A 103256-nucleotide genomic window follows, 5' to 3' on the forward strand; every position below is an offset into this window, starting at 1 on the left:
TAATAACCACAGTATCACTGTGTTTGATTGGCCAGCAAACTTGCCTGACCTATACCTAGTAGAGAATCTATGGGGTATTGTCAAGAGGAAGATGAGAGACACCAGACCCAACAATGCAGATGAGCTGAAAGCCGTTATTGAAGCAATCTGGGCTTCCATAACACCTCAGCAGTGCCACAAGCTGATCACTTATATGCCACACTGCATTGATGTAGTAATTAATGCAAGAGCCCCAACCAAGTATTGAGTACGTATACTGTACATACTTTTCAGTAGGCCAACATTTCTGTATTAATTTTGTTTTAATTGGTCTTATATAATATTGTGATTTTCTGAGATAACTTCTTTTGGGTTTTCATTTGCTGTAAGCCATACTCATCAACATTAAAGTCATTTTTTTTTGTAATGAATCTATATACGAGCTTATATTATTACTATAATAAATTTACTTTTTTGATGACATCCTAATGTATTGAGATGCACCTATAGGATCCTGAACTTTCTGGGTGGATCTTCTGTACCACATAGTTAACCAACAGATGACATTTTCTGCATCAGCTGCACTGCCCTTAAAACTGGCTCGGCCAAAACCAGCTCAACTGGGACCTGCCTAGACATGAAGTGTGTGCTGTGCATGACTCAGATCTGCAGATGACATATTCAGCTGGGCTGGAAAAGATGCACGACAATTGTGTGGGTGGGAGAAAAAGTTAATGGGATTGTCAGGCATCCGATAGTTTGACAAAAATCCAAACTTTCTCATTTACTAATCTCACAGGTATATGACATTTGACAAACCTCTCAATCATTCTCCACTTAATAAAATTCATGTGGAATTATACAGCTTTATTTTATTCATCTGAAGATTAACTTAGCTCTGCCCACTCTCTCTGAAGTTGTAAGGAGTGTTGCCCCCTGGACTGCTTTTAGAATAGGGCCCAATACAAGAAAACAGAAGTCCTTTACATCATCATTTGGAAAGGCACAGTAGCAGATGATATAAATAGGCCTCTGAGAAAAAATAAAGGAAAAATAATAAAAGAATCATAGTTTTTGGGCCCCTTCAAACAAAACTCAAGCAATGATCTTCCATTGTACAGATTTCACTGAAACAGAAACCAGCAGCCATTCTTTTAATCATGTTCTTCCCAATTAATTTCCTAGGTCCTCACTAAAGCCTCAAGACAAAACCACTAGACACACTGCTGTATGTCCTCTGGACATTCACTGAATGAATTAAATACATTTCTAGATTAATAAGATATTACTCCTTCTCTTACCATTGTAGAAGAGTCTGAGATTCTGCTTCAGGGAACAAATCTCATTATGTGTATCCAAGATAACGGGAAACTCTAATTCTGCTAATGGCAGACATTCAAAACAGTCCAACTTTGTCTTTTTTTTACGTATTCTGGAAAAGATGGAGAACACAAACACTTTCCTCAGAATATATTCTCTAGTCTGTGTAAAGGCTGGTTTATACTCCTGTAAGGATCTGCATAAATATTCCAGTGTTGGGATGCAGGCCTCACAATCTACCCCCCCCCCTCCCCTCAAAAACCACAACCTTGACACATATCTTTTGCTTCCAAACTCCACTGGAATTGGATGAAATGCAATTTATACAAAACAACGTATTCAACAAAACACAAAGTGAGAGACAACCATTACATTGGCATTATTACTGCGACCCTGAAATGGATAAGTGGAAAAAATGATTTGAATTATTAACTACTCAGAAAAAAGGTACAGTAGATGTACATTATTGGTCACTAAAGGTACAAAGTGTGAGTTACGGTCCAGCTTTGTTCCCTAAAGGTACACTGCATTCTCTTCTCCAGGAGAGGTGATTATTTGTAATCTTTAATGTACATCTGTACAATTGTTTTTACATATTTCCTGGAGATTAAATCGGCACTGGTTAAACCAACACAAATTAAAAAAAACATACAAAAATAATATAAAAAAGTACAATTATGTTCCCTAACTAAAGGTATTAAATAGGTATCACCACAGACACAATTTTTCTGACAGTGCGGTGACATGCATTATGTTTCTCATTTATTAATTTAACCCGGCACTCTTCTGACAAATTGTTCCATTTTGGTCTTATGACCATCACTACTGGATGGTCAAACAGCACTCTCTTGACACACAGCTCCATAGAACAGCAGGATATGTGTTTCAGGTTCTGGAGGTGTGTAGGTCAGTGAATCTGCAAGCTTCTGCATGCTACGTTTACCAAGATACCCCTCCCTGTATCATCAGGCAGAGATGTTTATATGGATCTATGCTGAAATAATAACTTAAAAGAGACCGTTACAAACCTGCATTTTTAATGTGGTGTAATGAAATGCTTGGCAAGCACTGTGACGGTGTGACTGTCAAGAAGCTTAAAACATCATACAGTTGTGTGCTCTCGATAATGCTTTGTTTAAATGTATTATTAAACTCGCATAGTTGGATTCTTTCTGTTTATTTTTAAAACATATCTACAGTATAAATTCAGGAAGATGTTTTGATAAATGAGAACTGTCAAAATGATATCTATTTACCAAGGCTCATTTCTGACATGTTAATCAATACAAGCTTGTTTATCAGAAAATACCAGCATTTTATGAATTTTCTGACAAGTGACACTTCAGGGTTTGTTCTCTCCAAATAAAATGCAAATGTATTTTGCTGGTTCAGAATGCCACTGGACCCGAACCCCACACACTGGCTGTTGGTTTCATAATCACGAGGGTTTTATTATTCCTCCCCGAGGGTCACCTCTTCCCCATAACGAAGCTGGGCACCTCTGCATCATCCTCGGCTTCTCGCTCCTGAGAGTCATTATCACTCTCTGAGGACTCTTCCTTATCTAAGGGAACACAGTTATTACTTCCTGCTCTGACTGTTTACAACAGTGAAGATGTAACACAAAAACAATGGGATGAACAAATAAGCAAGTCATACCTGATTCTGCATCGTCTTCCGTTTTGGCTTTCTTGGCCATCTCCTTTTTCAGTTTGAGCTTCTCTCTAAAAAATCAAAGTGAAGACGATTCAATCAACACCTTCAAGTTTAAAAAAATCCAAACAATATATTTCGAAGTTGCTCAAAGTCGATAGACCACATTCAGATGCCAAAATTGGAGATAAAAAATTCAGATACACATCCGGGACACAAAGGATAAGCAATCGATTCATTTGGATTTTCTGTTCCACCTTAAACGCTGCACTAGTTGCATTCCGTCGCCGATAGGTGGCGAAATACGAACACAACTTCCACACCGTGGAAAAATTACACGTTTTGCTTCCTTCCGCGGTTATTATCTCTTTATTTTCAAAGTGTCCCAAAAATTTGAAAGGTACGACAGAGATTTAGAGCCACGGAGAAAATCCAAATGAATCGACTGCTCATCCTTGGTGTCCCGGATGTGTATCTGACTTTTTTGTAACTCGTATTTTGGTATCTGAATTTCATCTACCGAATTTGAGCAACTTCAAAATATATTGTTTTAATTTTTTTATCTGAGTTTATTAACCTTGAATAATGACACTGAAAACGTGTTCTTGAAAATTCTTGAAAACGTGTTCTACTCAGGAGCAATTATATTCAGATGCATAATTTTGAAGTAAAATATTCAGAGGTGGAAATCTGAAGAATTAAATTCAAAAGCAACAAAATTCAGATGCATAATTTCAGCAAAAAATTTCAGTGCTACAAATTCAAAGGTGGTAATATTTCAAAGTCTGATGAGACAGATTTGCTTCCATACTTTGAAATCTATTTTAAATAACTTAAACAAACCTCTTCTTCCTCCGTTTGGCCGTCCTCTCCTCAGCAGCCTTTTGGTTTTCCTTCACTTTCACAAGGTATTCTTCATCCAACTTTTGCTGAGGTAAGTGAGTAAGAGGACAGTAGGTTATGGAATAAGAGGCTCAATATAAAAACATATTAAAATGTCTATAATTCATCTATACAGAACTGCTTCTACAATTACAAAGCCCATATACTAGATATATTTCAGCTGTTGAGTGTTTTCCCAAGGCCTATTTAAGACAGGTATAATTCCTTTATTACTGGGAAACAAAAAAAAGATATTTTTGGACTAAATTTATATTATTATCCTTTTTATATATTTTTTTAAACACAGCTTGTGTTAATAACATTTCTTAAAACCCATAGAAAGAGAAATTAAGTTTAAGTTTAGACTTTCCTAATGTATATAAGACCTTCACAGTTTCTAATATGGGCATGACACAGACTGCAGCCTGACAGCACATCTTAAATAATCTCTTTTATATAGAGATAGGTGGATCCAAAGTTTGGGGAAAGAAAAGTGAAAAACCTATAAGAACAAATCACAGTCCGGACCCCTCACAGCTAGACACATGGAGCAACGTTTTGAATAATGTTACCTGTTTCAATGCAACTGCGACTGTTAAATTCAACTGGTGTTTTAAATCGTCGAAAAGCTTCATTTCCACAGTGTGGTTTGGGTGATTTCTTTTAAATTACTTTTGATATTTTGTAATATGGATCCCCATGTACAGCTACCTTGTCTGACATCCGGTCCAGGAAGTCTTGTCTCTGATACTCTCTGCGTCTCAAGTGTCTGTAAACATGAAATTCCCCACTGCCTGCTCCTGCACTGGAGCCTGGAGACAAATGGAATGGATTTTATGAACTAATATTATTAATAAATATTGATTATTATTCGTATTTATGAACACAATTCTTGACCCAAAACAACTTGTCACTAAGCCCAGACATGAACAATAAAGGCATGTTTACATTTTTACACTGGTTTCTTTAATTCTGCAATGGAGATGGTGTAAAGTAGAAAAGAATTAATTATTAATTTATTGTAATTGTAAGTTTGTTACGTACACATACATAGATCTGAACCCAAAACGTACCCATAACATCACGTACAAACTCTGGAGGAGCCCTTGGATTCCATTCTTTGGGTCTTTCGGGGATAGTAGCAGGTTTATCCTAAAAAACATACATTTATTTACAGCTGCGTTTAATATGTATTGTTTACTGGAGACTACCCTGGATACAGTGTTAAACAGTGATCTAACATTAATTACAGAAATCTCCATTTGGCTGCCTATTGAAATGTTCCATTCCACCTTAAATGGCGCAGCAGTTCCATAGACCAGGGGCACCATTTAAGGTGGAACGAAAATATACAAATAGATCCTTAAATATTTTTTTAATGCCCGGACAATTGAAAGGAAATGAATGTACGGATTAAGGAATTATTATCGCAAATTCAATAAAAATGTGCACACTCTAAAAACATTCGTTATTTAGTAAGGTTCGAAACGTCTGTTCCACCTTAAACGGAGCTGAATTTACATGTAACTGCTGGTACATTTAAGGTGGAACGGTAATTTCGAGCGTTATATCGATGTTCGAACAGCAGTAAACACTCACGGGATTTCGCATTAACCTCTCCAGTTTGAGCCGCTGCTCCTCTGTAGGAGTTTTGGCGATGATTAACGGCTGCGGCTCTTTTCCTCCGCTTTTCCCCGGCTTAGCGTCTTTCTGAGGAACCGCCATGTTTCGCACTCTTCCAGCTTCTTCTGCTGCTCAGATATTTTCAGCAGATCTTCGAGAACTTACTGCCACCTACCACACCACCCAAGCTCTGTAGCATATCTCTGTAGTTCTTATCTCTCTTATCTAGTTTTCTTTCTTTCTTTTTTTAAAGCTCCCCTCCAGTGAAAATCATGTATTTGACTTTATTAGCATTTGTTTGTTTGTGTTGACATGAGTGAAATAAGCAGTAAAGCCCATGAATTTATCTTTTCTAAATTAAAACTGCGGCAGGCGGATTTAGAGAGCGAGGTTCATACGTCACAAACCTAGGGATGAACTCTATCAATTTGCAAGGTGGGCTTCAGAGCTGCCGGTGAGCAGTGGAGGGATTTGGTGGAGGTAGAGGTGAGGATTAATTGCATATTCATAGATCTGTGCATACAGAAATAAATAAGGCAAACTTATAGAGTTACATTAAATCCATTTATGTCTTTAAGAAATTGTTTTCATGGAAATCTGTAATTCTGATAATCAAAGAATTGTTTGCAATAATGAAAGGGGATAAACCTCATGCATACCGCATATTTTTTGCTGTAATTTGCATAAATATAGGAAACAAAATGTGTATACGAATTATATGCAATGTCCAATCCATAAAAAAAAACTGCAATTTCAAGAAAATACAAATTACAAAATGCAGTTTCAAGAAAATCAGAAAACTACTGTGCCTTCATGTCCATGACCAGTGTAGTGTGTAGTGCACTTTAGAGAAGGCAAACTCCATCGGACTCACTTAAAAGGCAAAATCAGCAACTTAGTTTGAAAAGTAGGTCTATATTATGATATGAATGCATATTCTGGACGTTTGTCCGCCAGGTCAAGGTACAGCTGCATGTTTCCAAAATAGTTTCAGCTTTGCAATTGCCAAGCAGATCCCTGGAGAACATAGACTTAAATAGGATTATATTGCATATTTAAAGTCATACTTAAGAATTTTCAACATAGCATTTATTTATTTATTTGCCTATTCTGCAGCAGAACATACATTACAATCTGTCCTAGTGCCTAGTACTTGTATCAGTTAATCAGTTTATGATGTTTTGCTTGTGTAGCCTATGTGTAATTGAAGTCTTATCTATACATTTGTGAATGTACCATAGATCACAATTATTTAAAAAATTGTGATTGTTAAGTAAAAGACAACATCAGTTATCGTCCCAAGGCTACTGGGATATACAGATAAGGCTGAGAAACACGGATCTGCTCTCACATGGAGCCTGTACTTCTTTACACTGTACTTATACATCATCACCTGGGAAAGGCCACACTCATGCACCTCTCTCACGTTTGGCTGTGTGATGTATTATGTTTAAGCTTGCATTCCATATGTATGCTGTAATCCTCTCTGTGTGCACGAAGCAAACCAGAGGCTGTTGCCCCAGGTGACAATAAATTTTTCTTTTTTGTGCTCTTTCTTTTTTTTTGTCTTTCATTCTTTCTGTCTTTCTTTCACTGGCGGGCCTCATAGGAGAAGGAATGCTGCGCCTAAGCGGGAAGCATTGAAATGCCTGTCACACAGAGTCAGCCATTAACACTGGAGAGAAGCTCCCTTGTGTTAACTTGTCAGCCACTGCCGTGAAACGTAATGCTGTACAAGGGGGCCACAGACCCCTCAACCTCTGAATAAATGAAACAGGCATATGTATGACTGTATGTGCAGTGACTGAAAGAACATAGCCATTTCCAAAAGAATAATAAAAAAATCCACAAAAAAAATGCGATGCTCTGTTCATGTTTCAAGTAATGAATCAGCAAAAACAATGAATCTAAGTTGTGGCCCCATATGAATGTGTGTTTTAATTAACTCTGAATTCCTAATTAACTAAAACAAATTTGGCTGCAAAAACATTAGGCAAGTCCATAAGAGAAATGCATATATTATACCATTTATGTGGGCAGCGTTATTTTTGTGCCTTGTGTGAGAACCAGGGCACACTTAATTCCAGTCAGTCAGGCAACCGAGAGCACAACTGTGGTTTCTGTAGGCGGATACATGTGTGAGATGTTCAGTATGCAGTACAGTATACAAAAGTGGGCATCTTTATGCTCACACAAAACACATTTGCATATGTACAGTGACACTGGCTTAGGTGTTGATATCTGTTTTTGCTGCTTCTGGGCTCTAGCAGGCTCGCTTCATTAACATTAGCGTGTGTCTTAATAGGCCATGGCAGCAGTCCCCACACGCACACAGGCTGGGATTCAAACAGCGGTCACTCTCAGGGTCTCACAGCCAGAGCTCTCTAGCTCAGTCCCCCGCCACAGTGTCTCCTCTCAGAGCCAGTTCCCTTTGTTCGGTCAGCAGTTCTGTCGATATGGTTTCATTCTGTGAAGTGAACAGTGGAGGTAATATACGGCGAAGGCTGCTTTGTTATGTAACATGACACTTGCACAGTAAGGAGAATGAAGAAAAAAAAAAACATTAGCAGAGAAATGCTTTATGAGTCAGAGGATATCCAAAATAATCTTTTCTGGCCTAGACTGCAGAGGATGTGGTGAAGCTGCAGCAGATTTAGACGTCAGAATATGTGCAATGCTCTGGCTTATACGCATCCGATATGACCCTGGGGGGTTTCAGATTGATCACCTAGCCACACTCCCCTTTCAGACACTCAACCACAGCCTCACATTCTCTCCCTCACCCAGTGGGCCTCTGCCATTCCCTTGACAGCCGTAAAAGATCAAAGCCTTAAGGGGGCCAAGTACCGAGCCTTCCACCCTTCCTCCATTCACAGCCTTTAGTTGCCCTTGCATTTGGAAGAGCCACTAACCTCTAGTCCTGACCCATCCATGCTAACCTCTAAAGCAAAAAAAAAAAATAAATTCCAAGGAAATCTGATAGGAGTAATAGCCTTCTTTCAGTCTCGGACCCCACCCTCAGACACAAAATAGGACCAAGGGACTTGCTCAGATTTGAATATCTCTGCTCCAATTAAACATCAAACCCATATGCACATTACTCCAAGGCCCTGACATGACAAAGAGGGAAGCAATCCGCTTTAATAGAGCCTATCCATCTTTGAACTTCTGGAAATGGGGAGAGGCAAACGTTCGGAGCGTGGCTTACGGGCGCAGGATTAGAACAGAAATTAAGCCCAGCCTTTAAGGAGCCTGTAGGCAAGCCAATCAATCTGCAGACTCTATTAGCATCCAACAAGGAAGGGTTACTGCTTGACCAGCAAGAGGCAGTCTCAGTGTGGTTCCTTGATTGTGACTGACGATTTAAATGGAGCGCCTCAAATCCACAGTTTAATATGTGACTCCACGAGGATGGTTCGGGAGAATTCGGCCAACATTCCGCTGGCACATTAACTGCTGTATTACCTCACGTAGGGAATTAAGAATTTTACAGGCAGCGCTTCATAATGTTGGCCTGTGGCAGGAGAGATATTTGCAGGGTGTGCATGGTAATCAAATTATTGTGGAGTTTTATGCCCAAAATGTAGCCTTCCCCCTGTTAAAGCTATAAAATCCCAACCCCCTTGTTGTTGCTACATAGCGCTTTCAATTAGCCAGATAACAAGTCCAGAATAGACCCTGTTTTCTGAAAAAGTTTGGCTCGCAGAGATCAGTTGCAGAGGGTACTGTTGTCCGGAGCTGGCTCACATTTGCATGCAAAACAGTTTTGGGGAGATGAAAAGCTCCTGCCATTCAAAGCCAGCGGGCTCTAATCCCGCTGTGTGCCTCCTGTACTCCATTAGCCTTGCTACAAGGGGTTCATTTGGCTAGTCCACACAGAGCCCAGAGCGTGGGGTTGGGGGAGGGGAAAAGAGTGGAGGGTCGTAACCCTTCATCTTCCTCCCAAGGGCATCATGTCAAGCAGAAAATGTTCTCACCACGTGGCTGAGGAACAACACAAACGCACAGATAGAGATAGAAAAGATCCTACAGAGAGACCTCAGATTTTGCTTCATTTCAAAAAAGAATGCTTTGCCTCGAGAAGCAGCTAGAGTGTACACCAGATGGTGTATATGTACTGCTGTGTTGAGACAACTGTTAGCATGTCTCTAGCATGATAGGACATTTTTTGTATGTAGTTCAGTGTCCATGCAGCCATATTAATTGCCATTTCCCTATAAAGATCTCGCCTTGGGCTAATTTACATTTAACATTGGCTTTAACACAACCTAAATGTTATCACTGCCAAGAGAGTGCTATTGAAATTCAGCATAGGCCAGTGCCGCAATTAGCTCCAGAGCTCACACTAGTTTGACATTCCATAGAGGTTCATATTGGTGGTGCTATTCTTTGTAAATACAAATGCTCAGTGTCCTAAATCTCATGATAAATGTTCCTTTTCCAAATCTCAGTCTAAATCTTTAAAGGCTCACTATTAGCCACAGATGCACCATGGACATTATAAAAAACACTCAGAATAACATCCACACAGTCGAATATTTCAACCTACATTGTAGGTTGAATATAAGTGGATTTTTACAGTACCCTTTTCTGTCATATACAATTTATCATCTGCCTTCTAAACTCGCGCATCCTTGGTCAGATTCTGACCACAGAAACACTGTTATACAGACAGTATTTGGGTCATACAGATACGGTGACACTGATTAGTGTCCACGGGTTGCTGGTGCAAATATATCAGACACAGCTGTGTTACTTGAGCTTGTGTATGCCAGTCACTCTTAACAGTGACCCAAATATCCATTGATCACTGACCAGACTTCAAATGGCATTTTCCACTGCATTTTACCTATTCTACTCAAATTACTCGACCCTACTCAGATTTTTTGCTTTTGCATTAGGCAAATTTAGTACCTGGAACAGGGTACTTTGTAATATCTGCTCACTCATGGTTCAGAGGAAGCAGAGTAGGGAATAAACTGTGATGTGTTAGACTTGTATAGCAGTGATAGGCCAGAAAGACATTTTAATCATGACAAAATGCAGACATCCAGGACAAACTCGCCATCTGTAAAATCTCCAAGCTAGAGCAGAAATCATGTTTGTTTTTAATCCCCAGTGTCAGCTTGTAACATTATGCTGGGGTATTTTAAGAGTTTAAAACACTCCTTGAATTGGTGGCCAACGAAGTAATTTAGGGAGAGCTGGACTGTGCTAAAAGGAATAAAAAATCTCTACTGATCTGTCAGAACTGATGCGTTTTAGTCTCAAAAACAAGAACAACACACAAAGACAAGATCAGTAAATGTTTAATGTTACTGTCGCTGTTGTTGTGGTTTCCAAAGCCTTCAGTTCCAGTTAGACTCTCCGTTTTGTGATGTCACCAGCTACATTTCTGGGGGGGGCAACTTGTGCTAGTGGAAAACAAATCAGGTATCAGGGACCCAAAAGCAAGTAGAGCCAAGTAGAGTAGGTAACATACAGTGGAAAAGAGCCAAAAGTGGTTATCCCCAGACATTCATCTTATACCATCTGCCCCTTAGAAGACTAAAATAAGGGTTTAAGTGGTTTATAGTGCACTGTAACCGCTAGCTCTAATTCCTTTTACCTATTACACTGTGTAGGGAGTTGAGTCCAAATTGTGTGACGGTTCCAGGTTGTCATCTCCAAAACAAATGCTGGAGTCTGCCTTTTATGGGATGTGGTAATACGTTGTGGATGATGTGTTTCATTGGAATTTGCTTTTAGTTTTTGTTTTGTTTACTGCAAAAGAAGCTTTGCACGCACAAGACGTATCTCCGTATTCCCTAATATCATACACATCAAGTGTACCAAACACTGGGGGCTTTTACATTACAGAGCACAACTGTTGTGCCTGACTGTCTGTACACCTATTATGGAACCTCAGTTGTAATCAAAAATTAGTGCGGTGCTCATAGTCTAAACACTGATCTCCACAGTGATAGTTCATGCCAGAACAAGAGGTGCCATTGCATGCTTCTATGAGTCTAAAGCCTCATAAACAAAAGGCTTTTAGGGATTTCCCCTGAAGGACTAAGAGACATGGTGATGTAGAACAGTCCCAACGTGCCTCAAAGTGCCCTCAGTAGGAGAATTCCCCAGAAAGGTGTAGTTTGATTCAGCATGGTCAAGACGTGCTGTGGAGGCAACAAGATTGGACCCCGCCTGACCCTATGGACTGATGCTATCAAGAAAAAACGGCTTCTAGGAAGAGCCCTAGACAGGGCAGGGAGAGGCCAACATTGCTTTGTAATGAGTGTCTGCCTCCACTATAGATTGTACATTAATTTATGACCTGTCTATTTCGAGGTGTAATATCACGCTGAATGGTTTATCAAAAGCTTCTGTGAGTCATATTTGGATGCTCCTCTTTTACAGTCGACGGCGTTTGCAGAGCGGAAGATTTGCTGCAGCGTGACAAGAATATTGCCTTTAATTTAACAGACTGACAGCTACACTTTTGGCAAACGGAGCTTCTCTCCATTGCAATCTGTTTCCTGAAATGGACTGGCTTGGGTTGTTATAGCGTAGCACTCTGGAGAGCTCTGCAGTAAAACACAGCAGCGCAAGGGTCCTCGCTCAGTAGCAATAGCTAGAGAGGTGTCAGACTGAAAATTGAGCCATATCTTGCTGTTGAATCTGCTTCATAATCAAGGACAAAATGACCACAGTTACAGTTTTTTGCAGCAGTAGCACTGCAAATAACATGTAGCAATGTTTATTGAGGTTTATTGTGTCTATTGAGGACTTGCTGTAAGGATAATGCCACTCAAACTAAGCCTGAAAGTATTGGATAGGGCCGCATTGCTCCACAGAACTGAGAATCGAGACCTGAGGGGCTCCGTACCCCTCTAGCCCACACTTGACAATGAGCGTGGTGACTTTAAAATATGAGAATCCAATTTCATTTCATGCTTTTCTATAAATCAGATTATTCAAGCAATGTGTGCACCTTAAATTACAGCAGAATTCATTAATAATAAGAGGAACCGACCCACATTTGGAAATAGTGCCTCAACATATATATTAAATATACTGTATGTTATAAAAATGTATCAATTCCCCTCTAGGGTGTGTTCCTGTCTTGTGCCCAATGATTCTGGGCAGGCTCCGGACCCACCGCGACCCTGAACTGGATAAGTGGTTACAGATAATGAACGAATGAATGAAAAATGTATGAAAATATGTATTATTAACATAAATGTGCCATGATGTTATATTGGTGTCATAATGCCCACCCTGAGTGTCCTGGATCATAGAGACATTGTAGTATGGATATTATCTTCTAATAGCTATTCACTGTGAAGAGTTTTTATATAAATGAGGAAACTAAGCCAAATCCCGTCATACCTTTTAGATCTCGCTTCATGATCGAATAGACCACAAAAGGCCACTTCCCTCATCACAAATCTGCACCTAATCCGCTATCCTACATACTTCCGCAAAGCTATCCTCATGCAGATATTAATATAAAGGATCATCTTCGTCCGCATAAAGCAAGAAAAATATTCTGCGCCTGGAAATAAAACCACTCTCATTAGTCACGGCAAATAAGCAGCATTTGAAGTCAGTGCGAGGCGCTCCATTTTAAACAGGATTTCCATAAATAAGCAGTCCCGGCTTTCTTTGATATGACTTCCAGTGTCGTTACTGCTGGAACTCACTTGCTTTCGCGTTTGAGGCTAGTTCCAAATTCATTTGGAAAGGCGTAATCAACTTGGGCCAGTAAAACTGTCTGTAACTGTGGAACAAACCCACACCCCTTTGACAGCAGTTTCCAATGCCAACAGCTCAAACAGACTGCTGTATAAGAAAGAGAAAATCTTGAAACAATGGTTTAATGCAAAGCCTGGACAAACACTATTACTGCTAGCGTATCTCGCTGAATAAATAATAGACCCTCAGAAACATCAGTTAGAACACAGTTTCTACAGTAAAGTCTCAGACTGAGAAAGAGACACTCAGAGATGGTACGGGTGCTACTCATTTCTTCTGTTCAGCATTAGTTCCACTCTTTACAATGCATTCAGTGACTACAGTCCCGACCTCAGGGCAGTCAGCCAGCAAACTTAATGAGTTCTCAGGGAAGTAGAAATGAACTTCAGAACGACTGCAATATTTATTTATAATAAACATCATAATTGGACTTTATTGATCATCGTCACCATAACAAGAAGGCATATCACGAGCCTGGCATTTCTCAGATTATCAATGGCAAAGAAACAAACAAACAAATAAAACTAAAACCAAGTCCTTCCAGTCAAAAAAAAGAAGCAGTGTCTTAACGAGTCCTCTCTTGCCTCTCAAAAGCAGCAGCATCAAATCTGCAAAATCCCCACAAAGAAAACAATAAAACAAGCAACAACGACACAGACATCCTGGAGGGTGTTTTTTAAAGCAGATTTTCTTAACTTTGCTGGAGAACTTAGGCTCAAAGTGAGGACAGAGATGTCCCTGATTTTTCCTACTGTTGGACATCTTGCCTTTTGCTCATCATTTATGATGAGATTTATGAGAAATCCATACCTTTGTGATTTCAATTACAATGATAGACTGTAGCTTTTAAGACACCCACCACCCTTTTCATCACTGGATGGTGGACCCTGTTAAACACTGTGACACTGGCATGGTAGTGTATGAGTTGGTAGCTGTCCACAGGAACAGAGCAGTGATAAAAGGATAGAGGATGGCTGACACTAATTGTGCAGATAAGGTCTTTATGGTCTCCAACTGTAGACCGCCAGGGTGGGGCTTTAAGGTTGGGGTTTCTGATAAAGCGTCTGGTCAGTGTAACACATCTGGTTAACACAGAAATCCTGCTTTGTCCAACAACCCTCTGGAGTGGTGTAATCAACAGGCTTGCTCATGACAAAGACAAAACATTTTATGGCTTTCCAATGGCTTTCCAACTGCATCCCTTTCAGACTGATGGTGATCATTGACATTTGTACATTGACCCAAAGCTTCAAGAGGCCAGAGAACTTCAATTCATCCCTGTCCATGTCTTTGTGTTCTTCGTATTGAATTCACAGTGTTCGGATGTTATCGATACGGAGGTTCGTGAGGGTGTGGACTGGGCCTGTACAACTGCTGTAACCGGACTGGTCTGGCTGGCCAGCCTGGCAACTGTCCTATCACTCTGAGGCCTACAGGCTGCCCGGGGCACGAGTGTGGAGCGCTGGGGCCAGAGGCCTGGGGCTGGTTAGGGCACGAGTCCAAGGGAGACAAGCCGGCCGCGGTAGCAGCCGAGGAGCTGGAGAGCGGCACCAAGATGGCCGGCGTGAGGCCGTATCGAAGTTGGAAGACCCGGGGCGGTCCGTGGGCGGTGATCCCATTGGGACGGGGCTCTTTCGGCACCTCCTCCTTCTTCCTCCGGGCCTCCTCCTCCTCCTCCAAGCGCTTCCTCTGCTTCCTCTCGGAGCGGTTGAGCTCTTGGATCTTCTCGGCCTGCGCCCGGCGGATGTGGTACGTCTTCCTTAAGCTCTGGAAGGAGTCCAGGAAACCCTCCAGTGGGACATGGCCCTCCATGAACCTCTCCAGAAGCTCCTGTGGAAACCCAAGCCACAAAACAAAACAGGTATCAGAGAGCAGGAAGTCAAACAGGATTCACAAGAATTCAGCGTTCAAATATCCTGAGCGTCTGACTCATCGCGTTCCAGACCCGGCCTCAGCTATTTCGAGCCCCAAAAAAACACAGCCACGTAATACCAATTACAAGTTGGGGATTTCATGTAAACAGAAACAGCCACAAGAAACAATTCTGACCGGAGAGTGAATTATAGTTGGGGGGCTGGGGTTGTCTGATCCTCCTAATTAAGACTTAACCTCCCCAAAGGCAGTAAAGAGAACAGTTGGAGGAGCTTCTAAAGAACAGCATGCAATAAAACATAGGGTTTCTCAGCCATGTCAAAGAGACATCATGCAATTTCATATTCGCCCTTCCAGTAGGCCACTATTCCTTAATCTCAGAGACCGTTTGAGGCACTCCTGTTATACACCAGACGGTCAAAAGTTTGGGCACACCTGTGCATCCAATAGCACTTCTGAGGATTTTGCTTTGGTAACAGCGTCTACTGTTATATTACTGTTCCAAGAACCTCAGTGAGGTCAGGCTCTGCTGCTGGATGATGAGTTCTGGATCACAAACACCACTCTAACTCACCCTTAGAGATACAGGATGGCCAAACATGCTTTTACACCGGATTTAAAGGCACCCATTACACTTGTATTTCAAATTTTCTTAGGAAACACTGGACTAGTAAATATATCTGTAGTAAGGCTTCCCTTTTGTTATGAGCAATAACTAAAAAAATTGGGGATTTTTTGTTTACTAGCTAAAGAGCTAGATCTTGAATGTTGTTAACCAGAGAGAGAAGAATCTAACATTTTCAAAAAGCTACGGAAGGGAAAATATGACCCTCAAAATTGTGATTAAATAATTTATGTTCTGTGTTCTTGTGGTCAATGCATTGTTTTGTTATGCTGACACAGATGTCCTGGCACTGTCCCTGACCTGATCATGTCCATATAAATGAGACAGTTGAATGAGCATGGCATGTCTATAAATTTAACATGAACTTAATGTGTCTACAGGAGACCAGTCTTGGGAGCAGGTGGTAGAACCCAATCTACCTCAGAATGGGGCAACTGAATTATTGATGACCATGGTGTCTACCCTAGCCTTCTCCACCCAGTTTCCACTCCAAAAAAATAAATAAATAAATAAATAAATAAAATAAATATATAACACACACAATACAACCCCCACCCAGAAACTGCCCACAGCAACTTCTAGATCTCTGCCTCTCACCACCTGTCCACGAAAAAGAGACTTGAATATTTGAACCAAGATTGATGAAAATCAGCTGTTCCTACACCTGCATTACTAATTCATAATCTCATTATAAATTTACAGCTTAGAGTAGGGCGCACCTATAGTGTTAACCCTTAAATGAACACCTTGGATCGCCAGCAGGCCATGACCTCATTTTCCTTCTTTACCCCTGCCTATTGTTTAGGTTTTTGAGCTATATAAATGTACCGTGATGTTGAGGTCAGGACTCTCGTCTGTCCAGCCCATTGTTCTGAACACCAGAAGCTTCTTTGTTTGATTTGCAAATGCTCTTTTTTGTCTATTTCCTTTTCTCAGTCCCAGCTACTTGACAGCTTTTTGTTGTCTTCTAACAGTGGAAGCTGCTCTCCCAGGATTGTACAGTTGTTATTATATATATATAATATATATATATATATATATATATATATATATATATAATGATCTAAGGATCATTTAACTGTAGCTTTCGCTTTCCTAATCCACGTGGTTATCTTATGTGCAATCTCAGAAATCTTCTGAATCATGAATAACTTGTAATTTAAGGCTTATGTGTAGGTTCTGGAGACATCAGAAAAAGCAGAAATTGACTCTAGCAGAGATCCTAAATATAGCTTTGTATATGCACACTTCTTTATTCCTGCTTTAAATAATTTAAATATACACTGTCAAGTTTCATGTATTTGTACAGCATAAAGGCAGGGTTTTATCCAAGCTCATCCGACACAGTGGCACTAATGCGATGTGCAGTTCCTGTGGGAAATCGATGAGCTTAATGCTAGCTATAAACAAACGCACTGCTACAGTAAAGTTCTTCCTTCACACCAGCCTGAGAGCAGCACTAGGTGAATATCCACTGAGCCACTCACCATCAATCAAACCAAAATGGCCTAACGACTTAAAGTCACAGCACTATTGATCAGACCATTGGGGTGAAAGGCACAGCTCTTATTTATGACCTGTTGGTGCCCACTGAAGTCAAATGTTCAGGTGTGGTCATAAAGGTCCTGGAGCTGGACACATGAGTCATCTACAATACATATCATCACTGTCAGGAACAATTCTGGCATAATTTACAAAGGTCAACTGTTCTATAAAACAGGAACTTCATAATGATATCAGAAGTGGAACAGAATTACATGACAGTAATCGTACCAACCTCCAGTACCAGGTAGGTCAAAACCCTTGACCAGTAAACCTATCAAGGTGGTCTGACTATTTCCTTTAAGGACCACATGGGCAGCATATAGTGATTGGTTTTCTGTTACATATGAGGATTTTCAGCAGATCTTGTTGATATTTAAAGGAACACTATGTAAGTTTGGGCTTATTTGCTCCTGGATTCTCCCAATATTAACTCATTTTTAAAGCATTGTCCTGAAATGAACAAAATGAGGGTTTCATACACCCCTCCAAAAGTGACATAGTACAGTTTCTGCAGGAGTAGCAATGACAGAAACTCTATTCTCCTTATTACAAGTCAGTGAAGCCTCTTAATGATTTTGAATATGTAATTTTATGTAATGCTCCTTTAAAGTAAAAATATTGTTTGTGGGAGAAAACCACCTAGAGGAAACCCTAAAATCCTCAACGACCCTGACCTGAGGCTGAGATTCAACCCGAAACCTGAGGACGCTTCAGCTGTGTGACGGAGACACTACCTGTTTCACCCACTACCTCCCTGTATATTTCCCAGTGTTTTAAATTCAGGGGAAGTATACATAATTACACATTAAAACACAAAATGTTCCTTGTGGAAGATATATAATTATTCTCACTTAGAAAATGAACAAGGGGTGCCCAAACTTTTGCACATGACGACAATTGGTGAAGCAGCATAAGCTAATGGTTAAAGCTAAGAGTCTGTTAACTCGATTCACAATAATAAGGTCAGCTCCAAATTCAGTTATGTCAGACTAGTGGGAGCAAAACAAATTTTCAGGCAGCTCAGCGAATGTAATAAAATTAAGTTATCGAATACCAATCGTGTGCTTTTTATCCCATCCATTACTGAATTATTGTCAGCATAATAGCATCCGTCCTACAGTAATTGTGTTTGAAATGCTAACACTGTGCTCCTGTATACAGCGTGACCTGTGGGGGTTGCTAGTAGATGGAGATGAAATATTTCATGTGTAATGCTATTGCTGCATATACAATGATTGACACATGACTCATTGGCTTGACAAGTGAAGGAGAATGGAGCATTGTTTATCAGATATGGGGCTATTTTGTTTTGTAAAAGAAATATCAGTAACAGAACATATTTTCAGACCACTCATTTTAATACTGGGTCTACCACTGATCAACAGTTACTTGGTATTGCCTTTCCGCCATTGTCATTCTGAGACGTGATGAAAACATACATGCTTTTTTCAGAGCACGTTTTCCTACGTAGCTCTGAAAAGCGTACTCTCTGCACAAGTGCCTTTTCTTTTCAAGCCCTTTCAAGTTCAATTCCACTTCGCTGCATTTACCAGACCGTGATTGTTCCTCTGGGCGATGCGAGTTAGAACACTAAAAGGAATGATTTTGGTGCTACTGCTTGTGAACAATATGTCTGAGGTGTTTTTATAAGTGGACGTCTGCTGGGTGCTTGAGCAAGCAAGCAAGTCCTGACCAAAAAAGCATTGGTTAAGGTTACAGGAGAAATGTATGAAAGACAAGGAAGGCCAAGTCAGATTTACCTCAGACTGTTCTTCGGCACGTGCTACCTCCTCTTGAAGAAGATTCTGAGCTGTCTGTGGACTGTGCTTCCTCATGCATCCCTCTGAAAAAGAAAAAAAGGAGCTTCATTAGGCTTTCGTTGCAGGTTTCTGTTATCACAGACAACCCACAAGATGACACTGTGTAACAGTGGGCACTTCTGTGAAATGAAAGTCCACTACGTGCTGACTTTGGACCTGCTGGCTGTGGAAGAATTATGAGGTGGCTTAAAGAGTGGGTGCAATGCATATAGCCGAGACAAAAGAGCATCACAAAACACTCAGTCCTGAGCTGAGGAAGAAGCCTAGCACCAACTTGCTAGTCTTTGGGTCCACAGCTGCACCCTGGCACTGTCTGCAGTGTCATGAGTGGCCCTGGGGGGGGGACGAAAGGAAGCAATCACTTTCTGTTAGCTCGGCTCTGCTGATGGGAGCATGGGGGGATTGGTCCCTCCGAGGCTGTTGTTCAGGGGTTACCATGGCAACGAGTCATTACACTAATGTGCACATGTGTCCGAATCCTCAGGGGTCTTAGGGGGCTGTGGCTGAGTGAAGAGGAGCTGTGCTACTGGCCATCGGATACAAGGGGAGGTCACTATCATGTCACCCACTCAGGCTCCATTAAGTCAAATCGCCTCACTCGCTTTGAAGCAGTTCATTAAAGATGGCGAATGCGCATGAAGGCTTGGCCTTCTGATGTGAACACAAGGACTACACCAACGTGAGGTTTCCAGCCCTGATTAATCTGTTCTCACAGCAACTCGAGTTGGTCCAAAGCGAGTAATTCACCTTGTCACACCAATGGAGAGATGCCAGTGCTCAGCAGAGCTTTTTTGGCAGGTGGCTGATAAACAAGCGGCACAGTAAGCCGTATCTTAACCCTGCAAGAACATGCTCTGCTTTTTACCCTGTTATGAATAATCAATGGGTCACTTCTGGGCTACGCCCGACACTTCATCGAATGCGTGTACCTTACGAAATGCTTCCTGTTGAAGCATGTGTTCAAGAAGCGAGTAAGAAAGCCTTGCCACTAGCCTGACCCCACCAGCCCAGACACTGAAATGGAAGGTGACAGAAGAAACCAAACAAACACTTGGGGAGCAGATGTGTGCGACCTACATTCAGAGCAGAGTGCACCCACTAGTCCCTGGGGCTCTTACGCTAGCTGTGTCCTCATGGTTTCATGGGGGTGGACATATTGTAGCCAGTGTTACAACCCAGAGGCAAATGGAAATCAAAGATCTGAAGGTCTTGTAAGCTACTGTAACAACACTGTTACCAAAACAAAATCTGATGTCCTCACCTGGTCCCCTGAGGCCAAAACTAAACAAAATAAAAGGAGGGAGATGTGATAAAGTGGTTTTCCGCCAAACTCTGCAGAGTCACAAAGATCAATACAAACACTCTGCTCTCAGTGCTCTCATTCATAATGGTGGCTGATCATATCGACTGCCACCATCCGTTCTGCGGAACAAAAAGGGCCTTTACTGAACTAGGTGCTTAAGCAGACTTTGCAAATTGAGGGTTTTAATCATTTTGACTTTTACAGATAAAACACAGCCTGAAATGGTGCCTGCTCAAAAGGCTCAAGGCTTCTGCTTTGAGTAAACACTGAGCCTGCTGTAGCTTGCGCAAGTGCCCTATACGCTATTGTGAGCGATATTTGTTTGTTATTGTGTCTGCAATGCTTTTCATGTACACTGTCAAAACACATGGGCTGAACTACCAATATTTTTTTTTCCTCAACTACTTTTATAACCTGTGAAGTGCAGTATTTAGAGAGTAGGGAGCTTATTGGAACAGAGAGATGTTTACGTGCTTTTTACATTACATTTTCCCCTTGTTGCACCTTTTTATTTGTCCCATGACATCCAAACAGATGTCTGAGGAAATCTCTTGCCATGGATCTGCAGCCTCTGGAAGGTGGAGAAAATGAGTTAATATTTCTGGATTTCCTCGGTTCAGCTTGATCCAAGTTTGTCCAATTCCAGACCAATCACAGTCCTTGCGATCTGCTTCCCCGCAACACATAGTTACATTTCTGGGGAGGTGCTATGGAGTAGGGTACAGCGTAGAGTTGAAGAACCTATGCATTTCTTACTGTGTAGCTTTGACTCAGAAGCATAAACTGGCCTTTAGAAGACAAAAACCCCATGATACTTACATTTTGTCCATAGAACAAAGCGCAGGAAGTCTACTTCAACCATCTAAAAGTTACAGCACGCCAAGATCAGGCTCCCATGTGGAATATTTTTAGGAAAACAATCCCTACAACATGCAAAATCTATATAACAAACACTTCAGTCCCCGTGTAATGCCCACTGGCAAACTGCCCTGGACATATCCACTCATCATTTAAACAATTACTTAATTAAGAGGCATCAATAAGTATTGAAAAGGCAACAGCCCATATCTGAGACAAGATGAAATGCTGTGCTACTAATGAGATTATTTGGGGTGTGGTGAAAACCCTGGAGGGTCGAGAGTCCTCTGACAGGCTAAATTACAGGCTCCCTGCCCTATTTGTTGCAAATAAATGGTTCCTATAGGGCACAGACCAAACCTGAAATAGAAGGCTGAGGAGAGGGAAAAGCCACTATGAAATATTACTTCTCTTCATCCCATGTATTAGTTATCTCCTCCAAAACAGCTTCTTCTCCCTGGGGTTTCATAACTTTTTTTTTCATCCAGTGCTCTAACACTATATTCACAATTCCATGTTCTCAGACTAAGCTTGTTATTAATGGTTGTACTTATAGCCATGACATTCAACTCCAGGTCAACTTGTTTTTTGAGACACTCCTCATAGTTTGATTAGCCATGAAATATGATGAGTGGCTTGAGAATGGTCAATCTAAATTGTTTACACGTTCCACTGTGAATTGTGGGATTTTGGCATGAGAAAGACAAAAACGTGCACATTAAATATAAGCCAATATACACAGGAAAATCTGTAACAGGCCTTGCTTTTAACACACGTGTGCATGCACACACATGCACACATCCTGTCAAAACACCAGAACGGTGGGTGTTCTCTTATGGTCTTTGCAGATAAATACCACCAACTGATTTGCACTCTAAACCAAAAAAAAAAAAAAAAGTAAAAAAAAAAACAAAAAACCACCAAAATCCCCCAAAACCCAATGACGACAAAAAGAGTTTGACGGGTGTCAGACAGAAATCTTCCTAGAAGGTCTCATCTGCTCATGCTCTCACATTCGCTGCCTTCCTGACAAAAGCATTGAGCTGACATCTGCAGTGCTACGGCTGGGTAAATTCTTCAGCTCAGCCTCATGAAAGCGCTATTGGATCCAGGCTGAACGGAGGGGAATGAGCGTAGGCTCTCCGTTGAGGCGGCTGTTCGGGGGCCAATTTTGGACGCGCTTCCTCGGATCCCAGTGCACAAAAAGAGATAGAAGTCCCAAAGCGAGGCAGAGACAGAAAGAGATGCCGGAAGGGTTGCCTTAGGAGATGTGGCTACTGCCTTTGCCAGAGTCTATGCTATGAGTCTTTTGAAACGTCAATCTGACACATTTATTAGCTGTCACTTTATCAAACCGACTTGGCAGCAAATTTTCTTAAATATGTGCTGCAGTTAATCACATTAACCCATGAATTGAATTCCTTTCTTAAATCATAGCATAACTAAAGCGACCACACAGTGTCTAATAATGGTATCGTGCATGTGTATTGATTTAGAATAGGGTCCGTCATAAGGAAACAAGTCAGAGAGAGTGTAGGGTATGTAGAGTAGGTGAGAGTAGGGTTCATTCTGATTGTCTTTTAAGTTCAACGTGCTTGTACCCTAGTGAACTGGCCCGACCCTAGTGATGCTGAAATAATGTATTGAGCGTATTATTCTGGGGGCTTTTGCTGCCGGTTTGCCAGATTTAGACAGATTCTCAGGGGATGGATTTCAAAAGGCTGCAAGAGGCCCCCATTCTCCTACTGAGAGGCTAAGCCAGGGTGTGTGGTAGCTCAATAGCTGTAATCCGACTTTGATAACCACCCCTCCCATTCCAAACATCCAGAAGCAGAAGGGGGTTCAGGAGTAGTGGTGGTGGGAGTGATTCACATCCTGTTAATTACAAACTCTCCCACCAGTGAGAACTGTGACGGTCTCTAGTGGAGAACCCAGCTTCCCTTCTGTCTCCAGAGAGCGCCATTTAACTATTTGATTTAGTGCCCCTTTCAGACGGAGGTGCCCTTTTCACACATGATGATGACTTGCCTCACCTCCCCCCAAGAGTTCTCTATTTTAATGGCTCCAGATCTGCAAGTCAGCCTGTCTGACTGTTTTAAAAAACAGTGCTTGGAGGAGAGGTTGATCTATAGGGTGAAATGGTACAGGGGTGTGGCCTTGGGAGGGCAAGTGCGGGTTTCCTTTTGTGCTAATCCACCAAGTATCTTAACTGGGGATGTCCAGAGCGTAGTTTCTGGCAGACAAGCGTCTAGCTGAGTAATTTCACAGTTTGGTGATTTCTCTGGGCAGGGACACCTGATTCAACACAGCAGCAAATTAACAAGATTAGTAGACAATCACCAAATTGTTAAAGTCAGGGACTTGGCCACCCCTGCCCTGAACAAACTGCTGAATCACGAGCCCCTCTTTCTGCTCTGGAAACAAGAGTGGTGATAATCTAAGACATACCAAAGTTGTGTCACACTCCAGAGAAAAACAAAGTCCAAGAATGTGCAATTGGAAACATGTGGCACACCAGTGAAAGAACAACGGCGTTAAAAACATTTTGGCAGAAGTTCTTCTGTGAGCTTGGCATAAGCCATAGCTGCAAAAAGAGTGCAACTGAGCGACATTACCAAAGCGACAAGACACGGTAAACTCTACAAAACACTTAGCAGAGTCGACTTGAAAGGTTAAGACTCCCCAGACAGCCTGAAACTGTGCTGAACCTCTATTGAAAGTGCTCATAGCTGTTACTCCCGCTTGACATCTCTTGCGTCTGAACCTGATTATGCAACAGCTCTGTGCTTCAAGACAAGGATTTTCCCCTCAAATCTTGAGCTTCGTCTCTACGCAGACAGTCATTTTTCACTGTTTTTTTCCTCTGTTTCTTGCATGCTTTTCCTACAGCCTTGGCAGAATGAGAATCAGATGTTTAGGGCTGGAGGAAGGATCTCTCTCTCCCACCCATCCTGCCCCAGGCTGCAGCTGGGGAACGAGGGTCTGCATGTGCAACATGGTGACAGGAAGGTGAACATTCCACCCTCCTTCCGTCACTGGCCAGCTGCTGCTTCTGCTATGAGTGGGAGTGAGGAAAGAGAGAGAGAGAGAGAGAGAGAGAGAGAGAAAAGAACATAGACAGTTTGTTGTAGGAACAGTTCATGGCCACGTGGGCCAAGCTCCTCACAACTCTGATGGACACTTCCGACATGAGGAACTGCAAAGCCCAGGGAGACCTTACAAGAAGGATAGCAGACACCCTGCTGCTGATGTTTTGTCCTGTGGATATCTGAAGACCTCCCTCTCTCTTGGGACCAAGTCCTCCTCTACAACACCTCATATCCCACTTTGCATTTCCTCTCAGCTTTCACACACTAATTTGTAGACACAGACAGAGGCGTGGGCCTGGGGGCCAAGCCCTTACAGAATTGTGTGAATCTGTGGGCCTTTTTATTTGGATAACTCTGGTTATGGGAATAGAGGTGGTGGGCAAAACAAAAGCCTTTTCAAATGGATCTGCATCACCAGTTGAACCCACACAATGGAGGGGAGGGGCCAGAGAAAAAGTCAACAAATAATTCATATCAGCCATGCTGGGCTCAGAGCTGGAATTCAGGCTGACTGACTAAAATAGGGATCTGGGGGTGTGTCTGGGGAGGGCGAGGAAGATGTTTTGCATTTGTTAAGATGTACTTTTATCTATAACACAGCAGAAATGCAGGTTGCTTAACTCTAAACAGCACTAGTGGCAAATTTGGAGCCTGAATCGTATCCATGTTTCCATGTATTTTTAATATTTACATTCTCAAATGTTGTAATAACGTCTTAAAAATTATGCATAAAAAGCCTGAAACCAGATTTCCCTTTTCAGGCAATGTGATAACAGGCTATGTGAGAATATCTCTGTATGGTGAAGGTTTTCACACTAAAAGCATGGAGATTAAACTGCAATCCACATTCAGTCAATCAAGAGCAAAGCAGCAATGGTCATTTGGGCCTCAGATGAGATCTAATGGTTAGAGGAGTGAGCTTGTGAACAGAAGGCTGCTGTTTTGACTCCCATCTAGTGGCCTCCTACCCTCCTCCTAAAGTTACATAGTGCAGTTTCTGCAGTGCTGCGCCCGGAGTAGCAACAACAGAGGGTGGAGCATCACAATGATCTCGAAGCTGTAATTTTGTATTAAATAGTGTTCCTTCAAATCTGGAGGAAATATTTTTGTACGATGTACAATGACAATAAAATTTTTTAAATGACATGTAATGGCAATACCATTTTTTATATTTCAATTATAAATTCAACAGGTGTAACTAAATATTTGTTGCAGCATATTTGATACAGGTATCAGAAATCCCATTAAGGTCAGTGCAAAGCTTAGCTTTGGACATCAGAGGTATTGTGGTGGGCTGTAGCTAAGGCATCTCTACTTTACCTCTTTCCATGTGAATCAATACAATCAAGTGGGGAAGGAGATGCCTTTACATTACACTCAGCATATATTTCAATTATTCATGCAGGCCACAGTAAGCGGAGAGTGTGAACAGAATAGAGGTAAGATGGGAGGGTGGGAGAGTGGGCGAGAGAAAGACAGATCTTCCTCTGAGGTCCCAGCAGGACCGTTCTAATTACAGCCTTTTGTTTTTCAGCAAACACCAGGGCAGGCAAGCAGGGCAGCCATCATGATCGGACCCAGAGCCACAGATCCGCGCGGTTTGGACCTGCCCACTGATCCTGTGGGGTTCTGCTTCATTTTACTTGGCCTTGTTCTGTGCAATCGAGGTCACCTCATTCGCAATTTACATCTAAATCCCATCGTCTCATCTGCCGTTTACTTAATAAAATATCTCGGCGGGCCTCAAGCTTAAATTTATATTAGTTGATAATGGGCGAGTGATCCGCAGAGCCAAGTGAAAAACGTTGGGCCGTGAGAAACAAGTCACTGGGTGTTTTTTAGCCAAAAGAGGAAGAAAGAGGAGGAACGCAATATTTCTGGTATTCTGGCTACACTGAGTGCAAAAAAATAAATAACAAGAGAAAGAAAACCAAATGAAAACCGCTCTCTCAATACAGAGAGGTTCAGTCAGGGAAGTGAAACCTGAGCACCTTAAGTAGGCCTGCTCCGGGTCACAGCAGTTATTCCTGGCTGGTGTTGAAACAGTGGGTGGGAAAGCCAGGTGGGGACCTCATGGCCTCGTCTCACCCTTTGGGATAAAATCAGACAGTTCCACCCTGCAGAAGAGGAATGGGAGATGGACCTGATCCAGAACTGAGCCACTGCCATCGGCCCTTCTGTGAGGCAGCTGGATCACCAGTCCAGGAAGGGGTCAGCATGGAAATGGCATTCACTGCACTGCACGCCCAGACATCAGGGCATGTTATTATGGAACAAGGTTGCCTGGCAATGATGAAATATCGCCAGTGACGGTAAAGGCCATGAGTGTCCAGATGCTATACTTAAGCCAGCTTTGATACAAAGCTCCAAAGTATATCCCAGGGAAGACACTATTAAAAAGTGGTGTTGAACAAAAATGGGCAGATTACTGACCATAATATGTTTTCATAGCCTTGAGTGTGAAAACATGCACTAATCGTATCACTCTTATGGGTTTTGATGGATTTGTCCTCCTTCAAAATGAATTCAGAACTGTGAGCTACTGTGTAACACATAACTCATTGCCTATTCACTTTGTTTTCCTTTACAGCGTGTCCTGGGCATGTAGGTATGAAAGAGAGAGGGGGGTGGGCTATAGTGTTTCTAGGACTTGGCTTGCTTCAGTGAGCAGCATTAATGTTCAAGCCTAGAAGCATTAAAGGTATGCTTCACACTTCAACCACAAATGCTAACATCGCTGGATGTTGAACTACAAACCAAGCCATTGAGCATTAACTCATGTGTGTCTCATTAGAGATGCAAGCGTTTGGTGGAAAGATTCCAGACCCTTGACCTTATGCTGATGTAATCGTCATTCCAGACTGCTCATGACGTAGAAGGTAAAACTGTACTCACCAAGTCGGCTTTGCTTCTCCCTGCAGGCAGTGGACAGTTTCGCAAGCTCCTCATATTTAGAAGCCAATTGTAGCTTGCCATTCTGGAGGCGGGGACGGTGGGCAAGGCTCTCTTCTGCAAGACTTCGATTGGTTGCTAATAAGGTTTCCCTGTCCACCTGCAGCTCCTGAAACTGAACACACACAAAAAAATAGTAATCATATGCATAGCCAAGAACAAAAACCGGACAGATGTTAATACTGAAACAAACTCAAAAGCCTGAGACAATGACCAATCAAATTCTGGAAACTGGAAACAAAAAGCCAATCAGAACTTAAAGAATGGGCACAAAGGGAGGAAATCAGGGTTTGGATCCACTGAACATGAATGACCAATCACATGCCTCATGCACAAATGCTTAATCAAGCTTAAGCACAAGGGGGGTGAATATGATGTGTTGTGGGGCCCATGTGAATCTGGTAACAATAAAACTTGTCAACAGTAATGTCTATCCTTTCCACACAGAGGACCTTCTAGTTAGGTTTTGGTTTCAAATCACTGTTCCAGTCCCACACAGACTGCAGGGCCATGTAAGCATGTTCGTACATGGGGCTAGTGCACACCACACAGCGCTCAATGTCTGACGATTGTGGCACAGGAAATGCTTCAAAAGTCGCTCTGCTTCGGGTTTTATTTAAGTATACTCGCAGTACAGAGAGCTGTGAGTGGAATCAGTTTGACAAATGCGAGCCTGCAAATGCGAACGCAAATTGGTCATGAAAAGCTGTCTGAAGACTTGCAGACAATAAAGGCTCACGTGACTGCAGACCACCCATGAGCCTATACAGGGCTGAGGCCTTTTCAGACCACTTTCTGCCCACCTTGACGGGCAGTGATCTTGAATTCCAGGTCAAGGCTACAGCACTGCTCGCATTTCACAGGGCCGGGTTGAGCACTTTAGAGGTTCTGGCATGGAATCCTATAGCTGCCTGCAGCTGAAAACTTGGCACTAACTTAAGTCAAGTGGGATTCTGCTTAGCTCACATTTTAGGGTTTCGGTTTTTCCGCTATGAGCTGAACTCTTGGAACATGATGTTTCGTGTACAGTGCATACATCGAGTGAGGCGAACAGCTGCATGGAATCACCAGTAAATACACTGAGTGCACTACATACCTCCATCACAAAAAAAAAAAAAAAAGATTCCCTGCATGAATGGCTTTCAAAGTTGATACTCTAATGTAAAATGCCACAGATGCAACTTAACGACTTCCATATGTAAGACAATGGGAATACTTCATTTGATATGCTGTGTTTGTCTGCTCAAGAAGGGCCAAGGCCTGAGGCTGTGGTGGAGACAGCATTTAATGAACCAACCACTTCAGTCTGCCACGTGTTGCTGTAGCCTAGACCTAATTATAAAGTTCTGTCACATGATGGAATAATCTTGTACTTGATAGACTGGTCAACGGTTCCACCAGCTCATAAAAACAGGACATCGCTCGGGCTGTCTGTCCTATGCGACACAACCCATGACCGCTAACTCTAGCCATTCAGGGAACAGAAGAGACACGTCCAAACCAATGGTCTTAATGGAAAGCATTCGCAAAAAGCTCAGACATCCAGAGAAACCACAATCCCTAAACTTTAACCGTAATTGTTCAAGGCAGAGTACAGGGTATGGGTCGATTTGGAATTCACTGCCTTTTTCCCCCTCCCACGTATGCCAGAAATATTAAGACGAATTTAGGAGGTGGCTTTAACTGCTAGTTCCATGCGTTTCAAAACTCCCAAAAATTACGGACGCTCACTGTGCTTAGCAGAGCATATAAGAGGATTAATGTTTTATTTGATCAATGAAAATGAGAATTTTGCCTGTCTTGTTATTCCATGTGACTCCAAATACAGCAGCTGCTATTCCCACCGGAGCTGTATCCATTTCGGTATCGGCTCAGAGACAAAGTGAGAAAGCCAGTGCCTCCTGGTTAAGCCACTGACGTCTAGATGCTTGCGAAAAATAAAAAAATAAAAAGTGTCATATTTGAGCTGCTTAGGTTGACTTAAAAGAGCATGACTGATAAGAAAAGGTTGTTTTATTCAAGACAGCTCTCTTTGGGGTTATGTGAGGTTCCCTTTTTTTTGTAGAGACAACTTCTAGCTTCAAACTTTTTAACACCTCTGGGCCTCATAGCGCTTTTTTAAATTTCCTGCCTCATTGTGCAGAGGATACATTAAGACTGCGGCTACTAATTATATTGTCATTAGTATTCTCATTTTAATGCCTAGGCATGAATATACCAGTGAAAGGTCAAGACTTTCACAGACTCTGAGATGGAGAATATGAAGGCAGGATTTTTTTCCCCTTCTCCTTTTTTTGAAGCAAGACGTGAATTTGCTGAAACGGCAGAAGACCTAAAGACGAGTAATCCATTTCTAATTAAAACAACACGTACAAGGGAAGGATGGGTTTGTGTGACAATCTGACGCAGGAGCAGTCTCACGTGCCATTTCTCCAGTGTCCTAGAGTGTCAAGTGATTGCAAATTAGATGAACATTTCGGAATCTGTGGCTTAAACACTGAATGAAAATTGTCACAGTGTGTGAGGAACCAGCTTTTCCACGACAAAAATTAAGACATCGCTGAGAGAGGGGTGCCATGCTGTGTCTGTACATCTCTGGCAAATCCAAACACATAATCACCTTAGACAAAATTACCACGTATTGTTATGGCTGCAACAGTGGAACAAAGCATGTTTTAACGCGTTTGATTCTCAACATTTTGATGTTCTACATCAGCGTGGGACAAGTCAGGCCACAATTGTAAATGCGTATCCATTTTGAGCAGCCCTTATGTTCCACAATTTCCTGTTTCACAGCCAAGATAAAAGCCAGAACTGTTCCCATGGAATCTCATTCTGATTCAGCAACAGTGCAGTGATAATACAAACGCTGTACACAGCTACATGAGTAAGTGAGCAGTGAGAGACTTCACATATCTATGGATCATCTAAACATGTCCTAATTGTCTTTTCAGGCAGTACGAATGACGCAATGACAAATGGATTGAGTAATGAAGGAGTCCTCCGATGTTTTCCACTGATTTTTGCACATAATCCTGAAGAGGAAAAACGAATAAGCCGCCCGCTGGAGCCAAGTCTGGCTTAAATGCTCTTGAATTACTCCACAGTGAATCCGTATATGTCTATTTTGTTTGCACAGCAAACATTGCTCATTACACCTTTTTCAGCCAATGAAAATAGCTTTCTCGTGATTATACTGAAGCCTATGTAATGAACATATATGTATATATATCGTCTACTAGAGGCTCAGATCCTACCGCTTGCTTAAAGTTGTTGAGGAATTTTGGTATTAATGGTTAAATCTGTAACAAGGGATGTTGAAAACCTTCACAAACATTTTAACATGAATACTAATCGCTCCTGTTTGCAGCTCTTCATACAGAATAGGGTTTTAATTAGACCATTGTTCAAAGTTGGTTATCCTTTAGATGTTGATTCTTTTGTTGTTGCTCTCCTTTTTTCACCGGATGTGGCAGTTTTATTCGACACTTTCCAGAACACTGAATCAATATTAAATGAGGATACAAAGTTTAAAATAATGAGTCAAAGATGTATCCTAACAGACATGTTATAGGGACAGTTTCTCAACTTTTTAATTGTTCATGCCAACAGATCAATTCCTTGATAAAATAGGATTTTACGACCACCTCTTCACACCTTGCCCTAAAGAGTTTTTGCTTTGGCAAAGGATGTGGCTTGCACTACACCACACACATTACCAGGGAGAATTTGCACCCGGTCTAGACCACATCCTTAAGCATTAAAGACTGTGAGTGCAGTATGAGAGACTAAATATTTCTCCCTCTCTCCCTCTCTCTCTCTCTCTCTCTCTTACACACACACACACACACACACACACACACACACACACACACACACACACAGATTTCCTGAGCCTTTAAAACTCCTGGCCGCTGACTTTGCAGCATGTGTTATAAGTCACCCATAAGCTGATAACTCAGACTTTCTCCTCGAAGTCACAGCCTTTTAAAAATTGTATTAGGACACTTCAAACAGTCATCAAGTTATCTGGCAAGTTCCTCACTTTGTGCTGTTGCTAGTGAATGGCTAGACTTCTGCCGGTGGTACATTTAAATGTCAAAAGCATGAAGCAATATCAATCTTATAATAAGCAGTTAGAAATTGTGTAATATATATATATATATATATATATATATATATATATATATATATATATATATATATATATATATACATACACACACATTTTGCAGTTAGCAGAGCAAGAGTTGCTAAAGTAGAGCTGAGACATGAAAATGTGACATGTGAACTAATCACAGACAGGTGAAGGGCTCAGGTTAAAACCTGTTCAGCAAGCAGCACGCATGCTACTGGACAAACTCAAACTACTGGATTGTTTTGGCCAAAAAGGATTCAAAATACTCTTTTTTGACTTAGTTATACTCCCAGCACTCTTCTCCTGCATCTAGTTTGGCGAATGACGCCACATAATGTAACCAAACCAGTAATAGTTCAAAATTCAAACGTTTGAAGCTGATTGCAGCATGAACAACTGAAGGGCATAACGAAAATTCTCCAGTTGATTGAAGTATAATTGAGAAAAATTCTTCAAGTGCATCGTCAATAGCAAAAAAGATCAAACTATTTTTAATTAAACTGTAATTTTTTTTAAGAAAAAAATATTGTTATCACTTCATCACCTGGTTTATCTACTCCCTCCATCCCTTGCCTCTGAATGCTCATAAAGGCAGTCACAGCGGCAGAGCCTTTGGAATCTGGAGCATTTGGCCTGCTGACAGAAGACACCGTGGGCTTAAGACTCACCCTTTCATCCGCTCTCTCTCTCTCTCTGAGATTTTCCTCCTTCTCTCTGATTCAGATAAGAGAACATACTCCAGACCAGCAAATTCAGAACGCCTCTCATTTTCCTTAAACAGGAATTGACACAGACTGTCCATTTCCTCCTGCAGATGCCTCCATCTCTGTTTACTTGCCTTTTGGATGCAGGGCCTCTGGAGACTCTGTGGCTTAAGATGATATACTGCCCATAAAACAAATGCGTCAATGTTTACAGTCGCAGATTTGTGGTGAAAAAAAATTACAATCCATCCTCTTTTATTGAAAATGATAGACAGGGCTCAGTGACTTGCTCTTAAATTCTGTACTCTGTAGACTTGGCTGCAGGAGCCTAGAGAACATGCTTCAAACATCCAAAACAGAAAATCTAATAAGCCATGCTATTTGGGTATCGCAGTGAGCTTCACAGACCAAACAGTCTGGAGAGACACTTTGAAGTCGTCCGCTTGGGTGCTAGATAATGAAGCTGATGTACTCTCCACTGGTTGGATAACGATGTTTTTAAATAAGGCGTGCTGTGTCTGTTTTTACGAGCTTTGCGTTGGCTCAAAATGACACGTTGCCATACACTGATGTGACACTTTGCAAACAAACAAGACAATGTGAAGACGTTCATGGAAACTGAGTAAAGCCACTGGAAATAGACAGTGTGTCCAGAGGAGTGCTGAACAACTTGAAGGATAGCATTGAAATTCAAGGCCTTTATTTGCTATGAATATTGAATGTAATTGATTCATTTTCTGTAACCCTTATCCAGTTCACACCCTGGAGGGGGCGCCAGTCCTTCACAGGGCAACACATTCACTCACACACTCACACATATGGACATGTTTGAGTCACAAATCGACCTACAAATGTGTGTTTATCGACCATGGGAGGAAACCAGAGCACCCGGGGGAAACCCATGCGGACACGGGGAGAACACACCAAGTTCAAGGGTTCAAGTTCCACTCCAGGTGACTGTCTTTTGGTGTGCCACCAGCCTTGGGAGGATGGGGCAAGCACATGCTTCCTCCTAGACAGTTGAGCCTAAACCCCTGCTTCTTTTTCAAACAATTGCTAAGAGTAGGCAGATTAAAGGAACACTAGTTAAGATTTGGGTTTTTATGCTTCTGGAGCTCCTTATTACAGCAGTGTACTGAAATCAATGGGGACAGAAGAGGGAGCAGATGTGGTTTCCCCATTACAAAAGTTACACAGTGCTGTATCTGCAGTGCTGAGCCTTTGTTCTCTTTATTACAGGTCAGTAATTTTATGGTAGAAATATTACACAGTATTCCTTTAACAAACCACAGGAGAATGCAAACTGCCCAGATCTGTCATATCAGCTGACAGGCACCGGTGCTTGCTAGAATCCTAAGCAGAGAGATAGGGGCAGAGAAGGACCATCCTATTTTACCCACCCAGAGAGTGAGGCCAGCTGTGCTCCAGAAGAACACCTCAGACAGTCTCAGATGCCTGAGGCATCACTGGGGATTTAACTAACAATCTTCTTGTGAAATAGAGCCAGTGCTTAACCTGCGGCATCCTTAAGACCTGTTAAGACAACTGTAGATTGTAATATATATTTAATATAGCTGTTTCTTTTAAAGTGTGATTTAAAAAAAATTATGGGTCAGGCATAGCCCAGATGTATTCAAAAGGAACCCTTCAGCTTAAAGCTGGTCTTTATTCCCATAATATTTAGTAGTTATGCGAACAATTTAGTGTTCAGTGAACTATTGTCTAGTTACTATTTTGACAAATCGGGCATCATAGTAAAGATAAACTGGAAAACCAGCCATATCCTGTCTAGAGTCATGAATAAATCTTGTACTGTAATATCTAGAAAGCTAGGGTAATTTATCCATGGTCCATTATAAGAAATGCCAAGTGGATATATCCGATAAATGATGAGAATGTGGAATTAGCAGCTAAGTGCTCTTGGATTATCTTTGGCGTTTCATTGCTGTCAGATCGTCCATTTATGAAGCAGACAGTGCTGCTACTTCACCTCAGACTAACTGCTGAGAATAGAGACTGACTCCTTTCTCTTCTTCACTGGTAAACATAGACGATACACCGAGACCCAAAGCCTGGCCTAGGACCATGAAAATCCCAACACTATAGCACACATTCCAGCAGGCTGGGACATGTTATCTGTGTTTCCTCATTGGATATGTGTAATAAATGGTGAGAAAGTGTAGTTGTTTGGATGGTGTTTTAGTACAGTGAAATCTTCTAAGATGTTTAAGGGCAGTCAGCTCTTCTATGGTGTTTTAATTAAGCCATTCTAAGGATACGAAACAACACAGATAATCAGACTGCTCCTTATGGGGACACCTTGTCCAACACATTTTTAAGGTTTCCCTGTCAATACACAAATGGGGAGCTGGATCAGGTGTGTGAAAACCTGAGGACCCCAGAACTGGAGTAGACTACCTGTGATTTATGGTGTTTCAGTGCAGTCCAATAATGTATAGCATCTCTATCTCATTCCACTTATAAAGTTGGAGGAGTTGTTGAGGTTTTGCACGCTCTACTCACAAAAGTTTGATGATAGATGAGAGAAAGGAGCCAGCCTCTTTTCTCTGGCATTCTTCTCTCATCCATCATCCAACAGCATGAGATAAATGATGATAAAGTCGGAGATGATTCAAGAGAAGTGAAGGAATAAGAACTCATCCATCTCCACGGCTAAATCGTTGAAAAACCTTTCCATGAAAACAACAACAAACTCCAGACCTGTTGATGGCAACCCTAAACAGTAAATACCAAGAACTGCAAACAGTTCTACAGCCATCCTCTGCCTGACACTAATGACCCTGTCCACGGGGTGGTCCCTGGAGACACCGCACGTGACCGGGATCAGACACAGCTGGGGATGGATGATAAACTTTAGCAGTGTGATGAGGGAAAGAACAGAGGGGAGGCCACACCCTCACGGATCATACACAGGAAACTACTAATCTCTCTGTGTGTTGTCTGCTTTTGGACATATGCTCTGTTTATTCTGAATATGCAAATGTGTTGGTCATTTTAGCCACCTGATAGGGTCCATCCAATTAAAGAAGAGATAAAGGTGAATATTAGGGAAAAACATGCAATACATAGATAAATCTGCCATTAGTTTGGTCCTTAAACTGAGAATAAAATACAAAAACAGCTCCTTTAAGACTGATTTTGTGAGGTCAGGAAAATCAACACATAAATAAAGTAGGTTTTTCAGCCTATAGCAGTTCACTGGTGCTGTGGTTATAAAGAGTGTTTCAGTCTGAGCTGCTTTTTACTGAGGGCAGACAATCAGAATAAATGTCTAAAAAAAAACATACCAGCCTAAAGGAGACAAATTATGGACTTAAAATGCACTTATTCAGTGCATTTTCACATTAATTTGGGGATCTGGACCCCACCGACCCACACACTGTGAAATAAGACCACACAGACAGATTTAAGGTCTGCTCAACTCAGTAAACCTTGGATAAAACAAGCCATTCTGATTTGGCACTGCTTCTTACATCAGGTGCAGACATTTTTGAATTTCTCTGCAGCCTTGTCTAACTATCTTCAATCACAGCATTAATGTGAGAGCACAAAGATGAGGTTGAAATGAGCAAACACAATGAATGTGGAGATATAAGAACACTGAGTAAAAACAGAGAAAACCAGGACAGAGAAAAAGATAACCGAGCAAAAACGGCGGAATCTGCTCCTCATTGCTGTGCGCTCAGGTTGGGATGAACTGTGAGCAGCTCCTTATCATTTAAAGGAACAGGCGGTGAAACCAGCCATTCTTAGCAGGGCTGTTAAGACAGGAGGAGAATGCTGCTGTGGTGTTTGATCCTTGTAGTATTTTGAACAAAGCAGGCAGCAGACCTGTGTTGTCTTGTAGAGGGGAAAATATATCCCTGTTAAATTCACAGTAAAAATATTTCCAGGTTAATTCTGAGGAATGAAGGGCTTGTAAATGTCATGTGCATATTTAATTTGGCTGTTTAATTTATTACATGTACCTACACAAATGGCACAAAATGTAGATTAAGGGCCCTGAACAAACCGTGAGATAAAGCTGTGCATGTTGTGTTACTGTGGGATAATGCAGATCTTATGGTACAGGTAAAGCACTGCTAGGAAACATCACAGGTGAAAAATCTTATGATTTACGCCACAATTCTTCTCAGACGTGAATTGGACAGTGAATATAATACCCTTTTTTCTCTCAGCTGAAAACTGAATGAGACAAAACCCGCTTTGCTCCAAATGACTAAGCAGAGCTTTCCCTTTGAACAGCGTTTACTCATAACCCTCCTTTGATTCATTCATGAAGAGTCGTTTGTGGTAAAAGCTCTCAGCACGATAAAGCCCTTCAAGAAGATAAAGACCCACATTATGTCCAGTAACCTCTTGGAAAACCTCTGCTACTTCATTAAACAAGGCTGGAGTTGGCCTATTTCAATTTCCCAATCCCAATTCAACGGCTGCAAATTTTAAGGTGGACTGACAAAAAAATGTAAATACTCAGCAGTGCCCTGCTCCTCAGCGCCCTGAGCACACGAGATGACACTGATAAGAATGAGAGTGCTCTATTCATTTGGGCTGGATTTTTTTTACAATGAAAGTCGCCACTGGCTGCAGAGATAAAACAATTCTGAGGCTTAAAAACAGAAAACAATGCAGAAAACAATGATTTCCTTTGTTTTATCAAGCACCAAGAGTTTGGTGTAGGATGTAAACAATGATAAAGTTTCAAAATCATTCTCTCACCCACTCCATACAGTCCGTTTATGAACAATAAAATGCAAAAACTGATCTCACTTTGTTGTGATGTCATAATATCATTACATTTGCATATTTCCGCTAACTCAGCCTGCAGCCGCTCCAGCGGTAAAACCTCCCACTCACGGTCGCTGCAATATCTCGCAATTACGATTATGTTCTCGAAATATTAATGGGATATTTTGAAATCACGGCTTATTTTCTCAAATAATCATTAATGAGAACTTTTCTGGAAACATTGCTTTCCCCAACATTTTGAAGCACTCACAATTATGAGTTATTATATTTATTCAAGTTGTTATCAGATATATCATGGCACAATTCTGAGAAAACCAGTCACAATTTTGACATATAGTGTGGTCAGAAAAGGCTCACATACAAAATGAATTGTGACTTATTTGTTTAAAAAAAAAACACACAGACGTCAGAAGTGGACCTTGGGGAAAACGAAAAGAAACACAAAGAAAACGTAAGATATGTGCCCTTTTAAACAACAATGTGCTTTTGTGGCTGCAGGCGGGTGGCTCCACGGTATGGACGCCTATATCACAGCGCACATAACAAGAGGACCATCACATTGTGGTGAAAAGGGAATGGGAATGTAGCTGATATCTGATCACTCAAAATAAAAGGAATGTAAGCGAATGGTAAAGAGTTAAAAAAAGGCAAAAAAATTCCTGCAGGCGAATTCCACATATGAAATACCTTGTCGTTGAGTCGCACAATCTGGTCCATTTTGTCCTCATCCTGGAGGAGCTCGCGCAGTTCGGTCGTGTTCAGGACTCTGTAGCCGTCGGGACACGAGTTACTCTCGCGCTTCTGGGACATTTTAGTCCCCGCTCAAAACCTTCACACAACTCCTTTAACCGGGCAGCAGTGTGCCATCTCTCTCTCTCTCTCTCTCTCTCTCTCTCTCTCCCTCTCTTACTGTGAGTGTGAGAGAGGGGCGCTGAATGTAAACGGAGCTGCAGGAGGAGGATCTCTCTCTCTCTCTCTCTCTCTCTCTCTCACACACACACACACGCTCTCTGCTGTTTCAGAGTCTCTCTCTCTGATGATTCAGTCTGTCTATCTTTATATCTGTAAGGAGGAGGAAGATAAGGAAATTATTTCTCTTCCTCCGCTATTTCAGAATCTCTCTCTCTCTCTCTCTCTCTCTCTCTCTCTCTCTCTATCTCACTCACTCACTCACTCAATACTAGAGCGTGTTTGCTGTTTGACTGTAGTTCCTAGGTTCACCACGAGTAGGAGCCACAACGCCGCTACAAATAACTTCACGGTTATCGCGGAGTAAAATAGCGTTAAAGCCGGTTCCTACGGTCTGTGATCTCTTTCTGGTTCAGAGTGCTATTTGCTGCACACAGTACACGCATGTGCAGTTTGTGCTTGTTTAGTCTCCACAGTAAAGAACACATTTAAATGCTCTTGAACCACTGCACATGACACCTTGCTCAATGCCAAACGTGGGCTAGAGGGATGTAAATCCACAGCACTGGACTGTTTTATTACTCATAGACGTCCACTTGCATTGTTTTTCTCATTGCATTTTCTCCACAGTATTATATCTGCTTGCCGCATGGGCGTTTTGACACAACGGTAAAGAATTCCCATTACGCATTGGCTGCTGCTATATTCGTTTGCATATAGTTTAAATTAGCTGAGGTTCTCACTCTGCATCAAGTCCAAATCTATTTTTTTTAAGTTTGTATATTCATTTTGAAATAATTATTCAGTGTACGAGACAGCATGAGTATCACTGTCACAAAGTAGGTCCTGGGTACTGCCTTGTCTCTGGTCACTGTGAAGAGTTTGTCTGTAGGGGTGTCCTTTAGGTGGATTCTAAGTAATTGTTGGCATGGATTGGCTGTGTGAATTGTGTGTGTGTGTGTGTGTGTGTGTGAGAGAGAGAGAGACACAATTGTGTGATGCCCTGCGACAAACTGATGCATTGTCCAGGTGTTTTTTTTTCCTGCTCAATGTCTCTGGACCCACCGCAACCCTATTCAGGAAGTGCTTAAAAGATTTATTGTCATCTGCAGATATTGGCACCTGTCAAATATCAGGCAAAACGTTTATCAGTTCGTCCGTAGACGATAGCATTAATTTTCTCACGATACCAATTTATAACAAAGCTAATATCCCTGTATTCTCAGAATCAATATGTATCATTTAAAAAAGAAATACATTTCCCATGATGCTCCAGTGTTGGCGCGAAATTTCCCAGCGCGTCTCTAATTGGATGATCTTCACGGGGTCATTATTTTCTAGTGACGCAACACCGAGAAGCAACATGGCGTCGCGGTCGGGGGATCGCTGGAGAGAGGGGCTTCCAGAACATGAAATGATTAAAAAACTCCGTGAAAGACTCCACCTGGAGCCACGGGGAACGAGCCGGAGGATAGCGAAGAACCTCAGCTTCTGTCTGAACGGAGATTTTTTCATTTGGGACAATGTGGAGAGTGTGTTTTATACAACAAACCTCCGGCAGATGAACTCCGAGGAGGCGCTGGACTCTAAATACCAGGTAACAACTCACACATGGATATAATGAGAGGGTGTGAGTTTATTGTACAGACAAATACACCAGAGAGTGTCCGAGTTCATTATACAGAGCTTAAAGGGTGAAATGAGCTCATGTTTTGTTCTTATTCTTCAACTTCGTATTCAGATATCCCATTCTACCTTAAATGGTACAATAGTTAAATTGAACTGCTGTATCATTTAAGGTGGAACTGCAAGTTCGAATGAGAACGAAACTTCAGCCTCATTAGAGATAATAGTGTAAAATTATCACATAGTTGCCCCAAACATTATAAGTAAACTGTAAAGCTGTTTAAAAAAACAACAACACATGTAAGAGTAATGAAACCGAGTTAATAGAAAAGTGCATGTAGATTCCACACAGTTTGCAACTAATCACTTAGTACTTTAGCAAAAAACATGACCTGCTTTTTGCCTGAAATATCAGAATTAATACATGGGCTAAAGGGAATTGATATATTGTACCTCAATGATAACATGGTTTGCTTCAAGTGTTAGAATATGTCTTTTTGACAGACTTTGCTGTGCATCAACCCACCCCTGTTTGAAGTGTGTCAGGTGCTGCTCAGTCCTACTCAGTATCATGTGGCTCTCATTGGTCAGCGTGGAGCCACAGTGCTGGAGTTGCCCCAACGATGGGGCAAAAAATCAGAGTTTGAAGGTGGACGCCATCAAATAAACTGCAGGTAAGTCCTGTTGACGTGTCATGCGGTTTGACCACAGCAGCTAAAACATAAAGTTTTACATAATGTTGTGTTGCTATTTGGGCAGTGATTCTAATTCTAATGTGTATATTTCTTCTCAGGACAATTCCTGTAGCTGAGCGCTTCTTCACCAGTTCAACCTCTGTCACTCTGCGGCAGGCTGCGTGGTACCCCAGCGAGACGGAAGATCCCCATCTGGCGCTTCTTACCTCAGACAACACCATCAGGTGTTTAGAGGAGCTACCAGAAAGTGTTAACACACAATTAAATGGATCTGACTATGGTTTTATTTGTAAAATCATATAGGTCACATGAGTTACATGAATTAATTAACAGATTGTTTTCACTTCATAGACTTAATAAATAGGTTGTGACTTTGTTTTTCATGGTGTAGATTCTACAACCTTAAGGAGCCCCAGACTCCAGCTAGAGTGCTGCCTGTGTCTCAGTCAGAGGAGGACACCACCATCCACTCAAGAGGGTGAGAATGTGTACTGTTAATTTAATGCTTTACTTTCTTTAACTGTAGAGTAGTAATTAGATTTGGTGCATCATGAAATCACAGTGGAACTATACTGTTGTCAGAGTCTAATCTGGATATTCTTCCTCTAGACCCTCCTATGCAGCATCTCTGGGTGAGATCGCTGTGGCATTTGACTTCGGCCCACTTGTGGATGCCCCCCGCCAACTGACCACCCAGCGGGAGAAGGGCGACCTGCTGGTTTACCCCTTATACATCCTCTATGAGAACGGAGAGACCTTTCTAAGCTATACGTCCCTTACACACACGTAATAATGCTTTACTGAATTTTGTTGCAAAGATTGTAGTCATGTGAAATAGTCATTTAAACACTAGTGCTTTTTTTATTTATATTACCTTTCAGAGTCATGATTCATATTTTATAAATTATGAATTTGTTTTAATGTGTGTTTTACTGTTTGTGTGTGTTTTGTCAGTAATCTGGGAAAGCTGCTGGGTCCCCTGCCCATGTATCCTGCTGCTGAGGACAACTATGGCTACGACGCCTGTGCTATACTTTGTCTGCCCTGTGTGCCCAACATCCTTGTCATCGCCACTGAAACTGGGATGCTGTATCACTGTGTGGTGCTGGAGGCTGAGGAGGAAGATGATGGTGGAGTAAGTACCCACCTGTTTTCATACTGCATATATTTGTATTTTATTTTAATAACATTTCTTTGCGTATTGAGCTTGCATGTAATATTATCTTCAGTACTAGGCTTCAGAATCTCAATGCTTTGAATGTCAAAGTAAAATATTTTATAGACAATTTTTTTTATTTAGAAATTTAGCATGTACTCTGTCCATCCACAGAGGAAATAGGATGTGAATATTATTGTGTTGTAACTTTAGTTTTTGTGTAATTATATTTAAAAAGGGTTAGTTTTTGTCTACATTTATCTACATTGTCTAGATTTGTTAAATATTTTCAGGGTTTTATTTATTTATTTATTTATTTATTTATTCTTTTCTCCCTCCCTTTTCACGGCTGGGTTGAAATGCTGTGTGTTTCTGTGTGTGACTAGGCAGTGGAGAGGTGGTCCAGGGGCTCAGAATCTGTGCCATCACTCTATGTGTTTGAGTGTGTGGAGCTGGAGCTCACACTCAAGTTGCCACCCAGAGAAGAGGAGGACCTAGTAGAATCAGACTTCACTTGTCCAATCAGGTTACACAGAGGTAAGCAGGTCCGGCAAGAAAAATCATATCCCATTCACACCATGCTTTTCTAATAGCAGCACAAATTGCTGCTCTAATACAGTGTTATTGAGAGATTGTGTATAGAGTGTAAAATCGTTTGCATTCTTTTTAATTCCTGTACACTTACATTGCAACTTTACAATTTTGTTTTAAACTATTAATTTGAAGTCCCATTTGGATGCAAAATGTTAGCAAGAAACAGCAGATGACTTGCAAAATAAACCCCTGCTCAAATCTTATTTGATTCATTCATTCATTGTCTGTAACCACTTATCCAGTTCAGGGTTGCAGTGGGTTCGGAGACTACCCGGAATCACTGGGCGCAAGGCAGGAACACACCCTGGAGGGGGCGCCAGTCACATGGCGACACGCACACATTCACTCACACCTATGGACACTCTTCAGTCACCAATCCACCTACCAGCGTTTGTTTTAGGTGGGAGGAAACCCACGTGGACACAGGGAGAACACACCAAACTCCTCACAAAGAGTCACCCAGAGCGTGACTCGAACCCACATCCTCCAGGTTCCTGCAGCTTTGTGAATGTGACACTACCTGCTCCGCCACTGTGCCGCTTTTATGATTAATTCCAAATGATTTGTTTTCTCATTGGTCATTTCTTTGTTTCAGATCCTCTGTGTCAGCACAGATACCACTGCACACATGAGGCAGGGGTTCACAGCGTGGGACTAACGTGGTTCAACAAACTCCACAAATTCCTGCAATCAGGTAAGTGCTGTATATTCCCTGTGTTGTGATTGTGGTACAAATGAAGGGGTTGTAGAAAGCTTATTTTATCATGCTGATATCTTTTAAAATGTTAAGGCTAGATTGGTCTGGTCCTGAAAGGCCTTAGTACGTTTGGGTGATTTGGGTGTTTTAGAGCAGCATTATTTGCTTGAAATTTCATTTCATTAACTGACCATTCATACAAGATAAAGCATCTGGAATTTCCCTAAATTATCCCACATTAGTTCAGAATGATCAAACAATGCCATATATAATGGGGCTAGGCTCATTTTACTTTCCTAAGAACATTTTTCATTCTCCTTTTCTCAGACCATCACCAATAATGTTATAAATTACTGTAGTCTTCTTTTCAGTGAGAAGATTAGATAAGATTTAAAAAGTTTTAGAAGATGGTCTTGTCTCCTGTTGCCAAAAACAGGTCCAGAACTATTACTTTACTGAATTAAAATCACATGCACTCAGATTATGACAACTCAAGATGTAAGATTAACTGATCCTAAGTCAGAATAAAGGAATGTGTTATGTACACATTGTGTGGGAATGTTTGTGCAGATGAGGAGGACAAGGACAGTCTACAGGAACTGGCAGCTGAACAGCGTTGTATAGTAGAACACATCCTTTGTACCAGACCCCTCGCCAGCAGGTATGTATGAAATATGTATGAAACTTTGTAATGGCATTATATCCCTTAATGCAGCATCATGCCTGTTTCGTGAAGTTACTGCTGTTGTGTTGATTCTTATTACCTCAACCCTAGCTCGTGTTTACTTTTTTTCTTTTCTTCCTCCTTCAAAATTAATTTAAATGTGTTTGGCCCTGTTCTGATCCAGTGAATCAGATAAACATTACGCTAACACTAAAACCTGCAGAAAATGCAAAATGTTGGAAACCACTGACCTGAACCTTAGCTGATGTCAGTGAAATGTACATGCCATTGAAATTATCATTTGTTAACGTATTTGACTATCATTTTGTTTTTGTCAGTTTACCAGCTCCAGTGTGGGGTTTCTGGATAGTGTCTGATCTCTCTTTGGGTGCCACCATGATCTGCATCACCAGCTCTTACGAATGTCTCCTGCTCCCTCTGCTGTAAGTCACCCTTAGCTTCAAGCCAAATATGAATTATGTATTATATCTGAAAAATATTAATGCACTTTATTATTTATATAAGTTCCATCGTGAGTAACTATTCACAAATACAAACTGAATTATAATAGATGTGTTTGGATATCATTAGCTTTTGTTGTTTGGACCCTTATTTTTGCAGAAGTTCTATTCGTCCCCCTTCTCCTCCTCTGTTGTGTTCCCGTGTGGGGACAGGCGAGGGGTCGGGAAGCTCCCCTTTGCGAGGACTGGCAGATGACTCGTTCGAGCAGCATATCCGAAACATTATGGCTCGCAGCTCTACCAATCCGCTGATGTTGAGGTAAGGCAACAAGGACAATTGCCGAATTACATCTGCAAACATATGATTTGAAATGTTTCATTAAGCTAGTTTGTAAGTGTACTAAGTAGATTAAGGCTTCCTTGGCTGTGTATTTTTCAGGGCAGGGGATAAAGACTCATCCTCCCCTACTCCAGAGTGTCTGCAGCTGCTGAGCCGAGCCACGCAGGTTTTCCGTGAAGAATACATCCTCAAGTTGGACTTGGCCCGAGAAGAAATGCAGAGAAGGTAAGAAAGTACACCCTGACATGTGTCCAAACTACGCAGCTATGTAAATTACCCCATAAGATAGAAGTAGTACACAACATAAGGTGGTAACTTTGGTTCTTTTTGAATGCTACTTGTTCAGCAGCACTGCATTGATTTAATGCAAACTACATGTAGTTACATGTTCCCAACAGAGAGGGCTCCAAATGACCATGCTTTAAAATTCCATTTCTTTTAAGACATTTTTTTGCAGAGTGTAGTGTATGTTTAGTTTCTGCCTGCTGTTGTCACTGTGCCTCAGTATAAGCCTCGTTACTGTAGTGTTGTGTATTTGGGTGCTGTATTAAAGCTTCTATGTTTGTGCCACAGGGTCAAACTGCTCACAGGTCAGAAGAACAAGCAGCTGGAGGACTTGGCGCTGTGCAGAGAAGATAGGTAAGCACCACTCTGCTTCTCAAAGACATCTTAAATAACCAGCCAACATCTGCAATGTCCTCTCCCTCTTCACCTTAGAAGCTAGATTTCCTGACTGCACATCTGTTTTATTCTAATATCCCTTTATTAATAAGGTGAGCCGTTATTATCCTGTTCATGTTTAATGCCCTACTTCAGTGAAGTGAAAAGAAATGTGAGGTTGCTATAAATAAAAAAGCTGATATGCTCCAGGGGTCTTTTTAATAAGTGGGTCATTTACCTTGTCGTAAACAAATAAAATGCACGAATGCACTTGGTTACATGCGCTCATCAGTCGTTTCACACAGACTCAGTTTGGTGTTCCCAGCAGCAGTCACGCAGCAGTAAACATTGTGTGTTTTGCTCATGTTGTTGTTTGAGCAGAAAGAGCCTGAGGGAGGCAGCAGAGCGGTTGGCTGACAAGTACGAAGACGCCAAATATCGACAGGAAGCCATTATGAACAGGTTCCTTTGCTTTGCTTTTTACCAGCTTTGCCTCTGAAAATGAAAATGTCAACAGTGAAATATACAACGTCCTTTTATTTGTGTCGAACAACTTCTACCCATGCCTTTTTAGATTTTCAGCTTTTTCATGCACTCAGTACATCCTAATAGGCTTATATTATATAATCCAGTATGTTAAGGTTTTCTACCAAACGTAAAATTAAAATAGTGAAGTAATGCCATTCTGCGTAACAGTGGATTTCTGATTTTAATTTGTAAAGCAATTGTACGGAAGATAGAGATGTTTAATATTATTATTATTATTATTATTATTCAGAATGGCACATTTCACTGTATATTAAAAATATAATATTTTAATAGTACAGTTATATTTTTTATTTTTATGGGTCCAATGAGTAGATGTGTATTTTTATTTATAAAAAGCTGTTCATTTATTTACATAGTGCATTTGTCTGTTAAACTGTGAGTGTAGGATGAAGCAAGTACTGGGCAGTCTGCGCAGTCAGCTTCCTGTGCTGTCTGACAGTGAGAAGGACATGAAGAAAGAGCTCCAAACCATAAGTGACCAACTCCGCCACCTAGACAACTCCATCACACAGGTCAGCTGCCCAGGAAATTAGAGGGTCAATGTGTTATTTTGTGTTTCTGACTTGTGGCAGCAGGAAACTGTTCATGCTAGGGCTGAAAATTTTGAGATTATGTTTATTGCTGTTTCTTCAGCAATACTAAGATTGCTATTTAAATTCGACGTTCTATAAAGTAATTAAACGCCAGAGAATACATTATTTAGGCTTAGGTTCTAACAGCTGACTTTTGTTAACACAGATTTCAGGCACTGTGTTACTAGATTAGTTATTTTAACCCTAAGAAAGTGTTGAATCATGAAAACTGCAGCATCAGTGTGTCTGCAGAGCAATGTTTGTGTTTATATGTTTCTCTTCAGTTTGGTGAACTTTATTAACAGGTCAACATGAAGAAGGAGTACCAGAAGAAGCAGATGGACAAAGGCCCGTCTCCAGCTCGAGCCTCAATCACGCTCAACGCCAACCAGAAGAAGTGTATCCAGGGTGTTTTGAAGGAGCAGTGAGTATACAGATTGATATTTGATACACATCCATAAGCATGTGCTTAGTTCATAAAGGCCATTGGTAGCTGGCAATATCCTTGCTAAGACTTTCTGAAGATGCACAATTTCTTTTTCCACATGAAACAAATATTATCTCTCTCAGGTAAAAACCTTCTATTTTCAGAATGGTGGCTTTACAAATAAAACAAAAGCTGTACATTGACAGTGTTCTTTTATAGAGTGCATCCCAAGGAAAACCTTGAGCTATTTCTGTTGGTCCATTCATAAAATATACATTCAATAATAAGAGCAGCAGGCATTTTTAAATTACAAGCTTTTCTTCTGCAAGACACCCTTTATTACACTGAAAAAAGGTTTTGACATGGTTTTGATGTAATTTTTTGTTCATCTGGAGATGGTCAGTCTATTCATTGCACCGCTTTTTTCTATAGACTCTTGTGAAATGTTGTATTTCATTTACAGAAAAAAGATGCACTTTTCAAGCTCTTTCTGTTTCTCTTTTCCAACAGGAGTGAACACATTGCTGATATGATGAAACAAATCAAGGACATCAAGAATCATTTCAGTTTCTGAAAAGTGAGAAGCGTTTGCTGAATGTGTTCATCAAATCCACTTAAGTCTATTTCAGACCAATCCATAAAAACCCTGCTGAAACATGTTGCCAAATATATTGTGTTAATGTATTTGGTCAGTTTTATAACAGCACTGTCCTTTCCTGTAATGTCAAGGGCAACATCCTGAGTTTAGAAGGTCATTGAGAAGCTGGCACTTTCCTGTAACAACAGTCTGAGCAAGCTTTTATATGTTTTGTGCATCTCATTGGAGAATAAAATGTTTTGTATATTTGTGGGTGCTTCGTTGTCATCACAGCATGATCGGTTTACTGTTTTCAGTAATCTGTGATTGAATTCACTCACTGGGTGGGTAGGAGTGCTACGTTCTTCCCGTCATGAACAGTTGTTCATGATGCAAGCTACCACGGGTGTGCGTTAACTACCTAGATTACTTAGTAATAACTTCTTTTATAAAATTCCAATATGAACAGTTTTAGGTAAACGTTATAACAGGTTTTTAACTTACAAATAGAAACATCAACATTTTCTACAAAACTAATTTAGTGTGGTAGCTGAGCTCTTTATTTTGTGGTTACAGTTAAGTGATTATTTTCACATGAATTTGAGCTAATTTATTACAGAATTAGATCTGCTGGCCTCATTGTGATGCTAGTGTCATGTCTCTTTTATCTGTAAGAACATTTAGTTCTGGAGATTTTAAAGGGTGTTCATGCTGTAATTTCCTGAACCACTGATGACTGAACGTACAGTGGCTGATTGGTACATAGTAGAATACAAAAGCATGAAAGCTATTTATTTTAAGGTGTAAGAGGGGTAATTAAATAAGCTACTTAAAATTGTATCAGTGACTTAATGTGGTGTTCAGAGTGAATTCCGTTATCTGCCTCTGTCCAGAATGGCAGTATTTGTTCATCAGCGCAGTGGGTGCTCTTGGGGCAGGATGTGGTCAGACAACTCATGTTGGGCTATGAGAGAACACACTCATTATAAAAATAATCTGTAAAAAATCCGCCTACAGGTGAGGTTTCAGCCACTATGAAGTAAACCCACCATATTTAATTAACACACACACTTAAAAAAAAAAATGAAGATTAAAGTCAAAAATTTCTTTGAGTGATGCCACTGAAGAATTACGTTTGGTTCCAGAAATAACCATTTATTTCTAATATGTTTAAATGGGTAAAGAAGCTTAAGACAGGATGATGTTTTTTAAAATGTTCTTCACACATGCATTTCTTTACAAAAATGGTTCTTTATGGAACCAAAAGTGATACGTCTATGGCATCATTCAAAAAACCCTTTTTAGCATATTTATTTATAAGTGTGTTACTTAAAAGCAGTGGGTTTGGTTCCTTACACCTACATTTCTTATCAATACCACACCAAGGCAAATTCCACCTGTTTAAGGTTTCTCTATTTAAAATGACACAACTATTAATTCAGAGTGTGTTGATATGAAATGCTTAGGTCTAAAGAATCTAACTGGTTCAGATAGGAACAGGTGGTGGTTATAGGAGACGTCAGCCTCACAAGAGCTGTTCATGGAGATAAACATGCAGTGCACTGCAAATATAGTAATTTCCCCCCAAACATATTACAGTTTCATCATTCAGTGGTTATTTTGGATGGAATAAATGAGCTATGTTCCTGTTACAGACATCAGAGTCAGTAAATGACAGCAGTGGACACATCAAAACAATGAATATCCTGGAATATGAAAAAGCAAATTGTAGTTGCTGCTCACAAATCAACAATCCATTACACTTTAAGTACAATTCTGTTTATTAGATATATACAGAGATATGTACACAATACAGTATACAAACTGCCAAGGGCTTCTGAAAGCGGCACAGCATGCGAACGGAATCAAATGTTAAAGTTCCTCCACAAAGCTAGAGACTATGGAGCAGACTAATGTAAATTAAACAGGACTAAGAGGGCAATGTGCAGACTTCCCCTTTTTGATCCACTTCTTTTTATGTTGCGTAAGGTAGAGTTTCAGTAGTTTTAAGAGGTTTTTGAAAATGGAGTTAAAAACAAAACCATCTCATTGTTTTGGGGTCGGCCCTTCATGTTCTCAAAAAACTGACAAGGAAGCAGCACCTCCATATTCCATGTAGAAGTAGAATCTGTACTGCGGAGTGTTACAAGTGTCAGGAGAATGAATAAAGACCCTGCAGGCCACATGTCAAGGTCAGAAAGGATCTGAAACTGGGAGAGATGGCACATGTCACTTTCTCCCTCCGCCTTCTCCAGCGGTAATCCATCTCTATCAGATTAGCAGCAATCGTGTAACTGTTCTGAGAGACTCAGTTTACAGGGCTAAAGTTTACATCTTCACTTTCTCATTTAAAGCTTCACATTTTAAAAAGGAGTGATTCATCAACGACTAATTGACCATCTTTTTTTGTTTCTACTGGCACACAATCGATGTGCCACTGGGATTCAAACAAACCGTAGTCACCTTGTTCGTGCTCTACACAGAAACGCTTTCATTTGTAGCTAAAGGACAAGTTCATCATTAAAATGAATGTGATTTTTAGGTCAAATGATGGTACGTATAAACATATTTTCAGGCAGGGCCTAGATTGGGCAATGCATGGGAGTTGTGTGAACACTGAAGATGCCTCCAGAAAACATGGTTGCTTCCTAAAGTCGCTGCACAAGCCACTGTCAAAATACCATAGCATTTTTTTGTGCAAAATCCAACTTTAATTGGCTGTCAGATCTGCTTCTGGGACTGTTCAACTGTGACCTCAAGCACAACTGCATTTCCAGTAAACATCAGTAGCACTATATTCTTTCAAATAAAAATAAAAAGACTTGCCAACAAACCCCTCCAGACAGGAGAGAAAAAAACCTACTCTGCAGTCTCTCCAAGATCAGTGGGGCAAGAACTGTGAGCCATGTGCCATGTCACCGTATGTAAACTGCAAAGAAAAAAGGAAGGAAATTACATGTAATAACACCTATCCTAAAAACGCTCCTGTTGTCAAAAATGCAGCTGTTCCAAAATCAAAGGATTCATAATTTGTTAAGTGTTTAGAAAAGCAGCCAGTTGATAATCTGAGCACAAGCCACAAGATCGATACATACACTTTTTCCTTTCCTCACCCACAAAATGTTTTTTTTTTGCTACTCAAATATGCTGCCTCAAATAATTTAGGCACACATATCACTTAACTTTGGTTCAAGGAGGATTTCATATGCAGTTTTAATTCCTCTTCCACTGCACATGAGCACACACACACACACACACACACAGAGAGAGAGAGAGGAAGATTAACAACTATTTTAAACCATGGTGAACACAGTATTAAACTCAAAGAGCCTTACATTTGCACTAGACGTTATACATGAAGACGCATAGTGAACTCTCATTCGACAAATGGCAAGTTCTTTATGGTGATGTGAATTGCAGAGCAGTGAGGGTTGATGAGGCCTTCGTTTAACACTTTTGCATGAGTCTTGGTTAGTGGTGAAGCAACGACCAATAAGCAACTGTGGTGCAAACTGAAAAGCTAAGCATAAATATCATCGGACCACCGAACAGAAAGCATCTGACTGCTTGCGGGCAAATGGAGCCATGTGGCCAAAAACAGCACTTAATACCAGTAAAGAGAAGTCAGACGGCTGAAGAAACAGAATCACAAATTCAACTGAATATTGCAGAGGTCCTCAATTCGTTTCAGAGAAATGTGGCTAAAGAAACCAAGTGTGGTTTGAACTTCTTTCCATTTTATGCTGAAGACGGACCAAAACCACCAGAGAAGAAAAAAATAATAAAAAGCGGGGCGGGGGTGGGGTTGGGGGGTAAATACTGACTCCACACCGAGAAAAAAAAAAAAAATAATAATAAGAAACTTGAAATGAATAACGGACTGAGAACACAGGGGTCTGAAGAGGAGGGCAGGAACACACACTTAACAAATTAACTTAACTTGATGCAATATACATATATATTCTGTATACACGGTATGTACAAATACTAGAAGTGGCTGGGTCTCCTTCATCAAGTCCCTGCCTTTAGGCTCAGCAGATGGGGTGGAAGTGAGGAAGTAGGCCAGGGACTATGGGGGAGGAGAGAGAAGGAAGAAGGAAGATGATAAAGGAACTCAGTGGCGTTGAGGAATCTCTTTTTGTTCTCATAATATGCAGAGCCACAACATTAGGACTGCAGGAAAGCCGTGAAATCGCAAATGACCAGACTGAGGAGCTGATGAAGAAAACTGTAAAAGGCTACTAAAGATCCACATTAAACAGACAGCTGCACCCCCCCACTTCACTTAATTTTCTCAGGTTTTGTTGTGATACTTTCCAGCAGCAGTAGCGGCAGCAGCAGTAGATAGTCGTAGTGTTTCTCCACAGTTTGAAGTCTCTTACAGTTAGGGTTTCATTCTCTTCATGGTTTTTAGGGACGAGTGTTTTAAAAGCTCAGGTCACTCCCAATGTCCCTGAGTCTGTCCAGTAGCGATTAGAGGAGATACTGATGTGTTAGGGCTGGAGAGCTGGGGAAAAGACGGATGACCTCATGTGTGTGTTTGTGTGAGAGATAAGGAGAAGGATGACGATGAAGGGAGCCGTGAAGTATCATGTCTCTGGAAGCTGGCTGATGTCCGTCAGGTTGGTGTCGTTTAAAATGGCACGAATCCGGTCTAAAGAGTCCGCTTGCCGGATCCTCTCCAACTGGACCTGAGGGAAACCAAAGAAATGTTTTTAATGCTGAATGCTTCCTCACCAGCGATAACTAAACACAATCTAATTTTATTTGTCGCCACAGCACTGACGCAAACAAGCATAGGAGTTTTATCTAACACCTTCAACTATTACCACATGTGAGTTTGGGAGACTGATGACTTAAGTGTTTGTGGTCTCTTTGTAGCTCTAGCAATAAACTAAGGAAGCAAAATCTGGAAATGAAACCAGTCTCTTTTTTAAAAGAAAAACCCAGGACATTTCAAGGTTTCAAGTTTCCTGGAGAAAGAAGTTTACTTTGAGGAAAACAGTTACCTGAAGAGTCTGGGACAGTTTAACAAAGTCTCTTTGGACCTGCTCGCTGACGTCCAGCTCTGTCTGCAGCCGCTGTGCTTTATCCTTCTCATCAAACACCTGTCTCTCCAGAGTGCTCTGTAGCAACCAAAATACACAGCCAGCCAGTTAACACTGTTAACTCTACAATCTGACAGAACGCAGTAACAGGTCCCCAAACCTGAAAAACTAAGCCCCTTACTTCAGTGATTTTGCAACAAGATTTTAGCCAAAACATTAGCCAATAGTGAATGAAAATTAAAAGATGTCAATCAATAATGTAGGGGCGGCACGGTGGTGCAGCAGGTAGTGTCGCAGTCACACGGCTCCAGGGGCCTGGAGGTTGTGGGTTCAATTCCCGCTCTGGGTGACTGTCTGTGAGGAGTTGGTGTTTTCTCCCTGTGTCCACGTGGGTTTCCTCCGGGTGCTCCAGTTTCCTCCCACGGTCCAAAAACACACGTTGGTAGGTGGATTGGCGACTCAAAAGTGTCCGTAGGGGTGTGTGTGTGTGTGTGTGTGTGTTGCCCTGTGAAGGACTGCGCCCCCTCCAGGGTGTTTTCCCGCCTTGCGCCCAATGATTCCAGGTAGGCTGGACCCACCGCGACCCTGAACTGGACAAGCGCTTACAGATAATGAATGAATGAATAATGTATTCATGCTAACTAGCCTGTGTAGCCACATGAGCAAGTTTAAGTTAGAGGGACCTTAGGGTAGAAAAAACTTAGAAAACCTATGACCTCTGCAATTGCATTTTATGAGCAAACTCCTCACATCACTGTCATTTTCCCAGAGTGGTCACATGACCGTACCTTGCTGGAAAGTGCCTCTTTGACCTGCTCCTCCAAGCTGCTCTTCAGGCTCTGTATTCTCTCTAAAGCCTGGGTTTTCTCAGCCAAACTGCTCTCCATCTGTTCAGAACGGCACAGGATCAGCCAATCTCAAACAGGAAAGGGCCACAATCTTGTATACCATCAGTCCAATGAGCAAGCAATGCTCTAGTTACAAAAATAAAGCTACTAATGCAAAATTAGAAAAGCTTTACTGTATATATGAGCATGAATAGATCCACCATTCATCTGTTTAAGAGAGAGGATACTACCTGCTCTTTTTCACTCTTCACACGTTCCAGTTCTGTCTTCAGGCTAGAAAACGATGCTGGGAGACAGAAAGGATGAAGAGGAATAAGAGTCATTCATGAGATATAACTGCACAAGAGGCCGCAGGATCTAAATGTAGACATGGAACTGCCTTCAAGTGCCATTACTCCTGAAAACAGAGGCTCAGCCCCCCCACCCAAATAATTCACTCATATTTTAAACACCTTAAAAATGTATTTCTTTAATAGTGCCCATTATATTCATAATTGAAAATCAAATTTACACAACTCCCCGTATCCCAAATATCGGCACAGCACGGACTAAAACATGAACAAAATTTCAGCCGTCAAATGGTTGTTAATACTCCTAATCCCGTTCGTGCTGACGGTATTTTCTACTATGGACCATTCACATTCACTAAAGGGGGAGAATTCTGTAAATGAGATTTTTCTTTTAAACTCCGACACTGTTCAAACACAGGAGCTGTCAACATATTACGTGTGGATTAGATGGGTCTAGTGATGTTATGCGACCAAATCAGACAAACTGACAGACTAGCACACAAACAGAAAACATGCTATATGAGGTTCTAATCAAACATTAGGACATGATCTACATAAACAGACATTTAATTATGTTTATGTTTCTCTACTGCTGCTACCAAATGCACGGTGCTTACATGGCGTGGATGTTTTGTTACACAGTTTACAGTGAGTGTTAAAATGGCATTAGTGCTACAGGTGGAGACAGACAGCCTAGACACACATGTACTACAGTCAGCCAGTGAATCATACCTTCCAAGATGTCTGAACACAAGTGACCAATGAGGACGAAGGAAAAGAAGGGGAACAAAAAAAAAAAAAAAAAAAAGATTTGAATCAGCAGACGAGAGGAAGTAAATTTTCCTTTGGAATTTAGCATAAAAAAATAGAAATCAACAAATAAATAAATAAATCACATTGCACAAAGCTTTTGTTCAAACCCTGGCTCACAAGGACCTGGAATAACAGACACTGGACTCCAGCTGAAGTCAGAAGATTTTTCTTTTTAAGTCTATGGAATTCTCCAACCAAATGCCAATACAAACAGTGCTGCCTGGATCTCATAGCTTCTTGCATTCCTCATCAGCTAGATAAGATTTTTTCTTAGTCTGTAGGTCTAGTTGTATGTTCCTGAAGATCCCTAATACGTCCATACGTCTTTCCTCTACTACTGTTTCCTACAGAACACTATACATATGAGCCCTTTTAGGGGGAAGAAAAAATAAATACAAAAATTAAGCCCAGTAATTTCAAGTATAATCAAAGTAGATGTATGGTAAGTTTTTACTGGAAAAATCATCTATCTTGGCTTTCCTAAGCGAGCCGATTTTGGGAAGTACCCTCTAATCCCACAGAACCATGACTGCCTAGTTGAAAGGTGCCAGAAGTGTTAACAGAACAAAAATGTGGACTAACTAATGGCCTCTGAGGGCTCACCTATTTCCTCTTTGCATCCCTCAATCTCCAGCTGTAGTGTGTCCTCCATGTTCTCTTTGAGACATTGTTCTGCCTGGATCTGCTCCTTTAGGAATAAGATCTCCGCCTTCAGTTTCTCCTCCAGGTGGTCTGCCGCTGTACGCACAGAAACAATGTCCTCTCGGTACTGCAGTACCAACGACTGTAATTCCTAAATTAGAACAGAGACACAGAGAGGGATTGTTTGTTGTCAGGAGTGTTTACTGCAAGCAGAGTAGCGATATAGAATAATCAAAAGTTTCCCTGCACAGCTATGTCTGGTTCTTTAGATTATGTAAAAAAAAAAAAATAAATAAAAAAATAAAATAAAAAAAGTTTTTTTATAGACCTGAGGAGATGCAGCAGACTGAAAAAAGTCCGTAAAAGGAAGAGAAACAACCACAGTAAGAAGGTGGAAAGTCTTTCACATCTATGATACAAGATTTGCATGTGATGATATACCTGGACTGCAGAGGGCATAATGAAGTCCTCTTGCTGCTGCAGGGTGAGGTGTAATCTGTGTTTGCCCTGTAGACTTTCATTGTCCCTCTGCAACCTGCTCAGCTCCTCAGCTACCTGCTCTCGGGACTGAAGTAACACCGCCTGGACACATTCACACCACCAAAGAGAAGGTTTAAATGTTGAAAATATCCATATGTGCACATTTTAGGCACATTATCTAGCAATAATAAAAATCGTGGAGTAACAGACCAACTATTTTTACCAAAACAGTATTCAATGTAACTGCTAGGTTCAAATCTCAAAGTATTCATATCTTAATAATATTACAGTATTAATCCAAATCTTCTCCTTAGTCAAAATTCTGCTCTTACAATATAAAGGCATCGTCTATATTTCAAGTTTCTTAAAGTCTTGTATTTGTCTGTATTGACAGCAATGGCACACACAAGTCAACAATCATCAAGCCTCAAAACTAACTCTATAATTAAGTGTATATTTACTGGATTTCTGACACACCATCATTAAATAAATCAGTTTACTGGTCCCACACCAGATTTCAGATTCTATCCAGATCCAACACAAGCAGTCCAACTGAAAGAAAATCGCAATCAATCAAAAGTGAAAGCCAACAAGTGTCCGCTTTGTTGACTAACTTGTGGGCAAATGATTTATATTACACACTGTAATCCAAAACGACCAAACTAGGTCAAACAGGCAACCAATCATTTTACTACACACTTTTAAAGCAAATGTGTTACAATAAATGAAAAAAACTGAGAACTGACAGAGACAAAGACTATGGGTTTATTTTCCAAAACATTTAAAATGTTTTAGTGACTGCAATGTTTGACTGGTGTGTGTGTGTGTGTTCTTAGTATACCATCTGTTCCTGAGTGTTTCTCTTGGCTTGACTGAAGGCTTGCTGGAGATTACTCAGTGTAGACTCTGACTCCTGGACTTTCTGCATTAGTGCTGTGACCTGTAGGACACAATTGAAATTGACATCATTAGTCTAAACTAAAGTAAACTTGAGTGTAGCTGGATTTGATTATTTTTTAATCTGAAAAGGTAATGTAAACTAATTTCTGTGTTTTGAAGTCTGTACATACTTTTGATGTCTGCAGATATCACTGTGTGATAGTAGCAACTGATAATTGAATGGCTTTGTTTTGACTTCACCAAGTAATAGAACTCACCACTTAAAGGAACTCTACGTAGTATTTCTACCTTAAAATTACAGCTTCTAAATGACTGTAATGTTCCACGGAGCTGTAACAGGGAGAAAGCTAAGTCTGTTGTGGCTATGCCCGATCATCTTCTGGTTTACTGCGCTGTGCAACTTCTGAGGACTCTTGTGAGAAATGAGTAACGATTAACGGCACATAGCTCACAGGTGAATGGTTGCCTAGCTACAAGAGGAATCTAGCTCGGTATTCCTGGTACGGACATTATATGGCAGAGAGAGCAATAGAAAATGAATGAGCAGCCGTACAAGAGTTAATACAAAATTTACACAGCTGAAACAGACATGAGAACAGTTGGAGAAGTAAGTATTTGTTGCCCTTATTTCACGTGTTGTGGTGCTAGTTAGTTTTGTTGAGGAAAGTGTTATAATCAGTTTTTGAGAGTTACTGAACAGTGAGCCAGAGCTGGATTAGCTCACTTTTTCATGTTAAACATCAATTTTGGTAATAAGTGCTTTTCACCAGTTGCTATGTGGATTAAATGACTGAAGTTGCAATTTGCATCGGTGGAATCCAAGCTTTGTTGAAAACAGTTTTATAATCTGGTTTTGAGAGTTTCTGATGAACGAGGGCGAGTACTAGCGCCTGCTAACTTTAGCCGGATTAGCTCAGTTTTTAGCATTGGACATCATTTCTGGTAACAAGTGGTTTACTGTCGGTTGCTGTGGTTTAACGGCTAGTGTACCACCAAAGTTACAGTTTATGGTTGTAATAAAACAATCCAGTGTGCATTATGAGTGATATATGGGTTTTATCATGTAGTCAACATTATTTTATTCGATGACACACATTCCCCCAGGGAGGTGTGTTTGTCTGTGAGAGACAGGTAGAGGGAGAGTGGTGTTTAAGTGAGTGAGCCGGTAGTGTGAGTGAGCGCGCAAGCGAAGGAGAGAGAGACGTGTGCAGGACTTGATTTCACGATAATATAAACGTGATTTATACTCAGCAGCAGGTAGGGGGTGCTCAGGAGAAAAAAAAGCCCATTCTTACATTGTATTCCTTTAAGGAAATATTAATGTAATCCTCTAAAATAATGACACATAATAGAATAACCAAACCTTCTAATAGACAACCATGTTCACTTTTTGCATATGACACAAGTGTGAACGCTAAGATTATTACCTTTAAGGCTGTGAAACTCAATCACTGCTAACAGAGGAAGCCGAGGAAGGATCTCATTTACATTTGACATGCAAAATGGGTGAACAGTATCTGTGGAAAACATTTCTACCTTAGCGGTGGTCTCCTCATTCGCCTGCTTCACAGAGTCCTCCAGCTCCTGTTTCTCATTCATTGTTCTCTCTAGCTGATCGTTGGCCTGCCGGAGCATGGCCTGTAACTTTTTCACCTAATGGAGACAAAAGCAAGGAATCAACAAAAAGTAACTTCAAATTTTTGCCAACTCCACTGAAAGTGCACATACTAAACTGGATAAAAAGGAAGGCATGCATTTTTATCTTGTTTACCTTGCAGATAAATACTTGTACAGAAATGCTCTCGGAGGAGCCCATAAAGAACATGGGTAGCTTCTCCAGTAAAAGGGGAGTAGCACTGACCTGATCCCGTGTCTCTGCCTCCTGTCCCTGGATGGCTTGGAGCTGCTTTTCATAGTTGGAGCACATATCGCACCGACGACCTAACTTCCTCCCTGCGTTTTTTAGCTGCTCGCCAAACCATAACACACACAGACACACACTTCAGGGACAGCCATTCATCAGCTGAATGCCCAAATATTTTCCACCCAGTTACACTTTACAAAGCACAAATGTGGGTCTGACATTTCATATCAAATCAACAAAATAACAGCAGATTCATATAATTATAGTTTTTATTAATGACAAGTGTGGCTTGAACAGCTGACTCAAGTGTTTTGCTCTGGTTAGACTCAAGAACCAGCTGCCATCCTTAATGACTACTATTCTCTCTGAAACATCATTTGGGCAAAATTAACTGTACCCTCTTCACGAGCAACTCTTTGAATAAGCTTTTAGAAGAAACAGTGTTTATGACTTTTACACTTGTTACAATTTTGCTAGAAAACGTATAGGTTTGCACTAAATGTGGATTAATACAGCAGTAGATTTCACCTCTTCCTTGATGATTGAATGTACTGTTCTTGCAAGATTCACATTGTACCTTAATTTATTATTTAAATTAGGTCAAAAATTAGGTAGAGATTTTCTCATTTAACCTCTCTGCTAACATCTATCTCTTCACTGGCTTCCTGTTGAGTTTAGGCTCCAACGAGAATTGCATGGTCAGGCTGCTATGTGTATGACTGATTTACTTCATCCTTATTCATAAGCACATTCTCTAAGGTCAAATACACTAAGTTTATACTCTGTACCATGTTCCTGCCTAAAGACCTATGGTGATTAAGCATTTGAGGTCATTGCACCCATTTTCAAGTTCTGCTGATTCTGTGGAAAGTTTTAAATAGCAGCTAAAGTCTTATCTTTTTAAGCAGGCGTTGGATAATCCGTGTGTACCAGGCTGCACAGTTTTGGATTTTTAAATGTGTGTTGTATATTTGTTATGTATCTTTGTTTGTGCATTTAATGCTGTGTAATGTTTTTGTAAGGCACTTTATGACTTTATTCTGTGATAAATGCTGCATACATTTTATTTACTTACTTAAACAGTTTATTTTATACATATATCAATAAAAAAATACTAATATATATATATATATATATATTTTAATGAACACCATAAAAAAATAATTACAAAAACTAAGATTCAGCAATTTATGAAACAGCCCGCAACTAGCTTTCTTCTCACATCCACCTCAGTGACAATAAGTCAACGCACACTCTAGGAAAATATTGTTCAGCAAAAGCGGTAGTTGGAAAAATATTTAATGAGGACATGAAACTGCAGCAACAATGTACAAACAACGCAACACCACATCTAAATGTTAAGACTCCTTACCTCTTGTTGGAGCAGATTCCACTCTGTCTCACTGACCAGGCGGTAACCAGCTGGAGGAAGGTATGCTGTATCTGGACACTGAGAGATGCTGGAGAGCAGTGAGGCAGTTTCCTCCTGCTCTGGAGTCATGGCCTTAATGGCTTTCTCCTGGTCCTTGGTGAGGAGGAAATGTCCCGGTGTGGGCTGCAGTGAGGCAATGGAGGAGACGTCAGGACTCTCAAAGCCACCGCAGTCAGCGCTGACCAGCGGCCCGAAGTCCGACTCATCCAGGTTGCTGGCTGACTTGGCTTTGTGGTTGTGGCCACCTAGGCCCTGGGGCTGCAAGACACTACCAGAAGAGCCCAAGCTGTCTGTGGACTGGACCCTCCTCAGGCCGTCCTTGTATGGGTCAGACGAGTCCAGTCGACCCGGAGTGTCCTCATCCAACGAGTGTAAAGAGCTGTGGATGCTGTGGTTGAGGTGAGACTGCCAGAGGAAAAGACATTAAGAGGACTTCTGAAGGAATATATAAGTTCATAGATGCTCAAAATGTATTATATTCCCAAAGAAATGAATTGTTTATAGTTTTTGATGCTAATAAGTGAGGCTTTCATTGCCTGTTGCAACACTTGCCTTGTAGCTCTAGTGCAAAAATAAAAAGGCAAACATAAAAAATTAAACCTGAATTGGCTGATTTGTTCTTAAAAATAAATACGTGTAAAATATTTTATCAAACTATTCTTTTAAGCTGAATTGTGTGCTAAATTTTTAAAACACACTTGTCGGTGTGAGGGAATTATGGGAAGCATACCTCCTCAATGGAAAGACCCAGAAAAGAGTCATCTCCTGCCTCTGTGTTTTCAGGGCCATTGTCCTCTTCCACTTCTTTAGCCTGACTGATCCGCTGCTGCTCATCCTCCTCCTATAGAAACATGTATATCAATTAGGAAGTGGGCTACTTTACTAGTTTTGAATTACCCATTTTTTTACTTTCAGAATTTTACAGAATTTGGTTGTTTATATATGCCATATTATTTGGCACCCATACCAAGCTCTGCTTCTGTTCCATGTTATGCAAACTCATACTCAAGACATGTTCATGTGTGTTCAACTGTATTTCCTTACACTATTATTGAGGATGCTCCTCAGTGTTTTAAGATATGAGCATGCCACTGTTTTTGAACCTAATTCTGCTTTCAATTTCAATTTTACGTGTTCTTCAGTTAGGGAACTTCCCCAGAATATTGCTCACTAAAATGGCTGAAACTAAAAGCATTATTTTTTTACAAATACTTCACCTAATAATGACACAAAAGTTCTTGATTAAAAGCACAATGAAAAGAGCACAAATTGTGGAACAGTCACTAATTGTGACTATGTGAGAAACACCACTTCTTGAGGTGTGTGAGTGAGTGAGTATGTTTGTGAGTGAAAGAGTGAGTTACAAGTCTGTTCCACTGAGGGCTTCATATCTTTACATTAAAATAAAAGCTAACCAATCAGCATGATCTCATTAGTGAGCTTTATTTTCAGGAGTGAGCTACATTAACTACATTACTGAGTTTCTTAACCCTTAAATGGCCCATTTTCTACAATATAACTGCAGCATTGGAGTCAGTACCTGGTCCCTCTTCTTCATCTCCTCAACCTGCCGTAGCTGTTCAGAGGTCAGCACACTCTCGATGCGCTGCATGTCCCTCATGAGCAGCCGATGAGACTCCAGGAACTGGTCATTGGCACGCTGCCAGGTGTGCTTCAGCTGGTTGTGCTGCTGTCTCTCCAGCTCCAGCATGTGACAAACTACACAGAGACACATCAGCTGGGTCAGACCTCAACACGGGGGATGAGCTACATCAGATCTGTAGACGATAACGATGCACTGATGCCTGGCATTCAGAGCTCTGCTGCTTATTTCAAGTTGATTATAGGCACGAGCACGTTTCATTTGCTGCTTATTTAGGACCCATGGATGCATAAGGTTTAGTGTGTAGTATTTCATATTCTATTTTCAGCTCTGACATTTTCACATTCTTGTGAATATTATTAAAGGCACAACTGTGACATGAGCTCAAGGTGATATCACAATATATTTAATCTACACTCAGCAACAACATGATATTAAAATACAACAAATAGTTCAATAAATTAAGAAAATATTTATTTTTGTAAAAACGTATAATTTGTCTATAGTTAATATCAGAAAAGCCACTGTTATTACAATCATTATTGTGATATTATAATATCAATAATAATAATGCTGAGCAATAATGGTACATGCTGATGGTTAATTGGAGGTGGAAGGTCTGCTGGCTTTATAAATATGTGAACCAGGGAGTTGTGGGTCTTACTCGCACCAAAAAAAATACATTAAATAAACATACAATTATTCCTTAAAACAACTTGTAAAAAGAGGTCATGACAACACTAACTGTGCACCTTCGTGGAGCTCTTTCCGAAGCTTCTCAGCGTCCTCTTGGAGGACAGATTTCTGGGTATTGAGGACAGCAACATACATTTCCAGGTCAGTCCGGCATGACTTCTCTGCCTCCAGAACATGGTTCAGTTCCTTCACCTACGATCCAAAAAACAAAAAAAAAAAAAACCCAAACCCCCACACAAATGAATATTCCAGTTGTTACATTTTATAGTCAGAATCAGTACTAATTTATTTTAGTATCTGTACACCAATAGCACTGTTTCCAGAATCTCAGCCACGTGTTGTCATTATAAAGTATTGTGCAACACTGCATCAGTTGAATTCTATATCAGTTCACCAAGCTATTACTATGATTTCAGTAATTAAGTTTTAACCATTGTGTTATTTGGCAACCACAGTTTACTCTTTAAACTAACTACCAATTTATTTGTTATCAACATTAAACTCTTTATTAAATCATTGCCAGTGAAGGAAAACTTATTTAGTTTACCACATTATTTGAACACAGAAGATGCCCTTGTATATTTTGTGAAAATTTCATGATGAAAGGACAAATAGAAAAATTACCTGGAATAAAATCGTTTTACATTAACTTCCATAAAAGTTAAGAATGTTAGATTCTTTCTCCTATAACAATTTTGGAGATACATGTTTTTCTTTGGACAGTGATTATATATTGGTGTATTTAATCATAATGCATAACACTGTATAATAGAGCAAAATGTTAGTGAGATAACGATTTTATCAAGGTTTTAACAAATCAAACACACCTCAATTGTGGGGAAATTTGTGATGCACAGCTTTGAAGCCTATTGCTTTCTCAGCAACTCAACAAACGAATTCCCTCCATGGAAAAGACCATTTAATTTTCGTTAATTTGAAATTAACTGGATATTTTTGCTCAAGAGCCCTTGGAAAACTAAGCACTCAGTTCAACACAATAGAGCTCTAAGATGTTTCAAAACTAAATGAGCCGGTGAAATAAATCTAATAATAAAAGCTATGAGAAGAGGCAGTCCCTCTCAGTTCCTCTATGAGGTCAGCCATGCTGACCTTAGCGGCCTCCAGTTCCTTCACTCGGTCCTCTGAGCTCGTCAGCTTGGCCTTCAGAGCAGCGATTTCATGCTCCATTGGCATCACCACAGAGCGAAGCTTCTCTGCATCTTCCTGTGCCTGAGGGGAAATGCATTCAAAACACAGTTTCCACTAAATTGCTCTTCATTGTCTGTAAACAGTGTTATTCTGAGAAAACCTGGCTATTGTTAAACCAATTTCTTAAAGCAGACCTTTAGCAGAAACATACTGAACTGGCACTGGAAAAAAGCTTTGGAAAAGGGAAAACAAAACAACCTTTACCGATTTCTAAAATGACACCACAGCCTCACTAACAGAGAGCAAGACCAGGTCTACTCAGCAGATTCAGCAGTGGCTAACTTGACTAGAACTTGGCTTTTAATCTATGTGTGTAGAAGGGTGGTTTCCTGGACAACAAAAATAGGCATGGAAGGGCATATACTTATTTGTACTTAAAATAGAACAAGTCATCACTTTTCCTAATGCTACAATAGAGAACATGCCCTGAGCACTAAGAAGTGCATTAAACCTATATTACAGAAGGGGGTGAGGAGACAGGTTTGCACCTGGGCGAGTAGACAGTAAATATTTTTAGCATAGTTTAAGTTTCCATTGTTCAGAAAGAGATGAACTGGGTTTCAAAAAGCTCCCCTTTGAGCACTGACTGTTTTAGACAGAGGTCTATTTCTGTCTGTTACTGAGAAAAACAAATACTTACAGGACTTTGTAAACAACTGAGGAGTTTATTTAGGTTAAAAAAAAAAAAATAGAGTTTGACACCCCTGCACTATCAAGATGAAACATGGAGAGACCTTCTTCATATCGTTCTCCAGGTTCTCCTCCACTTGTCCTTCTGAGAGGCGGCGGCGAAGTTCAGCAATCTCCCTCTCTGCTCCCTCTCTGTACTGTGCCCACTGAGTGCGCTCCTGCTCCAGGCGCTGGTGGAACTGCACCTCGTATTCCCGCAGTGTCTCTGAACACACACAAACAATCATCCATCACAAACACAAAGTGCTTGAAAATACATTATGAAACATCTAAACTAATAAATAATGCTCCCAGTGATGTGAGTTCAATAAAAGCTAAAAGCTGCAATCAGAAACTTTCGGCAAGAGTCGGGTCGATTTGTGTTAGAAGCTTTGAAGCAACCATGTCAAGGTTTTATCAATTTCTGATTTAAGGTCTAAGTTTAGTTTTTATCTGGAAAACTGACTTTAGAAGTCAAGCACTGACCATTTCAACATGTGGAGCAATAAATCAATTTCTATACTCCTATTCTCCACACAAATGTGTTTTGTATCAGCTGTTGCTAAGCTTTACATAACTGTGGTAAACATCCATTAAATATCTGTGATTAACTGATGACAGGCACAGCTGGAGGTTAAATGAACAGACTGATGTATGCATATTTCAGCTGACCGCTGCTTCAACCGCTGAAATAGTGTCAGCTTCACCTGCCCTAAAAACAACCAGAAGAGCTCAAACGTGAAACTTAAAACCAACAAACAGAACCGTACCAATAAGCCAAAACAATACACAAGCATTAGAAGGAAGTGATCTGGAAACCTGTTTGAATTTGAATGCAAACCTACCTTTCATGATGGCCTGTAAGGAGGCCACTTCCTCTTGCCACTGCTGCTTGACCTGGTCGATGGCCTCCTGTTTAGTGCTTTCAGAGACAGTGGCCACGGCTTTGATGTTCTCCATCTCAGCTTTAGCCTCAGTCAACTGGGCCTGCACACAGCTCAGTTCTGCCTGGGCACTCTCCAGAGATGTAGCCTGTCGCTTCAGCTCCTCTGAGGGAGAAAGAGGAAGGTCCAGAACTAGAGTTAGGGAGAAGCTGAAGGCAACAGAATTACACTTCTGGAGCTCAGGGATTTCAGTACTGAATGTTGGGGTTTAGTATCAATGTTGGTACTTTTATGGTTACCGACCTAATTACAGTGGCACTACTGATTATAGATTCACATCAGTCTGTGCCAATTTTTGGCTCAAGCATAACACACAGGGCAACTGTGAGATTAATGCAGTTTCAAGTGTAGTTACTTTTTTACAAGTTGATGCAGACATTGCTCTCTGTAATATTTGTACCACTAAATAACCACTGTGTTTAGTTTCAGGTAGGACTTTCATTTTATGTCTTAGATTAAATCTCATGATGTTATCACTGTCACTCATTTCAATGTAAGGATGGTGATGTGAGGTGTGAAAAGTTTACAAAGTGACTTTATACTGCGTGCTGTGCATAATGTTGAAATCCTAGTACCACCGGGCACAGGTAAAGGTTCTGGTACTGATACTGGTATTAGTTAAAATGTGAACAACACCCTTTCATATTTAAGGGTGACTTTATCAGAAATGCCTCATTAGCAGAAGTCATCTTTGTAATAATCTGCTTTGTTCACTGCCTGTACCATTAGTCATTGCTTTAGTTCCAACGTCATGAACAGGCCCATGAACAAAAACAGGCCCATGAACAGACCATGATTTAAAATTTCTACAAAAGATCCAGTAAGTGCCATAATTGCATTCAGAAGAACTACGGAAAATCTTAACTTCGAGTGTAAACTCAACCCTTACATCAGTAGTTCTCAAACTTTTTTACCCCCCCTCCAAAAAAAAAAATAAAATAAAATGTTCCATGTGACCAAATTATATAAAAGTTTCAGATTTTGGATTTGTTTGATGTGCTAGGCCCTTCCTTCTTCAACACTACTTTCAACTGATGGACCAGGCCCCTGTCTTATCAGAAACGTGTTCATTTTGCTGGATATCTCCACAAAAAAATGTAGACTTGCCTGTAGCATCTAACAATGTGGCACTGTTCTAGGGATAGACAACCCGCCAAGGCACCGCAGACGACTGAATTGTGATTGGTTGGCAGATATGTATTTTTACGATTGTTTTTTTTTTTGGTTTTTTTATTATAATAATTTTTTAAGTGTAGGATCACATTTTAAGTTATGGCCAAATAAGTTAATGAAAAATTTATTTAACTGAAAATTATAAAAATATAAATCTCTAATGCTTTTCTTAGAAGCTAATGTCATATTAATTAATTAATACAAACACAACATTGTTGAAGGTTATTTAGCAAACACTCAGACATACACAGTCACCTTCTTTAGACAAGTACAGCTCTTTGAACTTGGCTCTCTTCTGATTGAACTCCATCTCCAGATGCTGCTTAAGCTTCAGGAACTCGGCCCGCTCCTGCTCCAGAGCCTCCACCCGCTGTTGGAGCAGCCCTGCCAGAGGATCAAAACCGATATGTAAAATAGTCTCACATAAAAAGATCCTGAGATACCTAAACCAAGACAAGGGACACCCACCCATGTGCAACACCCACTTTTATCACACTGGTAAATCATCGTGTAATATTTCCTGGTTTTATTGTACCTTGTGGTGTGCAAGGACAATGCACTATGATTTCTGATTCACACTCAATCACAAACTGCTCTAAGTAGGTGGACACTTTTTGTGTGCAACTTTTATAACGCCCATGTATAATTTCCTTGAAAGCATGGCATGTGTCAATGAGACATTAACGATCCTAATTCAGAAAGATTTACACTGATTAAAGTAAAGTAGGCTGCCCACTGCAACACGTAAAAAGTGAATGATTAACCTGAGTCTCAAAAAGCAACACTGCTTACTGTGAGAAGACTATGTTCAGCTGGCTCTGAAAAATGTTAGATGCCTGGAAAAAGCAGTTTGTCAGTGCAATACAATATCACAGATGATACAAAAGAGAAACTAAATGACTGCACCCAAACATACCTTTCTCATCCATGTACAACTGTGTAGGTCTACACCAAAAATGTGGCAGAACAGGGCTCATACAGCAATGCAACACATTCAGTAGACATGCACAGGCAGCAGGAACATCTGCATCAGCTACTTGGCTGTAGTACATTTGCATTAAGCCTACATTTACATGTAGACTTTTGCCAGGTGCTCTTATCAAGCTTGACTTCCAAAGAAGTGCAAACAGTAGATGGTAAATGTGTACACTGATCATCTAAAAGCATCCATTTCCATAAAGAGGCAAGTGCTACATCAGCTTACAAAACTGGAATGGTGTAATAAGACAGACAACTTAACCTCAGTTTGGCCTATGTTTCGCAAACATGAGAAGTGCGGTATAAGTGAAAGGAACTGCTTAAACACAGCTATATAAAGACGCTATAAGTATGTTATATATTTCTCTGTCATTATATAATACAGCATAAAACATACAATTCTATTAAACAACATAAGCTGGATTGTTACTATTACCGTATGAATGTGGATCCAGTAATAACTCTTCTTCAACAGGCTCCAACAATCAAAAGACAACTTGTACTCAAATGTAGCCTTTTATACTCAGGTGATCAAATATTAAACCATGCAGAGGCTGGCTTTCAGTTTTTTCCCCATAGATTTAGACTACAAATGGAGGATCATGTTAGAGATCACATGAACGCAAATTAAAGACAAGTCAAGGGACATTAGGACAACTCAGACAGGGAGCCACGTGAGCAAGGCGATGGCAATTGTAACACGTGCAGGTCAGTCTTATCAGTGTCATAACAACTCAATTAGCAACATACTATATGAGCTCTATGCAGAGTGCAATGCACAAGACACTGATCGTTCTCATTGCAACTCTGGACTACAAGTTAACCGATGTTTAGAGAACAGGCTAAAAACACACTCAAAAATAGGGTTCCTTACAGAAAACCTTTCAGACTCACATCGTTACTTGAACTAACATGTGTCCTCATAGTACTTATATGTGTAATGTTGATAACTACAAACTATTAGGAATTATTTTGAATATTTATGACCATTTGGAGTGTTCTCCTCGTGTCCGTGTGAGTTTCTTCCCATCATCCAAAAAAAACACATTGGTAGGTAGACTGGCTACTCAAAAGTGTTCATAGGTGTGAGTGTGTGAGTGAATGTGTGAGTGTGTAGCATGGCGAAAGACTGGTTCTCACCATGCACCCAGTTATACCAAGTAGGTTTCGGACCCAACGATACCCTGAACTGAATAAACAGATATAGACAATGAATGAATGAACTAATATATTCTTTTCAATAAACATGTCCCACTCCATCACCTTGTGGAGAATTTTCAGCCTGATAAACATGCATGAGTGAATGGAAGAGAGAATAATGAGCAAATGTGTGATCAAGCAGGTGAGAGCGAGTGAGTAATTAAGTAACAGTAAGAGGAAGTGAGCAAATGCACAAGGGGATGATCAAGTGAGTCAGAGGTAGTAAATTAATGAGAAGGTGAGTAAGCAAGTGGGTGAATAGGTAAGTGATGGAGCAAGTGGGCAGCTGAGTAAATTGGCAGTGGATGGGTTTGTGAGTGACTGTGCTCATGGGTGAATGAGTTAGCTAATGAGTGAGCAGGTATCTGAACAGGGTCTGAGTTTGGTGAATGAGCAAGGAGGCAAGCTCGTGGGTAAACTAATGAATAGTTGAGTGGAGAGGCAGGTGAGTGAATGCAGGATCTACAAGCCACTTCCATGATGTGTTTTGCATATAAACAAAAGCCACGCAACCACCAGCAGGGACGCACACTCCTTTCTTCTGTCAGGACAATTCATAACGTTCAAGTTCACCTGCAGGTCTTGCTTTAGCAAATACACTGTGGCTGAATCTCAAATGAATCTGTTCCCTTTTCTTGCACACAAACAGTGCACTATACCTTTGTTAGTTAGGGAGTCAATCAGCTTATGACAAACTGCTTTCTATTAGATATAACAGTGCATATACTAATGCGCATTGTAGGAGATATTATTGGGCTAAAATAGCCTACCCAGTACACTACATAGGGGCTAGGGAGCCATTTCAAATTCGGCCTAAATCAGCATATTCCATACAGCTGTTAGTGATATGATGTTAAGACAAGCATCATATCAAGCCACGTTGCCCTTTACAGACCACACAAATAAGGCTTATGAGCGATAATTTCTGTTTATTAGTTGAAAATATTAACATACATAGATATTTTGCACTAACGCGTACACAGCCATATCACACTGAGGTACGGTGTTCATTTGTTTTTTAGTAGAAAAGCAGCAAAAGCCTGTAATTTGACACAGGGGATGCACAAAGTTTTGCATACGACTGTGCGCTGTCAAATGTGCTAGGACGGATATTACAGCTTCTAAAGAGAGCTACAGTTTCTCGTTTATGAAATATGTTATTTTAAAAATGAAAAAGAGTGGAACAAATGGGGTTCCTATTCGCCCAGCTTCTTAGTCTAACTCTTCATTCCACCTTAAAATGTGCAGTAGTTCTATGACGGCTGCCACAGCCTTCTGAAAGTAACTGCTGCACAATTTAAGGTGGAACGAAGCATTCGATTGAGAAGCTGACGAGTGGGTAGCTAAAGGCCCAGCTGGCCTACAGCGAGGGAAACAGGGGCAAAATAGCAAAAACAACGCGCTTTCTGAGCCCGAGTGCCACTCACCATCTTGCTGAGAGGGCCGGGCCGGTTCCGAGGCCTTTTCGGCCATGGTCTTCCCCGAAGTAGAGCTTTACTTCTGCGGCCGTGTGTCAGAAATAAAACTGCAAGGAGGATCCAAACAAAAACAGGGCTACGGCCGACTGAGCGACGTCATGGTGGAGAGGCAGCGTGGAACGCGCATGCGCAGAGAGCAGACCGGGTGTTTAGTACTAGCTAGAGTACTAGGTATTTTGAAATTAGTGCCTTGGGTTTGTACATAAAATGAACTCTAAATTCAACAGAACATTCTGTTAGCATGTCTGTGTTGTGCTGTTTAGAATACGTGAAACAAGCATCGCCACAGCTGAAGCAAACAGCTATGGTTTGTGTCACATTAAACCAAAGGATCCAATCCCAATAAATAGCTGTGCTCACCAATACCATCAACTGGCTTTTGAGCCAAGTATATACAGGTGCACCTCAATAAATTAGAATATCATCAAAAAGTTAATTTGTTTCAGTAATTCAATTCAAAAGTGAAATTCATTACATAGAATCATACATTCAGTACACGAATCATAGATTCATTACAACAACTGAAAAATATGTACAGTGTTTGCACTCAATCATTGGTCGGGGATCCTTTTACAAGAAGTACTGCATAAATGTGGTATGGCATGGAGGTGATCAGCTTGTGGCACTGCTGAGGTGTTATGGCAGCCTAGGTCGCTTTGATAGCAGCCTTCAGCTTGTCTGCATTGTTGGGTCTGGTGTCTTTCTGTTCGTCTTTGACAATAGGTCAGGCAAGTTTGCTGGCTAATCAAAAAATGTCTTGGTAGACGGTAGCGCTGACTTTGGACTTGATGTAACACAGTGGACCAGCAGATGACATGGCTTCCCAAACCATCACTGATTGTGGAAACTTCACACTAGACTCAAGCAGCTTGGATTGTGTGCCTCTCCACTCTTCCTCCAGACTCTGGGACCTTGATTTCCAAATGAAATGCAAAGTTTACTTTCATCTGTAAACAAGTCATTTTTCTCCTTGGCCCAGGTAAGACACTTCAGGGGTTCTCTCTATGTCATGAGTGGCTTCACCCAAGGAATGCGACATTTATACATTTTTGTTGTGGCTCTTGAAGCACTGACTCCAGCAGCAGTCCCCTCATTGTGAATCTCCCCAGTTTTTTAAATGGTCTTTTCTTGACAATCCTTTCAAGGCTGTGGTTATCCCTGTTGCTTGTGCACCTTTTAATACCACACTTTTTCCTTCCACTCAAATTTCCATTAATGTGCATGGATACAGCAGGAGGGTGTCTGCCTTCTGCACATCTGTCAAGTCAGCAGTCTTCCCCATGACTGTGTAGCCTACAGAACCAGACTAAGGGACCATCTTAAAGGCTTAAGAAACCTTTGCAGGTGTTTTGAATTTATTATTCTAATTTTCTGAAAAAATGACTTTTGGGTTTTCATTGGCTGTAATCCTCAATCATCAACATTAAAAGAAACAAACGCTTGAAATAGATCACTCTGTTTGTAATGCATCTATATAACGTACATGTTTCACTTTTTAAAATGAATTACTGAAATAAATGACATTGTTGATGATACAAATTTTTTGAGATGGGATTGAGGCAACTGGTGGACACTGGGACTAACTGCATGTTTGTAGGTCAACACATAACAAAACAAAATGCAACAGTGAGTTTTGTTCAAGCTACCTTTAAGGCATGAAGAATTTTTATTTATTTATTAAATGTTTTGGAAATGTTTTAATCTGTAGTTTTGATGTGAAGAGATTGTATTTATTCAATGACTGAATAATTTATTTAGACTAAAGATGAAATTTTACATCAATTTTGTGGAAATCAACATTTCCTCACATTTTAATGTTAAAGAGACAGACGTAATAAATGCGTGCACGTAAAAATGTTTAAAATGGCCTAAATGTTAGAGAAGAGGGCCTAAGACTGAAAGGTTGTTGGTTTGATTCCCACGACCGTCAGGGATGACATTTCATTTACACATTCCTCCTCCTACATTCAAGCTACATCATCAGAAGGGGGTTTTCCATGTTTTTAAACCAGATCATTCTAATGACTATTGCAGCACCTCTGTAGGAGCTGAGGAGGCATATGTTTACAGCAAGATGAATGGACAGTAATATTTTGGTCCCAGTGTTCCTTTAATGAGTTATGCAAAGCTGTTTCAGCTGGTTGTTAAATTGTGCCACTTTATGGTGAACTTTGTATAAGTTCATCTTTCCCCTGTTTTTTACTATTTCTCACACTATTTTAAATTGCGTTTTTTCATAACCACACACTGTGTATAAAGTTCATTCTGCATTGGTGTGACCCCCAGTGGCTGAGGGAAGGCCAGGGTGTGTTTAAGAAGAAGAAGGAAACTGACAGGAAGCTTTGAGAGAACTTCTCTCGCTGTTCACTTTGATTCCCGAATCAGCACGTCTGCGTCCTTCTCACTTGAGTGGAGATTTATGACCGTTGCAGCAGATAAAGGTAACACATTTAATTTAATTTAATTTAATTCCAGAAAACAATAGGGTCTTCTTATAGACATTCTGAAGTGTTATATTTATATTAAACACTCTACTTCTTGTGAGTTATTACTAAATGAGTGTACTAACTAGTTAAAATTGAATAAGTATACATGCTTAAACGTTGATTGGATTTATACTTTCCTGAGTGTTTCCTGAATACATTTACTTTTACTAAATTATATTCAGGAGTGAAGAAACCACAGTTTATTTTTAGCTTTTCATGCTTTCTAATATTCACTAATTTGGCTAATAAATAATTTGGTTGATTTTAACAGTGTTTGTTTGCTTTGCTGCTCAGTGATTTTGTCAAACTACAGACTCTGGGCATTTAATAAATTACTTTAGACCAAAATAGTATAAAATGCTAGAAAAGTGCTACGCATAATTAAGTTCCCTTCTCTGACAGATGTTGGATTTACCTGAATTTCCAAGAGAACTGAATCCATGAAGAGAATGCAACAGACTTTTCAAAACTGCTTTGTATTTAATTTGTTAATGTTTACAATGCAGTTGTATAAGACTTGTTTTACTGTACGTTATTTGCATAATAGTGCTGTTTTGGACCCAACCCACATTTTCAGAAAAAAACAAAAATTCATAATAATTGCCTTTAATATCATTTCACCAGAGACACTCAAACTATTGCCCACAACTGTAAGTTTTCGGATTTTATCCATGCACAGATCTGAAGAAATGTTTCAACATACGGCTAAAATAACGTACGATGTGCTCACTCAGATTCCCCCAAAAATAAACAAATTAAAAAAAAATATATATATATATATATATATGTGTGTGTAATTTTGAAAATTATGAAAATGACATTTAATCATTAAAATATAAAGGGTCCTGATAGATATTAATCCAAATACTTCTTCAACTTAGACCGGCCAGAGCATGTTCTTTTTACTCTTCTGTAGACAGCACTATATATTGAAAAGAAAAAATAATAAACATAAATAGGACACTGCACATCAAGTTTAGACCTGAAATAATGTATTCAAAGCACCTTGGAATATAAGGAGAAAAAATAACACACAATTTACACTTCAGGCTTACTGCTGCTTGTTTTGAAGAAAGAGAACTATTTTGAGAACCAGTTCATGATGCGCTTTCCTCCCAGGAAATACAGCTCATCGGACAAAATAAAACCACAGAGAGGCATGTGTTTGCAGGTCTGCCACTGAAAAAAAAAGAGAAGCTGCAATAACAGTAAATGGTGTTACTCAATACTGATTGAGATTTCTGCCTTTTAATGATCCTAAAGGTAGATGAAGTGTAACTGTATTGTGGTGTCAAAGAAACATAAGTATGGAAAATGTAAGGGTTGTTACACATAGTCATTGTCTGTTTTTCTCTTATCACCAGCATGGCACCCTTCACTAGTTTCCTCTGGCTGATGTTGGTGGGAGTAATTGTGTCAACATTAACAATAGTCCTCATATTCATCATTATCAACGTTTGTATTAGTAAAAACGGTAAGCCCTAACAATTTATCTTTAGTCATCAATGCCATACATTACAGACCTTGATTACTTCATATATATTATAACAGCTTTTTATATATATGTATTATTCCTATGTATATTGGAATCACAAAGAATGAGAACATTCAAGTATAAATATAATATTATTTCTTGGTCACTAAGACAACTGAACTTTCATTTTCCACATGAGCTCATAGCAATAACAAAGATGACTGATAGGCTGTATTTCTGCAACTAGTAATAAAGGTCAAAAGGATTAGTTTGTCCTCTGCGCCATCATATTTGGCATGAAGTGTAGCATTTCCAAAAGCAGCTCAGAGTGAATCATGGTTGTCCAAGCTGTGTGTGAAAGCCCCCGTAGTGTTTCAGTGCCTGAATGGCATGTTGGAGCTCTTTGTTCTCCTTTTCTTTTCCCAATATTGAAAGTAGTTTATTGGCGGCTGCTTGCACTTTTTGTGAGGAGCACTTTCACAATATAAACACAGTGAAGTATAAAAAATTCAAATATAGAATTATTGAACTGGCTCACTCAAATTCTCACTCACTCTTTTATTCATGTGACTACAAAGCTTTTCATAAGAGAGGTGCTCTGTATCAGTGAAACTGCATGTCTGTGCTATAAGTAATCATACCCACCTGAAAAGATTTTCACTGTGTTAGGTACAGTGAGTACACAACCACTTTATTGGAATCCCCCATCTTGTTGCTTTGGCTTGTTGGGGTATAGTTTGGCTAACAGTTCGCCAGTTCTCTAGCCCTTAATCTGGGATCAGTGTCTGACCACACAGCTGCAGTTGGCTTCATATATTCAGGTGGTGGATGATTTTCAACTGAGCAGTGACAATGACATGTAAAAACACCTGAAGAACACTACGGTGTCCAACATACTCGTACCACCAAAAACAGACACCCATTCTTTGTGAGCCTCATTGTTAAGAATGACAGTTCTGTGATGGAGCGGAAGTGACGGAAACTCTGCATAACAACAGATATATATTGTGATCTAGAGTGTGAACAATAAGAGCTGGTTGAGTCTTTAATTACAAATGCTTGTTTCTGAAGTAGATGATGTATAACGCTGAAAAAAGTACATCCTTTTTAGTACAACAGTTACAACCCACTGCTCATTATTCATTCCTTCTTGGACTGTTACAGTCTCAGCTTTGTGATGAATGCTTATTTACAACCCACATAATGCATCAAAAATTAGAGTCTCCTTTTCATCCTCTTTTAGTCGAGAGAAGACGTGCCAACATATCAAAAGCAAACCAAGCCAATTCAGAGCCCAAAGAGTAAGTATTTAAAATGTTGATTATATTGTATGCAAGTTCTGCTTCTGGCCTGTGTTTAAAAAGCCTGCATTTTTGATTCTGGATTGTTTTATTTTATTACCATGTCTGTCAAACTTGTTTTATTCTGCAGTCACAGATAACAACATTAGTGACTCAGTAGCAACAATATTAAAGGGCTTCTACCATAGAAAACAGAATGTACTGCTTCGCTGTTCAGTGTTTTTACCACTTTACCTGATGCGTGGCATTGATTTTAATGACCAACAACACAAGTTCAGCTGCTCCAGGCATTCCACTTTATTGGCTTTTCTAAAGAGATATGTTGTTAATGAACATGTGAATGTTCGGCTTAGAAATAATTAGATTTTTGTTAACTTTTTAAAATATAAGTTCCGTCTAGTCCCACAGATTTGGAGCATATATATATATATATATATATATATATATATATATATATTACCTGTTCAGCCTGCAGCCATTCCATTCCAGTTTAATCTGATCATGGAGCTTCTGACGTCTTTTTCTCTTAAGTAATAAATTACCTAATAACTGTGAGAAACTTTATAATCACACAAAATATTTCCCCATAACAGGAGTGGCTTGTTTTCAGCTAATATCAGTGAAGAGAAGCCACCTCCGCTGCCTTCACGGGACCAGTTCCTCATTGAAGAGTCCAGTAAGAATTAAGCTTAAAGTTTGAAAATCAACTAAAGATTGTTCCTTTGATTCATATGTTATAACTACTGATTGATTACTTTAAAAAGTGTTTATGAATTAATTTATTCCCATTAACACACCGTTAATAATTTTACTCTTCATAAGGGTAGAGTGAGTGTAAAGTGGTTCCACTGGGTGATTTTCCAGGGAGTAATAGTTATGAGGAGGTGGACGCAGATGCCTGTGTGGAACCCGTAAACGTAGAAGTTCAACAAGCTTTACCTCCCCTTCAATCCACTTTCATCAAGTTTCCAGAGACCAACAATAACTGGGATGACGTCAAGAGTGTGGCTGACAGCTACGATGATGTGGAGCAGTTTGACCACTCTGGTGAGAACAAAACATAAACCCCAGGGTTGGGCTTTTACACATCTCAAACCCTTTTTTTTTAGTGCGTTATTTCTGTTCGAGTCATCCTTCAGTTAATAGCACATTTGACTTTTGCCTCTTATTCAGCAAGAAATATTAATTTCATTACTAATACACTAATAATTAATTTTTGCTATTATGGTTATGATTCGGATGGTCTAAAATGGAGTTCTTGAATTTGCATGAACTAAACGTATGAAACTGTTGTGCAGCTGCTGTCTGTCACCTAATTATTGCTGGCAACTGATGGTGTCACATCTGATTTGCATACAACAGTGACTTTTTTTAGTCTTGTAAATTCCTGGCAATCTATCTGCTTTCAGAACAATGGCTTGTGTGTTATAATTACAATTATGTTATAAATTTAGTATAATATAAATTTAAAATGCATTCAAGTATTTTAATTCTATATTTTCTGAATGATTATTATCCTTTTTTTCTTCTGTTACTTTCATGGTAGCCATATTTTAAAATATTTCTCTAATAACATTTAATATTTGGGCAAGTACTGAGATTAATGAGCTATATACAATGCCATACTAATTTTATGTGTTATACATTTTTTATTTATGCTATTGAGAAAAGCTTTCTTCACCAATGAGAGGAATGACCCATATATGTCATAATTCTAAAAATAATAATTCATTGTTTGACTTTTCCAGCGCCACAGAGTTACGAGGATGTGGCGTCTTTGCCAGATTACGTGGAGCTCGAGGAAGAGCCACCTCCATTGCAGGAGCAGGCAGAATTCCACAGCCAAAGTGAGGAAAGCCTTGCCAGCTATGATGACATTGGTGCGATTGACAACGTCAGCGAGGATTATGACGACGTGGGATGAAGGAGATGATTTCCAGCACTTATATATTTTAAAAAATCTGCACAACTACAATTTAATATTTTTTGAACTCCTGCACAGAACTCTGCGTCCCATCTCACCACTAGGTTTTACAAGACTGCTTTTTCAGTATATCGTCATGATGAACTCTGACATGGTTCATCTGAAATGGATCCAATCAGAGCCTCAGAGGAGCCAGAGCAGGGTCAGTCTGAATATGAATGAAATCACTGGCAGCGCTCCAGTTAACATCATTAAGACGTGAAATCTTCTAAGTACTGGCAAAGAATTTTTGAAGGAAGCTGGGATGTATAACCATTATTACACTTCCAAAGAGGATACATGAAGATTGCTAAGAACATTGACTTATAATTGTATAACAAGCCTATGGATATTGAAAGCTTGCACTTACACTGACATTTACTAATGATTCACACTATATGAAATTTAAAGCCAGACTGGAAATGTCTTTATGTCATACATGTTATTAACAGGTAACTATACTTTAAGTTGGCTATTTTAAGTGTAAATCAGAGCTCAAAGTCATAGCAAACAGCTGCATTAGACATGTACATGACTGAAAACAGAGCCAGTCCATTTCCATATAATGTAACAAAGTCAAATTTATCCAACTTCTTTCAGGTATGTACAAATATCAGCCTGTGTCTTTTCAATACCAGTTATATTTTAGCACATAAATATTAGGAACAGTGCTCAGCTCACCCTGTATTTAACTAGAAGTGCTACACAGAATGATCCTAATCACATCCTTGCCTTTTTGTATTAAGATTTCTCATGTTTCTTTGCTGTAGATTGCACTTAAATGTCATGCCGTCAGTGAAAGGAATGTGTTAATGTTTAAGTTGGTAGAACAGGTCTCCCAGTGGAGGAGAAATGTTACTACACTCACTATAGGTTTCTCATAATTCGAAGCATATTAACAATTTTGAAGTAAGAAAAAGGGACTGTTTCACAAAGTAGCCTTTCCCATTTAACCCTCAACTTCTTCCTATTACACATGCATGATCCTGAGCTGGCAAAATAGAGAATTCCTGGTTTGTGAAACACCTCTGAGAAGAACTGAGAAGAAAATATCTTGTTTTCAAACAAACAATACAAATGTGAACCACTGTTTCTTTATATTGTCTTTTTGCTTGACAAATCTAAACAGCCTGCAAATACTCTTATGAACACCTGGAGATTGTACACTAATAAAAAAGGGGATGTTTTGAGCGACGCCACTGATTCGCACTAGATTTCCTTAAAGAAATATCAACACATGGTCCTTAAAAATATTTTTGTAAAATCAGATATAATCTCCAGATTATGTAAAGATTCCCTGTCTGTCAGGTGCCGTTGTGCATCTCCAAACTAAAAACCATTTAGGTACACTGATTTTAAGAGTGTGTAAGTTCTGCCTGAAAACAATAACCCACCAAATTCATTAGTCTGTGATTCTTACATATTTTATATACATTTATTATTATTTTTAAAAAAGTAAAAGTACACTTGCCCTGACTTTAGTCAATCCAGCTTTTTTTTTGCAGTAGCTGCACATTAGTGATCACCGTTGAACAACACAACAAAAAAAGGGCAAGAGCAACAGCGCTGAATATTCAGTCCTGCATCAATCCCATATCCGCAGTCCGAGTGTCAGTCCGGATGTTACAAGCAGCCGGAGGGGGAACAGTAAGCCTGCACACACTGCAGGGGTCCCAGTCTTTTCTTACAGCACAAGAGAAATGAGTTGAAAAAAAATCCTTTCTCCCCCACACCGTTTTCTCTCAGAGTCTGTGTCCATGGAGAAATGGCCTGGAGCTTAGCCTCCGAGCCGCTGGCCCTCTCCCCAGGCAAATCCACCTGGACGCTCCTCGGGAAGCGGGTTGTAGTTTGGATCTTCCTCTGGTGTGTCAAAGAGCATTTTACTGTGAAGACAATCAGGGCTGAAGGTTAGAAGGCTAGTGAGTGAGGTTTAGCAGAAAATTATCTCATTTTTAATATATTAGCATTTATTTTTCTATGTTGACTAAAAACATCTTAATATCTAAAGCAGCAAAAAAATGTTCTTGCTATTTGTTTTAATGTACACTATGACTGAAAAAAGGGTCAACATCCCTTCATTAATGGAAAATGTCAAACCCAGTTCTAATGATCCCCTTGTTTCTGTATCATTAAAACAACAACAAAATCACATCACGCCACATGCAACTTACAGAAAAGAAGGAGTCCTAAGCCATCTTCCACCACCTGGCTGATTGGGAAAGACATCCTCCAAGAAGTAATACACATGTCCTACTGCTATACCTGTGTGTGAAGGAATGCACAAGTATACAATTTGTAAGCAATGTCTTTTGACCCCCAAAACACTAAAGTAATATTACTCATGTTAATGATAACTTACTATAAACATGGTGTTAGCATCTTAAATTAAATTAACTTTTAAAATGTCACCATGGCTTTGAGGTAATGACAATGTTTCACCAGAGAACTACTAGAGTAGTTTCAGTACGCACCTAAAAGGTCCACAATGATGGAGTTGCCCAGCAGAAGCGAGAATCCCATGAGTACCCAAGGCAGGAAAGGTGCTTGGAAGTTGAGAAGGCCAAAGAAATTCATACGTACGTTGGGGTTGCGCCTGCTCCATATGTACACCAGCATGATGGTGAATGCCTGACCCAGGAACACAAGGCTCACAAACATGCCAAATATCTAAACATTCATTAAGTAACAAACGGTGAGCACCTGTGGTGTTATTGCAAGTCTACGAGTATGGTACAATTTTTACAATAATTTGTCTCATTTATCATTTCTCTGCTCTCCTAATAAACTTGCTAACTAAGTATAATCAACAAACCTACAAACATGTTATTCCTTGTAAAACAGCAACAATTTGTTAGTAGGCCTGTCACAGTACTGATGTTTTTGCAATCAATCAATTTTATTGTCATTTTACATTCCATTTTATGCCACTGATATTGTGATAATAAAAAAGCATGATAATGCAATGACACACGTTTAAAGAACAATAAACTTTTTGCAAACACTTGGTCATTAAGAATATTCTGACACAGAAAAGTACTAATCTATCAGTACACAAAATATAAAATAAAATAACACCACTTTTTAAAAACAAATCCAGATAATGGCTCCACATAATAACAGAGAGACAAGTGAAAACCAGAAAACAGAATACAGCGAGTGTATAAAATATTACTGAGGTTCATTCTCATTCAAACAAATAATACTGAGGTCAGCAAAAATGATTGAGATAATGCCTATGTACTGTGGATCATTTCTGTGACTGGCCTAATAGTTATTGCTGTTTGTCGTAATGATCAGGTTAGGATTTCAGCTTAAAAATGCCATATTCATAACTCACTGCTGAGCTGAACCTGGTGCAGGGAAGCCTACAAATACTTGCCCAATGAAAAGATTAGGCTACTTAATTTCCACTATGGGAACGGCAAGGATACGGTCATGAGAAGGCCACCGAAGAGGAACATGAAGACAAAGTCAGCGGTTCTGCCTCTGAAAGAGCCTTCCTCTAGCATTCGGCAATATCGGTATCTGTGAGAAACAAGTCAAGGGCTTTGGGACACATCATCTATTGGACTGACATTTTGGTAAACAACCAAACAGTAAACAGTGCAATTTAAACTGGACAGTTCTTGGAAGGATACAAAAATATCATATTGAATAAGAAATTGAAGCCAACTGGACCAAAAAACAAAAAGTTGGTCACAAGCCGCCATACCTGTGGAAAGATGAAGAATAAAGGTCATTCATGTTATTCACTGCAAATAGCAAATTTAGTTGCATTTCGATATCGTTACTGTCCAAAGAAAAACATGTCTTCAAACCAGGAATTTTTACAAGAGAAGGAGAAAACCACATAATTTTTTTGTGGAACTTAATGTAAAAAGATTTTGGCAAATTTCTATTGGTCCATTATCATGAAATTTTCACATAATATGAATCACAGCTTCTGTGCTCACATACTGTAGCTAACTAAATATTGACAAAAACGGATACATGTTTTTCTTTGGACAGCGACAATATTGTAGGTATTACACACTCACCTGGTAGTGCTTTAATATCAAATCTGGATTGAAATACAGCTGGAAAGGTGTAATAAGTTCTAATTGCTGCAGGGAGAAAGGTGGGACAGGGTAGTTAGGCAGAGTTGAAAAGCTGTCCACTTGGAATGAGGTAGAGTTTAGATTTTGCCATTGAACCCAACGCAAACTTGAGAATTATTTAAAAAAAAAAAAAAAAAAAAAAAAAAACAGGAGCTCCCAGTAGTTTCTGATCATTTTCACCGGTAAATTATTTCATAAAGCCTTTTTGGTTTTAAAGACTCTCAAAAAAATTGCTGAGAGCACCTTTAATGCTCTTGCTGAACTCTGGAATCATCTATCAACAGCTGTTAAGGAATGTCTAGCTGAACTCCACCAGATAAACACTAACCTTGATTTGCTTGCAAAAGTAATGTCAAGGGGAACAGCTAGCGTCACGTTTATATTAGTAACTGTCAGATTATAATTAAACAAAATGTATATTTATTTAATGCATCATTCGCGTATAACTAAACAGACGACTAAAGAGTACTTTCTAGAATCGCCTGACACTCAGATTATGTTGTAACTGTGAAGCTAACATTAGCTCTAGTTGGAATTCTTCGTTCCACCTTAAATGGAGTAGTACATAAATTCCAGCCCAAAGCGTCAGCGTGTCACTACCACACCATTTAAGGTGGAACGAAGAATTCGAGAACTGAACGTTGCCTTGCTAGCAAAAGCGAAGCGAAACGTCGAACAAATGTCAAAAACACAAGCAGAAACGGCTTTCTACTCACAACAGCCGCCGTGGTGAGCACACAAGCCGTGGTATAAGTCCGTGTAACCACAGGAATCTGTAAATATTCTTGCTGGAATGTCTGGTAAGCCATGGTTATTTAGACCGACTCACTCTCGTACAGGCTTCCGCCACTGTGTCGTTAACACGGAGCAGGAGTAGAGGAGCATCACGGCTTGGTTAAAGCGGTAAGTGTCAGAATCTGATTCGCCCTTTTCAGCTAGAGGAGTATGGCACTTTACTATTGGTCCGCGTACACTGTCCAGTAGGGAAATAACTAAATAGGGAAATTTGGGGCTTGATTTATGGGTAAATTCGTGATTTTAACCCGGTGGAATTTCTTTTTATTATTTTTTGGTCGCCTTTCTGTATATTCAGTAAACGAACTTAACTCTCCAGTGAATACCAAGCTTTTACCCCTGATAACAGGTTTGTGTTGTGTTTTACATCATGATAATGCAAAATAAGCAGTGAGTACTGTGTTTTTACCAGTTTGCATTACCAAAAACAGCCTCAAACAGGTGGTTTTAGACATCTTGGATTTACGACGTCATAATCCTAATGGAGCTTTTGGGCTACTGGAAAGTGGCAGTGGGATAATGGGAATAGAGTTGGAGACAATATATTTAAATTTAATCTGCATGGTTAAATAAACCTTTATTTGATTTGTGTGATTAAATGTATATGAAACACATATAAATAGAAATTGTGCAATAAAATGTGCATCTATCTATCTATCTATCTATCTATCTATCTATCTATCTATCTATCTATCTATCTATCTATCTATCTATCTATCTATCCTAATCTTTTCCAGAGTTATGTAGTGCCCTACAGAGGGACCAGGGAACAGTTCTGGACGCAGCCCGTGGCGCCCGGAGACCAGCAGAGGGAGTTTTATTGTGAACTTCGTCAGAGCGCAGAAGAAGAAGCAGAGCGCGGGCTTTAGGAATGGCGGCGGAGAACGCAGAGAATAACGACAGCGGTGAGAAACACTTTAATGTTTGTGACTGTAACATGTCTTTTCTCTCTCTCTCTTTCCTCATTAAGGTCTCTGTGCTGGTGTATAACCGCTAGATATTAAAATATGACCGCCTTCTCCTCTGTGGAGGTCTGAACTCGGAGAGAGGAATGTAATCGTCTTCACTCTCCAGATCTGTTTGCTGTAGGTTTAGTCTGAACTAAACAGACTAAACCTGATTTGACGTGTCTGAGTGGTGTTGTTTATGAGCTGTTAGATCTATCATGAGGTAAATTAAGACACGGTAATGGAGTTTCTTATGCCATAAACACAAGGAACTAGGTAGTTTTTTTTTTTAAATACAGTAGTAGTTTTATAAAATACAGCTTCAAAATAATGGTAATGCTATGTGTTGTTAGTGTTGTTGCTATTCTCATATAACCAGATCCTACCTAAGGGATTAGGGGAGGGCCCTCAGGCTGTAGGAGAGCAGTAGAAGTGTGGGTGAAAATTTATTCCATATTCACAGATTCGTGCAAATAGGTTTAGAGTTACATCTAAGCCATGTTTAATATGTTAGGGACTTGCTGAAAGCAATCAAATTCTTCCCAGAAGAGAAAATGTTGTTATTGAAGCAAGTAGAGGAAGATCAACCTATAAATGAACCCTTGATATCAGACGATTGGATAGGGTTTAGTATTCAATTCATCCATTTCAATTTATAAATTAAGATAAATACCTTTGTTGATAATGCTACTTTCAAAGAACATCTTTTCTTCATATTCTAACATTACATTAGTTAGAACTTGTGAACCGCTTCATCATCATCTTCTTTGCTGCTTAATCCATTTCAGGGTTGTGGTACTGATCTAATTTGTTTTTAATTTTCCTCGCTTTCTCAGTGGGGTCTTTGTCCTCAGAATCGCTGAACCTGTACGAGGCGCAGTTCTTCGGCTTCACCCCACAGACGTGCATGATGAGGGTGAACAGTGCCTTCCAGGACTGTTTGTACGAGATGCTGCTGGTCGTGGAGTCAGTATTTGTGCGTAAACTTTCACAAGGGAAAGATCCGCCGGAGGAGCTTAAGCTTAAAACCCGAGAATGCACACAGCAACTGCTCTGCTTCTTGCAAGAACGTTTTAGGAAGCTTTCCAGTCGCATGGAGACTCTTCTGGTAAACAGCGTTCTCTCTATCCCTAAAAATGTCTTGCTGCCCGATGACGAGTCTCACCGAAAGTATCCCCAGAGTCAAGCGCAGCTTTTAAAGCTGGAAACCTCGATTGTGGACCTTCAGAGGTCTTATCAGGCTGAGATGTGCGCCAGACAAGCCCTGCTGACTGAACTTGAGGAGCAGAAACAGACGCAAGAGCAGCTGGAGGAGGTGCTGAGGTGGATTGAGGAACTGCGGTTGCTGTGGAAACGTGAAGGTATGGGCAACGCCCAGGACAGCTTCCAGCATATGATGGAGACTGTGAATAAACTGCAGAGCATTATGGGGAAGATCAGAAAGAAGAGCAGATCTCTAGATGACGTGTGAACTACCTGCTATGTCCAAAGAAGGCGCATGCAGCCTCATGTTGACTGTGCATTGTGCACACATGGCACTTATATATATTTTATACTGGCTCTGGGTGTGCAATGACATGGCCTATCCACAAGGAGGAGCCAGTGCCATGTCTATATTTGCCACCTCTTTAGCCTACCCATCATAGTGGGAAACTAAGTTGTCCATGTCAAGCATCCCATTTGTAAGCAAGGGCGTTCCTCACCCACATCTGAAATGCGGTCAAGCAAAATTTAGGCGACATTTACTGGTAATTTAGAGTCCATGCTCGCTGTGGATTTTGATACTTTGATGTTCTGTCCAGTGAGATCTGACTGAGGCGCCTGAGATGAGTGGATTTCCCCTTGGGCCCAAATCTCTGGGTTTGCTTTCTTTCTTGTTCACAGTCAGAGGGATCTAGATCTAAATAAGGGTCAGTTCAATTTGACTGTTCTTTGCCTTAGGGAAAGCATGTTGTAATGCAGCTGTAGATACATGTGTTGGATTTGCTTTGATTTCCTTTATCTTGGTTGCAATTGCAATATTCTGAACCCAATAAACTACTCCTATTTTTAATTGTTGCCTTGAAGTACACATACTTTTTGGTTTGGGTTTTTTTTGTCACATTTTTATCAAAATAGTCTTATATTACTGCAAAAAAAATGATAAAATGCAGTTAATATTTGTTGAAACTGCAGCATAATTAGTCAAAGGGTTTTCTGTCCTTTTGCTAAGTACAAACTATAGTAAGCGTTATTAAATTAGAATCAAGATAAGGGACTGCTTAATGATCATTGTCCTAGTAATTCAGACATGATTGTATTTTCTACTCATAAGTGCAAGCAAAGATTTGTGGCCAGTGTGTTTTCACATCAAGGCCGGATATAAACAGAATGAATAACAGCATGATCAATGGGACTGTAAAACATAGAGCTGGGGTTTTGGACTTGCTGGGCGAAGGAAGAGCGAGGGAAGGAGGGCGTGGGCGCAGTAAGGGATCGGGTGGAGCGAACAACAGAAGCCCCCCCCCCCCCCCCCCCTTCCAGTCAGCAGCCTGGTTGTCTGTCTTTCTCTTTCATCTCTCTCATTAAAGACCCAGCCAGAGCAGCAGGGGCTTGCTTGCTACCAGCTTTTCTGGATAGAGGTGTCGCCGATTGGACAGCCTGCCAAACACACACACACATCACGTCCAAACTGCCACCACCTTCAGATCAGATGATAACATCTGACAATAAAGAATCCTTATCTTCACATACAGTCACATCAGCAGTAGGACACGAGTGGCTCAGGTTGAGTTTAAACATTGTGCGGTTGCTGATGAGAGACCACTGAGATGGAGTTGACAGAGGAGAGATTATGATGAGTCTCGTTTGGTGAAAGAAGCTCATTTAAACATTGTCTCACACCAGACTTTCCAATGTAGACTAGTAGCTAAAGAGGCTAATGTAGGTAACACAATTGAAATAATAAGCAGTAATTAAAATTGTGCAGTGTGTGTTCTTATACCACATGCTTTGTTTATTATTTGGTTAATGTACACCCCTTCTTTATTTGTCCAGTCTAAAAAAAACAGAAGCAAACCACAGACATTACTTCTGATCTGGTACTTTTAGGAAGAAGAGAAAGTTTTCATTTTGATTCTCACTTGTTTTGTGTGAACTGTTCCTTTCAGGTCAAAAGAGATTAGCGGTCCTAATCCACAAAGCATATCCCATTAGCATAAGGCAGATCTTGCCTCATAGGGCTGCATTTTGGCAACTTACCTTTTCACATAAGTGGGAAAGTCAACATGTCAGACCTCCAGGGTCACCCCAGACATTCTGTTTCCACTCTAATCCAAGAAAATGCTATCAAAATTCAAATTACATGCCACTGCTTGAGACTTTACCCTGCTGTGGCTTAAATCTCAGATAGTACAGCTAACGCTTCTTCATGTAATGGAAGGAATCAATAGGAGCATGAGAGAAATTAGTCTACACTGACACTTTTGGAAGAAATCATTCGTGTTAAGTAGCTGCACTAAATTCATTCGGCTCAACCTCGTATAAGCCACTTGCTATGAGCGATAAATAAAATATGCCCCACTGCCTTGAGAACCATCAGCTTGGCTGGCGCAAGACCATCCAAGAGTGTAAGATGTTAGTTCAAAGCCTTCAGCTATTTTTTTATTCTCTGTGCTGGAGATACAGAGTCGGAGAAGGAACAGAGTGCGTTCCTGGGCAAAGCTCAAAGCCGGGAAAGAGATACTGAGAGGCAATTATGACTTGAAGTTGTACTTTAGTTTGTCTAAAAATTATGACTTAGGAAAAATTCAGAATGTCAGAGACCAATCTTCAAATGTCACTCAATCAATATAGACTGCGGAAGCGGTATGCGGCTAACCTCCAGAGACACCATATGTAGTCTGACTCGATCAATAACGCATATAGATTTGGTGTGTATTGTAAGTAGGGTCCGGATGGCTTTAATTAAGATATGGAACAAACCTGTTGCTAGCAATGCAAGCTGTTCTTCACAGCGATGTTTTCAGTGGCAGCTTTGTTACTCTTCAAAAAGGGCCTTGTTGTAATTTGATGTTGTCAAATATGGCCCAGAAAGAGTGCCCATGAGGGTCTTAATAATCAGAAGAAAAAGATGGCTTGATACAAAAGTTTATTCAGACACTGATACAATGGCCTTACAAGAATTGACTGGCTACTAGTATTTTTTACTGACATAGCGGCTAAATAAAAATGTGATATATTAAGCTAGCAACAATATTAGCCTTTTGGCTTCTTTCTACATTATGTTCTGATCCTAACAAAACTGTAAAGATGGCATACTGCTATTGGCAGCCAGTCTTTCTTGTGTTATTATTACATTCTACTTGTGGTTACTGTCACTCGATCTACTTCATTTAAGTTTATGTTTTGCTACAAGCAACTCCGTGATATTTCAGGCTAGATTTGCTATGAAATCAAATCAGGTTTATTTTTTCTTCCATGTTTCCATTTGGTGTTTTCCATTACTAAGACTGGGTATCGAATTGGTGTCATCTCTTTAGAAATGTGCTCCTCGGGCTTTTTAGCTTATTGCAAACCTACTTGATACATCACAAACAGCTTTGAACATGTAGACGTTTCTAGAACTGAAACATCCACTGGCAGAAATTCAAAAGTGGATAAAGGAAAACAGTGTGAGTTCTATTCAATGTTTCTTTTTTTTTTTTTAACATTATCGATTTCCACAAAGAACACGCCTTCTCCAGCCCCTACACTAAAGATATCCAGTGTGCCTTTTCAGTAATGAAACACCTCTTGGTGTCTATTGAGGATCCCCGTTTTTGTAGTTGGTGGATCAGAGGTCTTTGTTCAGTGGCACTTGGCCTTTGAGATCAAGCTGTGAGCTTTGATTGGCCTGGCTGAGTGCTACTCTCCCGGGCCCATAAGAGGATACTGGTGTCCTGCTAATGATCCTGTAACTGGGAAGTGAGGCAAGGTTATGGTTAAGAACATGGTTCCAAATGCCCACAGGCCCAGAGTCTACCCAGAATTAAGGTGCAAGGCAGGAATACACCCTGGAGGCCAGTTCTTCACAGGGCAATATTGTAAAAAATATTTAGCTGTTTTGTTTCTGATCAATCTTAGTATTTACTCAAATAAAATATTATGACAAAATGTTCATGAGAATATTATTGTTATTTATATATTGTTAATATATTGAGAATCTATGTTAATTCATCTAACATTGGTAAATTTGATCAATCCAATTTTATTATTATGATTTATAAATAAATAATATTTTACAAAAGCAACAATACACTTAAAGCCACATTGACTCAGTCACTTACTGATTTATTCTCACGTTTTCCCCACAGATATGAGGAGATATGTCTTTATGGGAGATTCTTTGTTGAATGTATATCAATTTCTTCACTCTTAGCGAGAAGGGAAAACACCCCTGGAATGTACTTTCTCCCAAATGGCCTCATCATTTCTATCATCGAGACACCAATCCTCAGTCTGAGATATTCCCGGCACCCCAAGCAGCCTAATTACCATAAATCTGGGAATGTAGATGAGTTCATACCAGCATTTCCACAATGTGCCCATCCCCTGGTTCTTTGGGCACCAGCAACAGGAACTCTTTGGGGGAGGGGAACCAGGCTTGGCATAGCATAGGGGACAGCTGGTGACAGACTGTTTGTTCTTCTTTGGGATGGCAGCCCAGCACTGTCAGGGAGAGGTCACCTTCTCTTTAGCCGCAGCTCTTCAAGAGCCTCAGACGCCCTTGTGCCTCTTCTGCATCTTTATGTCTGCTGCTAAGTTATTTTACTTTTGTTGGGAAATGTGAATTAAAATCTGTCTTAATTTCCCCGATATAATGTGCGGTATATCATGAAATGGAAGTAGATACATAACACACTAATGTAACTCCAATTATATTAGCAATAGTGCTAGCAACAAAACAAAGAAATCCAACTGCTAAATTGTCATTAGGGATTTACAATGAATTTTTAAAATGAAATTTAAGAAGATGACAACTAGATTTTTGTCAATTTAAATCAACAATGCTATCATATTTGCACACGTTTAAATCAAATGGGAACAAAAACTGTATAAAGCCAATCACATTACTTACAATGTTCGCATTGGGGAAGGTGCATTCCTGGTGCATGCCAGAAAGATAAAAAAGCATATGCGTGACTTTAAAAGTTAAAATTGTGACCATAAATCTAAGGAGATCTATGAAAATAAATAATAGTCAAGGATGTCAAAAGCTGTTTTGTTGATCTCCAGTGAAATGCATTGGGTTTGTACCTGTCCCAAATGACATTTTCACCAGCTAGCAAAAACAAGATGTAATCAGAGGCCACATAAAGGTCATCCCCTATAACCTGGATAATGACAGTGATGACACTACAGTAGGCCTACTGTACCTAAAGCTCATAACAATACAGTTTGAAAGCGCTGTATTGTAGCCTGCCTATGGTACGTATGGACCAAATGAATGTGTTTAGATAATAAAAAGCCCAGCTTTATTGTCTTGCCCATGCAATCTATTCTAAAGTTTTCTGGAGAATGAGTCATGTGGAAATTTAATGAATACATTGCAGCTGTGCATAGGCCTCAGTACATGTTGCTCTGTCAGGGATTTTTTCACAATAGGTGGTACATATGCATTGGGTTTTGGCCAGGTATAAAAGTAAGGGTTAATCCAGGCACAGTGTGAGTTCACCAGCTGGAAGCTGTTCTGACCTACCAAACCCCAAACATCATGATGGGCAAGGTAAGCACCACCACAGAGCCATTGGATAGAAAAACCCACTACTAGTAGAAAAATCTAAGAAGTCTCTTTTGAGTCTCTGTATAATCTCACAGGCAAAAATGAGACCAGAAGGAATGAGAACGTATTTTCTGCTCAAATATTTCTCGTGAGAAAAAAGAGCCAGGAATCGAATATGTTTCCTCATGAATTTTAGTGGAGATAAAAATCACACAATGCTCAGTTATGCAGAAATAATAATACTGCAACTTTTATCCTATCCAAGAAAAACTTGGTATAAAAATGGTATAAATAGCTATGACCATTTTTGGTCAGATGTTTTTCATCTGCATTTTGTCAGATACTATTTTTCTTCAAGGAAATTTAGGAATTTCATTAAGAAGCAAAAACTGGGGTGTGCACAAACACTATTGCAAGTGTACTGTCCATCAGTGGCTTACTGAGGTGTGGCTAACCTTTCTTGGTCCTCACAGGTCATCTTCTATGAGGATAGGAACTTTCAGGGCCGCTCCTATGAGTGCAGCAGTGACTGCTCGGACATGTCGTCCTTCCTGAGCCGCTGTCACTCTTGCCGAGTGGAGAGTGGCTGCTTCATGGTGTACGATCGTCCCAACTACTCTGGAAACCAGTACTTCATCAGGAGAGGAGACTACAATGACTACATGCGCTCATGGGGAATGAGTGACTGGATCAGATCTTGCCGCATGATTCCCATGGTATGATAAACAGGTTTTGACAGATGTGGGTTGTTCAGGTCTCCAAGATTATGTTCCAACTGCCTGATTTCTATTGTCAACTAAAACCAGCAATACCCAATTCTACAATAATATAAATCCACAGATCTCAATCCTGGTCCTGGTGTGACCCTGAGCTGCACATTTAACCTATTTCTTGCTCTCACACACTTTGACAAGTCTGAGAAACCCTTTAAATTCCAAGCATACTACACTCTAAGCTGATTATTCTGTAATTATTTGGACTTCTGTGCAAACTGTCTGATTTAGTCTTAAGTTATAGATATGTCTAATAGAGGTTTGGACCAGCCTGTGGATATTTAAGAGGTTAATTAGCTAATTAATCTTTTTTTAAAAATCACCAAATCAAATCTGTCCATGTTGACTTATCCAAATTATTGCTGATTAGTCTAAACTTGTCTAAAGTTTGCTTCTGCTATTGTGCTGTACCTATGAGTCTAATGTAGCAAAGTAAAATTACAGCCGCCAGTTAGCATTGTACAAGCCATGCCTAAATCACCACAGTTGCCTCAAAATGAATCTTTCTTGTCTGTTTCTTAATCTTGTCAGACAATGCTCAGATGTCAAGATGGCTAATTTTAGCTGTGCTATGTCCTCGTGTAATTTTTGCTAGATAACAGTTTAACAGTTAACACTGCAGTTTTTGCTGCCACATAAGGAAGCAGTTCTTCTTCCTTGAGATTACTTGCAGTTTTGTTTTGTTTTTTTTATTAATGGATGATTTAGACATGGAGTAGTATTGATGTTTAACAGGTAGCTAAAAGTTTGCCTTAGTTTGTAGCTACATCAGCCTTTTAGCTGTAGTTTCAGTGACTGATCAAAAGGAGAAAACTGCTTTATATGTGAAAACTGCACATTTATGACAAGCTTTTGGCCAATAAGTTTAATAAGTTTTAAAATTTTTTTATTAATGCTACAATACAACAATATACAATACAGGTTTGGGACATATGACCTACATAAAACCAATATAAATTCAGATATAACTCCTAAGAACACAAAATACAAGAAGGTAACTAACAGACATATGAATAATCATGCAAATTAATTGGAAGGAGCAGTATGTACTTCAATTAAATATCTAAAGTAGTGTAATCTAAATCAGGAGAAACAAGATGTGCAAGTTTGCATTACCCTAAGTTTAGAGCCTAGGTTTCGGTCTTATTTATTGACCAAAGAAGGTTGTTACCTCAAACCTAATATCTTCATCTATTTTCCTACAACAGTACAGAGGATCCTACAGGATCAGGATCTATGAGCGGGAGAACTTCATGGGTCAGATGATGGAGATGACTGAAGACTGTGACTCCATTATGGACCGCTACAACTGGTCCAACGGTTGCATGTCCTGCCACGTGTTTGACGGCCACTGGCTCATGTACGAAGAGGCTCACTATAGAGGGAGGATGTGGTACTTCAGACCTGGAGAGTACAGGAGCTTTAGGGAGATGGGAATGCCTGGCATGAGGTTCATGAGCATGAGGCGTATCCTGGATTCCTGGTATTAAAAATCATGTCGTTTATAAGTCATTAAAATATTTTGAAAAGAAATCAGCACACAGTGTGTTTGTCTCCTTTTTAAACGTCTTGGTAAACCCGCAAAAACAATTGCTTGATATTTGTTATGTCACAAATTACAAATCAAGGGAATAAAGATGACAAGGTGCTATGTTAATAGTGTAACATTGGGAATGTAATGTTTTCAATTTAGTTTTTATGCAGCATCTTAGTTTAGATTGTAGATTTAACAATTATATTTTTTCATAGTTTTTCACCAATGTTTATTACCACAGAGACATCAAAGGCTTTACTGCACTGCTTTACCTGGAATTGCTCTTCTTTAATCTGTGGTGGGTTTTAGCTTAAGGTGGCCATTTATATACAGTGTGATTCTTTGCTTTAGGCTTAATAATGATTTGGTACCACTGGGCAAATCCTCAAAGCTTTTGGAAATCCTCTTTTACTCATGTATTTTTTTTTTTTGCCTGCTCTCCTCGGTGTGTGTGTATTCTTGTGATTCAGTTCTGTTCCTGTCTGGGATGTTGTAGTGGTCTATAGACGCACCTCTACTCTTCTCCAACAATAGAACAGCAGGACCTGCACACAGAGCAGCTGCCAGGAGCAGCTCTTATGTGCCACAAACTCTTTCTCCACTCTGCCACTCACCACGGATGGTCCAGAGTGACACCCTGCTGCCCAATTAGCCCCCCCCCCACTTCCAACATAACAAAAGACCTCTTAATGGCGACTCTTTTGGCCCCACTCCAAATCAGATCGTACAATGTGGCGCAAGGCTAAAGACTGGGGCCTTCACAAATGTCTCCTCCAGAAAGGGCCTCCTACGTCTTCATAGCCACTTACCTACAATGGGGAAAATTACAGCAGAATGAATGGAGGCTGGGGTTAGGGGTGTTGTAGGGAGGGGGTCAGGGTTAAAGTAAATATCCGATGAAGTATAAAATTTCCATAATCTCCCCTCTCTTCACAAATAGTCGATCAACCAATTTGCATTTGTTGCTGGACGTTTCTGTAGTTCTGTACTGGAGCTATGATGAAGCTAATGATAGCAAGAGATGTACAGAGCTGTTAAGGAAGCTCAAATACTCTCATATGGCTTCAGTTGTCTGTTTGCATTAGGTGTATAAACTAATAACGTGAATTTTATATGCTCGTTTTCTCTAAATCCTACTTTTAAAAAAGGGCTCTATCCATGTGAATAACCACTTGCAAAGAAAAAGGAAAGTACACAATCAATGATGGCAAGAGAGGGAAGGAGAGTTGTTTAAAGTTAATGTAAGTGTTAAACAGTTTGATGTAGTATGTAAACATTTCAAAAACACTGTTCAAAGCTTATAATTTAATTCTCAGTCCATACAGACCAACTGTAGAAGCTAAGTTGAAATGCAGAAGTTAGAAAATATGCACAAGGATAAAGTCTGTTATGGCCCCTTTAAATTTCCATCCGGCAGATGTGCTTCTCCATCCAAACTCATACAAACTGCCTAGAGATTATGCAGATTCAGGAACTTATTGACAAGAGCACTAAGGTTAATATAATTACATCAATACAAATGTAAACCTACTGGCATGTTGTACCTAAATATTGTCTCCAGGTTGCACTCCTCAGCTAAAGCAATTTGGAACATACTACAGCACAAGCGGTCAAGGCCTGAGGTGGTACAGGGCTTTGGAACAGGGATTGATTTGCATAATTCAGCTTCATTTTGCAAATGTTCTTTGCGACTCAGCAAGACCCGCATTGCAGATTTCAAGGAATGAGGTTTATAGCTTATTGCATTTAAATACAGAAAACTGCTGACTTCAGTAGAATTTCATTTTAAACCTCAATGCAGACTATTTTTGGGGTAAGGGCTCATTATGAAGAGGAAAAACAGAAGAAAGAAACTCCAGACAAAGCATGACAATCTGACTTGAGTGATTGAAAGATGATTTTACATCAATAAATTCAGAAATCTTTTTGTCGTATTTATCAATTTCTATAATTATTGTAAAGCCTGCTTCAGTTTATTATTATTATTATTATTATAAATAGATGCAATTCTTAATGTAGTGGACCTTTCAAACCAGATCTAATTTGTTTTGCTTTCAACAGAGTGCAAATGGAAAGAAAATAAAAGAGAAATGTAAAAAGTGATTTCTGTCCTAGAGACTATTTCCTATTAATATTTAACCTTTAAATCACAGACAGTAAAATATTTTGTAGAACACATTCTCCAAAAAGGCTGGACATTAACAAACTATACACCCTAATATACCCAAAACACAAAGCCCAATTTCATGCTTTTGCCATTGGTTTGGTGTCACTAGTCTGAACTGTAACTATGAGCTGTTAATAAGCTTGAGTTAATCTAATACCACAATAAAAACTTTTTCAAATTCATGTTTATCTGTATTTTGGCTCATTAAAATTTGTTTCACTGCAACAAAGCCTGTAGAAAGCACGCCAAGGCTATGGAAACCATATTAGTATCATCATTACTACAGCGTGTTGACAAATTAAACATAATAGATTGTCAGTTAGCAACAGCAGTGGTCGTTAGCACCAATGTTAAATGAATCCATCTTGAGGTCACAGTTCACCACACATCCATCATTTTGATTCCTGCCCACAAATAATAAAAAAGGGCCCGAAATGTCAGTGCTGCAGCGCCTCGGGGCTAACACCATCTGTGGCCAAGAATTGTGGCATTTTATGTCTAATGCTAGATTGATTGGAGAAATGTGCTCATAAAGATCCACTAGAATTTTTGGATTGGACACTTGCCTAATAAATAGTAAAACATTTTGAACTATAAAGAAGAGCATCTGACAATGAGTAAAAAATATAAAATAAAAAAAAGCAAATTGTTTGTTTGCTTAATGCGATAATTGTTTGCAATTAGCATGTTTAGCTGTATGTTAGCATTTTCTTTAATTGTATGTTTTGTTTGTTGATGAAGTAAGGAAATAATTTCATTTAAAAAATTAAAACCTACACACTCTTTTATCTAGAGTGCACAAAATTAGATTTTGGAGCTACAAAACTATGGATGCATATATCATGTTAAATAACACTGTACAAACTGCATGCCTAATTCATCACACACTTGCTTCAAACTGCAGCCATCTGCTAAATTCACCATGAACCTATATCTATAATTTTTTCAAAGATTCAGGCCACACACCTATTTTTTTCTGGATTCTTAAAGTATAAGCGTCTGTTACCTATTTGCTATATTAGTCTTGTAGCTGAGGTAAAAACCAAACGATGAGGCATTGCACACTAAACATGTCTTAGCTCACTGACAATGAGATATTTTTTGTTGCCAAACTATCCCTTTAATGTGTCCAGACAGTCACGCATCCCCTCTAGGGTCTGTCTAGCAGATTTCTGTCTTGTCATCACTCACAGACGAGATAAATGTTCAATAATGGGATTGTCACTTAGCGCTACTCTCTAGCTTGAGGCTCTTCAGGTCTGAGATAATTCTGGACTAATTTTGAATAATCTCAGTGGAAAAGCATTCATTATAACTAAAAAATCTTTTTAACAACATTGTTCTGAATCATTGGATGGATGTCTTTGTTCTTGTTAATGCTTTCTGTATTAATTTTTCTGTCCAAAATACAGCACTAGATAGTTTTTCCTTTGGTTTTATACCCCTGTCAAGGCTGCTAAAGCCATTTCAGCATGTGCTGTTATAGCAGAGCCTGGAAAACAGAGGGGAAGAAAATTACTGGTGCTACAATTGCTTGCTGACTGCATTCAAATGCAAATAGATTTTTTACTGAAACCACATTGAGAGGAGCTGCTGCTGAGGCCCTTTTCCGTAAAAAACTAAGTAAGTGTTGAATTCAAAGTCTAGACCAAGAAAAGAAAGATGGTTAGGCCAAGCCAGGTCAAACTCTACCTATGGGAATATCAAAGAGAATGAAATTCACAGCCAGAGAATTCTTATCTCTTCCCTCGTTGGGACCACGGCCTGCCTTTGCTAATGGATGTCTCGCATCAAGTTATTAGTCAGAAAACCCATCAAGCGCAGCACTGGTAATTTGTGATTTATCTCAACGGCAAGCTGGCCTAAAGGCATCTGTGAATATGAAGGCCAGAAACCACCTTTCCATTGCTTATGCTGTACCCCTCCCTAGAAATGTCATTTCCAAAAAAGCCCTTCACTTAAGCAGAGCTCTTATCAAATCAGCACACTGGACAAATCTATGGCTGCTGGCTGTGCTGTGGTCATGTGACTGCTTATGTCTGGCTCCTGATGGTGAAAGTCGTTCTGTTAGTGGTCCCTGTGGAGCTTCGTTCTCTAAAGCTAACACAGATTGTTCTTACTTTGAGGCTGTTTTGGCAGAGATTGTCACATATTAGAAATTTGCTTCAAGCTTTTCATTTAATTGGACACAGTGGTTGTGGCAGAATGACTCTGAGGGATAAAAAAAATGGACCTATAAAACTGATGTTCGTTCTCAGCGTTATAGCCTTTAGCCAGTGTTTGACATGACATGATATTGTTGATACAGACAGGATCAAGCAACAAGGAATGTTACACTATATCTCCAAATAACATCCTAATTAGCATATTTGGCTTCTTTAAAGTTTAGTTTATCATTTTTTAAAAATAACTCAGTGGTTAAGAAATAATACAGAATACATTGTAATTATTGATGTCTAAAATATTATTTTAGTTTGAGAAGGTTTTAGCCATAATGTGCAGTAACTTGCAGATTCTTGTAAAACCATCACCACCACTGAAAATTAATCTACAAAATTTTCTACAATAAAATATTTCATATGAAAACACTCAGCAAGTGTAAATTGTGTAAAAAGTATTTAATATTTAATACTTTTGACTTCATGATGAGCATTACAATATTGTGTTAAATTCCTATTGTAGGAATAGGTGTGAACTATACTTTAGCTTCTGTAGGCTATTAGCTAGCCTTCAACATGGTATTTTCGTCAGTGCTTACAGATAAGATTTAATAAAGGAACAAACTGCAGAGAATACTGTTTTTTTTTTTGTTCTTTCCCTTTTCACCTCTTCCACTGGAATCTATTCCACCCTTCTTCACAATGTACTGCGAGCCGTTTTTGAATCTGCATGATTTTCAACAAGACACAGTCTGTTTTTTAAGGGTTTGCTTCTCTTTTTTGGGAGCCCATTATCCTTTTTTTTTGCCGGATTGCTCCTCTATTTTTGACAGCTGCTCTCGCCCACTCCTTCTTTCTTCCACTCCCCCGCTCCATCTCCGTCCCCACCCTGAGCAGCTGCTACCCTGAACACAGTCCACCAAGCAAAACTGGCATCAACTGTCTACACAAGTCAACCTGCCTTTCCCTGCCAAACCCAGTCCATCTCAATTCTAAATGCTCTACAATCCCAAACTCACACTCCCACCTACCTAAGTGTCCTCTGTGGACATCTATGATTTAACTCGCTGTTTAAAATTGATAAACATGACAGATGTGATAAGTTTGATTTCCAAAAGCACCCATGCGGACAAAACATGCAATAAAGCATGTTTAATTTTGTCCATCTATTTCACACTCATTCGCTGCTTTTTAGTGGTGTCAAAAAGTGTGAAAAATGAATAATTTTTAATTGTCTCACACCCTGTACTTTATCACTACTAAACCCAGTTTCTTAATTTGTTCAAATGTGATGACAACATTTAGGGGTCCTGTTGAATTTTCCATCATCCAAATGAATTTATTAGGGGCAGCCATCAGTCTTTAACTTCAGCAGTTTACAGAAGGGTTCTTTAGAGGAAATAATGCTTCATGTTTGCCGTAATAATATACTGAAATACTGAAGGACCCAAGCTTCAGCTGTTTGTGCCTACATACAGTTACGCTACAGAGACATTTACAGACACTGGGTTCCTGCCACCTTTACTTTCTACAGTGAGCTTCATGCATTCATTTATCTTTAATCATGCAAAGAAAGTAAAATAATTTAAATGAACAGAAAATGCTGTTTGGATGCATGTAGCTACAGTTAGTCTACGTTAACAGTCGACTGAGAGTGGTTAATGTATGAAAAAAAACACCTAACATACCACTACCACTTAAAGTTTAAAAGGTTTGAACAAGGTTGCATATAACCTGACCATTCTGTTTGGTCATTGTGAAATCTAAAATATCTATGTATTTTAGATCTTTTAGGTCTGTTTTTAGATTTACCTATATTTACATCTAAAATATAAATTAATAAATATCCAAATATTGTAATATTATATTGTAAAGGAGCAATCTGTAGGACATTTACTATGCTTAGTCATAAAATGTCAAGGGTGTGTGATCATAGATTAAGGAAACAGTCCCAGCTAACACTGCTGCCTCTCTTTGAGAAGTGCCCAGTACGGAGCGGAGCTCTTATGTTCCCGCCCTTCGAGCTCCTGCCTGTCATCCCGCCCTATCTCCAATTCCTTTACAGTCCACTGTGTGGCCTGCTCTATAAACAGTGTCTTGCAGGCGTGAAATGACCAAGTGACATTTAGTCCATATAGGGGGGGGGGGGTGATGAGCTCTCGCCTCATGCTGCCGTTGTATGCTTAGCTGAACCTATGTGTGCTTTTCGGTCCTTTACACCTTTATTTGCTACACAAAACATGGAAATTTCTTTTTTAATTCATCCGAGAACTTACATTTACGTTTCAGCATAGCTGCTCGAGATGATAGCGGGTACATGAGCTTTGCCTGACGTAAACAAGGACTACTGACGTGCAGACTGACCAATTAAATGTTTACAGAGAAGGTTATCGACCAATAACGGTAGCTCTACAGTCAGACCGTCCAATCAGAAGATTTTAGGCTACTTCACCACTCCCCCTTCTCACTCAAGCGAACCAATCGGAGTAGGGGAGGGCGGGACTAGTTTGTGAACGAAACTTCTCGAAATTCTATGTAAGCTCTAGAAAAACAAAATCCCGGACATTTTTTAACTCTAAAAAAGAGGACTTGTCCAGGTAAAAGAGGACGCCTGGTCACCCTAAGTCCACCAAGTGACACAACATGATTGAAAAGTATAAATGTCATTGTTTGTTTTAAGGAAATTATTGGAGATTCATGTGTGTTTAAACAAGTTCACCTATTTTTGTATCACCTAGTATTCACCTATTTAAGGTGGAACGGAAAAATCAAGCTTGGTAGTACACAGCAAATATAAGCGTTTCTCCGGTAGGTAGATGTTTTAGTGACATGATGTACACTTGACTGTGTGTTTTAAATGGATAAAATGGGAAAGAAGTTTCAAAACGAGTTTTGTTTATAAACCTAGCGCTAGCTTCAGCACTTAAGGTGGAACAGAGAATTTAAGAACCTGGCATTAGGACTCGTAAACCGATATAAGGTGGAACGAAATGTTTGGCTATCAAAATTGTGGATAAGAAGATAGAAGCCTCCTAAACGACATTTATGGTGGAAAGGAATATCGATAAGTAACACCCGCCTTGTCTACTTGAAATATCTCAGGTGGATTTGGACAGAAAAGACTTGTTTGTTGGTTCAGTTTTGCTCAAACTGGCAACTTGGTCCCCTTCATGTCTGGAGAGGAGGGGGAGGAGGCAGACAGCTCTCTCCATTGTTTTGAAACTTTATTATAGTTCTGATTTTAAACATTTGGTGTCAGTATTACAGATTGCTCCTATAAATAGTTTACTAAATAATTAACAACAAAAGAAAGCAAGTTTTCTGGCAATTTTTATATTTGCTGTATGTGGGAACTGTGTATTGATCTGTGACTAGAGTGACCAGACGTCCTCTTTTACCCGGACATGTCCTCTTGCTTAGACTTAAAAAAATGTCCGGGGTTTTGTTTTTCTAGAGCTTACATAGAATTTCGAGAAGCGTTTCTTTTACAAACTAGTCCCGCCCTCCCCTACTCCCCCCTACTCCACTAACCTACTCTGTAAACATTTAATTGGTCAGTCTCCACATTAGTCGTCCTTGTTTACCTCAGGCAAAGCTCATGTACCTACCCTCATCTCGAGCAGCTATGCCGAAACATAAATGTAAGTTTTCGGATGAATTAAAAAAATAAATTCTCATGTTTTCCCATGTGTAGCAAATAAAGGTGTAAAGGACCTAAAAGCACACATAGATTCAGCTAAGCACACAACGGCAGCGAGGGGCGAGAGCTCTGTCCTCTTTTTCACCATCTCAGATCTGGTCACCCTATCTGTGACATAGATCTGTGACCAGTGATAGACTAAACGGCAAAGAAGATGATGATGATGATAATTATGACTTTTGTGAAATCCTCTGCCTTATTGTTTGCTCTGAAAGATCTCAAAAGCTTGTGTTACTTAAAAAAAAACAATAGAAAGGACTTACAAATCCATACTTACTCCAAAAGGCAATCAGTTGTTCAGCTAGAAGTGATAAACGCAGGATCGCTCTGAGAATTGTATCATCCACATTTGATGATGTAATTTTTACTGCAATAAACCAAATATATATATTTTTCTTTCTAACCATCTATAGCATTTATTAAGATGCTGGAACGAACCCTTCACAAGAGGGTGAGAATAAAATGTAAAACAGACAAACCAAAACGACATTCCTTTAAAGCGGAAGTCTTTGAAGTCAGTGTGTGTGAATACTGTGAATACTAATTTTGTCTTTGCAGCAAATTGAGTATGTACTTGTTCTACTTTCGAGACCAAGTTCTGAATCTCCCACCATGCCATCCATCTGCACTCTTTCCTCTTTGTCACTGGGCCAGTCTAATTTCAGGCGAATGAAAACCTACTGTGCAGAATCAATACCCCGGACCTGGAGTCAGGTAGTGGATTGAGGAACCGTCGGAGGCCCGGGAGAGGCGTAAATGGCCCTAGGTGCTTTCTGTAGCGCTTGACTGTGAGCACGGCTGTCAGTAGACCACTGCTTGAAATATTACCCGTATTTGTTTGCTGATTTCGAGGTCCTGTGGTTTTTGTGACACAGCCTGTCCCCAGAACAGCTGAGCTCTAATTGCTTTCCTCACTCATTGCGTTCCCTGTAGCGCACACTCCAGGGAGGACTCAGCTGAGCTGGAAGCCCTCCGCTCGTGGGAAGATTGAAGGCCATGTCTCTAGGCTCTCCTCAGAGAAGCCTGAAGGCTGACCTGAGGCCAGTGGGCAAACCTTATTTGTCCAATGATGTGTTGACGCAGTGGAAAACTGCAGGACACTGGTGAATGCCTCATGGTACCTTGCTTTAAACTCACATTTACAAAAAGGTCTTCTGACACAAATTGAAACTGTCCTTCACACTGTGTTAAAATGACATGATGAATGGACAAATAGTAATACTGCTAATTTACTTGGGACAAAATCTTTTTGATCATGAGTTCCACTGAAAATTAAATCATTTATGGTCTAAAATGTGCTCCTTTTTTGAGCAATTTCCCCGTCTAAAATAGACAAGGTCCCAGTCTTCCATAGTGACTATATTCTTTAATACAGCCCCAATTAGATCTACTGCAAGCATGGGGGTGGTTCTCCCATTTGACAACTGAATGGTGATCTAAGTCAATCCAGCACTTCTTGAACAATACACAATGACATCAGCATGACAAGTAAGTAATTAAGCGTATCCCTTCTTTTGTTGGACAGCTTAGCATAAAAAGGCAATTTAGATCCATCTCAGACATCCTTGAGCATCCGATTCCACCTCAACAAGAGACTGCTTGGAGACATCAAGAGTCCATTGAATGGGAGGAGCATTGAAATCTCAGGGAAGTGAATTTAAACTCTCCCTCGGCCCAATGAAGATTAAAAGGTGCCATGATCCAGGTTTAATGCTCCATATTGCTGCACAAGTGGCCACCTGGGTCCCCGTGTGTCCCACCCTCTTTGTCCAAATTCAGCCAAAGCCCGCCTCATCCAGGCCATGGGTCCAGTCAATCATCAGCACTATTCCACTATTCTTTGAAGCAGCCAATCAGATGACATAGTTTCCGGAGTGGGGCTGTAGAGTGATTCATTAGCTAATCATTGGCACTCCTCCGGTTGCTAAGACAACACCTGATATAAGAGGTCATCGCAGACATCTGAGCGCCTTGGGCAAGAGTCTTGTTGCTGAAAGAACTTGATGTTTTATCCACTCCCTTTCCAACCCCCAAGGCCCACCTTTCACCTCAAGAGCAAACAATCCCACTCTTCTACTGTTGTGGCCCTGACCAGTCAGAAGAGATAATGGCCCTGACGCTGTCAGTAAGGAATCCTCAAGACAAAAGCTGAAAAACAATGCCAGGGTTAGAGGGAATTCCAATCTTAACATGGCCTATAGGTGCCAAGAATACCATCAACAGCTGCAGCAAAATATCTTTTCTTTCTTTTTTTTATGGCTTGTTTTTATGACTACTTGTTTACTAGCCAGTCCTACAGTCGTGTTCCTTCTCCAGGTGCTGTATCTTTCTGCATAGAATGGGCTCACACATGCCAAGGTCATTCTCCTCTCTCTCTTGGAAAATCACAATTGAGAAGGAGCAGTGCTGCCATGTGTGAGGACCAATGAGGGACCAATGGTTTAAAATTAAACCAGGCTATGTTCTCAAAAATAATTGTTGCTAAATGGGTCTCAGCTTAGATGTACACTTCTAGGAATAACTTTTAATTGGTATACAACTACCGCATTTTTATTTTATTTATAGTCCAAACACTGGTCCAGACAAGGTCATCTTCATTCATTCATTCATTCTATTGTTTGTTCATTCATTCATACGTTTGTTATTCGTTCAATCATTTGTTTGTTCATATATTCATTCGTTGTTCAGTCATGTTTCGTAAAAGCTTCATCTGGATCAGGGTTACTGTGGGTTTGGATACTACTCAGAATCATTGGGTTAATGTCAGGGCATCAAACACTCCTTCTATCACTCACACACTCACACCGGCAGACAGTTTCATACCCTCACCCAGTCACTCACATACTCAGTTATGGACAATTTTACTCATCCAGTCATTTACACTCTCACTCAACAATTGAACAATTTCATATAGCCAGTCCATCTACCAACATGTGTTTTTTGGATAGTGGAGGGAAACTGGATCACCCAGAGGAAGCCCATGCCAAGAGATTGCTTTTAGAAAGAGAAGCAGACCAACCTTAGACAGAATTTATAACAATGGCACAGCATGCCTTTAATAAACAGGAAGAAGCAGGTACCATTTGTATTTGTTGACGTTCCTGTGTAATTTTCCAGCCAATACATTTTCTGCTTGATTCCTGGTGCTGAAAAATGCATAACTTGATGGTGGTTTAGACTGGGAGCTAAATAAATAAAATATTTTATTGTGTGAATAAAATAACACTATTGGCTAGGACTGTACATATCTCATTGCTAGACTCTTAGATCTATTTTTTAACATGTCCTAAAAGCAAACTTGCAAGAACTCAGCAACGACTCAGCCCAACCGGCTCATGGAGACAGTCATGGGTTTCCTCAGAAAACCCCTTGGAGAAATACTTTCAGGGAAGTACCGAGAAGGGGAGGGGGTGCTGATGGCCATCCACATTGTTCTGCTTTGGTTGAACTCTCATATTTCAGCTTAACATTTGGCTTTGGTGAGTCTGACACTCCTGTTGTGACACACATTGCTCCCCAGTCTGTGAAACCAGAGCTGGCAGGAGGACTTTTTTGCTTCGCTGTAGGCCACGAGGTGGAGAATATCCAGTCTAATCACATTACCCCTCAATCAGGGGCTGATCGCACGTTTAGTGTCGTCAGACAATCATACTGGATGCGCACTACTATAATGCTGTTTTGTCCAGGCCTCGCCTTTTGCTTATGGTGACGCCCAAGGAAATAATGTGGTTGCTGAGATTAAATCTATCCAAGAGTAGTTACAGGATTTTTTGGTGTTTTTGCCAGACCATGTTCTCTATTCTATGTTTTACACTTCCGCTTGTGTTAAGGTGTTTTCTGGCATACAGGTCAATACAAAATGTCATAAGACCCAGGTAGAAACTGGAAAAAGAACCACTGTGGGGGAGAAACAGCATTTTTTTGACTATGTGTCATGAGTGTAAGAATAGTAGTGCAGAATGTTTGCCTACAGCGAAGGTGTAAGGTGACCAAGTGCAGGTGGGGATTGCAGGTGCCGGTGGGCAAGGAGGAAGGATTTGCAAAAAGAACATAA

The 103256-nt window shown here is 40.0% G+C and overlaps 8 protein-coding genes across 13 annotated transcripts; 4 read left to right on the forward strand and 4 right to left on the reverse strand.

Annotated features, from left to right (window-relative positions):
* Positions 1 to 1568: 1568 nt before the first annotated feature.
* prkrip1 (PRKR interacting protein 1) lies at positions 1569 to 5657 on the reverse strand. The gene is made up of 6 exons (XM_066660587.1): positions 5434 to 5657; positions 4908 to 4986; positions 4546 to 4646; positions 3796 to 3881; positions 2959 to 3023; positions 1569 to 2863 (listed from the first exon to the last, which is right to left on the reverse strand). Exons 1-6 carry the CDS (start codon positions 5557 to 5559, stop codon positions 2769 to 2771), a joined length of 552 nt encoding a protein of 183 aa, XP_066516684.1. The 5' UTR covers positions 5560 to 5657; the 3' UTR covers positions 1569 to 2768.
* A 7969-nt stretch (positions 5658 to 13626) lies between these two features.
* On the reverse strand, positions 13627 to 37878 carry vps37d (VPS37D subunit of ESCRT-I). Of its 2 annotated transcripts, none has more exons than XM_066661511.1 (4): positions 37558 to 37878; positions 27202 to 27373; positions 18997 to 19079; positions 13627 to 15024 (listed from the first exon to the last, which is right to left on the reverse strand). In XM_066661511.1, exons 1-4 carry the CDS (start codon positions 37678 to 37680, stop codon positions 14521 to 14523), a joined length of 882 nt encoding a protein of 293 aa, XP_066517608.1. In that variant the 5' UTR covers positions 37681 to 37878; the 3' UTR covers positions 13627 to 14520. The 2 variants fall into 2 exon arrangements, with proteins under 2 accessions (XP_066517608.1, XP_066517609.1); XM_066661512.1 differs by lacking the exon at positions 37558 to 37878 and adding an exon at positions 36841 to 36925.
* A 535-nt stretch (positions 37879 to 38413) lies between these two features.
* nup88 (nucleoporin 88) lies at positions 38414 to 47092 on the forward strand. The gene is made up of 18 exons (XM_066661510.1): positions 38414 to 38448; positions 39121 to 39376; positions 39910 to 40079; positions 40199 to 40324; positions 40492 to 40578; positions 40710 to 40886; positions 41055 to 41235; positions 41643 to 41793; positions 42446 to 42544; positions 43118 to 43208; positions 43550 to 43654; positions 43833 to 43991; positions 44112 to 44237; positions 44586 to 44651; positions 45054 to 45134; positions 45607 to 45733; positions 46099 to 46217; positions 46731 to 47092. The coding sequence occupies exons 1-18, from the start codon at positions 38429 to 38431 to the stop codon at positions 46792 to 46794; spliced, it is 2205 nt and encodes a 734-aa protein (XP_066517607.1). The 5' UTR covers positions 38414 to 38428; the 3' UTR covers positions 46795 to 47092.
* Positions 47093 to 48596: 1504 nt separating this feature from the next.
* On the reverse strand, positions 48597 to 69368 carry rabep1 (rabaptin, RAB GTPase binding effector protein 1). Its single transcript, XM_066658636.1, has 18 exons — positions 69014 to 69368; positions 65664 to 65792; positions 64137 to 64340; positions 63357 to 63517; positions 62524 to 62643; positions 61470 to 61605; positions 60655 to 60833; positions 59845 to 59955; positions 59055 to 59519; positions 57680 to 57784; positions 57355 to 57471; positions 55760 to 55858; positions 54880 to 55020; positions 54400 to 54589; positions 52924 to 52979; positions 52634 to 52732; positions 51807 to 51923; positions 48597 to 51488 (listed from the first exon to the last, which is right to left on the reverse strand). Exons 1-18 carry the CDS (start codon positions 69057 to 69059, stop codon positions 51387 to 51389), a joined length of 2577 nt encoding a protein of 858 aa, XP_066514733.1. The 5' UTR covers positions 69060 to 69368; the 3' UTR covers positions 48597 to 51386.
* On the forward strand, positions 67715 to 77460 carry LOC136681059 (uncharacterized). Of its 3 annotated transcripts, none has more exons than XM_066658642.1 (7): positions 67715 to 67824; positions 71351 to 71505; positions 72915 to 73024; positions 74268 to 74325; positions 74919 to 75001; positions 75190 to 75372; positions 76074 to 77460. In XM_066658642.1, exons 3-7 carry the CDS (start codon positions 72916 to 72918, stop codon positions 76247 to 76249), a joined length of 609 nt encoding a protein of 202 aa, XP_066514739.1. In that variant the 5' UTR covers positions 67715 to 67824; positions 71351 to 71505; position 72915; the 3' UTR covers positions 76250 to 77460. The 3 variants fall into 3 exon arrangements, with proteins under 3 accessions (XP_066514739.1, XP_066514741.1, XP_066514738.1); XM_066658644.1 differs by having other exon boundaries at positions 67810 to 67848; XM_066658641.1 differs by lacking the exon at positions 67715 to 67824 and adding an exon at positions 67865 to 68031.
* On the reverse strand, positions 77451 to 81241 carry derl2 (derlin 2). The gene is made up of 7 exons (XM_066658637.1): positions 81102 to 81241; positions 80326 to 80391; positions 79927 to 80000; positions 79720 to 79813; positions 78760 to 78955; positions 78460 to 78550; positions 77451 to 78171 (listed from the first exon to the last, which is right to left on the reverse strand). Exons 1-7 carry the CDS (start codon positions 81192 to 81194, stop codon positions 78066 to 78068), a joined length of 720 nt encoding a protein of 239 aa, XP_066514734.1. The 5' UTR covers positions 81195 to 81241; the 3' UTR covers positions 77451 to 78065.
* mis12 (MIS12 kinetochore complex component) lies at positions 81156 to 84180 on the forward strand. 3 transcript variants are annotated; one of them, XM_066658638.1, is made up of 3 exons: positions 81156 to 81288; positions 81918 to 82085; positions 82964 to 84180. In XM_066658638.1, exons 2-3 carry the CDS (start codon positions 82052 to 82054, stop codon positions 83596 to 83598), a joined length of 669 nt encoding a protein of 222 aa, XP_066514735.1. In that variant the 5' UTR covers positions 81156 to 81288; positions 81918 to 82051; the 3' UTR covers positions 83599 to 84180. The 3 variants fall into 3 exon arrangements, with proteins under 3 accessions (XP_066514735.1, XP_066514736.1, XP_066514737.1); XM_066658639.1 differs by lacking the exon at positions 81156 to 81288 and adding an exon at positions 81441 to 81529; XM_066658640.1 differs by lacking the exons at positions 81156 to 81288; positions 81918 to 82085 and adding an exon at positions 82201 to 82350.
* Positions 84181 to 88860: 4680 nt separating this feature from the next.
* On the forward strand, positions 88861 to 91132 carry LOC136686268 (gamma-crystallin M2-like). Its single transcript, XM_066659935.1, has 3 exons — positions 88861 to 88872; positions 89343 to 89585; positions 90851 to 91132. The coding sequence occupies exons 1-3, from the start codon at positions 88861 to 88863 to the stop codon at positions 91130 to 91132; spliced, it is 537 nt and encodes a 178-aa protein (XP_066516032.1).
* Positions 91133 to 103256: the final 12124 nt, after the last annotated feature.

Source organism: Hoplias malabaricus, chromosome 2 (assembly GCF_029633855.1).
Source record: "Hoplias malabaricus isolate fHopMal1 chromosome 2, fHopMal1.hap1, whole genome shotgun sequence".
In the NCBI taxonomy this organism is placed as follows: Eukaryota; Metazoa; Chordata; class Actinopteri; order Characiformes; family Erythrinidae; genus Hoplias; species Hoplias malabaricus.

Bases quoted from the DNA above. Each gene is read 5' to 3' on its own strand.
- prkrip1 (XM_066660587.1), bottom strand. From the start codon at position 5,559: ATGGCGGTTCCTCAGAAAGACGCTAAGCCGGGGAAAAGCGGAGGAAAA. The intron at 3,882-4,545 runs GTAGCTGTACAT...CACTTACCTCAG, and splicing joins TGGACCGGATGTCAGACAAG to CAAAAGTTGGATGAAGAATA. The intron at 3,024-3,795 runs GTTTGTTTAAGT...TTGATTTTTTAG, and splicing joins GCCAAACGGAGGAAGAAGAG to AGAGAAGCTCAAACTGAAAA.
- nup88 (XM_066661510.1), top strand. From the start codon at position 38,429: ATGGGCGTTTTGACACAACG. The intron at 43,209-43,549 runs GTATGTATGAAA...TGTTTTTGTCAG, and splicing joins ACCAGACCCCTCGCCAGCAG to TTTACCAGCTCCAGTGTGGG. The intron at 43,655-43,832 runs GTAAGTCACCCT...TTATTTTTGCAG, and splicing joins TGTCTCCTGCTCCCTCTGCT to AAGTTCTATTCGTCCCCCTT.
- vps37d (XM_066661511.1), bottom strand. From the start codon at position 37,680: ATGTCCCAGAAGCGCGAGAGTAACTCGTGTCCCGACGGCTACAGAGTC. The intron at 27,374-37,557 runs GTATTTCATATG...GTGTGTGTTCAG, and splicing joins TTGTGCGACTCAACGACAAG to TTTCAGGAGCTGCAGGTGGA. The intron at 15,025-18,996 runs GTAAATCTGACT...GGGTTTCCACAG, and splicing joins GTGCCGAAGAACAGTCTGAG to GAGCTTCTGGAGAGGTTCAT.
- mis12 (XM_066658638.1), top strand. From the start codon at position 82,052: ATGGCGGCGGAGAACGCAGAGAATAACGACAGCG. The intron at 82,086-82,963 runs GTGAGAAACACT...TCGCTTTCTCAG, and splicing joins CGCAGAGAATAACGACAGCG to TGGGGTCTTTGTCCTCAGAA.
- derl2 (XM_066658637.1), bottom strand. From the start codon at position 81,194: ATGGCTTACCAGACATTCCAGCAAGAATATTTACAGATTCCTGTGGTT. The intron at 79,814-79,926 runs GTATCCTTCCAA...TGTTTCTCACAG, and splicing joins TTATTCAATATGATATTTTT to ATACCGATATTGCCGAATGC. The intron at 78,551-78,759 runs GTGCGTACTGAA...CTTCACACACAG, and splicing joins CATCATTGTGGACCTTTTAG to GTATAGCAGTAGGACATGTG.
- LOC136686268 (XM_066659935.1), top strand. The intron at 89,586-90,850 runs GTATGATAAACA...TTCCTACAACAG, and splicing joins CTTGCCGCATGATTCCCATG to TACAGAGGATCCTACAGGAT.
- rabep1 (XM_066658636.1), bottom strand. From the start codon at position 69,059: ATGGCCGAAAAGGCCTCGGAACCGGCCCGGCCCTCTCAGCAAGATG. The intron at 59,956-60,654 runs GTACTGACTCCA...ATGTTTCTATAG, and splicing joins AGATGAAGAAGAGGGACCAG to GAGGAGGATGAGCAGCAGCG. The intron at 55,021-55,759 runs GTATACTAAGAA...GAATGTGTCCAG, and splicing joins GAAACACTCAGGAACAGATG to GCGGTGTTACTTCAGTCCCG.
- LOC136681059 (XM_066658642.1), top strand. From the start codon at position 72,916: ATGGCACCCTTCACTAGTTTCCTCTGGCTGATGTTGGTGGGAGTAATT. The intron at 73,025-74,267 runs GTAAGCCCTAAC...ATCCTCTTTTAG, and splicing joins CGTTTGTATTAGTAAAAACG to TCGAGAGAAGACGTGCCAAC. The intron at 75,373-76,073 runs GTGAGAACAAAA...TGACTTTTCCAG, and splicing joins GGAGCAGTTTGACCACTCTG to CGCCACAGAGTTACGAGGAT.